This window comes from Battus philenor, unplaced genomic scaffold, assembly GCF_028537555.1.
Source record: "Battus philenor isolate CCGP_79_NKW_IND1 unplaced genomic scaffold, ilBatPhil1.0.hap1 SCAF_3, whole genome shotgun sequence".
NCBI lineage: Eukaryota > Metazoa > Arthropoda > Insecta > Lepidoptera > Papilionidae > Battus > Battus philenor.
The window spans coordinates 12,941,052-13,042,169 of NW_027181693.1; the positions used below are offsets into that span (position 1 = coordinate 12,941,052).

Consider the following 101,118-nt stretch of genomic DNA (forward strand, 5'->3'; position numbering starts at 1 on the left):
TCGTCTAAAGAATCCGTTTCAATATCTCAAGCTTCTGTTTAGTAGATCTGTATCTGCCACACTTGAAGCTGCATTCAATCACCTGATTGCTAACCAGCGACTCGCTGTCAATGCCATAATAAGCGAGGAGAATAATCTTCTTGTTAACAGACGACGTATGTCGAGTAACGTTTTCTACTCCTAAAGACTCTTCATGAAAAGTCCACTGAATTAATGTTCAAAGTAATTAATGTCAATTTCGGAGAAGCTCTCAAGACTTACTTGAAAGACCTCGAGAAAAGAAATTACAAATAATCAATTGAATCTATTGGTTACAACAATTTTTTACCAATAATCAAACTGTTTAGGTTAATAATAACCTCAATCCAATCATATTTCCAATTTTAATCCACTTTGAATTAATAATCTGATATAGCTGGAAGTTAACGTGAACTCAATAGTCTTTAATACAAACGGTAAATGAATTTCAAGTTAGTAAGTGTACTTGAAATTCAATGGCGATGTTATTGCGAGTCTAACAACGTAGACGGATATTGCACGAAGTAGCGATATTAAAAATATAAACCTGAGGGGGTAATATTCTATAGTTATGTACATATGAATATATATATAATTTTAAATAACATTTGCTTTAAATTTTTATTTAAAAAATATGTTTATGTGACACCTACTCTACTGTAACATATACAATTCTAACGTTTTTTTAATTTTTTGCCATAGTAACCAACCATAGCTTGAAGAATTTCTCTTTTGAATTAGCAGTGGGCGGGACACATCGCTCATGGAACCAAAGCCCGTTGGGCCCAAAAGATTCACAAGTACTGCCAACGAGCATGCTAACTAAGTGTGGATGAATAATGATTTGGGCCGTCTACACAGTTAAGGCCGCAACCCCCGCGGGAAGTAACTGGATACTATTAATCGCTGGAAACTTATTGCCTCAGTGGCCATATGTTCTGCAAAATATTTGGCCTGCCAGCTGCCAATTCCTTGACCTATTTTGATCACTCTGGTTCGTCTACGAATCTCCTCATTGTTGATTCGATCTCGTAGAGAAAAGTCGAATGAATAAAACTACGTAAAAAAGTTTAATTTATTTTTTCATTAACAGATTTTACACAAACTGAAAAATAAAATCTTCTTGTGGCTTACATGGCTATACCACGAACGTGAGTACTCCAATACCTTATTTCTTACAAGGGTGATTTCGTTTTTTACATATATTTTTGACTTGTACGTGATTAAATTGACGAGATTGTTATGATTGTCTATGTACATAATCATAACAATCTCGTTGGTCGATGCCATAGAAATTATTATTATATTCGTTAATATTGTTTGCTTTCATAGTACATTAGATGCCTATATGATAGTATATAAATATACAAAATAATATCGTTTAATAATTTTTATAAACTAAACACTGAAAATAATATGTTTATAGTTTTAAAAATGTATCAAAACACTATTTAATTGTATGAATGAAGATTTGTTTTAGAGTTGTCAGTTTCGATAGACGTCATTGCCTAATTTTTACTTTTAATTATTTTACGAACCTTTAATAAAAAAAATGTGAAAAGGTATTCAAAAAGTACTGAAACGTAAACAAAGTTGAGTGTTGCAATATTAATATGAACTGAAGGAATGTGCATTGTACGCGCAGCTCAGCGCTGGCCATTTTGGATGGCAATTAAAAAGCAATCAACGCCACCCGGACGTCTGAATAACGAACGTCACGGAGAAACGTGAAATTTCAGAGTATCATCGAACGCATACAACGTGCGCCGAGTTATTTTTTTATAATTTTTATTTAACATTTACATAAAATACAAACATGTCATCGATAAAAACGACCGACGCGTCCGTCGACGAAATGGCAGATATTGATATCACGTTAATGACTTTACGGAAACCAACTGAGCTAAAGAAAGTTATAGAGTCGATACCAAAACCTCCGGGCGCTGTACCAAAAAATGGATTACCGATATGGTATAAGCTCGGACTCGAAAGCAAGCTGCCAATGCCTAAAGTACCGCAGGGAAAAATAATATTTTCGCGCGGTAGAATTGGCGAAGACGTAAGTTTCACTTTCAATTTTCATTTAAATCATATTTTATATGTAATAATAATTTACATGTCGTGTATTTTAAATCGATTATCTTATTTAGTTTTACATATTTAAATTTAAAATATCAAAAGATAATATTTAACAATGATAACGTAAATTTTATTTTTTAATTATAAAAGACCGAAGACTAAAAACGATCTAAAAAGACATAAATCCTTAATTACGCACCTTAAATTTAAATAATTAGTTTTCTTAATTAAGTAAGCGGACATCAACTATGAATACGAATTAGCCCTTTACCTGACCCAACCGAATATGTTTAACTAAAATGTATACATTTATCAATAGCTTTTTGTTCCAATTTGGACCAGTTATTTCGAATATCTAGTGGAAATTTTTTTTAAACATGTTTTGTGATTTAATTGCAAAATTGTAATTTTTACTTCCAGTATTTATATTTTTGTATTAATAAGGTTTAAATGCACTAATGACCCGATCTCTAAAAACAGTCATCTCAAAACACACACACACACACACATATATGTATAATATATAGTACATATGTACGTATTTATATACATATATTCATATATAAAACATGTATCTTAATAAAGTAACATTACAATCAAGTATTAACACAATTTCGAAATGTTTCCAATCACGTATTACTACAACTTTACAAAGGTATGCTAATTTTAAGTTCACGAAGAAAATGTGTTACTAACATTGATTTAGATGGTTTTTAATCGTTCATGTACATTATTTAATTATTCAATATATTTTTATTCAATACATTTTGAAATATAAAGAATTTAACTGAAGAACATCCGTAAGAAACAAATAAGTATTACATAAAGTTATTTTATAACTTAAGTAATATCTGTTAATATATGCACTGAACACAAAACAAAGTTTGTGTATGAAGTAAGCAATCCAATCTTTGAGTTGTAAATCAACCTTAATTCTTCGGTAGTCTTCTGTAATACCTGCTTTATGAATATGAATAAATGTGCCTAACAGACGGTTAAAAATAGGTCGTTAGGATTTTCAACAAGATTTGTGAAACTTTCCCACTTTTTTTAGTCATATCATTGCCAATATACCTTTTACACCATAATATAGTGAAAAAAAAGAAGTTTCTTCGATCGCTTTCGTATTTTGTGAAACGTATATAAATAAATCATTTCTTTTCCGTGGTTTCTGCTACCATGCCAACGTTCTTTTAAGCTTTTCTAGAATTTAGAATGTTGCAACACACTTAAATTGTCATCATCTTATAATTGTTTAATCGTTCGAAATAATTATATTGCCATAATCTTATTAATTTCGTAATTGTTAAAACGTTTCAACTTAACGCTTAAATAAGCACTAAACAAGTACCATATGGGGTAGATTTTTCGCAGATAAACTATTTCGTTTATGTCTAGTTCACGTTAATTTCTGGTATTTTAATTTTATTTATTGATAGTATTTCCAAAAATTAGTATTTATATAAATGGAATGTCCTGAATGAATTTCTACTTTCCCATTCTCATCACGAACTATTTTGTAACCCTGGCAGAAAAAGTAGAAAGATATTTTACCTGTTATACGATAAAAATATACATTATTTGCGGCAAATAAGATTTGTGGATGTTCAGGGATACATTGAGCGCGATATTGCACTTTTGTTTTCTGATTGTCTATTGTGTTCGAAAATCAGTCACGTATTGAAAACTACACTGACATGGACCTTATAAAATATTACTTTTTTTTATTCTATAGTGTCAATATTAAAAAGTGGGTATTTCATATCATGTCAGCCGTAGTACATCTAGTCTCACAGTCTCACAAGATATAAGTCTTCTCCACAGTTTTCTAGCAGCATCAATTGGAAGCGACCACCGTAAAGCGTCTTCCGAGGACTTTAACTAGGTTGTTTGTCCACCACGTTGGTGAACATCCGATGCTGAGTTTCCGTGGTCCATACAAAGTCCATTGGACATGTGTTCTGCTATTTTCCTTTGTAAACGAATGTCTTTACAGTAGTAAAGAAATAATAGTGTACAAACAGTACATAGTTCGGGAAAGTAAGTCGTCTCTTTCATAGATTTACGGCGTAGAAGACCGATTAGTATCTTTTTTTTTGTATTTGTTTTCTATTAGCGGAATAATTTTTTTTTCATAAAAATATACTTCTTGCTATTCTCTCTGGCTGGTTCTTTTAAATAATCCTAACATGTTTAGAATTATCAAGGGTGTTGAATTATGAGGTCACCGCTAAGCCTTTTAATCTCTCAACACCGTACACAGTAAGCCAACGTGCTACGAAGATAAGCGGATCGCCTACTTTTAAGATTTCTCACAACGCGTTGTATTTCAATAAAAGTGTTTACTTAATTAAAAAGAAATTAAAACATAATGTTTTTTTTTGGAGAATCCATCTGGGCTGACCACCGTGGTGCGAATACAAAATTTGATTATAAAGTCGTTGTTCTTAATTTATATGTTGTATTAAGTATAGTCGTTGAAGGAGACGTCTTATATAAAAATTCGATAGAAGAACAAAAAAATAAAGTCGTTCTCAAATTATGACGTAAATAATAATGGTTCTATGAAAGTCCTTGAAAAAATAAAATGTCAAAATAGACAACATGAAATTATTACCTAAAGAATATAAAGGTATCTAAATCTCATAAAGCGTTACGAAGTGACGAGGGTCAGGTGAAAATTATCTCAGAAATAGCGCGTGAATCTATAACTTACAAGTCAATAATGCCGAGAAAATGTAAAATAACAACACTTGTTTTGTATTCGTTGCGATATTTCTAATTTAGTTCATAAGGATTAAATTGCTGTATCTAAATATTGAACAAGATGTTATATGGCCTAAAGAAATAAACTTTGTTTCGAGATTAATTAAACGACTTTTTTATTCGTCGAAAGCGAAATGTGCGAAGTAAATTATTCTCGAGCGACTGAAATAACTGAGAAATTGTTAACGGAGCCTCTTTCAGGATGAATATGGCTTAAAGCTAAATTGAACTCATTTATTTGAGAGTCAAAAAATCTTTTTGAACCTTATCTTTTAAATTATTTCTAAGGTTAGTTAGATAATAAAAACCTTACTACAAACCTAATACGTAAACAAATGTATATGAAAAAGTGATAAACAATTACAAAAATAGACTGGAAAATTCTATCATTACATTAAGAAAAGATTAAAGAAAAAGAAGAGAAATATTAATGATAATATCAAAATATTGAAGAGAAAGATATTCATCGGGATAATTTATCTAATAATCTATGCTTTATATCAGTGGCGAGATAGATCTGAATAAAACATATAAATGTATATTGGACGTAAATTTTAATTGTGAATTGTTGTATCTTTGATACGTAATTTTATAGCCATTCCGTGCGGGTACTGTGTCCATCGCATTGCAAAGAGAAAGGCCAGCTACGGTGCTCGGTGTCTATTCTGCTTAGCAGGTTTTATTTGGCGTCCTAGTAATGTATTGTGAGATTTACCTTCACCGTCTTTACTCGTTTTCCTATCTAGCTAAATTTCAAATGGCCCTACCTTGTCTCAATGTTCGCTCTTATCCTTTCCACCCGATGGGTGCCTACTGCAAGGTACAGGCTTCCCCCAAAGTTCGCCGCGATGACCGGTCCTGCGCTGTCCGCATCCAGCGACTTCTCGCGACTATGTCATCGGTCCACTGAGTGGGCAGCCTAACCCACGCTGCGTCTACAAGCTCATGGTCGCCACTCAAAAACCTATCTGCTCTAACGGCCATCGGCCACTGCCACTTCAAACGAGGAATTCTTCAAGCTACATCGGTAGCTTTGATTCTTCTGCGGATCTAAAACCTTCAGGAGGTTATAGAGGTATTTCATTGGAGCCGTCAGTAATATCCACGTAATATAAATTCATTATGAATTTATTCCTAGCTATACAGCAGTAGTACGTGTTCACCTTATATATTTCCCAAGCAATAGTAATTTTCGAATACTGTATGTACTTCGATTCCTGTCGGACTAGGCTACTCAATGTTATCGAAAACAACAAGTCCGGTCTGTAAGACGTCACCGCCTTATTCTCAGGGATCCTTTTTACTTATTCATAAACATATGTAAAGAATAACAATTCGACATATAGATAAAAGTAATCATTAACTAAATAGAAACTTTCTTGAAGTTATACCATTATAAATTCGCACGCCATTCATCTTTGTAACAAACAATTTCCATTTATGATAACATCTAGTAATAGAATAGTAGCGGGAGTTTTACCGACCTTTGCGGGAAGAGCAGTCTATTTCCATGAAGGTCGTACAAGATACAGATATAGAGGCGTTCCGTATAAAATTCGAACGTTGATGTCAATTTTATAGGTTGGGATGAGTTTTCTCAAGTTTTATGACCAGATTCAAAGTTTATTCATAAAAAAACATCGTAGTTATTTACATTGTATTATAATATTTATGTATCGTCTTCTTTGATAGCCGCTGTTGTCACCCATATTGTGTATACAGGGCGATCAGTTATAGGTGTAAAAATTTTACGGGGGTTAAATGCATTGCAAATTTGTCAGCAAAAAGCATTAAAGCATTTATAAATCCACTACACAAATATTGAAAACAACGACATTTAGTTTTGATTATCCCTTCCTCATATAGCGTAAAACTTCTGAATTTATTAGACGAAGAAAAAAAAAGAATATTGTAATGTATAATAATGGCCGTCTTTTATCTCTCTCTTACTTTCTCACCACGTTACTATTAGGAATGCTCTCAGTACGGCGAAATAACTATTAAACGACCCAAGTCGAGGGAAAGCAGAGAGGAAGCAGGAATGATGCTTAGTGACTATGACGAAGTGTACGACGGTATATATTCCCTAATGTTCACATCTATCTTTATTTGGTAAAACTACAAACTAACTTGCAGCCTTTAAACTTATAAAGTTTTAAAAGACTTTTGTCATCGACTTTTCTGTCGTAAAACGTCCCCTGCTAAGGTCTACCCCACAGAATTCCAAAATGTTCGGTATTTTCATGGTTCCGTTTTAGTTATCTTTCGTTCAACTCCTATCATAGACGATGGATGGCTTCTTTATTTACATCATAAATTTAAACGTATTTATTTCTTGCTACTCAGTGTTTTTCATTCATTCCTATAATTCACTTTACAACATCAATCATTATTTTCTAGACTTCAATTCCAAAATGTCCGGTTGGAAGTGGACTGAATCCAGCGTCATCCGTTAACAAAGTCGTCTGTAATTTTTGTGGGTGAACCACTTCACAACTTTAAGGCCCCAACGACCATTTGTTCTGCGCGCTAATGGGCCTGTCTATTGCCACTTTAACTTACCATTCCGCGGATCTCCTCATAGCTAATTCGATCTCGCAGAAAAATACTGTGTATAGGCCTTTCCATTCCTCCTCTAGAGACTAAGAAGATACTTTACTCAGACCTAATAAGTTTTTAAATAAAGTTTAATAGGCAACGCTATATGAAAAAAATAAACATTCATATAAATAAAAACATATAAAAATATCCGTACTTATATGATGAATTAAACTACCATTGTCTGTCTGTCTAGTTTGAATCGGACCGTGTGAAAATGTATAATAAAGTACGTACAAAAGAACTCCATTCATTTCAAATGTACGCAATGCCGATTTAACCTTTAGACCAGCGACGCAAACAGATGTTGGCGCTTTACTGACCCCAAACAATCGACCAATACGCGAAGCACGTGTGCCTTGGGGTGGAAACGTCATGCGGGTCTGTATGAATTTATCACGCGAAAGCCTCTGTACCTACGCCTCATTCACCGCTTGAATACAACGCATTAGCATAATGAAAGCTCGGTCTTCTTAAAAAGGATTTCAAACACCCTCACGGGCGAGATTCGGTTGAAATGCGGCGTGAATTTGTCTGGGAATATTTAAATGTTATTCAAAGCGGTTAACGCTATGCGAACGGGATAGATAAATTACTTATCTCCGGGTGTTTGATGCAAATATTATCTTAAAAACATTTTATTACGATATTTAAGATATTTTTTAACAATTATTTTAACCAACCACCAGTTGATTATAGCTGTAAAAGCTTTAAAGAGTGAAAATAAGGCTCATTTGCTATCATTTGATGTATGTTGCAATATTTAACAGTAATAATTAACGTAATGCGTAAAAAACGTTTCCTAAATTCGGAATACTTCATATTAAGATTATTTATTTTTACTTTTTGTCCCTGTAGACTTTATACTGTCAAAAATTATTGACATTTCGTAGTCCAAAAGAAAAAAAATTATTGTAAGTATTTCATTATGATCACTTTATACTTGGTGATTGGTAAAATCTTTAAACAATTTAAATGAAAAATGATTAAACTCACTCTTTAAAGATTTCATAGTGACAACCAATTACTGTGTATATTTAGCATAATTAAAAGTTAGAATATGCTTCTGTATTTAATGAATTGTTAAGCAAAATGCCTTTAATGATTTTGTAATGCTGACAGGCAGCTTGGTATGCAAATTACCGCCGATAGGAGTAACCTAGAATCTTAGATTCTTGACGTGAGGGAGCTTTCACAGTTTACTATATCCATCTAAATTCGCAACATAAAATTATAGTCGGGCACTGATTTTCCCATAAATCGACGTCAAACCGAAATTCGGTAGAATAGTAAGTAATAAACCCAAGAAAAATTATAAAAAAAAACTAATATCGCATCGTTGAATACACGGTCTGAAGAAAAGTGCTATTATCTTACAAAATCATGCCCTTACTGTATTATTGTCTATCATGTATAGAAAGATTATTCAAGGGTAATGTGAAAAAAAAAACAATAAAGTACTTATTTGCAGTGATAACGGAAATAATATAACAAGATGCACAAAATTCATTCACGTTTTTGATGGCAATAATTTTAAACATGCATGGTAGAGATTTGTATAATAAATTTTCTTTGGTTAGCCACTACCTGCCTTACAGATTTCAGCTCGACGTTGATTTATGAGAAGCATGTATACAATTTGTACGAATTGTATTGTAATTGTAATATAAATATAGTAGTATATTAGATCTGTAGAATAAAAACATTTTTTGATTTTAGCTTGACGCTAATTAAAGGGAAAAAGTTTTACCAATTCTATTATAATTGTAATAAATATGTAATTTGTACATATGACAATATACGAGGGTGGATTGAAAAGTACTCGGCCTAACCAAGAAAATAAACACATACTAAATCAGTTATATTTTTATTTTTCTACATAATCACCATCAAGTTCAATACACTTTTGCCACCTTCCCTTCCAAGCATTTAGACCGTTGAAAAAAATGATTCTTCCTTAGAGTCAAAATATGCGTCTACAGCTGCTTTGACCTCGTCGTTTGTCGAAAATCTTTGACCTCTCAAGTGCTTTTTTAGGTTAGGGAACAGAAAGAAGTCTGATGGTGCCAGATCAGGTGAATACGGCGGATGCGGTAACAGTTCAAAGCCACAGTTGTGAATTTCAGCCATTGACTGTACTGACCGTGAACACGGGCGTTATCTTGATGAAACATGACTTTTCTTCTGAGCATTCCTCGACGTTTTTCTTTTATTTCCTCTCGTAAACGACGTAGTAAGGTACAGTAGTAATCAGAGTTTATAGTCTGACCCCTTTCAAGATAATCAATTATAATCACACCTTTCCAGTCCCAGAATACTGAAGCCATCACCTTATTTGCCGACAAAATCGACTTAGCCTTTTTAGGGGGTGGTGAACCAGGTCTTCTCCACTGTTTTGATTGTTGTTTGGTTTCCGGTGTACAGTAATGAACCCATGTTTCGTCCATAGTAACAAAACGATTCAAAAAATCATCTGCATCGGCTTCAAAGAACTCCAAACAGTCGCGTGAAATAGTCAACCGCGTCCTTTTTTGTTCAACTGAAAGCAGTCGCGGAACCCACCTCGCAGACACCTTGTGGAAACCCAACTCGTTGACAATGATGTTTTGAGTTCGTTCATAAGAGATGCCTATAGTCTCGGCTATCTCTCTAATTTTTAATCTGCGGTCTCCCATTATTAAATCAAGTACTTTTTTAATATTTTCGTCAGTAGTTGACGTCGAAGGCCTTCCAGAGCGGGGTTCATCTTTCACACTCTCTCTACCACGCTTAAATTCTGCTATCCATTTTTTGACGGATGAATATGACAAAGCACAATCGCCTAATGTACTGACCATGTCATCATGGATGGCTTTTGATGATAGCCCCTTCTTATGGAGGTACTTAATGACGGCACGCTGCTCGATTTGCTCCATTCGCGGAAATTATGTCCGATTACTTTGTTAATAAATTTATAAAATCACAACTAATTATCGCACAGATTTCGAACTTCACACAATGAACTAGTCTGAACTGAACTAAATAATGGGGGAAGATTTGATTTTTAGAATTGAATGGATCTGTGTTAGGCCGAGTACTTTTCAATCCACCCTCGTATATAGGATCAGGAGTTATTTAGATCAGTAGAACAAAAAAACTGTGTTTGATTGAGGCTTGGCGTTGATTTATGGGAGAGTCTTCTCATTGTTTTTTTGGAATTCTACAATTTCAAAATTGATAAGAAACTCTTGTAATATTTCAGATGATTGTCCTTTTATGTATATAATGTGAGCAATTATTGAAATAATAAACAATAACAAAAATTGTTTAAGTAATATCATAAAGCAAGCGTATTCTAAAAATTACGAAGCTTTTACCTTCTCTCACCTTGTTTCCTTTTATTTCTTTTAAAAGCACGGATAGACGTAAAGTCATTTCCCCGCTTTGACGGCTATCACCTTGAACGTCATATTATTGACCTACTTTTCAATATCTATAACATCGACTGAGGAGGGTGCCACTTTAAAAGCATGTCAAGTTTAATGGCTATAAGAATTTGAAACGCGAATTTGATACCTATCACTTCTTATCGACATTTGCCCATAATTTCGGCTCTGACAAAGTATACAAAAAATTTTTTAAGTTACATGATCTTAAAAACATACATAGTTTTTACAATTTCATATTCGAACGCTTCATACATTTACAAATGCAAATTGCAGTTCAATATCAGATACTATGTGTAATTATAGATAAAGAAACCACAAAATTGTTGACTGTAAATAAACTGTAATTGGTTATAGGTGATGCAAGCTTTAAAGGGAAGTAAATGTACAATTTATTCCTCTGCAAAAACCTTTAATGCTATTTCACCTTTTTCAATCACCCTAGTTTAAAGTAATTACTCTGAAATACTGACAAGACAATTACTTCTGACAGTACAAAGGTTGCAGGATCAGCAAGTGAACGACAATTAATTTGATTATATAATAATACACAAACCAACCATTTTTATTGGAAACCATTCATTTTTCGACAGGGTGTATACTTAGACAACAAATGCGCTTTACATTCACTACTTAGCTTTTAGACCTGAATATCGATATTTTGCCCAAAACATTAATTGAATAAGTTAATAATATAAAAACTATCATAATGTGTGGTTATTAAAATTTTATGAAATGTTCTCGTGTACATTGATATCACGGAACACGGCACACCGATAAATGAATCGCTAGGCGTAAAAAATATCAAAAAGTGAGTAGTGAGTGGATAGCGCATTGGTGGAAAACAATACATAGTGCCGAAAAAACGTTTCGATCATCTTACGTGAAATTTACTTTATTTATATTATAAGTTTAATAGAAATTTCCAGAAAAATCTGTGACGAAAGGTAAAACAAATGACCAACGAAATGAAAAAGAAAAGATTTTCAAAGAGATCACGTGTGGTATACATGGTGATTGATTATATGTGTAAAAACTTTTAAGGAGAGTATGCATAGCTCACTTGTATGCAAAATGCTTTGAAGCTTTTAGCTTTTACGTCTATTTTCAATCATTCTATATAAAGTGATCACTCTGAAATAATATGGCTTATCAGTGAAATGCGACCAATAATAATGTATAATGTAGTAATCTGAATATTGAAAATTCTTTTTGTTATGTTATTTTTATCACATTATTATTTCTGCAGCCATTGATTTTTCAATTTGCTATATACTTTCTCCTTTAAAGCCTTTAAACATGTTACGAATCACCTGTATAAGTCGGTGAAGTCAAAAGGCGAAAAGAATTTATCCCGGTTGTTAGAATCGACTAAATCAAGATTCGACTCGATCAGGAACTTTTGAATCTGAATGCTAACCGGTATCAGCCCGTGCCGAGATCAATCCTCGCGGGACACCTGCAGTTAGGTAACTTCATGAAGCATCTGATAGAGCGACCTAAGTGTTACTCTGTCTATTTATTTTTATTGCGTTATCTAATATTTTTATATATTAAAATATTTGCATTTTCATGTCTTTTGTGTGATTTTTTTACGATTTAATAGAAAATTGGAAAGTCTCTCTTGAAGGAGCTCGCTTTTTAATTTTTTGGCTCGACTTTCACTGCTGTCCAAGTAAATAATGTTATGCATGGCGACTCCTTCGGGATCTTATATAGCATTGTTAACTATAAAAGTTGTTTAAGTTAAACGCTATCGACGCCTTACACCGTAAAACCCGAGGAATTTCCAAATGTCATTTAGGAAGCACATAAGTCAGGTCTGTAGAAAAACAATCACTCTTTATAGCGTTATCAAAAATCTTCGTTCCGAAATATGTTCCTACCCTTTCGAAACCGTTCTCTTTTTAAGTAGAATAAGTCTTTAAGCGTCTCTGACTTTTATTTAACGTTTTCCTTTAACATTTATTAGCTGTAGTTATTACATAACGGATACGGCTTATATCGAACCCGCGACTGAAAATTAACTCTGCATAATCAAGATTTGACTAAAATAGACCTGGTAAACTGTTTATATTGAAAATACTTACCGTAAATTAGAATAGAAATTTATTCTTGATATTTTTAAGTTAAAAATTTATATTGATGAGCCGGCAATAAGGTGGTAGTTATTTATGAAACTCTGCTATAATTAGCGAAATTGTTTTTTGTTTTTGACGAAAACTTTTTGACGTAGCGATATTTGTCTGATATTTCCAAAGCCTAAATGAGGCAATTAACAAATTCTTCACTCGGCAGACAGCGCTGCTTTTTGCAGTGTAATCAAAACGTTATTCGTTATTCTTATAACTTAAACATAAATTGTTTTTGTTTGTTTTTATTTGAAACTTAGGCTTTAAGTCAAATTTAAAGATCTTTTATCAGTCAAACCTTACTGGTTTTCCAAATTCTGGTATCTCCTTTTTTTATAGCCGATGGACGCCCCCTGCAAGGCATAAGCCTCTCCCAAAGATGAGAACAATAAGGTCTTGCCTTGCCTACATTCAGCGACTTTCCGCGACCTGAAATATGAGATCTGTTTTTTTTTATTATAGTATAAACAACAGTATGACATGGTTAGATCTAAAGAAAAGCATATCGACAGTTTCTGAAAATGTTGATTAGATTGAAAAGTACATATTTTTTGTATGTCTTTATCCAGATTTTCCTTAATAAAGGCATGTTTTTCTGAATACCAAAAAAAATAAACGATTTTTGGAACTTTTCGGAATTTTTATTAGTATCCATCAGTAGTAAAATTTATCGCATCCTATTAATCTTGTCTGCAACTATCCTTATTAAATGGAATTTAAGTAAATGTATAAAAATTAATGGGCATAAAAATTCTCAAGACGGTAATAAAAAGTATCACGACTTAATAAAAATTACGTTTTGCATGTTTGTATACGTTTTGTTTTTTTCAGTCTGAAGATTTTTTATTCCAATTTTTTTTAAATACTTAAATAGATAAAGTTTAGAAACAAACAAACTTTATTTGAAATACGAACCTAAGAATATTTAACTTGAACCACATCGTCCAAAACAGAACTCTCGTATAAATTTTTTTCCATTAAAACTACAGAGAAAATAAAAAAATAGATTATACTAATTATTTAGAATCTTCATTTATGAGACACGATCTTTTAACGGATATTGAAAATATATCGTGATGAAGGATCATTAAGCGCGTCAGAATTTTATTGCCACTTGTGCGTAACCACGTCATTAAACACGAGCGCAAATTAATGATACAGGAGCAAAGTGACTTTCATTAAAATTACCGACCGTGTATATTTTCAGCGGGAGCTAGGTAACAAAAGATAATCTGGTTGATTTTAGGAGTATGAGATAGTGACACGTATATATATATGCCACTATATACACGCACATGTTCATATACACATTATATAATACACTACATACAATAATAAAACACTACATTATGTAATACATATACATATTATATTATACTTACATATTCTTCTCCGTTTCTTACTCTTGATATACTAATCGACCATAAATTCAAAGGATGGATCATCACGTAATCCATCCATCGCATAGCTCAGCAACTGTTAAATCTCAAGTCATCACCTCTACCTCGACCAACAATTTCTTCATAGCGTCTTATTTCTTTCTCATAACGTGTCCAAAGTAATTTAAAATATTCTGAATTATTTTCGAGAGGCGTTGCTTGATTGGCCTCGTTATTAAAATGACAGCTAACCTTTATTCTCGTCTTTACGTCAATTGTTTTTATGTCAAATCCGTCGATATCTCGGTGTCTCTACGGCTACAAAGTTTAGAGCAGACTCTCAATATAGATCAGTAGAATTTTTTTTGAATTATCAGTTGCCGCGTAGGCGGTATACAAAAAAAAAGATTTTAATTTTTTATTTTACGTACTTTTCGGGAAAATGTTGATATCATCTGTGAACATGAAAACCGTAATCTTTGTATACACAGTTCGCATAAAGTTCAAACGGCCGCTTCTTCTCGCTCGGTACTTGGAGGATTACGATATTCTGTACAATTATTTTTTTATCATTATTTAAAACAACAAATGTTTCAGTAATTCTACTATCTGAATTTTTCAGAGATGTCAATCCGCTTTTTATAGAAGTCAAAAACGTGTTTCATTGATCGGAATGAAATAAGCGATAATATGAGAAAAATTATCGAATTTAAAAAGTCAATGTGCCAAAATGACAAGTTATAAAGCGAGAGAGATTTTCTTGGAGTCACTCGAGCACGCTCGGTACTTCGTTTACAGGTGTTTGTAGGTCGTAATAACCAATTTTCTCATGTCACTTACACTTGATTCTCGTAGCTCGTTTCGTAATTACACCGCCGTACAATTCTTGTGATACGAATATTTGTTTAGGAATATCACAGGTAAATAATTGTTTGTTATAATATTTTGTATAAAAAAACGATAATCACTTTATGCCGTAGTTTTTTGACAAAATTTTTAGATGGATCTTTTGGTCTGTAAATAAAATTAAAACGCAATAAATAATCTGCCACTGCCAGTGAGGTTGCATTATAAAATATTGGCATTATCGCCACATACCAGGCAGATATTTCCTGGTTGCTTGTTTGTTGCTGAAGTTATGCTTTTAAAATATTTCGATAATTTGGTCGAGTCGAGATAAAGGCTTACAATACCGGGATTCTGGAATCCGGAATACCAGAATCCCGGACGATTTTTGTCCGGTATTAAAAACCGGTATTCATGTAAAAATACCGGTATTTTGGTATCACATTAGTTGATTAAAGTTGAATTTATGCCCAATATAAATCTAATTTAGTTTGTACGAAAATTTGGTTATCGCTTGATGATGAAACGATTGATTATGTTTTCAAAAGCATACTTTAATAAACAAAACGCAAGACGTTAATATTATTTCATAAATACTCTAAATTTAATGTTATTTTTTTCTTTTTTCGTTATATAATGCCAGGCTCGCTGTTACGTGTAAAATGTAACGTACAATTTAATGTGTACTTATTTTTTGCTTCCACGTTTTTTGTACATATCTACTAATACTCTTTATGTGTTAGAATGAATAATATCTACTCATTTCGGAAGAATATTTATTATGTTAATTCTTAACAAGTTAATACAACTAGTGAGATAGTTTAAAAACATAACAAGTATTTTTTTTATTAATAAACTGGTTTTAATACCGATATCCCGATTACTCAAATTTCATATAACAAATACGGGTATTCAGATTTTAATTCGGTATTGTAAGCCCTAGTCGAGATAAGACATCCTTGGGCACCCTCGAAAAGGGAAGCCTCAGAACCTTATAATGAGGCCCCCCACTACCGTGAGCTCAAAGTCTTATTGTAAGAACTTTAGATTAAAGCGCCTTTAGCGCTTTGTTATCTCAAACCTGCGGAAGGTGTAAATGCACACAGGGAAATGATTCATCCAACCAATAAAACCTAAATACCTTAATGTTTAAATAACGTTACAGAAGAAATAATTTTCTAGTAATCGACCAATTTATATTGATGTAAAAAAATTGAAAGTGATTTGGTTTTACATAAGAAGCGAAGAGATAAACGTTTAGTTTAGGTTAAAATGGACTTCTTGCACCGTTCTGAACCTTTTCCTTTTTAACATAATAACTGACACCTTTTTTATAGCCATGTATAAAACTTACTAAACTAAACTATACTTATTTATTATTTAATTTTATTTGCTACTCATAAGCTAAGTATTTATAGAAACAGATAATTGTAACCCTTCGGTTTAATCAACGTCCTGTAATTAAAGCTCATGTACAATTTACGCAGTAAATCTGTCATTAAAAGCTAACAGAATCCCATGACTCACAGATTCTTCTTTAGATATTCATGTATATAGAATTCATGATTCGGATTGATTTTGTACGCAACCCGACTACGAATCCTCTTGAGTTTCGCAACTGTCGTTAATGTAAGTGGACAAAACTGTATTAACTTCCCCTATTTATAAACATCACTCTTTTTACCCTTATAAGTCTCATTGTCTTCTCTTTTATTAAGTCAAAAGCCTCTTGTTGAGAAGTTATGGATAGATGGAGTATCCCGTGGTCAAAACATGATTCGAAATATGTCATCTATTTGAAAATCTCGAAGCCGCTCCAGATTATACATTAGAGGACAGTTTCAAAAACAATACAGAAGAACGCTGGGGATATAGTGGTGACTTTTCCTAGCCAATAATTGTTCCTGTTTTCAAAAACATTGAACAACGTGAGGTACTAATATAAATTGCTCATTGGCAAATAAATGTCAATTTGGCCACACAATTTAGGTGAACAAATACTACTGTCCAAGCAATGACATAACTAAACGTAATTTCATAGAAAAATGTATGCAGTGGTTAGGAACGAGATTACTGCAAAATCTCTCTACAATCTGCTGAAAGATTTAGGTCTGCCAAGAGCAAACATAAGCTTAATATTTCTGGAACAAGCTTCCGATGCAATATTGGTGCGTTTGATTAATTTTTTTTAGGTTGAGAGGGGAGTCTGGTAGGCAAAGTTAAATGTATTGCTAGGATGCATCCATGAACGTACTATGCGGGTTGTCAACCCCGATAACGGTACCCGGTCCCTTTTCCTACAACATTATGAACTCGGTACCCGTATGAATCTAAGAATTGTTGAGTAGTTATAATTTGAAATATTTCCTCCCCTTCGGTGTGGCGTCATCTAAACATTATTCAGATTAAGTTGTTTATAAAATCTTTTCAATTTGGGATGACATTCATGTCTATTTATTTATTTCTCATATTTTATTTTGACCGTCGACATTTTAAAAAAAAACGAACACTACAACGCTATAAAATCATAATTACATATGATATTAATTATCATTTCAGTCATAATCCATATCCAATACTAGACAGGGGAATCCCATAAACTTCTAATAACACGGGTAGTTAGCGGTTAAATTGTTGTGTACATATGAATTTATATTAGGATTATAATTATTAGTACTATAGTCTTAGAATAATAGACACTCGGAGTGTATAACAGCAACATCACGTCACACGAACTCATGCGTATATTACACGGATGAGATTCAAGATGTGATCGCAAGATTCATCGATGTGGTGAAATTGACAATGACCGCGCATACAGGCGTACAACCTGAGGATGGCAATATGGAGTAGGGATGCGGAAGTAGTCGAATGAACCATATTTTTAAAAACTAAACATTGTTAGAGCGTTGTTAAAGAAATAGTTTGGTTTAAAATAGTTGAAGGTTTATGTTAGTAAATAGTTTAAGAAGACTGGAGTAACTTAGTGTAGTAAACACTGTGACATGCAGAAACACGAAAAACGGAAAAAATACGGATATATTATCCGTTATGGCATGGATGTAGCATTTGTGGTATATAAATTAAAAAACTAACTTAGAATAACAAATACTCGGTTTTAACGCGTTTATCGCTAGTTAAATTATGCAAAGTACTTCATCCAAACATTTGTAGAGAATGAAACCGCTAATATATTTTGTTCTACGTGTAACATACACATAAAGGCAAAGACAGAAGACAAGCTATATTACAATTCATTTAACAACCAGCGTTTCAAATTGATATAAGCATTAAAAGTGCTTACGTAAACAATTAGCAAATGATATTTAAACATAATTGCTTGTACTAGATCAGGGGTAAGCAACCTTTTTTGGTCGGAGGGCCGCAGTTTCAAAAACAGTGGGCCATGAAAAAAAATAAAGTATATATTCAAGGTTCAAACCATGTTCTAAACGTAATTTATGTTCGTAATCAACCGACTTACAAGTAATTAGACACTTTTATTATCTTTAAAGCCTTGATTCTAGCATTTTTTTTTAAATACAAAGATAAATCAAAATTTACTTGGCTCGAGGGCCGCATGCGTAGTATTAAGAGATTCGGGTAAAAATATAATTGTTATATGCGTATATAAACCCATATATCTTTTTAACTTGATGTTTCCAATAATTAAAAATTTCTTCTTCTTAGAGAAAGTGTTTGTAATGTATTACGTGTGCCCACTGCGGTTTGGTAGATATCAAATATCTTATTATTTGATATATCATATCTTATAATGACATCTTAGATCTAGGCGAACTCATAAGATAAAACGAGTTCTTATTTGATTATACTTCGAGTCTACGTAGAATCATAGACAAACGAACTGCAGCCTCTTCGCATATTTTATACAGCTTTATTATTTATTATTAATAAATAGTCGGGGTTGCTATCGTTTTATTCAGCTTTTTATTTGTATTATTTAGTTAAAATTAAATAGCTATCATCGTTTTTAACAAAAGTTGTCCAAGTGGCAAAAAATTTTAATAGTACAGCTTTTATTTTTTTCCGTGCACATAAAAAGTTGGAGCTGCAAACCTTTTTTTATAATTTTTAATTTATTTGTCCAGGTCCGACGCTTAGGTTTAGGAAGCGATAGTCCAGCACCAACATTTGATTTGACCGACCCATACTGCAATAATGTTTCTTACGATTATGTGCCAATGCACGATCCACATCTGGCACACCACTTCGCCCAGAAGCCGGCGCGGTGTAGGATGAAACAACTTGGTTTTTGCACTAAGGACGGCCGAGCCGTGTGCTCGCTGCGGGAGTTTAACCAATACCGAAAGTATCTATACAATCAATTCATGGACCGGATACATACAGAAATGAAGAAGTTGGTGAGTACATAAAGATGTCTACCCTATTATTAAAATTTAAACACTGGAATAAAATTCAATAGAAGTGTATTAAAGTATAGTTAATTTTATTATTATTAGAAACCTATAGTACTATATTAAATAAATATTAGTATAGTTTTATCAAAAAAGCGGTCTTGTATCCGAGCCATAGATAGGGCTATGTTCGGAATTTCTCTACGAGTTCGAATCAAGAATGAGAAGATCCGTAGACAAACTAAAATAAATGACAACGCCCAGCGGATTGACAAATTAAAGTGTCAATGAGCAAATTATATAGTGCGCAATGGTATACGCTGAAGCCTTCCGAGGACTTGCGACGGCCTCGTAAAGTTCACCGGCAGACGCTGGACGTATGCCGCTTCCAGAGCGTAAGTCCTGTTGAAAAGTTTCGGAGGAGGTCCATCCAGCAGTGTACTTCCTTCGGTAGCAATGATGATGATAATCCGAAAGAGATACGAAATAAATGAAGGCATGGTGTACGAGAAGTTCTGGTGCGCATGCCCTTGGAAAGCTCAGACGAGGCGGGAGTCGCTGGCAGTGCTAAGGCTGTGTGCGATAAATAAAGCTCAGCGATGTAGCGATGTTAGAAGAACATTGTAAAGGTTTTAGACATTGCAGATTCGATATAACACTTCTTTACCCCCGCAAAGGAGAATTTGTAAAGATTTCCTCAGCATATTTTAAAAACAATTTATAATTTTAATTTATAAATCTACAATTACACAAAAATATAAATAATTTGGTATTTACAAGTAGCTTGTGCGTAAAATTAAAAAGTTTGAACTAGTTAAGGTAGTCTATCCATCTTAAAAAAAAGTCGTATTCAGGCCGATTCATAGCGGTCCTGTTGGAAATTTATTATGAAGCGTATATTATGCAGTGGAAGACCTGCCGATAAAATTATGACAATGATAATAATGAACATTAAAAAGAAAAACTTGTTATTAAATTAATTTTGACTTCTGAAGCATCTGTTATCTGTAATATCAGCTACATCGCGTATTCATAGACGAGACTATAAAATATTATATAAAATGTGTAAGTATTTTTAAGTGGAGTTTCATATGTAACAGGATGAACGAGCGCGAGATGACCTAACTCTGAAGCGTGTAGAAGTAGACGTGGCTCGTCGATTACAAGCCTTCACCAAAGAGGAGAGAGCCAGAGAACATCTCGAGCGAATCGCCCAGGAGCACGCCGAAGAATGGGCAGAGAAAAAGAGACTGTGAGTTGACCATTAAAACCGATAATAATTAATACAGATAAAACACTTTTACTTTTAAAAACACGAATTACATTCCATTTTCACGCGTCGTAATCATTATTGCTAAGGGTCCTGACCTACCCTACAGGTGACTGTAATTGATTTAAAAGAGAAAATATTGCTAATAATGGATCACCCTCAAAACTTTGGAGGTCCGAGGTTTTTTGGATATGAGAGTAGGTTATGGTATACCCTCATTCAACATCCAGGTCTCTGGTTGTACATAAGACTAAATATAACAGACGAACCATACGCATATTTTTAACAAAATAAAGATAATGAAAATACGTTTAAAATGGATTACGTTTTGATTTAATAACAACTGATTTTAATATGAATATAATTGTTTCTTACCGAATGTACTTGAATATGAAATTTATACGAAATTATATATTAATGAGTATATAAAATTATTGTACAAGTTAATATGACGATAGTGATTGTTGGTGCCAATGACTAACTCATCCACAGTTTGTGGGTGCCACCATTTACAATACAATCATACCCGGTAGATTAAAACAACATAGTTCTAAGCCCGAGGCATGTACTAGAACTTCCGGACGACGCGACGACAATGAGACGAGTCGCGTACACTGCACACCATCAGCGTCACTTTTATAACTAACCGATCACGTCGGAAACTATACTTGATGGTATATCAAATGGGGTGCCAATCCTAAATTACAGAAGATAGAAGCATTGCTGGAGTTTCGTCCGTTACTTCTTCTCCAAGAGCTAGTGTTTTATTATGTGGTAGTACTGTTCAGAGCTGCACGTCCTTCCAATCCTATAAAATATGCAGCGATTCGAGCCGGGGCCCCTCAAGATCCATTGAACTTCGCTACCTTAAAAGAGGTTTTAGGTCAGGCTCTCTCTACGCCCTGTCTCTGCAATGTCATTTGGGCAGTAGTGACAATCCGGTCTGAAAAAAAATTATAATAACTTTTATGTACAGTTCTTCTTAATAATGGATTTCACTTTCTTAATAACAGATAACGATATGATTTCTCTTGGAATATTACTACAATAATATAAATATTAAATTCTTAATCCGCAACAAACTAAATCTAATCTTTTATGAATTAGTAAAATGCAAATTCTCCGCCCCAATGGTGTGCTCTTTTGAGTTCCAAGCGCGCTGACACAAATTTATTAGTCGTATAGTACGTGGCTAAAGGCATGTTTGAGCGAATTTCTACGCTAGACTTAACAGCGTTTTGTACGGTGAGGTACAGGTGTGATTAATGGCTACACTTTATTTCTATTTAGTTCCACGCAATTCTCACTTGATACTGTTAGTTTAAACGTAGTTTTCTTAGCGTTTTGTATAAGAAAATTGCTAAAAAAGTTGTGAAGAGCAATTGTATATTTTTGGTTCATAAATAATCATCATTATTATCGTCATGTGAGCTGATAGACGCCCACTGAAAGGCATAGGGTTCCCTCAAAGATTGCCCCAATAACCGGCCCTTACGTTGCCCGCATTCAGCAGCTTCCACTACCTAGACATCGAGACTACATCGTCGGTCAGTCAGAGCCTATCCACGCCGCATCTACCGTCTCGTGGACTCTCCCTTCTCGAGAACCGGTTCCGACAGTCGGTTGCCCGAGCGAAGGCCCCTGCCCACTGCCATTTCACACTAGCAATTTTTTCCACTTACATCAGTGCACTTGGTTCTACTCGGTTTACATACTGCCCCAAAAACTAAACAAACATATGGCATCCAGATTTGGGAAGTCATCAGTAAAAGCAATGATTTGTTCCTCGAAAGAGTGAGCTCTTTAAATAGCACCCACAAGAACATTGGAAATGCTCTATGATTTACAAGGAACAACAAGATACACGAGTACTTGAACATTACTACAGTGAACATATCGAGCGCTAGCAACACATCAATATATCAGACGTCTCTCTCTTCATTCCAGACATCTTGCTTCTGGATTACTCAACGACGTCGATTTAATAAAAAAATTAAAGAGAAATCATGTGCTTCCTTCGTTGCGATACGGTTGCAAACCAAAAGTTAACCAAAAAAATGTTTATCATATATCACTTGCTAGATATTGTTAGATGGCTAAACAGATGAAACTTTCAATACTTTAGTCTATTAGTAAACTAAAACAAATATAAATTGTTATTCGTACATAAAATATCAGTCAATCATAATCATACCAAAACGCCTTGCTCTGGTAAAAAAGAAATTCTAGTTAGTAGTTTCTATTTAAGTCTGTGTCAAAGACAATTTTCTTTTTTTTTCCGTGTAACTATAACGTAATATAAATAGTTTTATACTTCATTTACAAAACTTTGTTAACATAACACTCTTTTTTTGTAACCAAGTGAAAGGAACAGATGATATTAGAGGACGTCAACAATTGTAAAGAAATTTAAAGATGTGTTTACACGTAGTTAAATTTTTATGATACTGTGCTAGGCATAATTATTTTATTTATAAATCTATTTTAGTTAACATTTTCATCGTCGTCTTCTGTTAACGAAAAACATTATTACACTATATTTCGTTGTTTTCTTTGCAGAAAACCCAAAATTTATAACATTTTTTGTAATCTTAAACCGAAACTACGGCAATTTCTCAATCAAGGTGACACTGTTTAATTCATAACAAAAGTTTTAGACAGGTTGCCAAAGAGAGTTACAAATGCCTTATTATTACAAAGTGAAAATAAGCCTCCACGGGCTACAGATCACCTCAAATCATGTTAATGGGTTACTCGTTATTTTTATTATTTACTGCAATTCTAAAGCACCCACTTCATAGTTAGGTCATTATGTATACGTATTAATATCTACTAACATAAATTGTGTAACACCTTTTTAATCGTAATATAATGAGTACCGATTTTTTTTATTCGGACGTTAAAAAATATTGATCAGTATTATTGAATAATATTAACACATATTTACATTAATTATCAATTATGTTAAATAAACTTAACAAGATGAATCGGCGCAGGGGCCTTGTACCTCAATTATAGAGAGATTGTTAATCTGTGATAAAATTAGTATTTAATGTTGTTCCCTTTGATAGTATTTACTATTGTAGCAAAAGTACTTGTATTCGTCTGAACATACTTCTAGAATAACTCCATAGAAATAAAATTTAAAGGAACCCATGAGAAAAGCATATCTAGCCAGACAAGTTAAACAATGAAAGTTTATGACACCATTCGTAAGGGACCCTTATGGGAGAACACGTTGATGTTTGACCCTAGTGATATTTAACAAATTTCAATTTCTTATGAAATAATAACAATCACCTAAGTCTTAGACCTCCGATGAACATTCTCAAGAGACACATTTTTACTCAAAAAGTATTGATGTAAATAACTTAAAATTTTCACTTGTTAAATAACTGTATGTGAGTGTAATACATTGCATTTGTTGTGATTGACGTTATACTGCTAGCTGGTTTAGGCTTTGTGCAGCTTCATCGATAATGAGCCTGTGGAAACAAATGTCTGCGAGCTAAAAAATTTACGCTGAGTGATCGTACAGTTACATCGAAGACGCCTGCAGGAAAAGGGACTATACCCATGTAGGTGTATAGTGCAACTGTAGTGTAGTGTAAGTTGTGCGAAGCGAGGACTACTTGACAGTAGGATAATACGTATATCTATCTTCGTTCGAGCAATAATGATTTATAAGAACATCTATTTTCGCCAACAAACTACGTGTGCAGTTTAGCGATTTTGTCCTTTTAAATCAGACAAACATGTGGAAAAAAATAGGGATCACCTGGCTTATGGTTGACTATATGATCTTTCATCAGAAAAAAAATATATTTTTAACATTTATTGGTTAAGACATGGAGAAAAAATATAGAACAGTTTCACAGATATTCCTTTAAATATGACGTTACGCCAAACGAAATATACCCGATTATACCTGACCTAATGATTTTATCGATGACTATTAATAATGAGTTTAAATGATAAATCACAAGTCGTCACAGCCACTGAGAAACACTAGCTTAGGACAGAATTACCTATACCAAGGAGAAGCAGACTATATATTACTACATATATTTCAAAAATAAATTTAAGCACTAAAATACACCAAATGTTACCACACGCATTATTTTATCAGTATTCCTTTTTTAAGTTTTTAAGTGTTTTGGTTTTGAAAAGTTATACTTACACAACAATTATTTTGATTCAAACATTGTATACATCAGATAATTTATACTTTGGAAATACAAAAAGATTAAAGTTAAGTTTCATTCTCCTTTGCTTATGTCTACAGCATTCACACTAGAACTTTTTCATTCTTACGTGAAACTGTGTTTCAATATTTGCGAGCACTTTCGTTCGCTAGGTACTTTGGCTTCATCTCTCAGTACAAGGGGCGCTCGTTACTGAAGATTTGGTAGACGCATTTGCATCTACCGTTCAAATTGTAATTATGTTTACACATATACTTTTTAAATGTATACAACAAATAACATTCGTTTCAAACTTTAAACTTTCAATAAACAATCAATATCTTTAAACAATGAAACTAATATTGATTCTTATGAATAGGCCTCGCTAAGCGTCATCGAAAATTCAAGACAATTAATATAACAAACATTTAAATATGTATTTATACATGTTGATCCTCGATATGAAACTCGATAATTACCCTTTTAAGTCTAATTTTACATTTTTTCAATATTATAAATCGTCTATGTCTCCTGAAATTCGGCATGGAGATTAACAATCTTTAATATATGCCTTATTACTGCCTTATATTTATCTTACCTTAACATAAGCTTTAAGTTTTGCCATATTAAACAGTCTTAGCCTACAATATCTACTCTATTAGAGAGGCCTATGTTCCGCAGATTCTTATAATTAAATTAGAAAGCCGTGTTCACATTGACCAACTAGAAACAAAAACCTTCAAAAAATAACATACGCGACTGTTTTCAATTTTAAAATGAACACACTTGGTTCTTAATAAAAAAATGAGTCAATAATTTATAACAACACACTTGGTTCTTCTACGTTCTATAACTTTTTATTTTTCATAGCATTCATTAATAATATAGCAAGTGATTGGCAAGACTTTAAGGTACTTTAAACAACACGGTATTTGAAGCGTGACTAGAGGGTACAGTAGCCAAAACGCCTGGTATAAGCGGCGTTTGATAACACCAATCATCACCCATAAGGCATAGATTGCCCCCAAAGATCGCTAAAATGCTTGCATCCAGAGACTTTTCCATCTATAGCAAAAACAAATCCGATTATTAAATAGTAGAAGGAAACGAATGCACTAAAATAAGATTTTTTTTTGAATCTAGTATTGACCTAAAATACAAATGTGCAATAAAAAGAAAAGTGTTTTATTTGTGTTCAAAATATATATTACGTATACACATACGAACCTAAAAGCATAAACATAAGTGTTGCTTTATTTACAGCCTTTTTGGAAATTAACAGTAGAAAAAAATATTTTATATTTTAATATAACGTAACTAAATAACAGGCACGTTCGGTATGAATACAGACAAGAGGAGGTAACGGCCACTCCGTCCTGTCTGTCCGTGGTCAACTCTCGCGGCGGCGGCACTCCTTTTTTATTTTCATGGAGGCTTCGCCACTTTTTTCTTAGGAGCGTTATGGCGGTTTCGATTAATCGATAGTAATATTACATTGCAAGTGCTCGCTAACGGTACAGAAAATATTGTAAGACAACCAAAATATCTTAGGACAAGTAATATGTAGAAGTCCCTTATTGCGAATCACGGAAATTCAGGATTTTTTTTATTTGAGCGCGAACTTTTGTCCGAGTAATACATTTACTTTTAGACAGTTGTTTTTGATTCAAGCTTTTCAATGTATTTAGTTATTGATAATATTATTAATAACAAATTGAGTTTACCTTGTTACAACGATATCGCAAACATGAAATCATATTTTGTCCCTGATAATCTGTACTCCAAACTGACTACCAATATTCAGTTATTTGTGTCTGTATTTGCATTTAACTCCGCTCTTGTTTGTCAACTGCTTTGCCCTTTCATCCATTCGTCAGTCGATTGCAAGTCGGGCTAACAAACGGTTCCACTGTATTTGCATAGCCCGTTGAAATGCTTCGTTTGTGACGCTTGACATGTCAGACGAATTATGATTGTAGGTTTATTAAAGATGAATTTGTACAATTAATCATGACTGTAGTGTTTTTTTTTAAATATGAAACTATAGAAATTTTGAATTCGAAATTCGGAAATTTAAATATTTAATTAAACATTATAATTACTTCTTAAAGGATTTCTATGATTCCCAAAGAATCTACATGCTTTACGGATGACAATCCTGATCGCTACGAGCTTTTAGAATTTTGTAGGTCAAAAAGCTCATGGATTCGGAATCATGAAGCTATTATAACTTGTAATTGTACATAGAAATAAAGATAAGCCTGTTACACCTCTCTTTCGGCCACATAAAATTAGTAAATGTTTTTGGGCATCTGCGTACCGTGTTACAATAAACCATTTAATTTTTAATTACTACGTAATAATTTTAAGAAGTTTATGTATGGATATATGTATACGACCACCGTTTCAAAAAACAAAGTTTTAATTAAAATAGCTCACTGACTACTACGGTCATAAATAATATGAGGTGCGTAGTAGATCAAGTAATTAACAAAATATTTAGATGATAATATTGCTTCGTTTTTGAAAGTTTTCAGTGAGACATGACTTTAATGTTTTCTACTTATTATTAATTCGTTAATCAAAAAAAGTATGAGACATCAGAAAACTCGGTAAAAAGAAAATTACAACGATTACTTCTAGGACGAACATAATTAACTTACATAACTCATCGGATTGGAACTTGAAGTGGCGGTGGACAGACCAGATATCCCAAAGAGCAGATAGCCGCTGCAACATTGAGGTTCTGGGGTAGAGACCACAGGTCTGTAAACATAGCGGAATGTTACCCACAAGGTAAACAGACCTTGATGAAGCTGCTTCCAACCGGTGGTATAAAAAAACAACCTATAGGGCAGACTATTTTTGACAATGGATGTACTCCGCTGAAATGACAATGACTTCAGAGTTTATTATTCGACAATCGAGTTAATAATTATGTATAATTTATACGAACTGAAGATCGCCTCGGCGCTTTGATGCAAAGTTTCACTTCAATTACACTTTAGGTAAGTTCGATGGATGACACTCGGAGCCATCTGCTTCGAGGGGACGATTATGCATTTCAGATGAGTTGCAAAATGCTAATTCTCGTTTGCTATAATTTTTCGTTACAGAATTTTCGTTAACATTGAATAAATTGTGAAATGATATAAATCAGAATCATGACTTATAGAAAAAAGATTCAAAATAATTTTAATCAGATAAATATATTTTTGTTCATCATTGTCGTCATCATAATCAATATTTCAGCCGTAGGTTGGACATCGAGTCTTCCTTTCATAATTACGTACTGCTATATCCTTATTTTTTTCTAGTTGTTTTTCTAAAGTATTACCATACTCTTACTTCAAAATACTTTTCAACAGAAATGTGACAAATATCTTCTATTTTTTAATTAAATAAAACAGGGCCTCGCAAAAAAACAACTTCTAACAGTGATTTATTTATTTATTCCAATCACTATGTACATATTATTTATTTATAATTTATTATAATTACTAATTACACGCAAGGCACATAATAATAAAAATAAAATACATCTCTGAACTCCGTAATAAAATTTTATATGTAAATTTCTTAAGAAATGAACTATTTTTTGACCCTGTACATGTTATATGCAGTAAATCCTACACCGCATATATACTATAAGCTATTTCTGCTTTAATGTTCAACCAGCCTAACGTATTCACGCATAAAACATACAACCTACATTATTTACGTGAGCATTTTTTGTTTCAAAAGCAAAGCGCTGATTTATAACGACACTTTGTTTCTATTTACCTTTAACTAAAGCTTCCCCGGATAGTACAACCTGCCGGGGTTGTACGTCTAAATTTGAAGGAAAATGTTAGTTAATAGAAAGTATAACCTTTATTGAATATAAAATTCACATTTCAAAAAAAATCGACACGTGTGCGACGTCAAATCTACATCTATCGAATGAAACCGAAATTAAACTCGTACAAAAAAATTAATGTAAGTCTCTGTTATAATTTAAAAACAATATGAACTAATTTTTGATTAATTGCCTTAATTAAAACGGACATGTCTCCTCTAGTTTTTGTTCGATATCGACGTTGTTAGTCTAGTGGGTCTGTTACAGTTTCGTCGGTTACGCTAAGATCTTAATTTCTCCTCCTTTTAATTCTGCCCGTTCTTGCCACTTAGATGTTTTGTGACGCATCTATGTTGCTCGGGTATATTTTTTTTTTCGGCCCTCCGGGTGTTGTTGGGGCGGAGGGGGGCAATCCTTTTTCTGTAGTTGTTGCCGTCGTTTTATGCTACTTCTGAGGCTTTTGTTGTTGAAATTATCTTTTTATTGGGTTTCTTCTTGCTGACGGTCCTCTTGCATGTCCGTGTGATGACTAATGTTAGTGGCCATCCTGCTCATTGGAAGCGGTAACTAACATGTGACTACAAAAGAGGTAGATCTTTAGAGTTATTGGTTATAGATGTAAATCAACAAAAATAAAAATAGTTTTCCTTTAATGGTACATATAGTAAACCCTCTCCAAAAATTAATGGTTTGGGAAATAATTAATAACGTTTTACCATTATAGTTAGTTAAAATTCGTATAGTAAGATATTAAAAATATTTATTGTTTCTTAATTAATTATCATAGGCTTGTCGAAAAAGAAATTAATGTTACTTATTTCAAAGTGACCACTTCATACAGGATGATTAGTGTGTTATTTGCTGAGAAATTAACTGTATGTTAACCTTTTTACTACCTATTTCTAATTACCTTGAAAAATTTGTACAAATTGTAATATAATAAACATCTTGTTGTCCTCAAAAAGAGAAACGCAAAGCATTGATTCCGTTATCTATATTTAGACTACGGTATCTAAATGTCGAAGGTTTTCTACGATAGATTTAATTAAATAACGAAGATAATTATTGCCGAGCGCCTTTAAGTGAATTTGTTTTCTGTAATGAGTGGCTACCTGATCAACATCCGTGACGCCCTCACCTTTTATTATCTCAAACATTAATATTTCATGAATATGTTCTTTTTACCGGTAAAATGGAAGACATTTAAAATAGCTGCCAATTTTAAAAAAATTGTTAAGAAAAATTTTCTGAACTACCGAATTGCGAACTTATCTAATGTATATATAAATATGTGTGTTTTTGTTTCTTCTACTTCCATACTGTGATTGTGTGTAAGAAGCTGTTTTGAACGATAAGACCACCCATTACATTTTTTTTATTATAAATCTGTTTATTTCTTCTAATAGATATACAATAAATAGTATTAAATTAAGATTCATAACCTAACACATATACTTTTATATATTGAAGAAATAGCTTTTTAAAAGAGACTGATGTCAGATTTACCGATACTCTACTAACATCGAAACAAAATCTTGAGATCCGGTCTTATCGGCGTCAATGCGACATTATTTAGCTATCAACAAGACTTACAGATGTTCGTCCACCCTCAATAATATACATTTATGAGTAAATCATTTTTAAATTATTATTACAAAATATGTGTCTCCCTGCACTAAACACTTTCAAATTAATTAAAGCTTACTGGAACTTATTCGTTTCGTATTGTTACCTGTTTTGTACATTTATACTTTTTCCTCAAATATGACTTTATTTCAGCATCAACGTCTAGAGAAAGGTTGATATTAACTATATTATTTCATCATATTAAAATATATTCATCATATTAATTTTTATCATCGTTTTTTCAGCCGTAACGTATCTTCTGATATACACCTCTCCCATAGGTTTCCAAAAGGACCAGTTACAGTCGTAGCGAATCTATAGTCTTTCGGCGATCTAAAGAAGGTAGTCAGTCTATCTTGTGGGTAGACATCATATGCTATGTTTTTCGACTCGTGCTCTCAACCATCGGTTTCACAAGTGATGTATACCGCCCTGTGCGATTTCTGACGAGCAAAACTTTACGCTATGTCGATTACCTTGATCCTTCTGCATATCTCCTCATTTGTGTTTCAATTCCGCAACTCTGAGCACAACCCTCTCCATTGTTCTGTAGATTACCTCGATAAAAGGATCAAATAAATTTGACACTAGTTTGTGTCAATTTGAGCTCTTCTCAAATAGCATTCTTCTCATTACACATAAATACCACTGTAAAGGATTGTGTTGATAATAATATGAATGAATAATGTATTGATTTCCTATTTCTCGAAGATTACTCGGTGCTTTCTATTGTTTTGTGGGATACCATCAACGTCTACTTCCTTCTAGGCCTACTATCACTAATTAATACGATAATTAATTTACTTACGTATTCGTAAATAAGTATAATCATTAAAGAAAGCACGTTGAGAACAGATCCCTTCTAACAAATTTTAACGAGTCTCCTAGCCTCTGTTGCAGATGCAATATCATAAAGTTTTGCACGTGCTTGTGTGTGTACGATCTAATATAACTTTAGAATTTGGATGTGATTTGGGCAATTGGAATAGTATTATTATTATAAATATCCCAAAATTATACGCTGATGTCCAGACTACGACTTGATTGAATACGTTGTCTTGTGGAAGTGATATAGTCATCTATAACTGTTTTAAAAAAAAAAACATAAAAAAGTACAAATTGCTTGATAAAATTACATCAACAATGGATAAAAAGAATTGAAAAAATAACCGAATACTTTTAGCGCATTTGTCGAAAATTCTGTCTTAGTAGTCTTATTATTAAAACTGCTTTACTAAAAATAAAAGGTTATGACGTTTATAAAATGACTTTTACCGCCAAATTTTAGACTTTTGAAATGGGTTTATAGAGAAAAATTCATGTCACGAATGCTGGGCGTACACCAAAGAACCTCGTGCAGTCGTCTTAATTAAAAGAGCGCAGTGGAGCGCACGCTCGCCGCTGCCTTTACGCTTCTCTGCGTATTCGAAACAGAATATTTACCGCTCTTTTTGAAAATACGTTTCCTTGCATTACTTATTGAGGTTTTTACTCTATATTTCTACAACTCTGATAACATAACTATCACGTAAAATCTATTATTTTATTTTTATTCACAACTTGACTTTGAACTTTTCTCGTTTTTAAATTACGACTATTCTTGTTCTTCTATGTACGTACATGTAATTTGTATAAGTTATAATTATCATTGGTGTACATCAAGAGAAGGCAAAAATAGCCTATTTTTTTAAGAATTAAATAAAGCTCCCCCTAACGGCATCCTTCAATTTCAAATAAAGCTAGGAAGGTTTCAAATTCTCTCAGAAGAAAAAGGCAGATACAGTCGCAATGTACCAAGCGGGCTTCGCATATTGATATATTTTACAAATGGTTTCAATTTATGATACCAGAACATGTTGGGTTTTTCAAAATTGTTTATTCCGTTTTTTGATCAGCTAAAAGATGTAAAGCAAAATAGAAACGTCTTGTGTATATACAGGATTAGGTGAATAGCTATAAAGAGGTGAATGTACAACTCATTTGACAGGAGCACAATAGGTATAAAAGTTTTAATTAATTTTAATATGTTATAATCAGAATATTAAAAATGCCTTTTATATTCTTTCACTATATTATTATGCGTTATTTATTATCTATTAAACTACAGATTTTTCTGTAGGTAATGTTACCTGGACAAAAATTAATATTTTATCAATCCATCGTTTATTTTATGGGCGTTGATAGACAGCAAATAAATTATAAATTCTCGCCTAACCTTTTAACGCCTTTAAAACAAATCAAACTATAATTCAAAAGTATCTCATTTCTTGTAAGTCACGTCTCAACTAATATATCTTTGGTGTCGTAAATGATTAACTTAGATATATTGCAAAATAGTTTAACTGAAGTAACAATTTAACTCTGCCCGGGTTCATGTATTACAAAATTAACATTCCCGTCACACTACGTGTTGTCGAGTTATTGGCTTGTCGCAGTGTGATAAAAAGGAAAAATTGAATTGATTTAATGTCAACGATAAACAATGATTACAAATAAAAGTTTACATTTGTAGAGTGTAGTAAAATTGTGATATAATGGATAGGTTCAAGATAGGCTAAATGTTTTGATATCTTCTCGAAAAGTGTTATTTTCATAATTCCCCTTCCAATGTAGTTTTTTTCTCTTTTTAATCCTTATATTTTTTTATTAATTAGTTTAACCGTCCTCTAGTTGCGCGCTTAGAAAAACATTTGGCGGTTATTTACCGTTTGCAAATTTGAAGTCTGTTCTAAGTTTAATAGGGTAATTTAAAATTGTCGATTAATCAATATTACAGAGCAAAAGAACAAGAGCAGAAGATTCGAAATAGAATGAAATATCTAGCCGAATTTAATGAGAAACAGCGTCGCGAAAGAGCTGAACGTGCTCGTGAGAAGGAAAATAGAATAAGACAAAGGGTTCAAGCGGCGGCCGAGATGGAGCTAAGAAGGAAGATCACTATGGTGCGACAGTGGCGTACTAACGAGAAAAATCGACTCAACAGACTTAAACAGGAACGTCTGGCTAAACAGAAGCAAATGGAAGATGAGGTAGACTTGATTGCATCTATTATCTATTTATCAATATCTACAATATACATAGTGGTTTAATTCTATGCTCAGGTATATAAGACACTTTCTTTTCAAGAATGTAACAAAATAGTCGTGTATAAATTAAGTAACTAATGTTTGTGCATTAATATAGCCTCGCATATATTCATGTAATACTGATCTATTATAACGTTATGAAGACCGTTGTTGTCACAAGAAAGCACTGCATAGAATTGTATTTAAAGTGATTTGTGTGTATAATAGTGTTGATAAAAAACATTCAATACATACAATGAACTTAATAATATTTTAAATTAATGTTCATAGAAATTCCTCCAATAGATATGTTCACAGCGAGTTATTTTAGGCTAACAGAAAGTGGACGGCACGAATCGAGGCACAGAATATGAAGATTCAAGAGGAAGCATTTCTTCTCAAGATTTACACAGAGGACATGAACGCGGCTGCTACAAGGAGAACTAAGTAAATGAAACTTTTGAGAACCGTTGATATTAGAGAATATATATAATATTTATATATATATATATATAATTATTATGTTAACATTAATATTTTAATACTTCAAGCCGAAAAGTTATAACAAAATCATTATCTATTCATGTGTCATATAAGTAATTTATACAGTTAATATGCTTATAGTTAGACAATGTTCTAATAATATAGTAATTTGAGCGTGCTCTCAAAACGAAATACAGTAAATGAATTATGTATTTCATAAAGACTGCGATTTATGCGAATATTACTTATGAGACACTAACTTGCGACGGTTCATACTGCGGATTATTTTTATTCCACAATATTTTTGTGAATTCCAGTGCTTTGCAGCACTTACTTACGTTCACGGATATAAATGAGGTATTCGACGTCCATATTGTACTTATTCCAATAATTGATATAATAAAAAAATATAAGCAAAGGTCAATATAATAGCTAGAACAGGCGAACGGTGATATTTATCTAGACTAGCAAGAGTGATCTACCACCAAAAAATTAGTACCAACAATAAATAAACGAATTGCGTTCGGGAAGCTCCAAAACATCTTCTCTTTCAAAATACTGCAATGTTTGAACATAGATCTTTGAACAGTGTGTGTTATCGTTGATGATTTACGGAACCGAGACGTGGTTGTTTATGGCGGGCCTTACAAGAAGGCCCAAGATCACCCAGAGAGTAATGGAGAGAGCTTTGTTCAGAAATGAGGAGATGATTCCCTCCTCTGCACTACACAGAACACCGCGGTATCTCCCTGCCACTCCGAACCTCCACGTCGAACCATGGTCGCCTCAGAGTCGCCGAAGCTAGTGGGAGTTTGCCCCCACCCTTAATTCCCGCGATTCCGAAGGCCCCGGTTTTAGTAGGGGAACACCATTCTTCACTCTGGAGGGCCGTCGCAAGGCGCGTCCCTGCGCTAACGGCGTCGTCTCCGAGCGGGATCTGACCTCAGCCGATCCCGTTCGCCTGCCCATGACCATGACGGTCTCACAGAAAGAGGCCGCGGCCCTCCGCGCCTATGACCCGCTCAGCATCGCCGACACGACTGCTGGCAAGGAAAGGTCCTGTTCGATCTCGTCCGCCAGGATCCGCCGCTCCGACTGCCACGCCGGGCAGTCCGCGAACGTGGACGCGGGTAGACCCCCTTTAAGTAAACCGACGACATAGTTAATTATCATAGCGGGAAGTTGTTACATGCATGTCATCGTGGCGACTTTTGGAGAAGGCCTATCTTTGTCTTGCAGGCTAGTATTAGCTAAAAAGAAAATACTTTGTTTTTTAATCAAAGTAAAATTAAATAATGTTTTTATTCCGTGTTAATTTTTTTGTGACGAACGTAATCCTGTCCGAGGTGTTATAAAATTATATATTTCCGTAAATAGTATACTGAAACCGCGAAATAAAATATTTCTGTTCAAGAACGACATGTTAAAGATTTTATTACGTGGTTTAAACGTATATTAATAGCATATCTATCTTACTATAGCAATATCACATTTATTTGAAGCCAATTACTTATAAATAATAAGTAGATTTTATCAATAACTTAGGTACGGAACTTTTTTCTTTATCTTGTTTTCCATCGCCCGGGCAACCGCCATTTCTATTCAAAAGGAAAAATTTAATTTACCTTCTATTTGCTTATCGTTTAAATTGTTCGACTTTTAAATAGTGTATAAATCCTAACTATTTATTTTAATATGCCCCTGAAACATTTTTTATTTAAAATTAAAGCATGAATTTGCCTTCAGACATCCTGTATAACTGTTGTTAAAAGTTAACCAAGGTTTTGATACGATATTCCCAAAGAAAGTTAAGATTTTTAAAATAAAACAAAAACTTTTAAACGGATTAGAAAAACAGGCTCGGACATGAGCTATTCTTACCTGCCGACCTCATGAAATTTATTACTGTTGAAACTGACTTAATGTACTGAACACATTCGTAGAGAACAAGAAATTACTTGTATATTGTTAGTCTTTTTATAATTTTGTTTTCCTTAGACATGGGACATGTAATGTTACTTTACACTTACATCTTTAAAAGATTTTAATGTTTATACGGCATCATTATCAGTTGGAAGGACAGATAAGTTTTCCCCGAAGTATTTAGTTTGGCCTGCGTACCAACTTTTTTCGGCCTGGTGGGTACGCTCTGCTTGCCGGTCCATGGGATCCATTCCAGGACCTTAAGGCTCCTACAGCCATCAGTTCTGTGCACTACGTGACCTTGCTACTGTGACTTCAACTTTCCAATCCGCCGAACTATGTTATTTAATTTCGTTCGTCTACAAATCTCCTTATTTCAGTTCCGATCTTGTATAGAAATCTCAAGCTGTCCATGGCTTGTTGATTTTGTATGTAATTAATTGCAATAATATATGTATTTTTTTCCGTCGCATTCACATAAAATTAAATTCTAGGAAAGCTGAAATCTACGCGTATAATACGGATCTTGAACTGCAACGTATAAGACTTGCTAATTGGAAAGCGTTGCACGGCGGAGACGTGAAAGCTGCTTTCCTCGTGAAAAAAATGGGCATAGAATTCGAAAAGGTATAAATAACTGTTCTATAGTTATATAGTTATGAAGGTGACAGTGATAGTAATTCTTTTTCTTTTATATCGAATATCCTAAAAATTGATATGTAATATGTATAAATAGTCTAACGAGCTAATAAAATCGATTCATCGTCGTAATAATTGAGAATAAAAATATCGAAATTTGTAACTGCAAAGTTAAGTTGTAGGATGATATAAAGTACTTACTGCAAGGAATAGGCCTCTCCCAAACACATATATAACACAATCGCCACGCCAGACAGGCGGGTTGACGATCACAGTGTGGTCTTATGATATGCAGACGACGCTGCAATCTATTCTTTGGGAAATTTATTTATGAGCATTGGCAGACCCATATAATTAGTGCACAAAATGTGAATTACATAAGATCATATCACCGGAATCAAACCAGCGACCTACAATCGTAAGTCACTGCCCCCTATCGCTAGATTACCAATGCTGTTATTTCTATTACAAATTAACCTCATACGTCGTACTTTATAAATAATTTTTCAACCCAACAGTCAAAACGCGGAGCCAAAGGAATGAGTCTGGAACTAGCACACGAGCTCGCGCATGAAGCGATGGCGAATGCGGTGTCGACACAAGGCGACCCTCTAATGACTCTGGGACAAGCTCGGATTAACATGGATGCAGCTACCGTTCTACCGTCGCCTCCTTTGAAGTTGCTTGAAGAAGTATGTATTTAAACTTTTTTCACTTACCTTTAACCGATAACCAGGTATTATAGACATAAACTTTTTTTTACATTTTCGATTAAAGTGTAGAATAATTAAATAAAACATCAATAAACCATTCGACGTAACAAAATTCTATATATTTTATTAATTAAATATCGACATTCGTAAATCTTAACATTGCCTGAATAATTTGTAATATTATGTGTGTTAACTGATTTTATAAACATGTTTTTAAAAGAAAATTTTAATAAGAGCATGTGGTAGATATATTTCAGAATGTACCTTTAACAAATTATAGGTTCCCAAACTTATATGAACTGCTACCCCTTTAGAAGAACTAAAAACAGTTTGTTACAAAAATACAATATGTTTTTTAGAACAACTACATTTTACATGTTTTTTATTGAAAAAAAAATATTTTTCATTTTCCGTTTTATCAATTGGACCCACTACTGTCAAGCTTTAGCAACTACTAGGGGAACCTATAATTTTTTCGACCATCAATTCAACCATCTACTTACATAATCACGGTACGGTGTACATTTGCAGGTATCATTCATATGGGACATCGTAGTTTAATAATACATGCATATTCTTGATCTTTCACAACGTCTTGTAACAAAAGGGCAAAGTCATTTTTTTAATTACGATGAGTGAAAAAAATCAAGTTTTTAATTTTTGCACCATATAAACTTATTATTTGTTTGGGGCTCACATTCTTTTAGATTATGATGTTAATAAACTAAACATAATAAGTGATATTTATTGTGCTGTTATTGAGATATTACCTTTTTCGGCAATTATATGATATCAATGAGATCATTATATAATGCTGTATAATTAAACACGTTGATGATCTGAGAAATTTAAGAGTCCTAAAACCGAACCTTGCGGCAATGCTATCCTATAATAGACTTCACCGCATAACGTTTTTCATTCACCAAGTACATTGATGTGCAAATAGTTTTTCGTCATTTCAGTCCATAAAAGCCTACTGCAAGGCATAGTCTTCATCCAAAGATATCTCTGGGTTGATATTCCTTAATTGTCACGAACGATAGATAGCTTGGCGATAGTAGTATGGTATTATGGTGCACAGAAGAAGCTGCTCATCATAATTAATAACCAAAGCGAAAATTATGTAAGGTAGTAACCGGGGAATTAACCCCACGACCAACGATCACCACGCTCAGATATCTACTGGTCTACCACTGCTTAAAAATAGTTTTGACTATAGATATCTTTTAGATAGTTGTTCGTAATGGCTCGGTAATACCCGCGCTTTTCAATTTATCTACCAATAAGACGTCTCTTTAAATGTCGCAACCTTTACTACTTTCTATAATTTCATGTGTGGTTAAATATTCGAAAACAAAAATTTTATCTTCTGATTTAATATCTGCGTCATATTAATTTTATAAACAGTGTACAACCAATGTTTTCCATAATTTCGTAGGTATTGGAGGCGGCGGTAATGCAGTTTGCTCGACAGCGCGTGCACCAGATGCTTCGCAATCTGGAAAATTCTTTATACTCTATGGCGTCGGAGATCTTCTTCCAGAACTTCCGTCCATCTGAGAAGAAACGGTTTGTAGATGAATTTGGACTACGTATAAAGTAATCGTTGAAAACAGAGCTCGATCCATTCATTTGGACGAGGAGAGCAAAGGCAGATAACAGTCTCAATGTCTTGTAACCAATAATAATTATTATTATATAGTATTGTCTTAACATCCGAAATTAACTTCTTTACAAAACACTACAATAGGTACAGAAAGTTAGACACTGTCCCGAAAGAATTATATTTGTAATACGACTTCGGACAGGCGTGTAGCGTCAGACAGTACTCGAAGTCGAGTAAAAAAAAGAACGAACATTTAAACGCCTTATATATTATAGTTTTTATTAACATAAAGCTTTACATAAAATTTTTAGTTTCTTAATAGGACCAGTAATAGACAGTGGGTTGATATACATTGATAGTGATTATATATATATTTATATATTTCGCGATTGCCTAATATTACAAAATTAAGCTCTTTGGCTATTTTCTTCAATATCTTACGATTTAATTCAATCGTATTTATTTGTACAAGAGGGTTATGTTGGAAATAAAGTCGGGGTTGTGTGCGGAACCAATCAATTGCAGCTTTTTCAAATACGTATCATAAATAACAAATATAAAAAAAATGCATGGTTCTAGTAGACAAACAAATTATCTTTGATATCATGTAACATAAATTCTTTTTTTTTTAAATGCTTTCACTAAAAACTCAGTGAGTGCAGGATTGCTGAAGGGTAATTTATCTTTTTGACAGTACCAAGAAAAGGCCTCGCTGGACGATGCAAGTGGCCACGGAAATGGCGCGTCAGTTCACGACCCATCGCCAACAATCCATTGGCTTCGGTGAAATTAAAGAAATAGCGCCCGAATTTGACGCCGAAGTGGAAATGAAGAGCATCAAAGATCGACCGCCGACCCCTGTGGTACACTTAATACGATTTTTCTCACCAACTGCACAACATTGTATTTATATTCTTCTTTCTTTGTGATATTCATGTCAGCTGATAGATGCCCACTGCAAGGCATAGGCTTGGTCTTTGGTCTTGCGCTACCCATATCGAGCGGCTGCCCGCGACCTTAATTATTATGTCGGTCTACCCACGCAATACCGGCGTACAAAGCTTTGATCATATTGTAATGGAAACAACCATGAAGTATGTATTGAATTAAATATAATAAATTAATAACATCTCTAGCAAAGCGACTTTTCAGTGACAGAAATAATCTGTTATTTAACGAATTTATAAACGTTAAAGTTGTATCATATGTGAGAAAAAATAAATAATGTTTGTACGAAAATATATCGCGTCATATTTTTAAAATTATGGTATAATATTTGTTCAGAGGTATGTTTTGTACCGTGGAATATCATTTTTATCATTGGATGACGGGGTGATCATACAGAACACCTACATTATTTGTCTCAAACATAGAAGGTAAAGTTACAAATTAAATTATTTTAGGAACATTGGTTCAAACATAATTCAACAGTTGTAGAGGGTTGTTATATAAATTCCAGGGTACTTGTGGATAAATACAATAAACCTATAATAAATTATCTAGCGAATACGTATGTAGAATGATATCTAGTGGTCAATCTTTTGAAATTCTTTGGATTTAAGTCTATTATATATCTCAGTGTTGTTAGATTTTTCCTACATGGCAAAATTTTAGTAGGTCGAAAGCTACGTGTATATTTGTATCGACGCGCAAACAACGGCATATCATGCTAACTACTTTTCTCTTTCATTTCTACATACAAACTACTGCGGATTTTTGTATCGGAAAGTTTTGAATTATACTTTTAAAACACCGTATAAATAAATAATATTTTGTCTTTTGTACATTAAAATTGGCAATTTGAATTTGAAGTGGCAGAAAGTTACATAGCGTGTAGAACAGATGACCGCTGGTGTTTTAAGGTTCCATAGTATAGACATACAGCCTTGCTAAGGTAGTCGAAGACTGCAGAGATATATACTCGTATATATATATATACAATCTTTCAACGGGTTGGAAAAGATTTGTATTTTGATAGAGAGATATCGAAAAATGAACTGTATATGTATGTATAAAGAATAAAGAGGCTTATGGCTTGCAGTGTGTGTCTATGGGCTAAAAGTAATAATAAAAAAAAGTATAAAATGTAGCTATTATTGTAAAATTAATTGATAATGCAAAATGTAATTAAAAACTATATAGGTACACAGTACACAAATATTTAATTAATACTTGCATACTTTTCAAACTATTACTCAATTACAGCCATCAAAAACTCAATTGGCAGAGGTGACATTCATCGATCGGTTGGAAGATTTACCCGATCCTGTGGCTGTAGCAAGCTACTTACCTGAAAGGAAGAAACTTATTGAGGTAATACAGTTATTATAATATTGATAAGTGTAAATCTTTTAGAGGGTGAATGTATAGCTAACTTGCTGTCAACTAATTTATAATACACAAACTTTATATTTTTAATAATTATTGCATGTAATCATAATATAGAAAAAAAAGCGAACACAAACTACTCTGCCAATGACATACAACTAAAAAGGAAATGAATCAAAAGACAAAACATAATAATTGTGTATGTTCATTGATTTTAGATATTCATGATAGAATTATATAAGTAATTAATGTTGTGCGAAAGAACAAATTTTACATCAAATAGAAATCGACGGTAATAAGTTTGTGATTTGATCAATATTCAATCGAATCTCTTCTTTCGTTTGCTTTGATATCGTACTTTATGTTTACATATAAATGATATTAAATGTTGTTGTTATAAAACCGATGTTCCATGTATTAGGGGGACCGGAAAGTAATGTCGTTTCTGTCGACATATTTTACAGAAAAACCCATTGATTTTTACCGCTACGACATTGAAAATTTGTATACTACAAAAGGTTGTTGATAACGAAGGTATATAAATAAATTGTAGTCGTGTGAATTTAACTTAAGAAAGAAACATTACTTTCCGGTCCCCGTAATACTTGTTACATTTGAATTACTAAAATTCAAATTAAATTTTTCAGTAGATATAGCCTTGCGGCGATTGTGAAAACCTACCACTCCTGAAACCTTTAGATCTAAACCCACTGGAACAAAGGAAACATTTTTTTTTAATTTATTCAAAAATAATGAAACAATGCTTATTTCAGATGATCAATATGGCTGCTAAATTACTCTCCCGCTCGGTGGCTCAGAAGCTTCTGAAAGGAATGGACATCACGCTGGGAATAGTTACTCTCCCACGTTTGCGACAATCCAGTTCGTACTGTTTTAATTAAATAATCGTTAATCTTTCATAATTTTTAAGTTAAAGAAAGTTAGCAATACATAATTGTGTATTACTAACCTTCAAATTAAAACGAAATTATACCAGACGTCCCTTCTCCAAGGCTATTAGAGCCTGTATATTGTATAGTGAGTTGCTCTTAGAAATCTAACAGCTAATAAATATAATCCAGTAAATAATATAAATAAACACTAGATTCTAAGCTCCGAAGCCGTCTGTAAAGATTTAGGCATTAGGCTCGAGATCGAGGAGATATTAAAATATAAACATTGTAAGCAAGTAGAGAACGTCCGTCACAAGAAAAAACCTGTAGTTTATACACTCCGTTGTATGTATATAGACTTTACGAGTTTTCAAATCATGATGCAAGAACAATTTACACTGTTATTTTTTCTTCTTTATATAGTACTAGCAGTCCCAAGCCTAAGTTTAGCTAACACTGAACGTTGTGTTGAACGAACACTTCATTTATTATTTGACGTAAAATAATTCATTTTGTGGTCGATATTTACTGACTGAAAAACTAACCGATAAAAGTAACAAAAATCGCACAGTATTAGTATTTATTATATTTTCTTATTTTTTTTTAGAAGAATGAATGAAATCGACCGAAGTCGTTCTTAAGTTATGACTTGACCAAAGAAAATGGAAATTGATTATTGTATGTTTTATGTGATGATTATACATAACTCCGAAATGTTAACTCGTACTCTAAATATTTACCTATATCATGGTAATTTAGTAAAATAGTCATTATCGGTATTTTTCCTATTGTAGTACTAATCCATGCACCTTGAAAACGCGTCGAACTGTTTTTTTTCCTCATCAGTGGAGTGGGGCGAAGCTGTGGAGAGCATGGCGATCGCGGCAGCCGACAACCGCGTAAATTCAGACGCGGTGGAAGTTCGCCACACGTCGCAGTTCCTAGCACGCCGCATCTTGCGCTCTCTGCTAGCTGAGATGAAGGAAGTGAAGGTTAGTACACCCTCCGTACTTACCTTTTCTACATATTCATCGTTTCAGTTGATGCATACCTATTGCAGGGTAAACGCCTCCACTAAACAGCCGCTAAGATCACTTTTGCGCTGTTTATTTCTGATTATTATGCATGTACGTACATTTTACTTATTTTCTTAAGGAGTTATAAATCCTATGACAGAGGGTCTGCCTACCTCAGCATAGCTCTGTACTCAGTTCTGTATGAAAAGCAACAATACTTAAAAGTAATTGTTTACAAACTATAATCACTAATTTATCATCATCATTTTAATTGTAAGACATCTAATGTTGGACATTGGCCTCTCCTATAGATTTCAAGTAAGAAGGTAGATCTGGCAACTCGCGTTTTCCGACGATCTTTACAAGGTCATCTATCCACATTGTGGGTGGACGTCTTACGCACAAACGCACAAATTAATTATCATTATTATATAATTGGTTATTGCGTAAAGCTATGAGAACTTAAACACACAGGGAAACAAGATGGAAACCAGCATAGCTGTAGACTTTAAATTCTAAAACACATCTGTACATGATTCAGGGTTCCATACCATTTTTATAGCCGTAAGCATTTCTTCAAACAAAGGAATATATTGACAACAATGAGCATTCGAGTCTTGCTATCAAATATGAAGTTTAAACTACGACAACAGTGACCATCTATCTAAAATAAAATATATAAACATAATATATTTAAATAAACATACACATCATTTTATGAAAAAAAATTCTGTATTTTTTTTTCAAAAAAGTATAAAATCTATAAAATCACAGACACTTATACTAGTGCCAACACGATCTTATTACATTATGAATACATAACAATTACCTTGTTTTCTTTAGTATAATCAACTGTTTTTTCGTATAAACAAGAAAAAATATTTAGTATATACTATCAAATAAATTAAATAAAGATTATCAAATTGATTATTAATAAAAAACGTTTTAAACTTTGAATAATTAAATGTAATTGCCTTAAGTCAGTACTCGAATCATAAATAAGTGGAGAAATAGTATGTAGCAGTTTTCTCTCCGTAAGCATTGTTTGCAATCGGTGTTAAAAATCTGTTTCTTGCAACTGTCCATGCGTGTACAGTATGTTTAAGAAAAATTATATAACAGGGTATTTAAATAATAATATTATATATGTGAAATATATTTATTGATATTATATTGTGTTTTGGTAATAATATTCAATAAACAAGTTTCGTTTATTTGATTTTTCAATAGACAACAAAAAGTGTGAGAAATAATATATTTATTTTTTTATGTTACAGAAGCAATTGAAAAATCCACCTCCAGAGGAGGATTTTTACGTGCCTGAGAAAATGGAAGAAAACGCTGAACAACTAAAAGCGAATACAGAGATGTAATTTTTATGCGAAAGTTAAAAATTACGTATTTTTCACGCGCATTTATGCAATATCTTTCAAATTTTCTCGCGTAGAAGATATAAAATATTATGATATCAATTAATAAATACATTTTTATTGTATTTTTATGTCTATACAGAAAGTGCTCTATTTAGGAGCCTTATGAAAGTTGACACAAAGCCTATGTTTGTGTTAAAAGCATCAAAACAAAGTAACCAAAAACGTTGTTTTACTCATATTTTTGCCCCTTGTCAAATTATTGTTTATTAACGATTTTCATGATATCGGTGAAAAGGACGAAAGTAATTTGAAACTTTTTTTTTTGCTTGTGACAATTATGGTGTATTTCGATTTTTTTTTTTAATGTATTAACAAAGTTGTGTGTTATATTTTGTTTGTGAATTATAAAATACGTGAAATAAGTCGCAGGTTTTTTTATTTATTACATTGAATTTGTATCTCAATTTAGTAAACGGTTTCAGTGTTCTGTTGTAGGTTTATCAAAACACAGTACACACTGTATAGGGACACACAGTACCCGAAGAGCGGCACAAATGGCCTAACACAGATCCCCAAGTAGTGAGGAACACGACGCTGGGTAGAAGAGGTAGATTTAAATTTTGTCACTAGCTGTTCCCCACTCGCGTGGGTCGCACCTATTTTTAGTGTTATTATATAAGAATTTTTCTTTTTAAAGTGGCCTTGGTTACTCATTATTACTACAGTTACCTGCCTGTATAAGTCTCATCAAAATGTCCAACCATCAGAGATTAGCCGGAACAGACAGGACAAACAGACAGATAAAAATTTTATTAAAATGTAATTTTGTATTATGTACCGTATATATTCATATGCGTATAGTAAAAATAGTTATTTTAATATTACAAAAAGACACTCCCAAATTTATTTCTTTGTAGAAATAAAAATCGAATTATAAATAATAAAATCGATTAGCGAATATTGTTTTACCTTCCTATACATCTTCTATCGTTCTTTTTATTCCCGTAATATTTTATACCGGCCTATATATTTCGCCACGGCCATTATTCTTAAAGTGATGTTTCGTGATCAAAGTTCGTTTACACATCGATCGCAAAGTGGTTCTTTCAGTTCGCTACGAGTGCTGATTACACTCTGGAACAATCTCACATTCATTAGCTATCGATGGAGCTATTATCTCGCCAGTGGCAAGCCAAGTCAGATTGAATTTCATGTATTACTGTACCGACTAATAGAACTGTAAAGCTGATAATTAAGACTGCTGTAATACCTTATTAAACCTTTATTTTAAATTTACCAAAAATCCTCCAAGTCCACAAGTACTGTGTTACCATAGAAAAATTATTTAAAGGGAATTACAATTAATACTAGCATCAAACAGTTGGTTTGTACGAACCCTGATGCTGTTTGAGCTATTTATATGCATGGCTCTTAGCATATCAATCGAGAGAATGAATTTAGCTGGCGTTCGGGATTTCATTCAGTTTATTTACATGCAGTAGCACTGCTTGATTGACAAGCCGCATGAAAACAAATTTAGAGTAAAATCGTTTGAAGGCATAAAAGAAATGGAAAGGACATCTATTTGTTAACAATACACAAAATCCAAGATTGATTGTTAACTAATGATTAATGTCAATGAAATTTAAAACAAAAAATTACGTAAAACAATCCAATATTCAAAACTTAAAGACAAATTTAAACGTACTATACACAAAAAAATATAAAGTAGACATCAGATAAAGCCAATCTAGATAGCATTAAGTCTTCACTAAAAGTCTAGAGTACCAATGCTACGTCTATTTTTACTACTAAACAAAGCCAAATCTATGTTTCAGTTTATATTAACTGCTAATAAACAATTTCAAGTAAAGTCCCTACAGATGAAACAGACAAACACAAAGGATTTTGTATACCGATACCTTAAATAGTTATGGATGGACTCCTTTGCTAAGTATGAATAAGTTTGATGTCTTTTCTGGAAAAGTAGTGACAGTATTGGCTTCTTTAAAATATTTTGAACATAATATAGAAAAGAAATTTTGTTGCTTAATTGACTTTTCTTTGCACCGTGCTGTTGCCGTGCCAGTTGTGCTTTAATTCATATTATTTTTCCATTTTGTATCATTTTCAAATACGTTGATAAAACGTATATCAAATTGAGTTCCCTTAAAATTATACAGACATTAATCTACGGGAGCCTCAAACGCATCTTGGTCTGAAAAAAGCAAGTTACTCACAAATGCCCGTAATGCCATAGATTTCAAACCATACTTTATTTATCAGTTAAAAAAAAATACGCAATATAATTTTCCGACTCCTACAGATATGTCTGGATTATATCTTACGTATTAATAAAGCTAGAACTTAATAATATCCAAGAGTATATGTCAGGCAATGCCAAGCTATACCGTGTTATTAAGCATTCCTTAAAAAAACATTTGTAGATTAAATACATCAAAGCATTAAAATAAATTTATCACAAATACTTTTTATACGAAAACCTTATATATAAAGACTAAAAATACATTCAACTGTCAAGTTAATTTCAAATATGGAAACGTCAAATAAGTTTTACAGCGAAAAAAATTTGTAACAACGCAACAAGACCAAAAATAAGACACCGAAAAACCAACAATATTCCGGCATGCAGCTGCTCCACGAACAAAAACCGATTATCAAAAACATCGCAAACATGAACTACAATATTTCCGCGAAAAATGTGTCGACGCACAACTTCGAAGTGAAAGAGAAACGCTCTTCAGATGCATCCTTGCGGGTGATGAATCCTGTGGCCAGCGGCGACAATATGGCCACTGGCCATAACGCAGGCCAGAAGATCAAGGAAGAATTGCCTATGCTCGTACCGTGCTGCGAGGGAAAGGAGTTGCAGGTTATTAATCTCATTTATTTAAATTACTATTCACTTTTTATTAATCAATGTCATCGAATGTGAGAAGTATATTTATGATATTCCTAAGATCCCAAATGGATTAAAACTAGAATGAACTTGACCTCCCTTATAATAATGACATACTTCAAAATAAAATACATGGCTACAAGGGTTCCAAGCAACCTTGATCTGTAAAAAAGCCCACCACCGACTCAGTCGATTTTTTTGTAGTTACTTTATATGCCCTCCAAATATATATCATGACTCAAAAATCACGTTGCAAAAAGATTTTATTAGTATTTTATGGTTTATTCTACAAGATTTACGTAACCAGTTGAATGGTAAATAAGGTCCTTATTTGTCCCAACAAGCATGTAACATTCAATGTACTCTCTTCATCTCCGCGTGTTAACAGAGGCAGATATTCTAAAAACAAGGATTGTAAATAACCATATACCATGCAAACTTACCTACGCAGTAAGAAAATCGAAAATTTCTTAAATGTTAACAATACATCTTAATTATTTTAATCAAGTGCCGTCCATTTGTGGACATTGGCCTCCTCCTTAGATTTCTAATAGGACTGTTTGAAATTGACCTGCATCTTACGTCTTCAGATAACCTTAAAGTAATCTATCAACTTTGTGAATTAACTTGCTACGCTGCGCTTGCCGATCCTTGGGCTCCACTCCAGAAGTTTAAGGACCCAGCGACGGTCTGTTCTATGCGCTATGTGACCCACCCAATACCACTTCTACTTAGCTACTTAATATTTATTTATGAATATTTCTACAATTTAAGATCAATCAAGACCTAGTGCGAAGCGGTCTCTCAGCCATCTCTATGAAACACGAAAGCGTCATCCACTGTTTGAGTATGCCGCAGGCATCTGACAAGACACAAATTACAGGATTAGTTAAGGTAATTTGGTTCAAATAATAACGTGTAGGAGCAACATTACGTCATCGTCAATGCATCGAGGAGGGGAATTTTACAAAGATATAATTCTTTCTTTACATCGGTATAAATACAGACGAAGCTCAAATGAATATACAAACTTCAATTTCGGACTTTGTGTTGTTTTTCGAGACCTACCGACCTTAGGAAAAATTTCACAAATTTATTTCCAAGGTTTTTAAAACAATGTAAAAATTTGATAATATTCTGTTACCTATGATAATAATCTGTAATAATATTGAATCTCCTCTCCAGGAGCGAAAGTTCATGTGATTTGTATTTTTTAGTTTTTGGTAAATGAAAACGCTGTCTTTCACACCTGCCGGGAATTCACCCTGCGGTCAATTCTCTATTATATTATTGAATAGTCTTTAAATTTCAAGTTGAATATTTTTAAGTTTAAATAAAGACAGCAATGTTTTTAAAAACAAGTATTATGTAAGCCATTAACCTATGTTATCACAAGATGCCGAAACTTGCCATCTTAATAGAAATACTTAATGGTACTTAATGCTTTCAATAGATAATAGAAGTATTCATTTTTAAAATTGTCTAAAGACTGGCTTATTCAACTTGTCAATGTGAACACGGTTTTCTAATTAACTGTAGGAGGCGTAAAAACAGAACGACGAGTCGCTATTTAATAACCTACATTTAAATGATTTTTTTCATTTATAAGCTCTATGATTTGTTGCTAAAGTAATTTTTAATCGAAGTGACAAAACAAAAACCTGTACCTTTGTAATATTTCTTAAGAATATAATTTGTATGATTAAAAAAAGCTTGAGGGAACTTTTTTTTATGTATTTATCGTTATGAGTATGAGTTACAATTTATAAAGAAGACACAACAAACTAAATCTAATTAAAAATTAAATTAAACTGTAGCAATGAGTAAAAGCGGACAAGTTCTTTACAGTAGTACTAGGAGTTTAAGTCGATCCACTTAAATATTTAATGGAATCAGTCGTTATTTTGCGGAAGTCCATCCTAAGTAAGAAAAGGACCAATATTTAGCCACTTCCGCACATGCAGTGGTAGTCGTGCAATGAAATGCAACAAAGAGGCTTATATAATGCAACAAAGTGCACCGCCCGCCAGCCCGCTGATAAATGCATTTATTGTTGCACGACTACCAATGCATGTGCGGAAGTGGCTAAATATTGGTCCTTTTCTTATATACATTAAAGTCATTGTTCGTTAGACTATTTGAGTAGTAGCACCATTTATTTCGGTACCATGAGTGTTTGTTATATTTGATAACTACAGCACCGCAACTCATTCCGTTCCCTGCATCGCCCGGATCTTAAACGCGTTCCCTACCTCCGACGCATGGGCCCTGATGAATTAGAAATGCTTTTCCGAGGCTATGCTGACCTACCAGGCTATGAATCTGCCACAACAGGTAATTGCTAATATTTTAATATACCATTACTAAAACGCAAGCGTAAAAAGTCCACTCGCTAAACAGACGAAAAAGAAACAATGTATTACATTTGAAAGAAAGATGGTCATGAGAATACAGGCCTTCTCAGAAATTAAAGCGAATTTTCACGCGATTTATTTTTTAAATTGTCTAATTGCAGCCTGAAATTGGAAACCTTTGCTGATTGTAAAATATAAAGACTTAATGCGTTAAACTGGCATTATCGCTTGTTTAAATTAACTCGCTAAGCATTAACGGCGTTTTTGATCTCTTATCTTCGCTAATTAGGCATACTTTACTCAAGGTTATAAGTTCATTAAAGCTAATACTTCAATTTGAACAATAGGGTACTATAATATTTTCTACACGGTATATATGCAAGGAATAGGCTTCTCCTAAATATCATTATGACGACCTGAAATATGTAGTCAATCAAGTGAGGAGTTTACCCACGCCGACGCTCGAGGTCGCCACAAGGAAAATTCGAGATACCCCGCCCTCTGCTACTCCATCCTCTGCTGATATGATGATGATATGTTGCAAAATCTCGTGGAATCTTTGTTTAGAAACTCTCGAATCTATAATTAATAATCTAATATCAAATTTTACTATGTTTATTTTGTGGCCTGCCTACTGATTCTTCAACTTGTTGATCCGATTAACTACGTCGGTAGGTTACAATCAAATAGAGAAATCACTAGCAAAGTGAACTCTATAGCAACATATAAGTGTTATGTATTTTTGTTTGTGCGAAAAAATAATAATGCCTCTTTGATATCCAAATGGACGGTCAATTAATTGCAATTATCGAAAGGTAAATTTGAAGTCAAAAAACTTGATGCAGCTTTGAAGAGTTCGTTGGGTACAGTTTCGGCCGTCCGGGCTGGCGCTGAGGAAATTCCAGCGGGTATGAAATTGCACGGCGCGAGAGCTACACTTTACACTTCAGTCCTTGCTGGAACCAAAGCCGGAGATCAGCTAAGGTAATGCAAACGAAAAAAACGAACTGTTTGCTAAAAACTTCGAAAACACCAGAGACATTACAATGTTAATTGTATCCTTGGGAACGTTAGTTGAGACACAATCTACTATAGATTTCAGGTAGTACTTTCGCGAATCCCGTTCCGATAGGTGGATGTCGTAAGTTGTTTAAACATGGAATATGCCGCCTGTTTCTTCTGCAGTTTTATTTAACTATTTTTAAGCCAATATATTCTCTGTAAATATAAATTAATTAGCAATAGTTAAGTAAGAAAGTTAGATTATTTTATTATTTCGATCTGGCCTTCACTGCCCAGAAGCCTAATAACCTCAAAAGGTGATGAATCTCGAGGGCTCCCTGAGGAACTTTGGCGGACCAAAATGGGAGGTCGCCGCCGAGGTATTAAATCGCTTAGGCGGACTCTATAGAGACTAAGCTCAAGAGCTTCTTTGAGGAGACCTAGGCTTATGCTGTTACTCGTCGATTTTATTTATTACATTTTCATCAAATCATTAGGAAGATGCTTATGAAAAAACTACAAGTTTAATAGAAAAATAAACTTCTTTTGCCGTACAATCCACGGAGTAATAATAAGTATTCCTCCCATCAGAATAAAAGAGGAGTTTTAGGATTATCTTCGGTGATTAGACTTATTACAAGTCATTGTTTTAATATTTTTCCACTTTTGTAATTCTGAAAATTGTTTGTAGAAATCATAGTATGTTATAATTCAATTTACTCACAACTTATTGCAAATTTATTCATTAAATATAATTAGTTTTTTCTATTGAACTGCCATAGACCAGTAACAGGTTAAAATATTTTGCAACAGCTAGTATTAACACAAAGTTATTCGAGCAGTTGTGGCTCAGCGGTAGAGGACTGAGACTTGCGAGCGTAGGTCGCGGGTTCGATTTTAGATTTAATCATGTATTTATGTAATTCACACTATGTGTATATAAGATTGCCACTGCTCACAAACAAGCTTCCAGAGGAATGGCAGCAGCGTCCCCTGCATACCATAATACCAAACCGCTATTACTAATCCGCTAGCCAGGCGTGGCGTTTACGGTATATCCTCCCCATAGATATCATTGGGAGGGAGGCCGATGTTTTCAGTGGGCGTCTCTGCGTCTCTGTTTGTCATCAATTTAACATTTTCAGTAACGCGTCAAATACGGAAGAATACGACACGGCAGTACCGGAAATAGTGGTGCCGGAAGATGAGGTTCAGCTCAACGAAGAGTTGCAGATCATTCTTCCGCCGCGATGCGAGGACGGTACCGATCCTGCTACCATTGGATCCATTAATGTACCATAGTACATCCATTTAAATATCTTGGGAATTACATTAAAATTAATTTAGAATAAAATCTATCAAATTACTGGCTTATTTAATAATCAGAAGAGATTTAAACACATCTATTATATCCGTCGTGCACAGATAATATATTAGATTGGCATTAATTAAAATAGTTTTATTTTCAAAGGATTTATAGGTAGTGCTAATATTTCACTGCAGATTTTTAGGGGAATTAAAACGCCGTAGCCTCTGGTGATTAAACATTATTCAAATACCTTAAAATGAAATCAAACATATTCGCAACCAGATAAGATGAATATCTATTACTTACTCGCAATTCCGACGTATAACCAAGCAAGTTTTATCTGATACTCTGAATAGTGTATTCTCTGGAGTTTCTTCCACCATTTCTATCAGCGCCAATAGTTTTCGCTAGTAATGTTATCTGTAGAAATCCTCCCGATAACAGCAACCGATCAAGCCGTGGTACGTTCCTCACGGGCACCTCAAATTGAAATGTTAAACGCGACTCGAATATCAATACCACCGGAGGACTTCAAGATGATATAACCAAAGGCTTCTAGACCGTAGCCAACGTGGCACGGCGATGGAGAATTTAAATCATTTCCAGTAACATTGGGAAAGCTACTCTCGAAGTGCAATGGCTCACTTGCAAGACCTATCACGCTCATGAATCCAGTCCACTTCTGAACAAATTCTTTACGTGTCGCCTCGTCATCAGACAGATGGCTGACATTCTCGATCGTCTCTACCCTTAAACGAAAGCAAAATGTACACAACTTGCTGCTTACGATTGGTGGATCTTGAAACCGGCATGGGTCCATTATACTGACACTGGCGCTAACAATTCAAATCTGTTAACGGTAGGTACCGGCACCTATAAAATATTAAATATTAAATTCCTCAAGAAAAAGATTACTCCATGAATCAAAATATTTAGCAATGAAGAACACTTTGCTACGTGTAAGAAGATGAGAAATACTGGATGTCCTTCGAAATCGTATCTGATTAAACAAATTGGGAAATCGAGTTGATCTTGTATCATCATTACAGCAGCCGTAAGACGTTCACTGATGGATATAGGTCTTCCTCATAAATTTCCAACAAGACAATTTGGAAGCTGCCTACAATGTCTACCGACGACCTTAGCAAGGTCAGTCCATCTTACTTGCCGGTTCATGATCTCCATTTCAAACCCAGGGGACCGAAGCGTTTATAGTAGCATCTGTTTTGCCAAAAAAAAATAACGTAAGCATTTGTTTTAAATAATAAGCTTGAAAATGGCTGCTTATCGTATTAAAAAATTGATGCTTTTTAACTAAATTAAAAGGAGGAAAAATCATTAATACATTAATAAATACTGTAAACATATACACAGTTTCAAAAAAACTACGTTTTATCACTGTTTTGATCATTAAATAGTTTAAAAAAAAGTAATAAATCACCAAATAAACCATGAATATATGTTCTGAAGTCAGTTGCTATAAATAAAGAAAACAATTGGATAGTTGTTGTGAATTTATATTAATTTTCTACAATATTACACAACAAATCAGATTCCCTTTTACATATTATTAACAAAAATGGTTAATTTGAAATTTACTGTTATAGTCATAAATTATATTTATTTCGGGTTTTAATACACCGTGTTACGAAATTTAGTTGAGAATTAAACGTTTTATTAATAATTATCAGTTAAACAATTTTAAATTATAAGAACTTCTTCACACGAACCTCGTTAAAATAAACATTGATACAAAACAATCCTTATATTTAGGTGTGAATAAGCTCTAAGACTGATTATCCTTAATTTTTCGTACATTTACTATTATAGCCATTAGTTTGCGTCAATATAAAATATTCGAAAGAAATTATAACATTTGCTGTATGTAGTTTATAAATCATTGTCTATTGTGTTTGTGCTTTTTTAAAATTGATCGTTTGTGAACAGTAAATACGCCGTTTGATTTTTTTTTGTAAAAATAATTTCGTTACTAATCTGTGTGTTAAGCAAAAAAAATCACACATTAAATTCGTAAGAGTTGAAATAAAAGCTCAGTCATCTTAGTAAACCGGCTAAGTTATTATAACCCAATCAGGTAAAATTGTAGTACGTAGGCGGAGACGAGACCTCCCAGAAAGCCTTCAAGCCTTAAAAATTAAAAATAAGGTAAAAAAAATATAATTCCCTTTAAGAAACGATTACGTATATAATTTAGTCACCACAAGTTTACACAGAAATGAAATGCCTACTCCTCAACATTTTAATTTTTTTTTCAAGAAATGGTTTTGTGAAATCAATTCTAGAGCTATAGAGTATCATTATAGGGATAACTTACCATTAAGTGAACTTTGTTCATTTTACTTTTTCTAGATCTCTTCGTAATATTTACTATATTTAGGTAATCAGATATTATAATGGTAAGTAGTAATGGCTACATAACAAGTCACAGTACTAATATATACAAGAAGTCATAGTATAAAATTTTCTGCGGCCAAGTATTATTGTATTTTAAAATGGAATGTTAACAAAATGAAACCGTCAAGGACCCATTATTTTCAGGTTATATATAATTAATTATAAAGTAAATATGTTCTATTTTCCTCAGAGGATATTTTACGAGTTGTTTTATACAAAAATTTGGTTATAAGTGTATGAATTTTGAATAAATAATTTCACAAATAACAATGATAATAAAAAAGTGTTTCCAAAATTCAGATTACAGACTATACCCTACAGACTTCATACATCCAGAAGTTATTGACATGTCGCATTTCACTAGAAAAAATAAAGTATACCTTTTTTCAGAATAATCATTTTATACAGATGATTGGAAATATAAGTATGCTGTCAAATGAGCTACACATTTACTCCTTTTTAGCTCTTACATCTATAATCAATCATCTAGTATAAACAAATATCAAGCGTTTTAAGTGACCATAGCATAGAAATTAACCAAGGCCAAAATCCATTGCTTTAGAGAAATTTATTGTATTTATTCGATATATATAACAATATTTTTAATGAATCAATAATGACATCTGGAGTTATAATGATAAAGTTATTGCGCCACTACTAAATTTTTTATTTATTAACATAATAATCATAGAAATATATACCGAATAAGCAATTGCTGCTAAAATGCGTTTATGGTTATAATCAGACAAATTATTATTCTCCACCTGCCTTGTCAAGCCTAGTCGTCTCATAACCAATAATCACACATTACGCACTTGGAACATAATGCGAAAACTCTGCTTTGACTGGTCACTGTGAACTTCACTTTCTAATTAAGAATTTGCAGATTAATGATTCGATTGATTATGGGGAGCGAGGCTAAGTCGGCAGACGAACGAATTGTAGTCTTAAATATGCAAATTATTTTCTTTTCATTTGCTGTTTTGAATGATTTATGGCTTCTTAATTCAAATCATAAAATTAATAATAACTGTAATTAATGTAATCAATAGAATTTTGTATATATTCATCGGGGGAAAAGTTAAATTAAATTCACTCTCTACTTTATATTTCTGTAAAAGTAAAATATGGTCCCTACAAAATTCAACATTTATAATCACAGCAAAAGCCAAAGCCTAGCAAAACTACCAAATAATTTTTACACTAGCGATGTACTGAGCAGTGAGAACATTACAAGGGAATAAAAATAAACACATTTACGCTTTGAACTGAAGGTAATATTTAAATGTTTCGTACGTGTAGATGCTGCAACGGAAAAATATCGCAATTTTAGTAACAGCGCAAAATATTTTATGTCAAAAATGGTACACTCGACTAATATTAAGAGTTCAAAATGTCGAACGAAAAAACCATCATGTGTCTTTTTTGATTTCCATTTTACTTACGGAACACACAATAAACTTTTTAGAATATGTCTTGAAATCAAAAGGGTAATTATCATGGATATGGAATTTTCACAGTAACTTATATAAACTAGGCCATAATTTTATGCAAGTTACTCACATTGAGCAGGTTGATGACTGTATTTTGCCCACAAAATCAATATTATGTAGAGATGCAACTAGTTTGTGAACCTAAATAAATGAAAAAAAAATCAATTGAAATCACTCATTTGTTTTTCACAACTGTTTGATTTTAACAATTTTTTATTTCAAAACTAACTACAAAATTGATAAATTAATAAATTGTCTGATATATTTGACTGTCATATATAAGCTTTTGAAGCGAAGACGAGTATTGAAAAAGATATTAACTAAAAAAAAATTTGCAAGCAAGGATCTTCACAAATAAATGGGAGTATAAAGAGAACTATAAGCTTGTAATTTGGTGAAGTTTAAGAGGTAATAATGCCAGCTAAACGCAATTAAGCTAAAGATATCTCTTCTTCAATTATTTTTTTCTGTAGATCTGTAAAGCTCGTACAGCCTAGAGTGGCATTAAAACCTCTATGGTGTATTTACCAGGAATGTGTGACTACAGTGTAAATGAAAAGAGTATATGTTACAATAATAACTTTGTTTTAATTATTTTTATCACCCACAGAATGCGTTACAAATCAAGCTATTATACAATACGCTAAATATGCAGGCGTGCAATACATTATTGCTTTTTTTAATATATTCATTAATCTTAACACCTTTCACACCTCCTCGACTCTTAATTTAATCAATTGATTACTATACTTCGGAAACATCCAATTTCAATACATACTATAATACTAAAAAGGAGGTAAACATTAAATTAATTTTCTTTAATAATATTTCAATAATAAAAAAACCATTTACTCTATGTAATCATTTTTTTTATATAACAAAAAAATATTCAAAAAAATAGTTCGTTACAACAAACAAACATCTAATACTTTAATTAAATAATGGAATAGACGATTTTCGTTTTGTGTGACTTATTGTTCACTTGTTTTTTTTTTCTAACTAACAATTGTAGTGTCTCGCACGGTGGACGCACCTTACACATAGCATAACATGTTAGAGTCAATGACCAATAGATCTTGCACTGGTTCACGAGGTTACTGTATCCGACGGCATGGGCGCAGCTTACTTAAATTAAATGGCATCCTCGACTGAAACAATGCAAAAAAAATTTTATAGGAGGATCTGCTAAGTTGAGGAACAAGCTCTACCCAGTCTACATTGGAGTTACAAAAAAAATGCAGGTTAACAATTGGTATATGGGTGTTTAAGAAAATTTATCTAGTTTTGATAATAAGAACTAAAGTGTTGGCTTGATAATTTGCGGGAGGTCCACGAAAACCATAAAATTTTAATTTGAGGTCTGGGAAACTCTGCATCCGTTCATATTATTATTGGATTCAAATATCGGGGCTGTCAGGTTATAGATGTAAAAGTTGAAGGAGTGAATAATATATACACCTTTTTAAAGCTATCACTTAGTTCTCAGCCAAAATCTTTAAAGATTTTACACCTGTAACCATACATACTGTATGTGATAAACAATTTTTGGCATTGGACTAGTTGCTGTAACAGATCCAATAATGGTAAAATTTATTGGCCTATATAGCAATCTTGTAGAAAAAATAAATAAAAAAAATCTTTGTTTAACAGCCCTTGCTGAAACTCCAATCAAGGTCGTCGAGCCTAATAATAAATGTAAACCGTTTTTTTTTTAAGTTTTCATTTACATCCAATGTCCATCCATCTTCTACATTTTATGAGCCATACTCAGTTTTAAACTAGTTTTTTTTGTGCTTTTCATTCAGTATTTTCACCCTATTTTATGTCTTGTTAACTTCATTTTATCTTATTTTTATCACACATTTTGCCCTGTCCTTAGCTTTTATGTTAAATGGTATTGAATGACAATTTTTTGCATATTTTTATCTACAATAACATGCCTGAGATATATTATTTTTACTTCCCAATATTACAATATATTATTGCACTGGTTTGAGCTAAGTAATTTAAGCATTCTGTCACCTTTGCACTGCTTTGTTTGTCTATATAAAAACAGTAATTTTCCAGGTTCAAAAAATAACAGAAGAATATACACTTCTCTTATGAAGAATATTCTAGAATAATCCATAGATTGTGAGTTATGGCCAGTTGCGTACCGTATCAGGGAGGGTGGCGGCGTCTGAGGGCCGCCTACTCCGCAGCTCATAACTTGTGGTTGCTGGTCAGCCACGTGAGCCCCTCGTACAGCCCGTCGCCTGAAGTCGCACACGATGGCTGCACGTACCAGTTGCGATCGCGGATCCTCGTCAGCCCCAGCTTCTCCTGGATCTCGTGCGGCTTCATTGCTGTCGACCATACACATTTTAATTAAAACAAACAAAATATCGCTTACGATGACCACCACGATACTACTTACACATTTTATATAGATTACTGATAACAGAGTGTCTCGGGGTATTGGTTGGTATAGCCAAACTGATTATAAGTTGCATCTTCTTTAATTAAAACATGATTAAGTTAAATTTTGTCGAAACTAAATAAATAAAGTTTTTTTTTAGAGACCTTGAGATACGTAGTTGCACACAAAAGAATAACTTTTTATTTTTTTAAGTATTATAACTTCACTGTCTAATGTACAAATATAGTTGTGGGCTGGATTTGATAGTTAATCTTGTAAGGGGCACCATCGTCAATGGCGCATCGAAAAGGGGAATTCCACAGAAATAAAATTGTTCATTTACATCTGTATAAATACGGGAAAAGTTCGAATGAATATACACACTTCTACTTCGGACTTCGTGTTGTTACTACCTCAAGACCTACCAGCCTTAGGAAGAATCCCACATTATTGATATAAAACAAAATTATTTCTAAATACCGTCAGGCAAGTCTTGCTTGTTGGCGAAGATGAGTATGATCGCATCGCGCATCTCCCGATCGTTTATAATCCGGTGCAACTCCTGCCGTGCCTCGTCGATGCGGTCCCGGTCTGCGCAGTCCACCACGAATATCAAACCCTGCGTGCCTGGAATTATCACGAAACTTCCTTTAATACGCGCTATCAATTTTTTTGTGATTATATGAAAATTGTAAAAAAAATCATGATTATGATGATCACTGCAACCATTACACATCTAAAATAAGAGTCATTGCATTTAAAATTAATTTCACTTAAAAAAAGTACTGGTATGTAAAATTTAGGCCCTATTAAAACACTCCATTTACTGTTGTCAAGAATATTGTTCAAACAAATATTGGACTGAATAAAAAACTAATGTATCCTACTTAATAGATACATAGGTAACTTTCATGCAATTTTTTTTTAGATAGTGATCAAAAATTCGTTTGTCAATCAAACTATGTCAATCTTCGTAGTAAACGAAGGAAAAGTTTGCAGTTGACGTAATGGAACATGCCGGAAATAGAAGTCAATGTAAATCTTCTTAAGATTTACTTTAACTCTTTGAACTTCTCTTTTTCATATGAAATGATTTGTAATTAATAATTATATATTTAATTTTGTTTAATCATTAGCTTAATTTTGAACATGTTAAAAAGCAAGACTATATAAAGTGAACACGTTCCTTTTTGGAAAAAAAATAACATGTAATATTAAACAAACGTCACTTATATTAAAAATGTCATACCTGTGTAGTAATGCCTCCACAACGGTCGGATCTTGTCCTGCCCCCCCACGTCCCATACGTTGAATTTGACATTCTTATACGTGACGGTTTCGACGTTGAAACCGACAGTAGGTATCGTTGTGACTGACTGGCCTAATTTTAACTTATATAAAATAGCTGGAACGTGCAGAGTTAAGGAAAAGTTTTCTATTAAATAATTTAAAACTATGTTATGTAGTGGGTAGGCCACGTAGCCCGCAAGACAGATGGCCGCTGTGGCCTTAAAGTTCTAGAATGAAGACCACGGACCAGCAAGCGCAGCTTAGAACGTCAACCTACAAGGTGGATACAGGAAAAACTACTTGGTAAAGACGACGGCAGTTGTAAGCAATGACCAGCAAAAGACGTTCTGCTAATGTAATGATATTATTTAAACTTATTTAAAAAGTTAAGTACATTAAGTTTTAATCTCATATTAAAATAATCTTGCTGGAATATGTAAAATAAATTTTGTTTCTAATTTAGTATCGCAATTATTTCAAGTTGGCAACACTGTCGCTTCCTCATTAAAATGAATATTGTAACGGTTATTTAAGCAGTGAAATAAACAGTTCATAAATAAATATTTGTTTCATCATAATTACAAGAATTCTGAATAAGTTACATAATGTTATAATAATAAATTTCGATCTAACAGATAGGAGGGTCGGTTTTTATGCCGGTTTTATCATAATTTACTTTTACGTAAGCATTAGTTATGCCATACGATTCACATAGTACACCTGTCATGGATCGAACCAACGTTTTACGATTTAAAACCAGTGACTCTAACCACTACCTTATTACTGTTCTATTATGCAACAGTTAACAACAGAAAATCAACATTTTTAACTACCTCAAAAATGTTAATGACCTTTATTAAACATAGATTTAGAGATACAATTCATTTTTCAGGCGTTATTTTGATAGTTTATTGGTTCGTTCAACATTGAGAATTTACGTAAGATGATTGGTTCTGGTAATAGCAGACACAAATAATATAAACTGAAAAGATTAAATAGAATTATTTCAAAGTAACACTACAAAAAACGTGTTTGGAAAGCTTAGCAAATTACGATTTATTTATAGACAGTGACGATTATTTTAACTGTGAACTGTTTTGTGTTAAATTTATAATGGTATAAACGTAAATAATTTTAACTTGATGAAGCACATTTCATGAATGTATTTTTCTGATAAAAAGTTATAAATAGTAGTGTTTTTAAGGATACTAGTCTTTCCAGCGGCATCGAGCCCCAGCATCAATATCCTCATCTCCTTGTTACCGAAGATCTTCGATAGCAGCTTCCCCATTGTGCTGAGCTCACCTCAACCGCGCAACTGAAATTTATAAAAAATAATACATTAAAAACGAAATATATATAAAATATCCGTTTCGTTAGGTCGTAGTGACAGAAAAACACAGACATGGAAGAATTATTCAAAACACAACATATTCCATATTGTGACATGACATGGCTATTTATTTGTCGTCAAAATAGTGAAATCATGATAATATAATTACTAGTAGAAACTATTGTTACATGTTTAAGAGGACATCACCGATTTCGAATTTTACTTCGAAGAACAATTGTTACTTTGTTTTGGTTTGAGGAGCGTCTTAAACAATATAATTATTTAGCAACAGAGAATATATTACTACTGTCAAAAAGTAAGGTCATCACCTTCAAAGTAATCCCCGTACGATAAAACGGACTATTGCTAACGCTTTTTTCAGTCCTCGAAAGAGTCTGAAGTCTTTTTCCGGTATAGCCTTCAATTATTCATATAAATTTAACTATTAAAAAAGAAAATAATTATCATTACCATAGACGTTAAAAGAAAACATTGTTAATCTAGTTATAAACACAGCAGACGGTTTATTGCAGAATAATGCGCAAGTTCTGCAAGATTATATCTATTTCTTAGACTTCCCTTTGACGAATATCGTGTCTTGTCAAGACTATATTAGAACTCCATAACAACTCAATTAACGCGAAGGACATCGGATAGTAACAGTGGTAGTTCTGAGTTAGGCTCCAGGGGAATCGCTGCTCACCAGAGTACTAACTCAAACTCTCAGAGTCCCCAAATCGACTCAGAATATGTTAAATCAATAAAAATAGATTCTCGAAAACTTTTAAAAAGAAGAATGATTTAACAGATTAATGAAACTTGACTATCAACCATTTAATGGTAACCACCTCTTTTGATTTGTTTGACCATAAGGATGGTTGACACTGCATAACGATAGTCCTTTAGCTCCTTTCGACTTTGATAAATTGTTACAGAAGTTAAATTCCAAAGAAATGTTCCTTTTTATCCAAAATGAACAAATACTGTGATTTAAATGCGATACAAGAAATCTGATCAGTGGTAACCCAAGAGTAGATGACTTAGACCCACGACGATTGCAGGTCGCGAGATCTATTCCCGGGATAATGTGTTATACAATTCGCACGTTGTGCATTAATAATATAGGATTGTCACTGCTCACAAAGAAGTTTCCAGAAGATAGGCAGCAGAGTCCCCTGCGTATAATAATAACATACTACGATCGCCAACCCGCAGGCGTTGATTATGGTATATCGCCCCCATAGATATCTTTGAGGGAAACCTATGCCTTGCAATGAAGTCTATGGATTGAAACGACGACAAATAATTCGAATAACATTTCGATAAAATTATCTACCGTGCAAAAGTAAAAAAAAAGGAGAGAAATGAATTTACTCTGAGCTATATAGGTCAAAAGCAAAAGTTGGCATCAAACAGCAATCTATTCTAATTAAAGTTGGTCCCTACGAGTCGGATCTTGTTTCTCCGTAGATTCATCCACTTTCGAGATTCATTTTCCAATAGGTATAAAACTTTCTAATTCGGCTCTGATAAACCTAGAAGAAACTTTCTTTACAAATATTATTCGAAAGACGTTTAAAGGTTAAAATGTAGACATCATAGCCGAGTCAACGATTTTACTAAGATTTTATTGATCTGGAAAAATCAAAATATAAAATCAGATAATTGTTATTAGCTTAACTTTAGGTAGATACATATCTGTAGACATGGAAGGATTATTATTTAATATTTGCACTTGCTATTGTCTAAAAACTGTTTATAGCTATTATCTAAAAACTGTTTCACTGTGTTTGCTTGTACCTGAAGAATACTACACTGAAACTACAAGTTTGGATAGACTAATTATGTCAATTTTTCCGTTTTTGATATAATAATATTTAACGACAATTTTTACTGTTTATCCGATATATATTTTTGTACTTAAGGCAATTTGAATTATATTATTATAATAAAATATTCATTTAAATCCAAACTTTTCCGTTTTAATCTCCCTTAATAGAGCTTCTCATTTACCTATACCGTATAACGTAAAGAAAGTTTCGTTCGAAAAAACGAAGCTGTTTTCGATTAACTGCGATAATTTTTTTTAAAATTACCAAGCATCCACGCGATTCCCAAAAAAGTGCCCGCTGCACGCAGATAGCGGCGGCGAATTAAACCCGCATGCCAAGTGTTAAAAGCGTTATATCTGACGGTTAGTTATACAGACAGTATCGCTCAAGAGGCATCCATTCTATTCTAGAGTAAGTAAACGTTAACACTCAGCGAGCCTGGGTTAATTCTGTTAATATATATAAATTTACTAACAAGTCAACACTATTCGTTTCGTTACTTTCTGATACAAATTGTTAAGACTTTATTCTTTTTATAAATCTTAATACCGCAGACAAAACAAAAATTGCGTAACAACTTCTAAAAACTTATTACTATTATTAAATCTTATTACTATCATATTCGATTGAAATATTCTTCGAACAAAAATTTGGTATAAGTATCATATAGTTTAATAAACGTTATTAAAAAAACAACTCATTAATATTAAACAACCTCGCAAACTTATATAATTTGAACATGCTTTAAATGTTTAAGTTCAAAGATAACAATCAATGGATGAAAATGAACAAATTAACCTTGACTTTAAAATGCATTACAGTGCACTTAAACGAATCGATGGAACTTTCTTCTATTAAAGAAAATAGAGTAAAAGCTAATATTGAAACATATGTGATTCATTTCCATCAGTAGTCAGGTAATTTAAAGGGAATGGAAATGTTTAAAAATTAAGTGTAATCCTAATTATTAAAATTCTAAAACTAAAATCTATGTATAAATTAAAATTAGTCAATCTTTTTAAAAATTTCATCAGCATCAACATCATAATAACCATCATATATTTATTATATTACAAAAAACTATAACACACAAATTCTGTATGAATTAAAGTTATTTCAAACTAAAATGCCTCCGTTTGCAGAACGCGCAAGTTATTAAAAATTAATTGATTTCGTTACATAAACAGGAGACTTTATTTCTATCATATTTAATTAAATAATTCTAGCATTTGATTTACGCTACAGTCTAGTTATCAATATTTTCAAGTATGTAATAAATTACAAATTGAATTATAGTGATAAATAGGTCATCTATACGTGTTATGTAAATAGATACGTCGGCGTGGTTCTTATCCGCCAAATCCGTTTACATTCAGGTCGATACGCGAGGTGGCCTATATTGGGCAAGAGTTATATTTCAATGAGTATCGTTTTAATAACAATTACGAGAACTATGCATGCATGTTTATGTTATATGATTGGTTATAGATGTAAAAAGTTTAACATGTGGATTGGCATGCGTGTTTACAATGAAATCTCCGTCAGACCACTCTGCACAAACTTACGTTTATATATGTGCGGAAATTCTTTGTGAGTAGTCGGCTAGTTAGCGGTGGTAAATCTTCTAGTCACCCGAATACGGGTGACGTGGTCTTACCTTTCCAACCCAATATAAGTGACATGGTAATCCACGCGTTAAGAGACTGAATGTTCGTTCATTTGTCGTCGTATGTAAATATATTTTATTTTTTCAATAGGAATACTTCAAGCTACAGACTCCTAAAGCTAAATACTTCTAGCAGTAGAGTCTGCAGGAATATATAGTAAACTAATTTTAATACGTAATAATCCAAACTTTTAAAAACGCTTTCTTTTACTATATTATCATTACATTATTTATTGTCTCTGAAACCAAAGATGCGTAGCATGTTCCGAACATTAATCGACAGCAAGGAAGCTATACATTCACCCCTTTAAAGCTTTTACACTTACAACGAATTCACCAGTATTCAAGATTTTTTAAATCATTTCAAAAATCGAATCGTAATTAACGTTACATTTAATATAAAACCCTAAGGTATCAGGTCTGTGATCAACATTCCACGCCTACCTTCAAGTTTGCCGTTTGCCCTAGATTCAGCTCGACGCTAAATATAGATAAAACAAGAACCCTTATTGTGTTTACCTCTCTAGTTCAACAGAGCACTCGTATCTCATATTTTTGTTTGCCGTAGATATTCTTTATACCTACAAGGTAACAATCAAATGTGTTTACATTTAAATTATTATTTGTTATTCAATTTCATGTTAATTATACTATATATTACACTGTGAACATTTTTAAACAACTAAATGTTAACTCTTACATAATAACGACAATTAAAACTAAATTAATGGCACATAATTCACAGAGCAAATAACTCCACTATTGTTAGATATGCTTAGATAGTGCAAGTGTCAAGGAAATCTTTCTACCGTGAGATACATTTAGAACAATGCGCCTAAAGTGAGTGTGAGAATTATACAAATATGCGAAGAGAAAACAGTATACATTTTAATTCATTCAAATGCGAGTAATTCTAACATAAATTTATAACATTAGTTGGAAATACGGAACATATGTTTCTATTGCTAAATATTGATAGAAATACGGAAGATAAATGAATACTGTAGTAATCGTAGATTATAGATAAAAATATATTTTAAAATTTTTTAATTTTAAATATTCATAGATTTATTAAAAATTTAATTGAATAGTTATATAATATTTAATACAATGTTCTAATTTCGGAATCTTTAGCGTCAAACAGCAATAAAGACCTACTGACAATTTTTTTTTTCTTAAAATTATATTGATATTAATATTGGTTTCACAATAATATTAATAAATGTTTAATAATATAATTTAACATACATTTGTCGCAAAGTTTATGTCTTAGTAACACCGTTGCATTGTCGAATGCTTCGATAAAAATGGCAGGGAATTTATTAGTGGTTGGAAGATAGCATTTTCGATATGAAATTTGGCATGCATTGTTACATATTGCATCCGCTGAATCGATTTCATTTTTGGCAACGTTATGTAATCGATTAAAAAGATTTTGTTCCCTATTTCTAAAAGAAGAACAATCGATAGATTTATGACAATCTTTTGTGACAATTCAACAATATTAGCGTAGGGTAATAACCGCCATAAAAATAATTTTACATAACCTAGTTGCAAAAATGAACAATTACTGACTACGTAATATAGTTCTGCAAATAATTGTCCCTGATTTAACCAATTGACTGTCCCAATTGATACACTGAACTCTAGTTGCAATAAAACGTGTACCGTTACTAGAAAAAAACTACGGGTCAAGACTATTGTGTATTTAACCTCTATTTCGTTACGTATATCGTATTGGTTATTAATTTGTTCTGTATGAAATTGCATCGATGAAACATCAAAAATTTAAGATTTTTTTATCACAACTCATTACTGTATACTGAATGAACAAAGCTTTTCCCCCGCAGAGTTCTGCAAAGCTCAGGCGCAATTCTTCCGGGTTCATTAACTCTGCGAAGATTTGAATAAATCATCTCTTCATTTAGTGGCGACATTCATAACTTTTAATTTCAGCTCTATGTATGAAAACTTTAATTTTTCGGACGCTAAAAGCCACTACTTAATCCGCTGGAGTAGTTTAAATACGGAAAACATTATAATAATTACATAATTGGTCAAGAAGTACTCCGTAAATATTTAGATACAGTGTAAATAGCACTGGTTTATACAGATAATAAAATATAAAAATATATAAAGATTTATTGTTAGCAAATAAAACTCTACAATGTGTTGTAGAAAACATTACTCTGGAAAAACTACAGCACGATATTAAATCTTCAACACTAGAGTACTTCCGATACAGCTCTATCGATGATATTGAATATTTAACCACATGCAACGTTGCCGTAAAATTTATAACAGGGTAAGTCTGAGCACGAAATTGGGTCGGTACTTCCCGTCTCCATTCTGTGGAGCGTGTAAAAAGAATAATGCATAGCTTAGACGTAAGAAATGCATCGCATTCTTGGTAACGCTTTGTTGAATATTTTATGAATAGACAGCCTAACGCTATGGGTTTATTATGTAGAGGAAATTCAATTAAAAAAAAATATGCATTAACCAACCTTGCATGGACCGACGTAATGGTCAAGGTCGCGAGGAATCGTTAGAAACGCAAGGCCGATCATCGTAGTGATCATTGAGAGGCCTTGCCCTATGTCTTGCAGGGGGCGTCTATCGGCTGACATGAGGATGTTGATGTATAAACGTTCATCACCATCATGATTTCAACCGTAAGACGTGCAATGCCAAACAGTGATTTCCCATCTTTCAATGACAAAAAAAAGCAATTGACATGTTACAAAGTCACATGTCAATTGCTTTTTATATCATATAAATAAATACACAGTGCTCTGGTTAGTAAAGCCACGACATGGCTAATAAAACGCACTAATGTATATATATATATATATATATATCCTTTATGGTAGTAGTAGTGTTTATATCAAATACTTGCGTAGACCTAAATTATGAAAGCGTAAAAGTGTCACTCGGTATCAAAAAAATACCTTGCCTATTTCACCATTTATGATACGACAAAATTAAGGTTTAATGAATAATTTGATACCTATTAGAATTAATAAATAGTCTATAATTTTTACAATTCAATAGACGGGACACGGCTTCATTATCGTATCTCTTGGTTTCGTTAATACATGTAACACAAGCACTGCTGAAAATTGTTTTTAATTAACAAGATGAAATTTTACACTGTTACGTTTTCGGCCGTGACTTCTCAGCAGTTGACTATTTCGAGCTGGTGGTAGCTAACTCGTGGACTGTTTACACTGACATTTTGTATAATTGTAAAAATAATTAACGATTCAAAAGTGCGTGTAAATGCCTTCTTGAATAAAAATAATTTAAATTTCGATAGTAGCAATATATTCACCGCATAATAAAATCCGGGTTCGTTAAAAATTAGAGCAAAATTGTTTAGCAAAAATAGCTCTTTTTTACCTAGCAACAACTGCAATACACGTGCCGAGCAGCCAAAGACGTAAGTCTCCTATAGAACACTTGATAGTGATTTCGCAACATGTAAGCTCGCATACAATTAGCGAACTGCCCTCGTAGTTAATATTTGAAATCAAAAATTTATATACGGCACGTCGAAAACATACTCACGAATCATTTAGAGAATTAATAAAAACATTATTAAATTTATAATGTTTTAAACGTACCCGAAAACGAGACCACATGATACGATAAACATGTGTTTAAATTACAACAAAGTTATAACATGTGGATTACATACTCGTAAACTAAATTGTAATTAATTATTTAACATCCAAGGCATTCCACACTAACGATACGACGCCATAGGGTTTTATATAGTATATTTCAACACGTAATGACATCCGCCGAGCGTGAACAAACATCGTAAACTTTGGAAACATATATAGAACATGGAATAAAGGTTTTGTAACATTCACCCTTCCATATCCGGCGGGTCAATGCTTGGGGGCGTTAAGCATTTCCGCACCATTTCCCTTCCCGAGGCAATTCAAACTGAACGATAAACTATAAATAACCTCTTCCCGGTTATAGCTATCTCGGATGTATTAATAATAACATTGCAAAATGTACAACTAATCTATAAGTAGCCTAATTTATAATTCTTTGGTAAATATCGTCAGTTACAATTGTAATTACTTTTTGAAATTCAATTAGTTATGTTTACTTTTTTCTGTTATATAAGTCGAAAGCCCAACAATTTTTTTTATCGGTGCGGACAACGCAGCTATAGATAATAGTGATGACGCTTACAAGACGAATTGACAATGATATTGGTCACGTAATTGGCAGGGGCCCAACGAGTGCGAGGGGCTGTGCGGTTTAATAACGGTTGCAGGGATTATATTATATTTCAAACGGATGAGTATTAAATCTAATTACATAATACATTAAAATTTAGCGCATTAAAATAGCGTTACGAATGCATAACCAACTATAATTCTACAGCGTTAGGTATAATGATGATTCATTACTCTTAATCGGAACGAAACGTATTATTAAAAGTAATTCTTTATTTTAGATATTGTTGTCGTAAGTATAAAGTTAATGCGAACTTTGCCTAAAGCCTGGAGCATTACATATGGCATCTTTTTTTAATTTTTTTAAGCTATATACTGATGTAACAGACACTATTAAATCTAAAGTAATTTAAATTAGTTGAAGAATCTTCGGGTATAGTGCCAGTCGACAGAGTGGAAACTTACAAAATAGTATATTCCGCAAAAAGAAATTCGTTCCTGCAAATATTGAGACGACCAACCATACCAGGCCAGTCAGCTCACAGTTATGGTCGCGGGAAGTCGGTGGATATGGGCAACGTCATCTTGACGATCTTGGAGGAGGCCTATTCCTTGCAGTGGGCGTCTAACGCCTGACGTGGTGATGATCGTGATGTGCCAGCCCTAGTCAACAATCGATGTTATAGTTAAACTTTTTTTTTAGGAGTTAGAATCAACGAATTTTATGAGATAACGTATTGGTAGAAATTTAAATCACATTTATATATGTATACATATAAATAACAGTTAACTCGCTTTATCTCGAAGTTATATTTTTTTATAATCTTCAAAAATTTACATGAATGTAGCAATGAGAAACAAGGTAGAAAAAGTTAAATTTTTGGCACATGTCCTATAAATGTAACGATCTAAAACGTATAGAATTTGGATTTTTGCCAGCAAAGTTAACGTAAGATTAATCGTTCAAGTTAAGACTGAAGTACATACTGTCATTAAAAGTATATACTGTAAAATTTATATAAAAAACTAAAGGGAGACGCAATAATTTTTTTTTTAAAAAGAAAAGTCGAATTTGAAAAAAATTATTATGTAAATCATTAGGAAAAAAATATCGTGACTTCTTTACTAAATTCGTGTATTTATAAACAGTATTCAAGTAAAGTCCTAAGCTCGATAGAAAGTTATTAAGTTAGAGTTCAAAAATTGTAAAAAGTTTTAAAGAGGTGATACATCCACCTCATTTGTTAGCAACAAGTTTTAAATCTCACCTATAACCTATCACTCTAGACAAAGCGATCACAATTATTTTTTGACAGGCTTATAACTTCTGGTTGTACAAAGTCTGCAGAGACAGATAGTAAACAAAAATTATTTTTATTTATAGTAAACCGATTTTTAAAAACGCAAATTTTATTATATTTTCTAATCATAGATTTTCGCATAATCTATACTGTACATAAGTAATGAGCTAGAGATTCACCCCCTTAAAGCTTTTACAGATATAACAACCTGTACAAATGCTAAAGAAGCTCGTTACTACAAAACTTTTTTGTGCCTTCCAACATACTAGATAAAAGCTTATAGTAAAACTCTCGGCCTACATTCTCCACGAACCGGATCTCGTGCCAGCCGCAGCTATCAATCAGCAAAACAGTGTAACGTAAGTTTTCACGTAATCAGCTCGACGCTGTTATTCGCGGAATGAATTGAATCTTGCTATTTTTGTATTTTAATATTCCACTCAACAAGGCATTTAATGTATTGCAGGAAAGAAGTAAACGACGCGTTACAGATTCGGATTACTTCATTTGTATTCAAAACAATTTATAATTTTACGCAAATTACAATAAACAGTATAATTTTGCTTGTATAACAGTGCGATTTCATGTTAATCAATATTACTGATGACTTGCGTTATTATTAATATCTTTCTGCCTTGGGGCATCGTTCTGTCAAAAGTTTAAGACTTGTCGCAGTTCAATAGAAGATAATTAAACGTATTTCAACCAGATCACTTCATTTAATGATAAAGATTGATAAAAAAATACATTTACATAACACGATTTTTTTTTATTACATCCTAACACACTTTGTGTGTGACAGTCAGAGATATAAAACAATTAATATGAGAGGGAAGTAGTGTTGTCCTTTTCTATAACATTAACGAAACCGTGTATTAAAGCCAGAACTTACTAAACCATTCTTGAGTATTTCGCTTAAAAAAACATTTTAATTTATTCATAGATAAATTGCAAGTAACATAAACAATCAATCTGAATCGATAACCTGACCTCTGGGTTAATGTAAATTACTCGTGCCGGAGTTTTTATTAACCAGTTAATTCTTTTGTATGTTTTCTATTTAACAGTCTGGATATCGCTATTAACAGGGAACTTATCATCACAGTATCTAACAAAACTGATAAACGAGCATTTGTTTTAATTAATGTTGAAATAACGTTTATCTAACCCTGTGTGCATATCAACACTTAAAATAATATATGCTTACGTAGGTTGTCTTTAAAAAATCCAGACATTTCGAATTGTTCATTGCTGAAATAAATTTATCATTAGTCTGTCTATTTATCGAATAGTAAGGATTTTTACTTCAAAAACAAATTGAAAAATTAGATTCTCTCGTTACGTTTACTAGAATCTAGTTAGTTTAATAATATTTTATGAAATACCTTAGGATTGTGTACGGAAAAATAGACCAAGAACTAAATTTTATACTAAGCAGTCTGAGAGTAGAACGGCTATGCTATGTTGTGGAATTGTAATTGCGTATTCGACGTGAAAGTCGAGAAAGTAGGAACATGAACCAACGCAAGCGACACCGAATAAACCTGTACAGTAATTTGATGCACATCGAGTTATAAAGTACACTTGCCGGTTGGGAAATATTTAAACCGTGGTTCGTAAATAAAAGATACTTTAAAAAATATTATTAGAACTTAAACAGATATTGATATTTACTCTTAGAAACTTGCCTCTCCTTTGAAAATTTTCCCGATCAAAGTTCAGAAAAGTTTCGGCTTCATTTAGAAATCAGAGAGTATTCAATATCGCCAGTGAAAAAGGCTATGTATCGTTTAGTTACTTCATAATAACATACAACAAAAAATGAATTTTGATAAAAGTATGTTGCAATATTTTAGCCAAATAAAAATTTAAATGGTTGCTATTCTGAATAAAAAAATAAGAAATATTAAAACAATTTGCTTTTTAGTGGCACTTTTTAATTCCTTTATATTTTACGTGGCCGAAAACTATATTTCATACTTTATGTTATCAATTTCAAAATCTATGGGTATCCGCTATATATCGTAATTGAATTGTTTAAATGTCTGCAGAGGTACATTATTACGGTAATTTAAAATATAGTAATAAGAATTTAAAAAACGCCTTTTGTTACTATATAATCATTACGACATTTATTATTTCTAAATACATTAATTTTTAGATAGTGTATGCCAGCCATACATTGATAGCAAATTAGCTGTACAGTCATCCCTTTAACCCTTAAATGCATAATGATAAAAAACTGCAACATACCAATTAAACGGCATAAATAGCAAATGCATTGTATTGTATATCTACAACATGATGCTTTTAAATAACTAAGTATAAAAATATTATATATATTCTAAATCCCTGCATTGTAGTGTACTTATCTGATATATGTATATTTTTAAAAGTACAAAATAAAAGTCATGCTTTAAGGGTAAAAGATTTTACATCTATTTCTAATCACACTGACTACCTATGTAACTAGATAAAAATAGTACCTGCGGATAAAGTTTCTCGTCAATTCATTCATACATCAATAAATAGAAATCACAACATTACAAAGCTTTAAATGTATATGTAAATGCTAAAAATACTTGCTCCTTGTATACAGTAGCACTAAAATTGTATGGCATAAGAAACTTCACATTCATCCTATGTCAATATTATAACACCGAGGAGAGCCAATAGTGTGCTTTTACAATTTACGAAAAGCCTATGCGAGAGGACTCGTCTGTCTGTCCGAATAGCTATAGAATGTCGAAAGTAACAACAATGGCTCAGGACCAATGTACTGCGACGACAGACGCTCTTTCAATGCGGAGATACGAGTATATGATAGTTCTGTTTGAGTAATGAGTGGTTTTGGCTAATTATAAATTTAAAGCGAATTTAAAATATATTATTGTAGAAATACATGTTTCTAACATTTATCTTACATTTAATATTCAAAATATTTATTGTTTTATCAAGAAATTCTAAACAGGAAACCATTAATTTGCCGTGGACGTTAGAACAATAGATAAAAAATCTAGGTTACAGTCAGTAAGTAACGTCAACGGATAAACCTGCTTCCTTAAAACCACTCTCGAATTCAATGCAATGTCTTCCCTAGGAATAAATTATAAAGCATTTTAAGTAACAAGGGACCTTATTTATAATAGCGTCTTGTGCTTACAACTGATATTAAAAATGGGCGACACACACAGTGCCTTGTAAGGCCGGTAAAAAATTGACTGTACCAAGTTTCGAATGCAAGAAGTAATAAACGGAATTCCATTTTTAAATAAAATGCTGCAAAACATTATTAGACTAACGTTTATAAAATTCCAAACTCATATTAAAGTATATTAACGGTTATTAAAGTTATAGTGACACATTTCTCAAATGGTCAATAAGTTCTTTCTCTATATTACGTTATATAAAACAACATAAATTTACATGAATAACTATACATTAACCACGAGTTTCCACTGATGTAAAAAAAGGAAAAGAAAATCCTTTGACTACAAGAAATAGGAAAAAAAAATGGTAAAATGTAAAATACACGCACACGCAATACAATATTATGCCTTCGATACCTTTTCTGTATACCATAGTTGAAAAATCTAAATTAAATAAATTCTAGAACACTGCGCAACAATGAACATACAAAAATTTTTATCGCTTTTACGTTTTAGTAAAGAGGACGTTCTCATTACAAAATCTGTTGATTTCTTAGTCTTCTTAGCAATGCCATTTTTTCCACAAGTGAACTCAAGTCGATAGAACCAAAAGTATTTCTCTAGCAAATGTTTTTCTATCTACTAGTATCTAACGACGTGGTTAAGGTTGCCAAAATTAGTGCAGAGCCTACAAAGAGTTTCTAATCAACCCGTAATACTATTGCATTGTACAAAGAGCATATTCAACTACTGCTGACTAAGTTATTCCGACCCGATGAATTTTAGTCAATGGTTATATAATGGATATAAGTCCTATTGGGTATAAACGTTTATTATTATATTTAGTTTACAATAATTACTCCCTCCTGGCGTCGTATCTCACACTAATAGGGATCGGGAGTCTTTTTAAAATGTCGCGTACGCGTGTTTGTTGTTTTGGCGTCTGTGGTATCGAGCGTGGTTTGGACCTGATTGAATCGCCTGAGGCTGCGGTCTCATGTTCGCCGTCTGTCCACTTTTTCGTTGCTCAGAATTTACAATAACCACTATTACATATTAACTTAAAAATATTAAAATTTTATCCTTTTTACTCATATTTTGTGAATAATTCAATTTACAATCAACATTTAATTATTAATTCATTTATACACTGTAAATTGTAAGATTATAATCTTCTTACTGACAATCATTGTAATAATACACATACGTAATAAACTGTATATGTAGTGGACACACACATACGCGTACAAATGAAAAGACCTCAATACAAGACGAAGCAAATGCACTCCACGTTGAATATTCAACAATACATTTACCACTAAACACATATACCTTATAAAGCTATCCATGTGTGCAATTATTTGTCAGATTATGTGTAGTATGTGTGTGTGTTTTATACAATATGCTGGTGCCAACTTTAAATCGAGCATGAGTCGCCGCCGCAGCGCGACAATATCTTCACTGTCCGATCGTGGAAACGTGACATGTGGCCACAATAAATGTTGCGTACATTACTTAGAAATCTAACATGAACTACATATTTTACGCCCATTTGTTATCACTTATATGGCGGGAAGTACATATGTAAATTTTATTTTAATTTTCTAGACTGTTCCAAACAAACCGCGAGGTACGGAAGCAATAATAGCGTAGAAACATAGTAAATATATATAATTAATAAAACACATGTCACACTTTTTAGTTTAGGAGTCATTAACCAGCAAAATTAGTACGTTTAATATTTTCTTACATAAGCATATTTTTTAATTATGTACAATACATTATGTCCATTGTCCTCTTCGCAACATTTCATTTTTGCTAACCGTTTTGTAATAGCGTTCAATTGATATCAAGTTTATATAATGCCTGAACTAAGCTTTTTTTTCCTTATACTATTATATAAAAATAACATAAACACCTTTTATTTTTTATAGTATTTACTTATGTTCATGTATCAAAGTACCACTAGAGCTGTTTTTGTATAGCGGTAGAAAAAATTGCTTGCCCAAGCGAAGTCAAAGATGGCCGTCGACTCCGCGGCTTGACCCATTTTTCAATTTTCACTTTTTTAATTGAAACATCCAGTCATTTCGAAATGAAAAAAAAAACGTTATCTTGTGTCTTTTTTAAAAGATAATTTTTAAGAAGGTATTTACGATAAATATTTAGCCATTGTAACTGAAATCAAGGCTTCAAAGGGATAATAACAGGTATCAAAAATGTTGAATTGAACTATCGTCATTGCTGGTGTACATAGGTCTCGTGCACAGATTTTCACAAATTGTCATATTCAGCCTCTCCTGAGCCTAAAGATATAACTAATCCTTGTACTTTAACAGTGCCTCAGTTTTAAATAACTCTATTATCATTACAAATATGTTTCATTACATTTAAAATGAGTCACAAAATATAAATCATAAAGTAAAATTATATTGTCAACAGCACTCGTTGCGATTATTTGAAACTTAAGCTTAGTTTTAAAACTATTTATACTTTCGACGTCTTTTCGGCATTGTTCGGTGGGTAATTTATTACATAGCGTGTTCACCTTCATATAGTCTTTCTTTGCATAATTTATGCATGACTATTATTCAATTCTAGCTGGTCATAGTTTCAAAGAGCACTGGTAGCCCAGCAGTATAGGACTAAGACTTGCGATCGTAGGTTGCGGGTACGATTCCCGGTATACAACTTTACAAAATTCACCGTTTGTTAATTATAAAGGATTGACATCATAAACAGGTTTCCAGAGGATGGGCAGGAGCGTCCTCTGCGTACCTTAATATCACACTTCGTTTGTTTTTTGTTATATACATATTTTCAAATTGCTAAACAAAAAAACGTATGGATGTATTACTACGATATAATAAGAATTAGACAATTTTATTACTTGCACTAAATTTCGTATTCTAGCCTTGAACTTTGACAGAATAGCAAAGGGCAAACGCTAAACCGGGCTGATATTAATATCGCGATGGAAAATATGAGGGGTAGAAAGTCGTATGTAGTCATAGTTGCGTTGCCATGGAAACGACTATATTTTACGACGCCAACGACACGTTACGAGCGAGATTCCATCAGGCGAATCTTCTTTGATATTCCCCGCCCCGTTTAATAGGCAATGGAGTCGGCAGAGTCTGCTATAAAGAGGCTATATTCGAAACTTTCACGACACACTGTAGGTGCGTTCAATTTGAATTAATCTTCGTAAATGAAATACTTTGTTATATACATTACTTCTAATTAAAAGTTAAGAAAAATATTATATTTAATTTTAAATTATGCTAGTTGCTTTAAATATGCTGTTTCATTCGCAAATATAATTTATTCCTCACCCCGTTTTGCCTTGCGTGTACACTTATTATACGTGCAATGTAACTGGCACACATGCAAATGAGAGCCAGTTGAACTATTTAGTAAAATAACGAATAACATATAAAATGAGAATAATCAGAGTAATAATCAGCGAGGACATGGAGGAAAACTATTTCTCAAGCTTGGATTCATTGCTCATAACGACCTTACGTAGCTTAGATATGACAACTAAGCAAAGCTGAAACATAGATTTAACGAGTGACTCATTTTTACAGTTCAGCGACTCTACGCCACGAAAACTACTTTGTAAATAAAAACTTAAAGAGGTTCTGCTGATATTATTTTGTTTAATTTATATATATTTCTATATAATTTATAACCGGAAGGAAAATGTTTTTGCAATGAGTTTCAACTGTGCGTTCACATTAAGTCTGGTCTAAAAAAAACTGGGTGTTAATAATTAAAACTAAAAATACATTTATTTGAGTGATTATTTGTAAAACAGGGCAGATAGTTTGACGATTTTTTATATATTTTTTTAATTCGTTCATACCAGCCGACAGACGCCCACTGCTAGCCAGTATTTCTAAACTGTTTACAAGCGAATCACCCCAGTGAAAATCATCGTGGTTTAACGCTACATAAGCCATAGTGTTATTATTGCTTGGCCGCTTTTTATGGCTTCTCGACCCTTCGCAACGGTATCCCAATTGCAGACAGAAATTTTAGAAAAAAGTACACCTGAAATGGTTTTATTGCTTAACGTTACTGAAAAGAACATCCGTTCATTGAACAAAATTATTGAGAAACCGTGAAAGCGATGGAAATTGTTGAGTTTTTATTGTTTTTCAACGTAGCGGTGACAATTTTTCGAGTTATTTAATCACTTTCCTAACTGAGAAACAATCATTTAAACTTTTTTTATTACTAATTATATATTTAAACAAATCAATGAGAGTTCTCATAATTATTTATATGTCTATAAATGGTATTACTTTTTATCGACTACAGTATTTTATAAGGAAGTTTTTAACTAAAAAGAATTTCTTATCGTATCATAGAATTATTTAGTGACTTGAGAAGAAATCCAATTAGAATCTGATTGATACTTACATGACATCCGTCAACTTAAAGCAACAAGAGTTTCAAACACGGTATCGACTGGCCAACGCTTTTGAAAAATCTTAAACATACCCTTCGGTACCCTACCACTCCTACTTTTGTTTTTATTTGTGTTTAAATATTTTATCTGTACTATTCATCCCATCACTAACTAAGACAAGTAATTTTTCTAACACAAATTTTCTTATTTCGATCTCAGTAACTATAAACCTATATTACCATGTAAAGTCCAATGAACATTGTCAATGGACGTTCAGAATAATCTGTTATAAAATGGCATGTTTACTCGTCAAAAATGGTATCTATCAGTTGGGCAACGATTTTAATTCTCTCTCTTATATTCTAAGGTATGTTAATGGCGTTGCGAAACAGAAAAAAAACATATTTTTGAGGTGGCGGTACAAAGTGTAAAACGGATAAGTATTTTTTTTATCTGGTATTAGCATAACATAGTAAGAAGCATTATATTTACTTCAAAATTTAATTCCAAAAACAAAAAACATAATTTTCTCCTTGCTCCCGCTGCGTGGTTTACCCAATACTGGGAGTCGTGACCTCAATCATGCAGTGATCAGCTCACATTTGTATTAGTTTTCACGAATTTTCATAGCCTATTACATAACATCAACAGTAAACGAACCGACGAAAGCTGCAAGCGCAAACAAAAACATTCAGGTTAACATATTTTAGATAAAATCCTCGTAGTTAGAATCCGTGGAACAGTATCGCTTAAATAAACTACACTCTGCAGAGTAGAGAAAAATTTGGCAATAAATCTTGTTGTTTTTTTGCCATAAATTTAGCAAACCAATGTTTATCCCAATTATTTTATTTTGTTTAAGAACTCCCTCTTTAATAAATAATATTAAAACCGTATAAAAATAGAAGAGCGATTGACAGAGAAAAGGAGAGGGGGAGAGAGAAAAAGAGAGGGAGAGAGATAATGCAACGAGAAAAAGATAATGATGAAATTCATTTATTTAACAGAACTTGTAACAGAACTCTGATATGATAATGATAGTCAACTTTCTTTTAATCTATTTTATTTTTGACTATTCAGCTTCGCATGGCGTTATAGTTGTCTAGAAAAACCAGCAAGAAACTCCACAAATATGAGAGAGAAGAGAGTTTTTAGAGAAAAATTGGAAGATTGGGAAGATAATGAATTTTCAATTTGCGATGATCAATAGACTTCTTTTATCTTGTGAAGAGAGAGATTGCGCAAAATAGATTGACAACCTATCCTATTGACTGTGAAGTTAATTAACAAATGAATGGAAAACGTAAATATGAAATTGCTTCTTTTAGGACATTTCACTAATGAACAGGCCAAAATGTTTACAACGTTGTAATTTTATGGCATAAAGGAAGGTGAAATCGGAGCATAAAATCGTACGAACATATTAAATCAATAAGCCGTCGCCGACGTAGCGTCGGTGATGAACGCAGCCCGGATTTATGCGCCGCAACATGCGCTTGTAACACGAATGGAACCTAATACTAATACAAGAGGAAACCCTTACGTGAAGTCTAGATTTACACACGTTACGTAAATAAATTGCAGTGAACCTGTTATTCCTCATTACTATATGTTATGTTTTGACTATTCGCATTAGAAAACCTATCAGGAGTTTTGTCACTAAAAGAGATATAACGCTCTCTTCACATTGAAGAGTTGAATTAGTAGAGGAAAGCCTCAGCGACTCTGATGCAAACATTGGAACGACGTGGTCTTAAAGAATCGTGATAGAGTGAAAAATACCCAAGATTTCTGCGTTTTTTATACGGAAGTCTTGATAAACATGGCGAGGGTTTTCGTTGAAAGGAATTTCGCATAAACATGTTTCCTTCCCAACTCCTCCTGAAATTATGAACGCTTAATTATTTACAATGACCTTATTCAAGCGTTGTTAAGCTTTTGAGATACTATTATCGTAATGTAAATTGAATCAAAGTCTACATATGTACTTGTGATTAATGTTGATTGTGAGCTTCGGATGATGCTGGAAACAAGACCAAAAGGTCTTATCGGAGACCAATATCCAACAGTGAACGTTCTAAGGTCGAAATGATGTTGATCAGCTCCAAATAGAAGTGACTTTTAGTTTCATTTAAGATTACTTGAGTATACAACAATCAATATAGAAAGCCAATAAGTGAATTATTACTTTTAATCGACAATCATATAAAAATACAATACATGTGCTATTGTTATAATAAACGACTACACTAGTAAGATTTAAGTATAAAATCTACTACGTGATCTAAATACGAAAGAAGGGTAAACAAATTAAACGCCAATTCTTTACAAGTCAATTGGAAACATCACTCATATGTATTGTTACAAAGTCTTTCAGATCCGAAGCCTCTAGTTATATAAGAGTCATAAAAGAAATATGTATACAGTTTAAAAAAGCATTCATTCCTTTGAATTAAGTGTAGTAAAAACGACGTACTTTATCTGATGTGATGTGTTAACTCGGTTTTTATTTAAAAAAAAACACTACTAATTATGGGGGCTTATTATATAATGTAAAATAAAATGTTATTATTGTAAGAAATATTACACTCTTAGTGACTAATCCACATGTTTCAAAAAGTTGCAAAGATGAACAAAAATGATAGGGGGAACACACCCTCCATAAGTTACCATAGCAACAGACGGGAAATCGAACACGAATCCGATATCGACAACGAACATGAGAATCTAAATGTAATATAAGATTCTGATTCTAGCATTGTTATAAACATAATACAGTATTTTTGTACGTCAGCCGGGATCGTTCGAAAACTGAAAAATGGACTATGTGTTGACTCTTGTAAAATTAAATAACCGAATTACAGTGCCCGGCCATAAATATTGCACATCGACCTTTGGAAAGAGACAATCGGCTAATTTCGGCTTCGTAGAGTGTGAACCTGATTACTTCACTGCAAGGGACCAAAAAGTTAGTTCATTTCCTTTTATAACATACAACGCCTTTCTCTTTGTTACGGGATACTTATATAATAGCGTTCGTGGACACAGCGATTATAGACTGTGAGAAGTATTTGTGGAACGTAAACGTATTTGTCTGTTGAAGAGCTAGAGATAGATCGTTTAGCTGCTAGCAAAAAACATACATTGTACATTAATAGATCCTAAGATATTTATTTTAAGGGAATGATAGTAAGTTTTATTAGTTATACAAATTGAATGTCTAAGTAAAACACGCACATAGTTTTAAGGATTTACTACTAACTAAACTATAGTTTATTTTAACAAGCATAAAACTCTTAGAGGCTGAAAAATTGTGGATTGTTATGTTCAGGGTTTGATTTCTGTGAACTGTAATCAACCTGCGTATACTACGGCTATATTTCTGCGATACAAGCCTGCGAGCCTAATGCAAAGTTCAATAATAATTTAATCTTTAATCTAATTATATGTATGGTAAATATGTGACATCCACCGATACGTACAGCGTCTTTGTTTTCGGTTCATAACCACTCTACAAGGCAAATAACAAGAATAAACCCCTATAGACTTCGTATCTAAATCATTTATACGGTCGAATAAACAGTTCCCTCTCTACACTATGTTTTAATTAATTTCATTATTCGACCCAAATCACATTAACTATCCCAACTCGTCGAACTATATTGCGTTAAACGTTGCAGTACTTGTGACAAATTGTCGTTATAAATCTTGCATAATAGCATCCACTAAGGGTGGGGTCGTGCATATATTCTAAATTTATTTCACGTATACACAAATTGATTGAAAAATATCATCAAATAAGGCACTAAATATAACTTAGTTGTTTTGTTACTTACATATCGTGAATAACTAAGATACTTATAAGGTATATATATAATAACGAATTAACGAACTTAATAAACAACCTGGCAACATTTTTGCTGCTAAAATGGCAACAGTAACTTGTATTAAAAAAAAACTAAGCCGCGTGCTTCGAGCGAAGACTACAGCCATATTACTCACTACTTATACGTACACTACTTATGATGCTTAGGCAATAGCTGCCAAAAGTTACAATTTTTAAGTCATTTATACCGTCCATCTCTTTTATAATAATAAATATATTTACAATAATAAATATTATGTTTATGACAAACAGGTTCGCCACATTTCGGGATACTCAAATCGACTATAATGTAGCTTAATTTTAGTACAATTAAATAAAAAATGTGACGGTAATAAGTTATTAACTTTTGAATACACATATTCATTACAACGCAATATTGTCAATATTTCGGTATTATCGTATCATTTAAATTTCCTCAACGTTTTTATTATTATTAATTTGTTCGAGTAGTACTAGTAAATCGATTTGTTTAAAAAGTGGTGTTACGTGTTAGTTGCGTTGTGTTGTTCTTAGCATAAAAAAGACTCTTTATACGGTAAAGGTACTAAAGGTACTAAGTAGGTATGCTTTTGTAAATAGTAATTAAAGTAATAGTAAATTTAGTATATATGGGATTATTTTAAAATAGGAACACAGATATAAAGTATCACTGAAACACGGAACACTAACGCTTTCATTTCTCGACAACTTTCTGAGGAGCAGTGTAGACTCATCCTTCGCACGGACAAAACGTATTAAAAGTAAACCCGTCTACAGTGAAACTTGATTTTATTTACAAATTCATACACGCTTTACCATTGCATGTTCAAAAATGTCATTTTTAAAACCAGTAGTTCAAAATTATGTATTTGTTTTATTAATAAAATTATGATTATGTGAGAACAAAATTATGTTAACATTTTCAATTCGATTTTTAAATTTATTTCCAAAAATAAATCCATTTTTCTAATTAAACAGTTATGCCAGTGTTACAAGGTTATAAAAATCAAATTCCATTTGCAATAAAATACATTTTGATGTTATGGTACTAAAAATATTATACATAGGTACGTCAAAATCCATCAATCTCGCTAGTAAATAGTACCCATTATATTAGAAAATAATAAGACGGCTATATTTTATAAATGTATAAAAAGAAAGTCAACAGTAGTCGTGTCCTAATATAATTGATTCATACGCGGTTCATAAATAAGCACGATAACGACCGCATGATCACCTATCTTTGTAATTAATCACCAAAGTCGTTAAGCCGGCGTTTGGAAATAAACATGTCGAGCTAATTGCATAAACATTACGAAGTTTACAACAACTTGCCAGGTACGAGAATCATTACGTGATTTTCACATAGATGAAAGATATTTCACAAAAAAGTTTTCAATTCTTAAAAAATAACAAAGAAAACTAAGCAAACATTAAATTTAATTGGCAAATAGGCATCGAAAATTTGTTTAAAATGAATCACAAGAAATCAGAAGATTAATTTCATTTTTATATTACATATAACCGTCTATCTTATTAAATCATCGTTTCTAATTCATCGATAGGAAGTCCACTACTGGACGTGGTAGCGACGCACATTCAACGTCTTCTGACGATTTTAACAAAGTCGTCTTGTCCACTTACGCTGCGCTTTCCGATCCGTGTTCTCCTTTCTAAAAACTAAAAGCCCCAGTCACCTGCACGCTATGGTAGCCTGCCTATTTCCATATTAAACACAAATATATATCTTATAACATATATCTTCAGATGTTGTGTAGATTTATACATCATGGTTTAATTTGGTTGACATCGCGTTCATCTCATTTAGTCTTTATTTTATTTCAAAACGTACAAAGCGACGTAGTTAATTATATAGTGAATAGTAAAAACTGATGTAAGATAACTTTCCCAAGAGCATCCGACGACAAAGAGTAAAAATAATTTTATTACAGTAACACAGTTCGGGCTTGCGTGCCGGGTGAACAAACTTTACTATAAACGTCCCCTGAAGCTCGTTCAGGCGATGTAAACATCACATGTCCAGGCGCAAACGGCTAGCTAGGGCTGCCAGATACACAAAATTAAAATGCAGACAGAAAATTAAAAAAATACGGAAAATTACAGCTTCCGTAAAGTCAATAATATCGTGCGTATTTAACACCAATATAATAAAATTCATATTTAATATAAAGAAAAAGAGACAAATGAAATAAAAATTGCGACGACTTGCTTAATGAAAATCGCATTAACAAGATATTTCACGGAATATAAGGTTGACCTTCTGATATATAAGGTCAAGAAAAATGTTTACAACAGTTAAACAGTTTCTATATTATACACAAAATGAGTAAAGAAATCACCATATAAAACAGGTAACGGTTTTAAAAATTGCATTGTCATCCTTATGCCAATATAACGTTTGTGAAGATTTGCGTGGACGGGTGGCGGGCCGATGTCGTACAACAGCTCTATACTTCATTAAGCCAACGTGACCCGAGGTTAATGCGTGTATGCCAGTGTACACGCCGGTCCCTTGATGGACTCATAATCTGCCTAGCGACAGACATTTTAGAGTAATTACTTTGAGTTACAATAAGATAAGACTGTGTAGGTTGGTTTGCATTGTCGATGACGTGATCTCGCATTCAATTCTTTTATACGCAATTCATTCGTAATGGAATGAACGATCTACATGAAATTATATTTCAAAACTGGTGCTACGAATACATATGATACACAAGATTGCTTTTAAAGATTTTTTTAAGATCATGTCTCAAATCCCTACAAAAGAAATGTCAATTTTTTTCATTTTCTTTTTTAATTGAAAGCAGTTTGAATAAACATGTCATCGGAGATAAAAGTTTGATCTTTGAGATGAAAAAAAAAACTCCTTTTTTGCTACCACAGTCCACCATATAATACTAGTCATATAGTAATGTCTCTATAAGAATATTTGTACAGTAGACTAGTTATGGCCGATTTGACTTCGACGTAAAAAGAATAAACAAGCTCTTGAGAAGAATGTGACAGTGAAAGCGCGGACTCTATTTCTAACAGCGGTTTATAAGAATAGATTTAGTTAAGTTGGCCAAGGTTAGTTTGTGGTCGTGTGAATAAGAGCACTGCGAGAGTTCGCGACGAGTAACGCTATTTTATGGTTATGTTAATATTTGTCTTACAAGTATTCAATCATTAACTATCTGTCCATTAAACTTTTCAAATCAAGGAATAAAGTGAATGACCGCAGCGAAATTATTAGAATATTTTATATTTAAGTTGGAATAGACCAAAGTTTGGCAAAAGACAGAATCACAATAAGATTTTTTTTAAAAACATTAATGCTCAATTAAAATTATATTGAAGTACAGTCGAAAAATCTATTAATTAAGTTCGCACAGATAATTAGCGTTAAATTAATTATTTAAAGAAAAATAAAACAAATATACAACTTATTCTAATAGTTAATATAAATACCGTATCTACATGATAAAACAAATGAACTAAGAACTTTGAGGACGTGTTTTTTATCACAAAATATTTAGACCTGACGATGTTGCTTACACAGACCACCCGTACAGGAACTTGTATTACGATATGCTTTGTGACCTATCGCTTATCGCCATAAGAGAGAATATTTCATTAGTGAGTTGAAAAATAATTAACAAAATCATCAACTACTGGAAATAGGACTCTCCTATGGATTTCCAATAGGACCTGTTAAAAACAGCTTGCATTCAGCGTTTTCCGACGGCTTTATCAAGGTCATATCAACATCAATCACCATCTGTTTTACGCGCTATATCGCCTGCACACTGCTAGTACAACCTAGCAATCCACTGGGCTATACCGGTTAATTTTTTCGTCTTCGAACCTCATCATTCCTAATTCAAACTCGATTATCTTATATATATTTCTTGGTAGCTGGCCGATCATACACATAAATAAATATATGAAAAATATCCGAAATAACATAGTGCAAGTTACAAACTTAAATCAAACGTTTCCTTCCTGCAATAACAATGTAATGATTTATTAATAGCCGGTATTGTTTCACCTTCAAATGTAAACTAAAATATATTACACGAAAACTTTGCGTACAATAAATTTAAAACTTTTTAATAACTCCCATGCTAATATAACTTAACAGCTTACATTGAGGTCGTTAGTGTTTCGACGAATAAGTTCTAATTCTTGCAAATAAAAATATTACAGCTTATGCATACAAATGACTCATTGAACTTTTCAAGATGAGTACCTCTATGTAAGTTAATTGGAAAGGGTCGTGGGAACCCTTTAGCTGCGCAAACAAGAATGAGGTCATACGTAAATTTGACAGGCTTATCGACATACTGCAGAGGGAAAACATTTTGTGGATTGAATTAACCAATTATAAAACAAGAAGTTTGGTGTTTGTTAATAAAATATTGCAGAGTTGGCAGTTTTGGTTACATTTTGTAGTTATACGAAGTGTAATATTTTTATAATACTAGCCGGTAGACGCGGCGTGAGTAGGGCCTCCCATTAGATGGATCGACGACACATTTAAGGTCGTGGAAAATCGGCATTTATATTTCGTGATAGTTTTTTATTATTATATAATTTATATTATTGAATAAAGATACAATTCTCGATAGTTATAAATATCCTATCTATCCTATCTTAATGAATATCTTAATCTTAATATAAAAAAAAAATAAATAATAAAACGTAATTCAGAGTGAACTGATCATATTGATTATTGTTTTAATGTCCTAATAATAAACAAGGATAACTAACAAAAAATTTAATTTTCTAACTCGTAGCCTATACGATTTTAATGAGGTATATTTAAACATTTTATTATTACGCTTTACAGTACACGATAATTTTTAATTTAATTTAATCCTAACACGTCTTTTTCATTGAAGCTGTCGTCAAATACTGCCTATTTTACCTTTAATTTACTCTGTGGTATGTATGAGAAAAATGTTTCTACCATTTACCTCCGAATTCCTTTATATTTTTTCTTTGTTACAAACTTAAAAGTGCCATCTTCAATTATATGGTTATTATTTCGTGGATTGATAATAATGAACAAACTAAATAATTTTCACTCATATCACACGAGACATCTAATGAATACTTATAAAACGCAATTGCTTTCAACCCTACAAAATTCATCGCAGTGAACACGCGAACAGAAAGCATGTACTCATGTTTATATGCATTATGTATATTGAACAACGACCCAACCTGAAGTACCAAACAACAAGCAGCCGTAACCTGTACAATAAAACCTGGTGCTATTTGAACCCGACAAGTGTCGAACGTAGCACAATGAATACTAATTGTTTGGGTACAATTGAGATTCACGTATCGTGAAAGTTCAATTGGAAATCGTATAATTAAAAACATTGGTAACAAAGTAAATTCCAAATTTGAAAAAAAGTTTTTTTTGATATACGACGGATTATACATCTCTTGTTGACGACATGTAATAAATAAAATAATTAACCTCACCGTTGACGCGACCACATTATTTCCAAGTTGTGCTATCTTCTATAAAGTCATTTATAATACTCCATAGCACACTAAAATTCTTTGACATTTTTTTAAATCTAACTTAATAAAATTTATGAACATTTTCTAGGATTCTATTGCAAAAGCGTATTCATTGCTCATTGATTTGCTAATGAGATATAGTCAAGTTATGACACTTAAATAAAAAACGGCGCAAAACATTAAAATCTAATGTTGTTTCTTGTGAATTAAGATTGTTACGATACGTATGATTATACTTTTATCTATGAATAATTGCTGCCAAATAATTGTTCATTAACTGTTTTTGTGTCTAATTATAATTGGGTGTTAACAAACCAGTGTATAGATTATTACAGAAGTCGAAAGAGATCGACTGACATGATAAGGTTAATTGTTTGACAGATTATTTTGAATGGGAATGTTTTTTTTTTTATTAAAACAAGTTATTCCCTAGAATTTTAAATCGGTTTCTCGGAGATCAACATAAACTTAAATCTATTTTGATCGACAAGGTCTACAAATAGACTAGTATTAATTAACACGTGTTTTATCTGTTACTTTCAAGATCGTGTATGATTTGTGTTATATGTAACAAAACTTGTTATTAGAATGACTCTATGAAGTCAATTTTATTCACTTAACCAGTTGCAAAGTTTATAAATGGTATATAATGGATAGAATGTGTATGTATAAGAATGTGTATAGTGAGTAATGGTTTGTAATCGGTAGAATTTTTTAAAAATAATTTGCCCTGTGATTATTTTGAAGAAAGCGTCCCATTGCTTGGACAACATTGGGAATCTCTGATGTTCTTCTACTTCTTTTCGGTCGATAGACGCCCACTGACACAGGCGTCCCTCAAAGATCTCCAAATGACTGGTCTTGCGCTGCTCTCATCCAGCGAATTGCTGCGGTCTTAACTGTGCCACTCTAGACAAGCAATCCTTCGAGCTACGTCGGTGACCTTGGTTCTTCTGCAGATCTCCTCATTTCTGATTCGATCTCGCAGCGAAACTCCGAGCATAGCCCTCTCCAAAATAAAACGCACGTTTATAATCTCTGGGTATAAATAGGTGTGTAGAATAACGAACTTATGAATTGACGCGAAATGAGAAAAAATTGGCGCTTTGTAAGAAAAATATGAACTAATTTAGTAAAGAATGATTATTGAAGCATGAACGTTACTTTCATTCTGTACTTAATACTCTAACACTGCATCATTCTTTGGAAAATTACTGGTGTAATTAGATGTATCATCTCATTAACTGACTTGTGCTGATGTAATGATACGCAGGAAATATTAGTACGCAGCAATGCAGCGCCCTACTTCCAGACATCTGACTAGCAGAAAAAAATGCATAGCCATTTTATGCCTCATAATTTAAAACCTAAAATTTTTACAGTATTAAATTGACGTAACTTTTCTACTATAGATTGTTATATTTTACATATTGTTGTTGTACAGTTGCAGCTCAGCGGCAGAGTACTGACTGACTTGCGATCGTAGGTCGCAGGTTCGATTCCAGGTATACAATCTAATGTAAGATTGTCATTGCTCACAAACAAGTTTCCAGAGGATGAGCAACAGCGCGTACTCTGCGTACCATAATGACCACTCTGTGTTTGGCAATAATCGGTGTAACATAACTACTAAAGATGCCCCGTGGAGGGATGAAACACGTGTTGAGTGGTTTAACGGTGGCAGATGTGTAATTCGTATTGTTTGCCGCATACACATTTATCAGCGGGCTGGCAGGCGGTGCACTTTGTTGCACGACTACCACTGCATGTGCGGAAGTGGCTAAATATTGGTCCTTTTCTTACTTAGGATGGACTTCCGCAAGGTAACGCCTGATTCCATTAAAAGTACCATAATAGCACACTGCGATCATCAGCCCGTGTGTCAAGCGTGACGATTATGGTATAGACCTCTATACATATCTTTGGGGGAGGTCTATGTCTTGCAGTGGGCGTATGGATTGTTATCTTTTACATATTGGCATAACAAAATAATAAATACTTTTATAGTGTTAAGTATAAATAACCACCGATTCATTCCGATATCTCTGAAAGGCTTAAGGCTTAGTCTCGAATGGAATATTTCTATAGACTAGTAGAAGTAAACTATGATTTATACGTTATTTAACAACAAACAGGTTGAAAGGGCGTTCTTTAATGAAAGTGCATATTTTAAATTATTGCTCTTAAGTACAACATAGGTCGTATAAAAATTTTGCTATAATATATTTTTGCCATGTTAAAATTAACGCGAAGCGAGCGGGGGAGCGCCAGTACATAATACATGAACAACGAACACGATCGACGGCGTGCTCGGTATTCTCAATGTTTGCAAAGCTTGAAGTGCAATGTCGTGCATTTTGTTCCCTCCCACGTAAAGCTGTAACCGGTTTGCTAAATCGCCATAAAATTTTAACTTTTTTATGCAACTTTTTATTATAATTATAGCGAGACTTTATATGCACCTAACACCTGTAACATACATACATGTATTCAGCAAATAGATTCACTGATTTAGTTAAAGTACATATAGAGTTATTAACATCATTTCACGTAGAGACGTCCAGTGCTGGACATAGACTTCTCTTATTAATTTCCCACAAAACCTAAAGAGTAGTAACTCTACTTCTAAGCACATATACCGGAATTACTTAGATAACTTATATCTTTAAAGAGTATGTGTCCTAATAAATGATAATCAAGCAAATGACTCCATTTTGTTAAATGATAAATACATGTTACATAAAATTTTAGTTGTTTTCATATAACTCGACTCGTGAATAAATAAGAGACCTACATTCGCATGAATATGGAGCAACGATGTCGTGCAGATATGACAATTTATAGTTATCAACCAGAGGTAGTTACGGTCACGATAAGTCGAGCAATTTTAACTAGCAATAGATATGTACTCATATATTGAGTTTTATTAAAAATTTCCGCAAAAAATTTGCATTATTGCACCATCGTGGTCGTAGTCGTTTCAACGTGTAGACGCCTTGCTTGACAGGCAAGTTGGTAATCAAAGTGTGGTATTGTATTGTAGTACGCAGATGAGATACGCTGCCTATCTCTGGAAACTTGTTGAGCAGTGGTAATCCAAATATATATTAATGCATAAAGTGTGAATTACATAAGATTGAATCCCGGGGATCGAACCTGTAATCGACTGTCACTAATCTCAGTCTTAAACCGTTGGACTACCACTGCTCATTAGTGCATCAGCGCATTGTATTTTTTTGACCAAACATAAAAGCGAAATTTAATAAAAACTAAAAAAAAGTAATTTTATTCCTATGTAGTAACAAAATTCATTATTAACTTTTATTTACTATGCTTTCACTTTTATATTTAACAAGCTGTGCCCGCGTCTTCGTCCGCGAGGAAATTTAACTTTTTCTTTAATAAAAGATGCTAAAATTAAGCATTATTACATCAGCTACCTGCCATTGTAAGCCCCGTTAAAATCGGTCGAAGTATTTCAGAGATTAGCCGGAACGGACAGAAAAGAAAAATTAAAAAAAAGTAGTATTGATATATGTGTTGGATATATATTAATAGCATGTAATAAAAAGCTGTTATTTTATTATTACAAACCGACACTCCAATTTTATTTATTTATATAGATTAACAACATAGTATATATAACGTATATTGTTCTAAATGTAATATTTAGTCTCGAACTAGAGACTGTTTTATCCTGTCACAACGAATAAGTCTTGGTTCTAAACAGACACGCTTTCTGCCCACGTATACAGCAGTTAAATAGTATCACATTGAAAGTAAAATGCGCAGAATGCGTTCTTGATACGCACCGAAATCTTTAAATGTGCTTACACTGCATGTATTTTGTTTTTATTTTTTTGTGTAACTGCCTTTTCAAGTTCTACTTAGTTATACAATTATTTTTTTTAAAGTTACTATAAAACAAATAATGGAGAATCAAAAAATAACAGTTGTTTACGAGGGAAGGTTATACTATGTATTTAAAATGAAAAAACATGCAGTCTCTACCAGTCCTTCATTTTTGTTGCCGATATAAATAAATCACGTCGGTATTCTATATAACAGGGGTTCCCAAACTGCGGTTCGCGTTCCAAATGAGACTCTTTGAACGAATATATTTAGCTCCGATTGGTTGTCGAATTATTTCAATAGTAAATTTATATTACCAATGTCAAATCCTGGGAAATCGAAACAAATTTCTTTTCTGAAACGAACTTTTTCGAAACTTCTGTTCTGAATAATTAAGGTTAACATTATACCATAAAATTAGCGAAATCCAAATACCGATCATAATTAATTAACCGGCATCTTAAATATCATTAATCTTAAATATCATCAAATTAGCCATCATATACGTGTGCTATTATATCTAACGTCAATACAATGTGTATTATTATTTTGTACTTTTGTTTAAATAAATTCAAAAAATATGATTTTTATGAAAAAAATGGTATTTTTTTGCTTGTTTTAAATGTGTATTCAATTGCGGCTCACAAAAAATTTTAAACTTCAAAAAATGGCTCGCACTTTCAAAGAGGTGTCAATCTCTGCCATAGAAATTTACGAACAAATGCTGTGCGAATCTCTTATTGCTGAAAGCTTCGCGTTGTTAAACTTTGTCAATTTCAATTATTGTTAATATGGACGGGAAGAGAAACATACAAATAGTGGGGTCTTAGTCTCTCCGGGTAAGTTCAGTCTGGCCAAGCTGATCTAAACTGCACTTCCAACATACTTATGAGAAACAAGACTGAATAAAACCAAATCAAAAATCCAAATATTAACAAAGGGCCGATATAGTAGTAGGTAGATAGGTAGTCACCTAATCCTACGGTGTTGTATGTTGGTTCTTAAAAAAAAAATCAAGTTTTAAAAATATCAAAATTGATTCTTCGAATGACAACATTTGTCAGTCATCGTAGTGTAATCTATTTTTCTAACAATTGCAGGATCTTACCACGTGTGCGTTCGGCTAATCAAAATAACGCCTTCGATATTTAAAAAACTTTTAAAATTAAATTAGAACACATATCATCACACTAAGCACTAACATGAATTACTCACATTAACAAATCACCGCCAACACACCGAAACCATTCCACACTGTTGGATCGTGACAACCCTATCACAGTACACAGCTGCTTATCTAACGGCACGCACGCATAACCTGAAACAATAGAAACGTTATTTATATTACTTACCTGAAAAATTACGAGTAGCTTTCATAAATATTAACATACTGTATTCAATGTTTACAAGAGGTTTTATATTAGTTTTTAATACTTAACCCTTAATAGCCTAGAGTTTCAATTTCGATACCAATCTTTTAAATCGAATGTTCACATTACTATTAGTTTTTTTATAGGTTGACTGTACGTATTTTACTCTTGAATAATATTCTTTCAAATTAAAAAAAAAATCAATTTTTCCCTTCATCTAGACCCTCAAGCAAACACAATAATATTAAAAAAATAACTTTCGTAAATCAGGCTATTAAGGGTTAAAACAGGCAAATTTTTAATCATGTATTTAAGATATGTAAGGAAAATAATCAATATTTCTTATACAATATTTAAATTTTTTTATTTATATTATTTTATGTTAATATACTTCGCTGATACAATAATGAGCAGTTGAATCCGCAGTGGTGGATAAATTTGCGACAGTAGATCGCAAGTCCTCTACCGCGATTTATAGTTTTCAATAGACGAGGCTAGCTCCTCCCATACATACATACATAATTAGAAAATAGAAATGAAGCACTAACTAAAAGCAAAAACCTACCCTTTATATAATTAAATTAAGCCCGAAAATCTTTCAATCATTTAATAAAATCTCAAATTGTCGTTATTATGTACTTGTGGTTTTAATTACGTGTTCTCTTTGGGGCCATTAAAACGTACTGCCGCTCGCGTCTCGTATCTGACAGTTAAACTTGAGTTGTTAATTATTCTTTGAATTTCATTAAACGTGCCGTTTGAATTTTGTTTTTCAGACAATATTGAATACAAATCCTGATTTACGATACCGCTATAAATTCATAAATTATTATAAATCGGTATATTTATGAAAAGTAATCAACCGAGCTCAGATTAACAAGAAGTGGTTGTGGGCAGGCTACATATTGCGCAGAACTGATGCCCACTGGGGCATTAAAGTGGACAAACTTGTGAGGGTCAATGGAAGACGTCGCTGAAAAATCCATTATTTTTATAATTGAGATTTACATTCTAAATTACATATTTTTTTTTAGATTTAAAAACCAGTCCAGTTAAGCAACAGGGTTACGCGATACAGGAGGTATATGCGTTTTGTATTATACCTGTAGTTGCAGTGTGTGGCTTGTGGGAGGCGTTTCCGATGAACCTTATACGCTCACTGTTGACCACCATGTCTTAAATGTTTCAGTGAGTCGCGATATTCATATGGAATTCAACGTGTTGGAATTACTTATCAGTCACAATTCACAGAACAACATTCAATATAATTTTCTATTAAATTAATATTACTTTGTAAGATCTCAATTATATGGTACAATGTATACCGGAAATTCTTGACCTGTATGATGGGCTAAATTATGGGATAAATTAATATCTTTTGCTTTGTAACAATCAAAGAAATTTCACTTCGGCATATTCTATATCATATTCTCTATTATTAAATAACTACGTATGCGTTTCGTCGTTTTAGTCCACAGACGCCCACCTCAAGGCATATGCCTTCCACAAAGATATCTATGGCGGGATATACCATAATCGCCACGTTTGGCTAACGGGTTGTCGATGGCATTGTGGTATTATGGTACGCAGAGGACGCTGCTGCCTATTCTCTGGAAACTTATTTGTGAGCCGTGGCAATCCTATATAATTAATGCGCAAAGTGTAAATTATATAAGATTGTATAACGTGAATCGAACCCGCGTCTACGATCGCAACTCTTAAAGTTTTAACTGACTGACTGGGTTACCGCTGCTCGTGTATGCGTTTATTTAGTTCAAAGATGATGAACTTTTCAACATTCTATGGATTACCCGTGCGAGTGCCGAGTCCACTGCGTTATAGGAAGAAGGACCAGGTACGGTGTTGTTAACCAGCGTTCACCTTCGCCAACCAGATTCTCCTACCTTAATTTAAAACTACCCTACCAATAAACTTTGGAAGTACATTCCACAAATGAGCTAAAATTTGCTCTGACTTCCCTTAACTCTTTCGCAGGATATCAATTTATCTGTCATACCTCTCGCCTCTTGTTCCGCCGCATACCAATTCGCCATGAATTTAATCCTAGTCATACATTTGACAAAGTAGATTTGTTATCTTAGTTTTGTGGTTGATTTGGTTACATTTCTTTACCAGACAACAGTATGTTCTAATAATACTACACGTTTCAGTATTATTGACAATAGGATTAAGCCCTGTCTAGACGACGTCCCTGTGTACATCTTACCACGTGTTTTCTATATAGTTTTTTGATGTTATATAAAGATTTATTTAAGGATTTTAAATTTCTGACAAGTCTACCCGTAAATAATACTTAAGTATTAATATTTTTATAATTTGACTGACTTCGGCAAAACATGCAAAGAATTATTTTATTAAATTGGATGAACTACTTCTCTCTACGTCTCTATGATCAACCAGAGGGCGTCTAGCAATAGAAAGGTACTATCGACGGAATGATTTCTATATTTCTGCTAGCATGTGATTTAGTTTAAACTACTCTCCTAAACATAAAGATTAATATCATTTAATTCAGTAATATAAGTACGGTGCATTAATTAAAATTCAAAAATTAAAAAGATACAAAAATGTTATCTACAACTCAAACGATAAGAATTAATAGCTGTGCAAAAAAAATTTTATCGTTCTCTAACGATAAAAAATATTTTTCATATTTCACGTGTCATAATTATGCTCTGGTCTCTACCAGAGCTAAATTATGACACGTAACAAAGTTGCGGCCAGTAAATCGTGTATTTTTGACCGCATTATTCTAGCCAAATAGCATTTGCAAATTACGCGGGTATAAGCTAGCACAGGGCACAGTGTGCGGCTAGCCAAAGATTTCGTCCAAAGTAGGGAAATTTTGGGGCTCCTGGGGAAGCCTTGACTCAGGCCGTTATATACTACTGTTTTACTGGGAGGCCGCCGAGTACTTAGATCGCTTCGGTAATCGCTCCATGGTCTAAGCTCAAGTGCCTCTTCTCTGTAATGGTAATTTGTTCGACGAGAGCCCTTTGCAAGTTATTTAACTTCAACGCTCCTCATCAGAGAAATTCAGCTAACCTTTATGTTTCTGTATACCTTCGCAAGGTGCGTCGGGCGGGGTGGAAAGTTTCTCGGAGAGCACTATACTTCCTGGTTTTCGTTTAGCAATAGACTATGAATCTCATTGACTGAAAGTCTCCTTTCAAATGCTGCATTCATATCATACTTGGACTGATTCAATGCCTTACTATTTCCTTACTATAAGCATTATGAACCGTACGCCTCGGCAACATGCGAGAAATATCCACAACAGAGTGATATATGTCCGCTTTACGTCTCAGCGTCCGGTGATAAAAGATGAATGTTGAAAGTGTGCGAATGTAGTTTGTAATTAAATCATATGAATATATAAATAATAATGACTTCATTAAACTAATTTTATACCACGACAGTTCAATGATTTGAAAAATTAATTTTTTATGCACGCGCACGTAAGTTTTACATATATTTTCAGACCCGTATGAAAAAGCGATAAAAATTGATAAACTAATCAAAATCATTTATATTTCGCGAATATGATTTTTCTATCAAAACAGACAAATTTTGTAGAAACTGATTGTGGTTTATACTCAGATAATTTTAAATTTAAAAGAACTATATGAAATACTGTGAAAGAGAAATAAAATAAAATAAACTGATACAGTTATTGTAAAATTTATTTATAATGTCAGCTTTGGCTATATATGGTACATCAGTTCTAATAAACAAAAAAATTAAATAACTTCTTATATATACATATGTATATATTTATGTATGTGTATAGTAATGTAGTAGTCTGTTCAGTCGGGCCATGAAAAGTATTATATATAAAGAAAATGTAAATATGTTTAGAGTGGTTATACAGTGTCACCACTTTTCACCGACTAGAATACAGATATCGAAGAAATTGTATCATAAAAAATAGTCTTAAATCATATTTAAAAATCTTTATTTCAAGTAGGCCTAGCTTACAAAAGATTTTGAAACTTTAATTATATATATAGTTACCTAACTGCTCTTTTTAAAAGCTTAGAATGTTACTTGAATTGTCATTACGAGATGTGCTATATCTCGAGAGCAGATCGTAGTAAAGCCGATTGGTTCCAAGAATCCTTGCAATTTAGCAAAAAGATATTTTATATACAAATTTTGGAACTTATTCAGTTGAAAGTCAAATTAATAAATGAATAATAACCACGCTAAACATATTTATATTTTATATATTCAACAATGTTTTTCACGATGTTTTTTTTTCACTAAACAAAACTAATATTAATAAATGATTGAAAAATCATTTTTTCAGGGTTAATATACTCTTATAGATCGGTAACGGACGCGAAGAGGTCAATGCCAAGTCGAACGACAAAAACTACAGAGCACACGCCGAATAATACATCATTTGTAATGGCAGATCGACCACGTACATAATCTAGCAGTGCGACAGTACAAGCTTCCGTTCGTAACGTGTGTGGGTGTTATAAAGACCGTTTAGAATGTCTTAATTAATAAACGATAGCGGGAAACGAAAACCCTTTACGGACGCGTTCACAACGCTTGCAGGTAATTATGTAATTACGAATATTGTGTAATATCATTGAAATAATAACGAGTTATCCTTTTCACTCCGCATAGCAACGCAGTTTAAAAGGCGATTTTTAAAACTGAGAGACGCGTCCGTACTTTTTAAAGGACCTACTTCAACTAATCGATATCAATATTTTATTTTCTTACCACGAATAAACTAAAAAACATTATTTATGATAACAATTAAATATACCTCTGTAAATCCTCTGTAAGTTTTACTTCACATACAGACGTATATACCATGTGAACTTAATCCCTATGGCATTCTTAGCTAATTATAAACAGAAATAAATTAATGAAGGTTGGTGAAAAAAATTGTAGATAATGAGTAAAGAATAGTAGCGGTTTACAGAGAATTTTTAAGCTATTACGAGAAAGAAATGAGTATTCAGTACCAGTGTTATACTTAAAGAGCGAGATATTTTTGGTGACTTTGAAGTAGAAAATGTCGTAAAATAAAAATATTTCGTATAATAAAAATTTTATAATTTAAAAATCGAAACACGCTTGTAGCTTACGCCCCAATCAGCAGGTCGGTTGCCATCCGCCGCTGAGATTCCGTCGTGCATGACAAACCAAACGAGCATACCGCATGCCTAAACTGGCAATGATTTTTGCTTTTCGCAATTAGATAAACTCACATTTATCAAGTTCGTAAAAAACTAACATGAATATTATAACTATTAACTGTGGAATTTTAAGTAAAAATAACTTTATGAATGAATCCAAATATCTATTATTATAGTACATCTTTCCTTTAATTAAGTTAACAAACTTCAACTAAAAATATACTAATTGATACTTCAAAATACTTGCGTGGCTTCTTTCCTAGTTGCTATGGTATAGTACAGAATAAATAGTACGTTGTAGTAACGTAAAACATGCTTATCATTAAAATGTTATAGAGAACTGATAAGGTCACATTAATGTGTTTAACAATAATTGCTTTCACGTGTATCTTTGTATTAAGTTTCGCCGCCACAATTTAACATAATATAACAAAAACCGGAATAACGATGACAAGGCTAATTGATTGTCAAATACATATCTTACACCAAAAAGAAATCTACTATACTTAGCATATGATGTGATTTATTGACACACAATATAAATACATTTACTAAATTGTTTATATACCTATTAAAAGAAGATGTATAAATGTCAAATATAAATTTATATGAATAATATTTATTATATGTACAAATTTATATTTAGAGACCCCATTTTAGTAGTGTATGATAAGTATGTTAATATAACACGTTAGCACATCAAACAGTCTTTTATAAAACCATAAGATAAAATAAATAAGAAGCCACATCTAACATATAAAAATTCAAATTTTAAATTAATTATATAATTGTTATCTGAATAAAAATTATCCTTGTTTGTTGCAGATAGTATAATAAGATAATATTACATTCTCCACTTTTATTTCCATTTCACAACTTACCACAGGCAATTAAGTATGTATATAAATATCTGATGTTTTGATTTGAAAAATCAATTACAATTTTTTACTAATTAAAGTGCACACGTTCTGTTACAAAATTGGGTGTTAATTTGCCTTTTTGTAATCAAATTAAATTGGTAATGATAGTAAAACGGCAAGATGCCATCATTTTAAATATAAATTTCACTATAGATATTGTATCTCTATTCAACCATATTCACTGTGTGGCACAATGCGGCACAATCAGGTCAAATCAAATTTCATCACAGTCATCATTTCTGCCAAAGATATCTATGGGATAACATACCATAAATGCCACTATTGGCATGAAGGTTGGCAATTACAGTGTGGTATTATAGTACACAGAGGGTGCTGCTACCCATCCTTTGAAAACTTGTTTGAGAGCAATAGCAATCCTTTATAGTTAATGTACAAAGTGTGAATTATGTATATAAGACTAAATTACATGTATAGAATCCATGATATATGTTTGCAAGCATCAGTCCTTTCCCTCTAGGCCACTGCTCAATTTAAATTTATACTATTGATGTAGTGTGGTGTGAAATATCTAACAAAACTTTATTATATAAGGTATCATTGATAAAACAGTAAGTAATTAATTCATCTAATAATTATACTCTAGTTTTATAAAAAACTAAAATAAAAACTCTTAAAATGCTAACCTGACTGTATTCACAATAGCATAATCATGTTGCAATTATGTGCTTACATTCACATAATTGGTGCATTTATCTTACTATATTTTTCTTGATTAAAAAACAACATTTTAAACCCTGAACATTGGTGTAAGAAACACTGGTGTAAAAAATCATTGGTGTAAGAAACACTTTCCATGTGTTTCAACTAGCCAGCAATTTTGTATCAAAAAATCCTGGCATGCAAATTGGCAAGCGAATAAGCTAACCTGCATGGGCAATAGCCTACACCTGCTTGTGCACTGATATAAATTTTAAAAACCTTTTTTTTAATATTTATGCACTTATAACAGATTTCAGTCACCTCCATAATTTCTCGAACAAAAATAACCTAAAGTAAATGTGCTTTTGGTTATCTAGTAATAAAAGTGCATTTATTTTAACCTAATTTTAACCAAATGGTTAGAATTACTTATTAGACATATTATCATTCTTTCATCATTAAATTCTATTATCATAGGACATTTCTTTGACTGAAAATAAATTAATTCTAGGTACAACAATTATTTTTACATTAAATTTATATGGTTTCATTTATACCTTGTTAATTAAAGAGAATTTTTACATTTTAGTCAATATTTAAGTTACTTAAACCATAATAACAACAAAGATTTAAATCCGTGAAAAACTAATAATATCAAAAGAAGCCAAAACCTGAGTTAAAATTTAAATGCACATATCAATCACTTTTTACTTATTATTCTGTATAAATTTCAATTTTATTTTAATTGCTTTGATTTTCTATCTAGAATTTCGTAATAATGGACTTTACATAACCTAGCAAGTAAATAACATACATTATGTACTGTTGTAATACTAGTTGATAGTATACATATAATATATTAAATTACCTAATCTAGACGTGTAATAATAAAATTATGATTATCAAAATTGGTTTTATTTAACTTGGCACGATGTTGTGAATAAAAGAGTATTCATAAACTTGTTATTATGTTACCTTGATTTACTGTTAACAATGACTTAAATGAGATATACCATAAATAATTTTCACTTTAGTTATAATTTAAACGATGTATGGTAAACATACATCTTTATAAAATGTTAACAATGTTATTTAATTGACAAATTAACTGTATTAATTCAAAAATTTCTACGTTCGCGAATGTTAACGGCAGTAAGCAGGCACTAAAAACTGATAGCACATTATCAATTGTAAAATCATAGAATTTAACATGAATCATCGGCGGGAAGTCGGTAGCAATATTATTACTTATGTTGCTCGGAAACTGGTTGTAGATTTTAGGGGGCAAATTTCTGCAAGGTTAGGTCACGACATTAAGCATGTAAAAGTAAAATTTCGAATTGATCTTATACAAGTAATGGTACGTTAAATAAACCATGTGTGACATTCGGCAGGAAAGGCGGTGCCTGTCGTTCGCCAACGAGCTTGGGCGATGGCGGTCAGCTAACGGCCGTCGACAGCCGCTTACAAAACAACAGTTGATTTTTAAATAATATAATATGTCTACCTTGATTTTTGTAAATCATAAAGCTATGTTACATCATAAAAAACGGTTAAACTTACCACATGACACATACAAATTGCTACGATTTTTACAACCACCATTCACTCAAAATACAAAACATTCCACATCCACGGTTGACACTCACTAATCAGAACCACAGTTTCACTGTTTCGCAGTCGCACATTCAGACCACTAGCGCCACGTGTGGACATCACCAAACTGCACTGAAGTTGCTTCCATTTCCAGAAGTAGATTCTACATGGGATATTAGTGCGAACTGAAATTAAATATTTATATTGAAAAAACTTGTCTTCTGTTTTGAAATAAATAAGTATTTTAATTTATTTGTACACGTTGTTTATCGAATAGGTTTATTTTTATGCTTAATTCTTGTATAAATCAAAATCTTTACTAATTTTACGATGTTTTCCAATATAAAAATATGTACTTACTTTAATAGTGACACCCTTCGATGAGGGTTGCAACAGTTGTGTAATGCGTTGTGTACTAAAAGATTCTGCATATTGTTTCGCTGAATAAAGTAAGTAAACGAACTGGCGTTTGCGTTGAGA

General features: G+C 32.7%; 3 protein-coding genes across 4 annotated transcripts; 2 read left to right on the top strand and 1 right to left on the bottom strand.

The window, feature by feature from the left end:
* Positions 1-1,834: 1,834 nt before the first annotated feature.
* On the top strand, positions 1,835-44,576 carry LOC137926728 (plectin-like). Its single transcript, XM_068770414.1, has 13 exons — positions 1,835-2,077; positions 19,353-19,625; positions 20,720-20,871; positions 33,314-33,566; positions 33,934-34,049; positions 36,503-36,635; positions 37,166-37,339; positions 38,799-38,933; positions 39,668-39,829; positions 41,172-41,279; positions 42,068-42,176; positions 43,034-43,179; positions 44,481-44,576. The coding sequence occupies exons 1-13, from the start codon at positions 1,835-1,837 to the stop codon at positions 44,574-44,576; spliced, it is 2,100 nt and encodes a 699-aa protein (XP_068626515.1).
* A 2,627-nt stretch (positions 44,577-47,203) lies between these two features.
* LOC137926729 (uncharacterized) lies at positions 47,204-52,154 on the top strand. Its single transcript, XM_068770415.1, has 5 exons — positions 47,204-47,469; positions 48,271-48,390; positions 49,695-49,830; positions 50,696-50,834; positions 51,998-52,154. The coding sequence occupies exons 1-5, from the start codon at positions 47,224-47,226 to the stop codon at positions 52,152-52,154; spliced, it is 798 nt and encodes a 265-aa protein (XP_068626516.1). The 5' UTR covers positions 47,204-47,223.
* A 4,483-nt stretch (positions 52,155-56,637) lies between these two features.
* On the bottom strand, positions 56,638-100,750 carry Arf6 (ADP-ribosylation factor 6). Of its 2 annotated transcripts, XM_068770954.1 has the most exons (7): positions 100,606-100,750; positions 92,128-92,230; positions 60,967-61,075; positions 59,717-59,872; positions 58,948-59,094; positions 58,226-58,414; positions 56,638-57,217 (listed from the first exon to the last, which is right to left on the bottom strand). In XM_068770954.1, the coding sequence occupies exons 3-6, from the start codon at positions 61,046-61,048 to the stop codon at positions 58,272-58,274; spliced, it is 528 nt and encodes a 175-aa protein (XP_068627055.1). In that variant the 5' UTR covers positions 61,049-61,075; positions 92,128-92,230; positions 100,606-100,750; the 3' UTR covers positions 56,638-57,217; positions 58,226-58,271. The 2 variants fall into 2 exon arrangements, with proteins under 2 accessions (XP_068627055.1, XP_068627056.1); XM_068770955.1 differs by lacking the exons at positions 92,128-92,230; positions 100,606-100,750 and adding an exon at positions 92,021-92,100.
* Between the last annotated feature and the right edge of the window lie 368 nt (positions 100,751-101,118).

What these genes read in the sequence shown, in the direction of transcription:
- LOC137926728 (XM_068770414.1), top strand. Translation starts at nt 1,835, where the DNA reads ATGTCATCGATAAAAACGACCGACGCGTCCGTCGACGAAATGGCAGAT. An exon ending in GCTGCTACAAGGAGAACTAA is followed by an intron (nt 34,050 to 36,502) that starts GTAAATGAAACT and finishes ATTAAATTCTAG; the next exon opens with GAAAGCTGAAATCTACGCGT. An exon ending in TGGGCATAGAATTCGAAAAG is followed by an intron (nt 36,636 to 37,165) that starts GTATAAATAACT and finishes TCAACCCAACAG; the next exon opens with TCAAAACGCGGAGCCAAAGG.
- LOC137926729 (XM_068770415.1), top strand. Translation starts at nt 47,224, where the DNA reads ATGCAGCTGCTCCACGAACAAAAACCGATTATCAAAAACATCGCAAAC. An exon ending in GCGAGGGAAAGGAGTTGCAG is followed by an intron (nt 47,470 to 48,270) that starts GTTATTAATCTC and finishes CTACAATTTAAG; the next exon opens with ATCAATCAAGACCTAGTGCG. An exon ending in AAATTACAGGATTAGTTAAG is followed by an intron (nt 48,391 to 49,694) that starts GTAATTTGGTTC and finishes TGATAACTACAG; the next exon opens with CACCGCAACTCATTCCGTTC.
- Arf6 (XM_068770954.1), bottom strand. Translation starts at nt 61,048, where the DNA reads ATGGGGAAGCTGCTATCGAAGATCTTCGGTAACAAGGAGATGAGGATA. An exon ending in CGATGCCGCTGGAAAGACTA is followed by an intron (nt 59,873 to 60,966) that starts GTATCCTTAAAA and finishes TGCACGTTCCAG; the next exon opens with CTATTTTATATAAGTTAAAA. An exon ending in GTGGAGGCATTACTACACAG is followed by an intron (nt 59,095 to 59,716) that starts GTATGACATTTT and finishes TGATAATTCCAG; the next exon opens with GCACGCAGGGTTTGATATTC.